Genomic DNA, 144,179 nt, shown 5'->3' with positions numbered 1-144,179 from the left:
GTTTCTGTTTATTTACCAGTCCACGGTTAATTTACACCATTTACAGACTAATGTGATATTGCATAAATGCTTCTAATGGACATTTATCAATTGACCCCTGCATCATATGACCTTTAAGTCTCAGAAATACAGAGATGTAGTCTGGCATATGAGAATATTTTAAACAAAAATAAGACCTTCTATTTCAGACTAGACTGCGGCTAGTATGTACTTAAACAAAATGTACTATTGTAATAATAAAGTATTTAAAATCTTGAAATATAGAAACTATTAACCTTTCTATATCAGGGTGAACACGCCCTACCAGTGGTGTAGCATAAGAGGTTACAATTTTATCCACCTAAGTACAAACAATTCCCCAAAACCCTCTGAATACCCTTAATTACTGAAACCTCATGGAGGTGGTCTATGATAACTGTGGCAAGGTGAGACACGCAGCTCAACAACACAGTCCCGGAAAGTCAAAGTCAAAGTAACAGTCCATGCAAACATGTGATGCCGTCCCTTTAGGATTTGAATGTAATTGTAAACTGACACGACAGAGCAGGCAGGTCTTAGGGGCACTGTGCACACTACGACATCGCAAGCCGGTGCTTGCGATGCCGAGCGCGATAGTCCCACCCCCGTCGCAGCTGCGATATCTTGTGATAGCTGGCGTAGCGAACATTCACACGAACTCACCTGCCCTGCGACGTCGCTCTGGCCGGCGAACCGCCTCCTTATTAAGGGGGCGGGTCGTGCGGCGTCATAGCGACATCACATGACAGGCGGCCAATCGCAGCGGAGGGCCGGAGATGAGCAGGATGTAAACATCCCGCCCACCTCCGTCCTTCCGCATAGCTGACGTGAGCCGCAGGATGCAGGTAGGAGATGTTCCTCGCTCCTGCGGCTTCACACACAGTGATGTGTGCTGCCGCAGGAACGAGGAACAACATCGTAACTTCAGTCATTTCCAAATTATGGAAATGACAGATGCTACACTGATGATACGATTCCGACAATTTTGCGCTCGTTAGTTGTATCAAAAAGGCTTTACACACTACAATATCGCCTGCGACACCGGATGTGCGTCACTTTCAATTTGACCCCACCGACATCGCACCTGCGATGTCGTAGTGTGCAAAGTGCCCCTTACTGTTTGTGCATATAGTAGATCCAACCAAGAGTAAAGGTAGATGTTTTGGTACCAAAACAAAATGAATAGTGTGCATGCAGTCCTGGGACCAGCTTACCGTACCCGGGTACTATGCTGTCCAGCTGTCATAACCACTTGGAGACTTGTAAATCCTGTCACGATAAACCATTACAGCCAGCAACTGCAAGATGTTGAATCTCTAGCACAGGATTCTGCTTTGAACGCATCATGGTCATTGTCGCTACTGTCAAACACAAATCTCCCAACAATGGAGATCGAGATTAGACATGTCGCTACTACACATCCAGTAACTTATATACCAGGATGGGTACATATTTACCAGGATAGGAGTCTTGTATACCAAGATGAAGGACATGTATACCAGGCTGGGGACATATATATCAGAATGGGGACAAATATACCAGGATTGGGGACATATTTACCAGGATGTGGACATATTCACCAGGACGTGGACAAGGATGAAGGACATTACTACAGGATGGGGAACATTACTACACAATGAAAGGGTAGGTGGGGACAACTCATATGTCTTTATAGAATTTAGACTACAATAGTGGCCCATACATCCGACAAACATGAGGGCAGCCCAGGCCTAAACTTTGGACCCGGGGCCATTGAACTCTAGTTATACCACTACGTTCAGGGCTAATAATGGGGAGTTAATACTAACAAAAGACAGAAGTTAAATACTTAGAAAAAAAAATGATAACTACATCAATAACAAAAGGAAAAAAAAGATGGTTTTGACCCCATTAAAGATTATAAGAGGATAATTATAGAGGACAAAGCAAAGGCTGAGATATTAAACAGACACTTTTCATGTGTGTTCACCAAGGAACTGACTGTTACAAGGATCATTCAAGAAGGGAAACACCAAAGTCCCTCCTGATATAACTAATTTAACACAAAAAGAAGTACTCCTGCGCCTGAGTAAATTAATCATTTATTAATCCCCAGGGCCGATAGCATTAATCCTCAGATATTGAGGGAATTGAGCTCAGTAATTGACAGACAACTGTATATTATCTTTTTAGACTCTCTTGTAAAAGGGTGGGGACTTTAGGATTGGAAAATGGATGATGTGGTACTGATATAAGAAACGTAAGTGGGTGGATCCAGGTAACTACTGTCCTGTACTGTACTCTACTGTAAGTCTGACATCAGTGGTGTGCAAGGCTTTTGAGGTCATTTTAAAAGATGACATGCAACAATGTATTAGAGAGAATAATATAATAACTGATAACCAGCATGGATTCATGAAAGATAAGTTGTGTCTATCCAACATGTCGAGTTTCTATAAGGAGATAAGTGCAAAACCTGGATATTGGTAATGCAGCTGATGTGATTTATCTGGACTTTGCAAAGGCATTTGATACTGTACCACATAATAGCCTTATACTAAAGCTCCAGAAACAAGGACTAGGGGAAACTATATGCAACTGGGTAAGGAATTGGCTAAAAGATAGGAAACAAAGAGTAGTCATAAATGGTACATTCTTGAAATGGGCTATAGTCAGCAGTGGGGTGCCGCAGGGATCTGTGCTAGGACCAATTCTTTTTAATGTCTTTATTAATGACCTTGTGGATGGGATTGAGAGTAAAGTGTCAGTCTTTGCTGATGACACCAAACTATGTAGGATATTAAAAACTGACCTGGATAGTACAATATTACAAAACGATCTGGCTAAGATGTTGGAACGGACAGATACTTGGCAAATGAGATTTAATGTTGACAAATGTAAAGTAATGCACCTAGGACGGAGTAATCCTATAGCTGCATATACATTAAATGGAGGTAAACTCGGGACCACAGAACAGGAGAAGGACTTGGGTATTCTCATTACAAATAAGCTGAGCAGCAGCTCTCAATGTCAAGCAGCAGCTGCAAAAGCAAACAAGATTCTAGGGTGTATAAAAAGAGAGATTAGATCCCGTGATCCCAACGTATTGTTACCCCTCTATAAATCACTTGTAAGGCCACATCTGGAATATGGGATCCAGTTTCGGGCTCCACATTCTAAAAAGGACATTCAGAAGTTAGAGTCAGTTCTAAGGCAGGAAACTAGATTATTACAAGGAATGGAGGCCGCCCGTATGATGATGAGAGGTTGGAAAAGTTGGATTTGTTTAGATTAGAAAAAAGACGTCTCAGAGGAGATCTCATTTATATGTATAAATACATGTGTGGTCAATATAAAGGACTGGCACATGACTTTTTCCTGCCAAAGACAGTACTAAGGACCAGGGGGCACTCACTGCGAGTGGAAGAAAAGCGATTCCGGCAGCTAAATAGGAAAGGGTTCTTTACAGTTAGAGCAGTCACACTGTGGAATGCCGACCACAAGAGGTAGTAATGGCAGATACTAGAACAGCTTTTATATCAGGGCTGGATGATTTCCTCAGTACACAAAACATTGTTGGTTATAAAAGATTTAGTGACAAAATGTATAATTAGTGGAGGAAGGTTGATCTAGATGGACCTAGGGCTTTCCTTAACCTATGTAACTGTGTATATTCTTGTCTAGACTGTACCACAATTCCCAAGAATGGCATTGCACTGCTCAGTGATAGAAACAAAAACAAAGGATACAGTGGCCAAAAAGGATGTCACAGGTACATTTAAATTTTATCTTATTACGTGATGACTATATGCATATATACAATACCTAGAATTGTGCCAAAAATTGAAATATGATAACAAATCTCATCAAATTACAGATTATACAAAAGTTAAAAATATTTAGAACCCTCAACAAACCAAGACGACGCAGGTTACTCATATTTAAATCCAGTTTCATGATTTAATTGAATGCTCCGTCCCCTAGAAAGACTTTTTAGTCCAGGACTTTAGTCACATAACATCCAGTGACATCTTTCATTTTTTCTATTAAATGTGTTCAAAACTTTCTTACCGGATTGTTCAAACACTGTCATTGCTTGCGGTGCATAGTCATAGTCTGACGTGTACACATTAGAAACAATCTGGGCATGTCATGTAAGCCTGTTTTATGGAGTGGAAATTTTGAAGACATTGAGATAAAATCTGTGAAAACATAAAACGAAATGTACGTCCTTTTGCTTTTCCGAAAAACTGACACTCAGAATCTTAGCTGAATAGATGATACCGTAGAATCATGATAATGTTAGAACAATGTTGGAATGGTAAAATACACATAACCTACCGAAATAAAAAGAATAAAAAATAACAATAATATAATATTTATTCAGTTATATAGCGCTGTTAATTCCACAGCACTTTACATACAATGGTAACACTGTCCCCATTGGGGCTCACAATCTAGAGTCCCTATCTGTATGTTTTTGGAGTGTGGGAGGAAACCAGAGAACTCAGAGGAAACCCACGTAAACACAAGTAGAACATAGAAATTCCTTGCAGATGGTGTCCTTAGTGGGATTTGAACCCAGGACCCCAGCGCTGCAAGACTGCAGTGCTAACCACTGAGCCACCATACAGTGTTAACCACTAAGCCACCATACAGTACTAATCACTGAGCCACCATACAGTGCTAACCATTGAGCCACCGTACAGTGCTAACAACTGAGCAATCATACAGTGCTAACTACTGAGCTACCATACAGTGCTAACCACTGAGCCACCATACAGTACTAATCACTGAGCCACCATACAGTGCTAACCAATGAGCCACCATGCAGTGCTGACAACTGAGCCACCATACAGTGATAACCACTGAGCCACCATACAGTGCTAACCACTGAGCCACCTTACAGTGCTAACCACTGAGCCACCTCACAGTGCTAACTACTGAGCCACCATGCAGTACTAACCACTGAGCCACCATACAGTGCTAACCACTGAGCTACCATACAGTGCTAACCACTGAGCCACCATACAGTAGTAATCACTGAGCCACCATACAGTACTAATCACTGAACGGCCATACAGTGCTAACCACTGAGCCACCATACAGTACTAATCACTGAGCCACCATACAGTGCTAACCACTGAGCCACCATACAGTACTAATCACTGAGCCACCATACAGTGCTAACCACTGAGCCACTGTGCAGTGCTAACCACTGAGCCACCACACAGTGCTAACCACTGAGCCACCATACAGTACTAATCACTGAGCCACCATACAGTGCTAACCATTGAGCCACCATACAGTACTAATCACTGAGCCGCCATACAGTACTAATCACTGAGCCACCATACAGTGCTAACCACTGAGCCACCATACAGTACTAATCACTGAGCCACCATACAGTGCTAACCATTGAGCCACCGTACAGTGCTAACCACTGAGCCACCATACAGTGCTAACCACTCAGCCACCATACAGTACTAATCACTGGGCCACCATACAGTGCTAACCAATGAGCCACCATGCAGTGCTGACAACTGAGCCACCATACAGTGCTAACCACTGAGCCATCATACAGTGCTAACCACTGAGCCACCGTACAGTGCTAACCACTGAGCCACCACTCAGTGCTAACCACTGAGCCACCATACAGTACTAATCACTGAGCCACTATACAGTGCTAACCATTGAGCCACCATACAGTACTAATCACTGAGCCGCCATACAGTACTAATCACTGAGCCACCATACAGTGCTAACCACTGAGCCACCATACAGTACTAATCACTGAGCCACCATACAGTGCTAACCATTGAGCCACCGTACAGTGCTAACCACTGAGCCACCATACAGTGCTAACCATTGAGCCACCATACAGTGCTAATCACTGAGCCGCCATACAGTACTAATCACTGAGCCACCATACAGTACTAATCACTGAGCCACCATACAGTACTAACCACTGAGCCACCATACAGTACTAATCACTGAGCCACCATACAGTGCTAACCATTGAGCCACCATACAGTGCTAACCATTGAGCCACCATACAGTGCTAACCATTGAGCCACCATACAGTGCTAACCATTGAGCCACCATACAGTGCTAACCATTGAGCCACCATACAGTACTAATCACTGAGCCACCATACAGTGCTAACCATTGAGCCACCATACAGTGCTAACCATTGAGCCACCATACAGTGCTAACCATTGAGCCACCATACAGTGCTAACCATTGAGCCACCATACAGTGCTAACCATTGAGCCACCATACAGTACTAATCACTGAGCCACCATACAGTGCTAACCATTGAGCCACCATACAGTGCTAACCATTGAGCCACCATACAGTGCTAACCATTGAGCCACCATACAGTGCTAATCACTGAGCCACCATACAGTACTAATCACTGAGCCACCATACAGTGCTAACCATTGAGCCACCATACAGTGCTAACCATTGAGCCACCATACAGTGCTAACCATTGAGCCACCATACAGTGCTAACCATTGAGCCACCATACAGTGCTAACCATTGAGCCACCATACAGTGCTAACCATTGAGCCACCATACAGTACTAATCACTGAGCCACCATACAGTGCTAACCATTGAGCCACCATACAGTACTAATCACTGAGCCACCATACAGTACTAATCACTGAGCCACCATACAGTGCTAACCATTGAGCCACCATACAGTGCTAACCATTGAGCCACCATACAGTGCTAACCATTGAGCCACCATACAGTGCTAACCATTGAGCCACCATACAGTGCTAACCATTGAGCCACCATACAGTACTAATCACTGAGCCACCATACAGTGCTAACCATTGAGCCACCATACAGTGCTAACCATTGAGCCACCATACAGTACTAACCACTGAGCCACCATACAGTGCTAACCATTGAGCCACCATACAGTACTAATCACTGAGCCACCATACAGTGCTAACCATTGAGCCACCATACAGTACTAATCACTGAGCCACCATACAGTGCTAACCATTGAGCCACCATACAGTGCTAACCATTGAGCCACCGTGCCGCCCAAATGAATTACATTTAATCTGTTATTAAAAAAAAAATTCAGTTCATACACAATAACTCTGATTTTAGCTCCTGTTAGGCTAAACTAGTGATGAGAGGGCCTGATGATACCCATGGAGGTACAATAAAGAAAACAATTAGGAAATGTTGCTTTACTGTAAATAAAAGGGTAATGTTTTGTCAGCTTTTAAAGGGAACCTGTCAGGTGCAATATGGACCCAGACCCACGAGCAGTTCTGGGTGTATATTGCTAATCCCTGCCTAACCATCCCTGTATACACTCGCATAGATAAAGAGATCTTTAGAAAAAGTATTTCTAAAGATCCCATATGATATGCAAATGAGGCCAGCGACGAGTCACAAGGGCGTTAGTTCCCTTGGCTAGTAGGCCTCCTTAGCATGTAAGCATGCCTCTGTGGACGTGCTAACATGCTAACGAATGCACAGAGACATGGTCACTCTCACCTCTATGCTGCCATCGCCTCTGACGCTGAATTTTGTCTCAGTCCGCATGATCTCTGGACATCCGGTCACACGTATTGCACCAGTTTGAAGCTGGGACGAGTACACCTGGCTTCATAGTGCGCATGACCGGAACTCTGTCCGGGGACTTCTGATCATGCACTGAGCCGAAATCCAGCGTCGGGCGAAGGGGCAGCAGAGAGGTGAGAGTGACCATGCCTCTGATGCTGCACATTCATTAGCATGTTAGTACGCCCACAGGGCATATTTCTGTCCTAGGTATACCAATGCCTCAACCCTGTGCCAGTCATTGCAATGGTTGCCCATCTGCTGTAGAGTACAATAAACACTTATTACTCCTATACCGCCCACCTCACCTCTATCTACTATCCTACTGGTCCTCTCTGTCCTGATCATGGCTTAAGACTAACATCCTTTAAAATTTGAACTTCCTAATCTATCTACAAAACTTCTCTCATGCTGTGCCAGGTCTCTAGAAAAAACTACCCTACACAATCCGGTTAATTGCCAGTGGTCACAATTTAACCTGTTAGGCCACTCTAAAGAAATGTGTTCTATCACTTCATCTCACTAACGTTTCCTCAAAACCTGTCCTCTTCTATCATCTGTTCCTTCACCCTCCATGCATTCAGTAACAATTTGTATCTGTACATAGAATCATAGAATGATAGAATGTCAGCCTTGGAAGGGACCTACAGTGTCGCTGTGTCCAGCCCCCGGCTCAATGCAGGATTCACTGAACCATCTCAGGCAGACGTCTGTCCAGACTTGGGGTCAAGACTTCCATTGAAGGAGAACTCACCACCTCTCGTGGCCGCCTGTTCCACTCGTTAATCACCCTCCCTGTCAAAACGTTTTTTCTAATATCTAATCTGTATCTTCTTCTTTTCAGTCTCTTTCCGTTGCTTCTCGTGTTTCCATGTGCAAATGAGAATAAGGATGATCCCTCTACGCTGACATCCCTTCAGATATTTGAAGACAGCTATTAAGTCTCCTCTTAGCGTTCTTTTTTGCTTTTTTTTTGTTTAACATTCAAAGATCCTTTAACCATTATTCGTCGTTAAATATGGTGCCTAGAACTGCACACAGTATTCCAGATGAGGTCTGACCAAAGAGGAGTAGAGGGGATATTGCCATCATGTGACAAGCCTACAACATACAATAACCCTCAGTCCAGTAGACCACTGCACAACCAGCTCTGTCCTCACCTATTGTATTCTCACCCATTCCCTATAGACTGTGAGCCCTCGCGGGCAGGGTCCTCTATCCTCCTGTAGACTGTGGGCCCTCGCGGGCAGGGTCCTCTCTCCTCTTATACCAGTCTGTTTCATACTGTTAATGATTGTTGTACGTATACCCTCTTTCACTTGTAAAGCACCATGGAATAAATGGCGCTATAATAATAATAAATAATAATAATGTGATCTGAACTCTATGCTTCTCTTAGTTCATGCCAGAACTCTGTTTGCCATATTTGCTGCTGCATCATGCTGTTGACTCATGTGCAGTCTGTGATCTATTAGTATATCAAATTCCTTTTCACGTGCTGTTGCTTAGTTATATTCCTCACATTTTGTAGATCTTAATTTTGTTTTTCTTTCCAAGCTGTAGAATTTTGCATTTCTCAATGTTAAATACCATTCTATTAGCCACAGACCATTGTTCCAGATTACCTACAGTAGATCCTTCTGGGGTATGAACTATTTGAACTTAAAAAAAGGTTGCTCGTACAGATGAAGTGGAGCCACATCTCGTGTTTCCCTTAGGTGGACTAGCACAAACCCAGAATGCAGTTGCTTTATAATGAATGTAAGTTATCTCAAGAATTATCTTAAGAATATGTTAAATGCTCTAGATTCCTCTGGCTGATTTAAGGTGTTATTGATTTCAGCAGAGACAAAATTAATGTTAATTTTTACTCTCACTTTCTTCAATAATTTCCTTAACACTCTCTTCTGAGACATACAGTATTCTGTTATGATTATAGCTGGGAGGGGAATATAATGAAGGCAATCTGGGCTACTGCCCCATTTAATAACATTGTACGAGTGCAATAGCACTTGTCCTATTTATATGGTGAGGTCAATGAGCCCTATTACAGAGATTCAATTGATAGAGGGAGAGAGAAAAAGGACAGGTGTCAGCAGCAGTGCTAGGCTCAGTGTGATTAATTAATAATATGGTTTGGTTTAGATGGCATCTATCCTTCTACAATTGCGTTACAATGACACCATTTTTTTCTTCATTCTTAATGCACTAGAATGCGGCAGCAAGACAGCAGAATAGTTTAAAAAAATGCATGTTCAATACTTTTTTCACCCACTTTAGTTTATCAGAAAACTTTGCTTTTTTTCTCCTCCTGGACTGATCTTTAATTCTCAATTTATGGGTACAATCTGTTCTCAGCAAAGACAGGTTTTTACATTACTGAGATAGGAGATGACGGTTGCTGCTCAAAAAGTTCTATGGAGGTGGAGCCAGAGGCAGACGCAGACATTCTACTGGACGTTCTTCTGAAACCACATTTAGGCTATGTGCCCACGCTGCGGAAAATGCGCGGATTTTGCCGCGGATTTCTTGTGGAAAAGCCGAGGATTTTCCAGAAATCTGCAGCACAGCTACTCCCCAGCCATTTCTATGACATTTGGGAAATGCTGTGCCCACGCTGCGGATTTTTCCGCAGCGGAAATCATGCGGATTTTCGTGCGGAAAAATCTGCAGCATGTCAATTATTGTTGCGGATTTTCGTGCAGATTTTGCCTATTCAATTGAATTAAAAAAAAAAAATCGCAAAATCTGCGTCAAATCCGCGTCAAATCCGCACCTATGAAAAGGTGCGGATTCCGGGGGAACGCTGCGGATTTTGATGCAGAAAAATCCGCAGATACAGAGTCCCGTGGGCACATAGCCTTACAGTTTTCCAGAGAACTTAATGAGCACCAACTGTAACCTTCAACTGTATCTATGTAATGCTAGTCCCTTATTACAGGTAGTACAAATGGAAGAATAGTCAGGAAAGATCTGGTAACTGGAGGACACATATGGATACAGGGAGTACACAGAGGCGTAGTCAGGTCATGATCCGAGGGTCAGAATTCCAGGAAGGCAGGTAAAGAATTCAGGGAGTAAACAGAGATATGGTCAGGTAACGGACGAAGGTCTAAAGGCATGAGGTTACAACAGCAACAGGGCAGAAAGAAGTCAAACAAAAGTCCGGGGTCAAGAAAAAGAGATCAGAACACATGCAGAAACACAGGCCAACAGCACAACTACAGAACCAGAATATACGACTGGCAAGGTTCTGTGACAGCATGCTCAGTAAAGAAGTCGAGCAATTACCAAGAAGATGAAACACCTGAACAATCAGCACCTCCCAGAACCAGCATGGAAGCCTGCGCTGTCAATCAACCTTCCAGCTCAGTAGTCCAGGAAAACACAACAGAGCCTCTCCTAATTGCAAGATGCTCTGTACAGAGGAATGAAGACAATCTCAGTAATGGGAAAATCTGCATTCATTGAACACATAGTTTGAGGAGGCAAAAGAAGCAGATAAATAATAATAATGATAATAATAATAATAATAATAATCTTGATTTCTATAGCGCCAACATATTCTGCAGCGCTTTACAATTCAGTGGTTCATATGCAAACAGACATAAGTATCAGTTAAAGAAAATACAATTTTTATATCAAAAATAATGACAACCCTGCTCATAAGAGCTTAAAATCTACAATGAGGTGGGGTGGGGGTGACAAAGTACAGGTGCTTATTTACAATGATGGTCCAGTCACCTCGAAGAAATGGGGGTAGATAATGTCTGCATGAGCCAGTCACCAGCCAATCTTTGAAGATGGAAGAAAAGGGTTCATCTGCACTATACATTATTGATATTGTTCCTGAAGAAGGAGTTATATAGCTCCGAAACGTGTAGAACAATAAAATCATATGTTTTAATGCCCATCCATCATCAGTGATCTTCCTCTGGCAGCGCGGATTAACCCTTTTCTTCCATCTCCTTCAATGCTATTCTTCTGCGTTCTGCGGCAGCCATCTTTATCAGGTGGTTATAGTGGTTGTATCTATAACACAACCACACCAGGATATTGTACCTATTTAAATTCTTTCTAGTACCACCAGATAAGACACCATTTGCGACCCCTCTTTCCTTGTCATTTCAATTTTTACTATGTACCAGCCAACCTTTGTGATACTTTTGGGTGCGATGGAATGTGACAGAGAATTATGTTCTGAGAACTAGTGGAGGGGACATATATGAATTGACTTTGATTAGGGAAGGAGATAGGCCGCCCTAAAAAGATGTGTTTTTAGGGAGTGTCTAAAGCTATGTAAGTTGAGATTTGTCCTAGTTTCTTGGGGTAGAGCATTCCAGAGTAGTGCAGCTCGGGAGAAGTCTTGGAGCCGGGAGCGGGAGGTTTGCATTAAGGGCGCTTTACATGCAGCGACATCGCTAGAAAAGGCACCTGCTCCCGTCGTTTGTGTGTCACGGGCAAATTGCTGCCCGTGGCAAGCAATATCGATAGGAAGTGTCACACATGCTTACCTTCTTAGCGACGTTGCTGTGGGCGGCGAACAATCTCTTTTTTAAGGGGGAGGTACGTGCGCCATCACAGCGACGTCATACAGCGGCCCGCCAATAGAAGCGGAGGGGCGGAGCCCAGCCGCATGAACAACACGCCCACCTCGTTGCCGGCAGGACGCAGGTACGTTGTTGTTCGTCATTCCTGCGGTGTCACACGTAGTGATGTGTGCTGCCTCAGGAAAAACAAACAACCTGCGTCCAGCATCAGCAACGATATTTGGAAATGAACGACGTGTCAACGATTAGGTGAGTATTTTGGATCGTTAGCGGTCGCTCGTAGGTGTCACACGCAACGACGTCGCTAACGAGGCCGGATGTGCGTGACCCCAACGATATCTCCTTAGCGATGTCGTTGCGTGTGAAGCGGCCTTTTGTGTGGATGTTAGTTGAAAGTCATTTGCGGAGTGTAATTTCTCTGATAAGGTATATTACAAAATCTTTTATTTTCACATACACTGTGTTCCAAATTATTATGCAAAAAATATTTTTTTATATTTTCCAAAATTAACCTTATGAATTGCAGCCATTGTTATTTTCCAGGCATCTACTATTCGAGTATAATTGAAATGTTTTTGATCAAACTGCCTATGAAAACAGTATATTTTTAAAAATAATAAACATTCAAAATGCACTCAAAATGCATGTTCCAAATTATTATGCACAGCAGAGTTTTCAACCTTTTTATTTTTATTTTGAAAAACAAAATGGTCAATTGTGAAATTCTAAGCATTATCAGCTTATTACAAAATGAAATCAAACAGTTTTCAAGTCAAAACTTAATTCTAGGTGATGTTACATTTGCACATAGGACCCCTTGTTTGAAAGAAGCTTCTGAACTCTCTCGTCCATTGAATTTGTCAGTTTTTGGATGGTTTGTGCTTCAATTGTTTTGCATGTGGACAGAATACCCTCCCAGAGTTGTTGCTTAGATGTGAACTGCCTCCCACCATCATAGACACTCCTTTTGATGATGCTCCAGAGGTTCTCAATGGGGTTGAGGTCAGGGAAAATGGTGGCCACACCATAAGTTTGTCCTCTTTTATGCCCATAGCAGCCAGAGATGCAGATATGTTATTTGCAGCATGAGACGGTGCATTATCATGCATGAAAATGATCTTGCTGCGGAATGCACCGTTCTTCCTCCTGAACCATGGCAGGAATTGCTGTTTTAGAAACTCCACATAGATTATGGAGTTCATCTTTACCCCTTCAGGGATCCTAAAGGGGCCGGAAATCTCTCTCCCCATGATTCCAGCCCACCTCCTCCTCGTTGGCGCCTTAGCCGTGTTTTCATGGGGTGTCCATCAACCAGCCATCCTCCACTCCATCCATCTGGACGATCGAGCGTTGCACGGCACTCATCGGTGAACAAAACAGTTTGGAAGTCAGTCTTCATGTATCGTTTGGCCCACTGGAGCCGTTTCTGCTTGTGTGCAGTGGATAGAGGTGGTGGACAGGATGGCTTACGCACAGCTGCAAACCTCTGAAGGACCCTGCATCTTGTTGTTAGGGGGACGTTGGAGGCACCAGCAGCTTCAAAAACCTGTCTGCTGCTATGACAAGGCATTTTAGCAGCTGCTCTTTTAACCTGACGCAATTGCCTGTTGGAAAGAGTCCTAAATTTCTCCTTATGAGCACGCACACGCGTGTGCTGGGAATCAGCTACATACTTTTTGATTGTGCGATGATCACGATGAAGTGTCTTGGCAGTGTTGATTGTAGTCATGCTTTGACCTAAAAACTCCACAATTTGTTGCTTCTCAGCAGCCGACACATCCTTTTTCTTTCCCATTTTGGCAAAAAATGTAGGCTGCTTAATAATGTGGAACAGCCTTCTTAAGTAGTCTTGCCTTTATTTGGACTCACCTAACGCCAAACTGATGTGCACAGGTATCTGCAATTGCTTTCAGAGGTCACTATCAATGAGTTTAAATGACAAACAAAAAATGTCTAACCTTATCACTCCTAAACTCTTTTTGCATAATAATTCGTAACACAGTGTATACAATTGATTTTGAAATAAAAATTAAAACAATGGTTATTGTGATACATCACTTAACAATATCGGTTACCTTTGCTCAAAAGTATTTTCTTTCTGTAAAAAAAAATATAAATTTGCTCAGTCTGCACTTTTATAAAAAAAAAAAAACAGTACAGAGCAGAGCAGGAAATACTGTAGGGCATGATACTTAAGACGCATATTTTTCATTAAGGCATTTAAGATATTTATATCTGGAATTTCCAAGAAAACATTGGTTACAGAATGTTATGTACAAAGCTAAAGGTTACAAATGAGGAGAGGTTTGTGTTTTCTATGAGATACCCATGTGTTACTTTCCTTATCAGTCTGTCTGAAGATAGAACAAACAATTCTAGATTTAATGACATATAATCACTTCTACAGCTGTCACAATAAACTAAATCAGAATACACATTTGTACAAATGGATAGGCAAGGGCTTCCCTAAAGGCCCAGTCACACACAACGACTTACCAGCGATCCCTACAACGATACGACCTGATAACGATCGCTGGTAAGTCGCTGGTAAGTCGCTGGGAGGTCACTGGTGAGATGTCACACAGTCAGACCTTACCAACGACTCAGTAACGATCAGCGACCTGTATAACTATCTCGGCGGGCATTGGGACCGTGTTAGGAGGTTGTTTGTAGGCGTCAAACACAGCGATGCGTCCTGCCCAGCAGGACATCGCCTTTGAAGAAAATGGGCCGGACCATTCATCATTATTGATGCACCCAAGATGCATCTTGAGTGCATCTTGGGTGCATCAAAGATGCACCAAAAATGTACAAAAGCACACCACGGCAAATACGCAATACGTTTTTGACGCGTTTTTACCGCGTTTTGCCCATTGTGTTTTTTAAGACAAATCTATTGACTGGAAGGCTCAAAAATGCGATAAAAATGCACAAAAAATGGACATGCTGCATTTAGAAAAACGCAGCCAAGATGCAGCCAACAAAAGATGCCCAGTGTGGACAGCAAAAAATTGAAATCTCATAGACTTTGCTGGGAGAAGGAAATGCATGCATTCTGGTGCATCTTTGTGACCTCAAAAGCGCACCATAGATGCAGCAAAAGATGCACAAAAGATAACACATGTGAACATAGCCTTAAGGCCACTTTAAACGCAACGACATCGCTAACGAGATGTCGTTGGGGTCACGGAATTCGTGACGCCCATCCGGCCTTGTTAGCGACGTCGTTGCGTGTGAAACACAGGAACGACCATTAGCGATCAAAAATACTCACCAAATCGTTGATCGTTGACAAGTCGTTCTAATCTCAAATATCATTGCTGCTTTTGGACGCAGGTTGTTCATCGTTCCTGCGGCAGCTCACATCGCTATGTGTGACACCGCAGGAACGAGGAACAACCTCGTACCTGCGGCCGACGGAAATGAGGAAGGAAGGAGGTGGGTGGGATGTTACGCCCACTCATCTCCGCCCCTTCTCTTCTATTGGGCGGTCGCTTACTGACACCGCTGTGACGCCGCATGAACCTCCCCCTTGGAAAGGAGGCGGTTCGCCGGCCACAGCGACGTCGCTAGGAAGGTAAGTCCGTGTGACGGGTGTTAGCGATGTTGTGTGCCACGGGCAGCAATTTGCCCGTGACGCAAAACCGACGGGGGCGGGTGCTTTCACCAGCGACATTGCTAGCGATGACGCTGTGTGCAAAGTGGCCTTTAGGATGGTTCATGCTCCATTTACTGCTAGAGATGAGTGCATCAGGCAAAACTCGAATTCTCCTGTTCATGCAAATGTCACATTTCTTCTTATGCGCAGGGGTTCATAACAATATTTGGTCAAAGTGTAACATTGTCATACTGAACCAATCTGAAGAGCCACAAAAAATATTTAGAATCTAAGAAGGATTTTGAGAGTTTCTGCTAAAAAAAAAAAAAAAATTAATATGACACAACCAAACTTAGGCCCGTTTCACACGTCAGTGAAAAACACAGACGTTCTTCACTGACGTGTAAAACACGGACATGTCCCTCCGTCTTCCGTGATTCACGGCACACATGGGTTGTCTATGTGCAATCCGGGCTCCGTTCTCCGTGGTCCGTGATTGCACATAGAGATAAACTCACCTGTGCCTGCTCTCCTTGGTGCTGAAAGCTCTCGCGGTGCAGCTTGCGGCCGGCGCTGACCCTCACTGCAGCTGCTTCCGGGTCGTCTGTGTCGTGCATTCATGAATATGCACGACAACAATGAGCCGGCTCAGAAGCAGCAGGCTGCACAGAGCGTCACTGAAGCTGGGTGAGTATACATTTTTATTTTTTAAGCACGTATTTTTCTGGCACGTGTTTCACGGATCACACACGGATCACACCCCTGCGTGGTCCGTGGGACATCAGTGATGCCAGAAAAAAACGGACATGTCTCTGTGCGGCAATCAAGGACACGCGTGTACGCTGCACGGAGACACGGTCAGTGAAAAATCACTGATGTGTGCGCAGACCCATTGATTATAATGGGTCTGCATATGTTCGTGATTCTGGTTCGTAGAAAAAAAAAGCACAAACGTACCAGAATCACTGACAGACGTGTGAAACAGGCCTTAAACTGAGCTTTTGGAGAAGAAACTCAATTAAATCCTTCTTGTAATCTCCAAAAATAAATTTTGGTACATGATCAGAACCACTGTCAGTACATGAAGGCATCACCAAGCTTAGTATAGTGATCGACTGCAGTTTCAGCTCAGCCCCATAATGCAATTGTAAGATGCAAACCTGCAACTCCCAGTATGTCCCTAATGGTTAGGAGATGCTGGGAGTTGTTGTCAACAGTCACTATCAGACTGTGGACATTACAGAAATCACAGTACTGATGAGATCCAAGAGGGATCACAATTAATCATTTAGATCCAGGCAGGGGTGTAATGATTGTGGTCGCAGAGCTCTACGACCCCAGGACATGCTTAGCTGGATGTGCATCCGAGGGCGCACACCCAACTGCAATACATTGCAGCTCAGAAACCTGTTGGGTCCCTGCGCTGCAATACAAGCTGCCAGCCAGCAGAATTTATTTAACGTATTTATTATTTATTTATCTTTATTATTGATATCAAGGTGTATTTCATAGGAATTTCTCTGCATTCCTGCACTTTATATTTATTGATTATCTGATTATTTTTTGATCACTACCATTGAATATTATGTATTGATCCATTGTGCCTGGACAGTGTTATATTTAATGAATATTTAATTGTTACATATAGGTGAAAACTCTAATATTATATATCACATGTGGTCCTTCTTTGTGGAATTGTAATCTTGGATAATTTTATACTATTTAATTCTGGATATAGTGGCTTCTTATTTATGACACAATTTAGATATAAACATATTATTGTAGAGAGATGATATACATATGGGTGTCGATATATTATATTATAATATATATAATATATCGACACCCATATGTATATCATCTCTCTACATATATATATATATATATATATATATTAATATGTTCAATAATTGTATTCAATTTATTATATTACCATATATTTGCACTTTATATTTAATCTGTATTTATTATCATCTGTCCTATCTGTATTGCCCCAGTATTATAATTCTCTATATATACCACTTGATTAATACATATCCATCCATATATATTTTTTATAAGCATTAAATAATAATATTTGTATATATCACACACCGCCCCCATTTTTTCCACATGTTTATGTGATTTCACTCCATACCCTGGTTTTAATAATTTTAATTAATTCAATAAAGAATTTTCTATATTTGACCTTTTGTCGGTTTTTCTTTGTGAATATCTTGAGCAGTTGATGTCGGCAGTACCGTGACTAGGGGTGTATAGCAGTGACATCATATGCAATGTCGAGCAGTCCGATATCAGCTGCCAGTCCCTGCGCTCTGACTACAGAGGACACCACACAACATGGAGGTGAAGGAAGGTGAGTGGATTTCTTTTTATTATGCATTAGAGAAAGAATGGGAACTATATATACCAGGATGGGGTCAGGATGGGGACCATATACACACGTTGTAAAAATTCTTGGTACCCCTCGTTTAATGAAAGAAAAACCCACAATGGTCACAGAAATAACTTGACTCTGACAAAAGTAATAATACATTAAAAATCTATCAAAATGAAGAAATGAAAGTCAGACATTGCTGCTTTTTTGCTTCCACTGAATTTCTTTTTAAAAATAAAACTCATGAAGCAGGCCTGGACAGAAATAATGGTACCCCTGAAAATAATGTGACAAAAGGGACAGGTTAAATAAAGGTGTCCACTAATTAGCAATACAGGAGTATATAATCTTATAATCAGTCAGTGGGCCTGTGTATAGGGCTACAGATACTCACTGTGCTGTTTGGTGACATGGTGTGTACCATACTCAACATGGACCAGAGGAAGCAAAGGAAAGAGTTGTCTCAGGAGATTAGAAAGAAAATTATAGACAAGCATGTTAAAGGTAAAGGTTATAAGGCCATCTCCAAGCAACTGGATGTTCCTGTGACTACAGTGGCAGATATTATTCAGATATTTAAGATCCATGTGACTGTAGCCAACCTCCCTGGACATGGCCACAGGAGAAAAATTGATGACAAAACTAAGAGACAGATAATACGAATGGTAACAACAGACACCAGAAAAACTTCTAAATAGATTAAAGGTGAACTTCAAACTCAAGAAACATCAGTGTCATCGCACCATCCATCGTTGTTTGAGCCAAAGTGGACTTCATGGGAGATGACCAAGGAGGACACCATTGTTGAAAAAAAAAATCATAAAAAAAACAGACTGGAATTTGCCAAACCACATGTTGACAAGCCACAAAGCTTCTTGGACAATGTCTATGGACAGATGAAACAAAAACTAAACTTTTTGGCAAGGCACATCAGCTTTATGTTCACACATGGAAAAAATGAAGCATATCAAGAAAAGAACACTGTCCCTACTGTTGAATATGGAAGAGGCGCTGTTATGTTCTGGGGCTTCTTTGCTGCATCTGGTAAAGGGTGTCTTAAATGTGTGCAGGGTACAATGAACTTTCAAGACTATCAAGGGATTCTAGAGAGAAATGTGCTGCCCAGTGTCAGAAAGCTTGGTCTCAGTCGCAGATCATGGGTTTTGCAACACGATAATGATCCAAAACACATCATCTGATCATTTAAGTCCAGTGGAGAAAAGCCGGCTTTTTACCGCCCAGCCGGTTTAAATGATCAGATGATGCAGTCAACTGACAGCATCAGCTGATTACCGGTTGGTCCTGGAGCCGATTGGACGTGTCCCGGGAGTCTGCAGAGAGGTGAGTATAGTTTTTTTGTCTACTGATGCATCAGCTGATTGTGTAAACGGCTTTTAAACAATCAGCTGATGTGTCATCTGATTCAGGTCCTTGAACCTGACACATCATCTGATCGGTTTACCTTCCTTCCGGCAAACCGATCAGATGATATTGGATCTGAATTGGACATCACGGGACATTCGACTAAGGACTACAGCAGAGGAGGGGGGTTCTTTAGTTCAATAAAGATGGAGTCACTAATTGTGTTGTGTTATATTTCTAATAAAAATATTTTTCTCTGTGTTGCTTTTTTTATCTTTACTAGAAATTCATGGTGGCCATATCTAATATTGGCGTGACACCATGAATTTCGGGCTTAGGGCCAGCTGATAATACATAGCTGGCCCTAACCCCATTATTACCCAGCGAGTCACCCAGCACCAGGGCCATTGGAAGAGTTGGATACAGCGCCAGAAGATGGCACTTCTATGAACGCGCAATTTACTGGGGCAGCTGCAGACTGCATTTCACAGTGTGGGGGGGGAAGAAATCTTTGGCAACCCTGTACCATGGATTCCAGTCCCCAGCTGCCTAGTTGTACCTGGCTGGACACAAAAACTGGGCGAAGCCCACGTCGTTTTTTTTTATTTTGAAATTCATGAAATAATTTAAAAAAAGGGCTTCCCTATATTTTTGGTTCCCAGCTGGGTAAAAAAATGGAGGAAGAACGCTTCTGCTCCCCGTGCTGTCTAATCACTCAATGAGTGAGCAGAGACTGCGAGTTGATAAGCAGTGACTGCACCACTGCCAGCGTTGCCATAGTAACCTAACAAGCGGGTTACTATAGCACCAGTGATCTCTGAATAGCGGCGCCAGTAAACAGGGAGTTAACTACTGCAGCTCCTGTAGTTAGGTTACTATGGCAACGGTGACAGCAGTAACGTCACCTAGTACCTACACTACCTAAGAAACAGTAAATCTGTCCCTAACTCAGCAGCACCTCTCCCTATACTAGCTGACTGTGGATCAGAGTGACAAGCACAGAGCCGTCAGGTCTTATTTAGACCTGATGACGCTGTGCGGCCATCCAATCACTGTAGTGCCACAACTAGCATGGCTGTGGCATTACAGTGTGTGGCAGCCAATCCCTGCATGTGGGCTGACTCTGTAAATAGCTCCAACATGCAGGGAGGGGGAGCTGAGCATGTGCCCATGCATTTCACCGGTACTTGGTGCTCGCTGAGTATCCCAAGTACTGAGATGCTCGGGCGAGCACCTAGTACCGGCGAGCATGCTCGCCCATCACTAGTCATCATCAATGTCTGAATCGTAGGGGTGTGACAACCGGCACCCTCGCCAATCAACTGTTTTTGGTGTTGGTGGTGCCCAGAACAGCACAGTTACAGTACAGACCAAAAGTTTAGACACACCTTCTCATTCATAGAGTTTTCTTTATTTTCATGACTCTGAAAATTGTAGATTCACATTGAAGGCATCAAAACTATGAATTAACACATGTGCAATGACATACTTAACAAAAAAGTGTGAAACAACTGAAAATATATGTCTTATATTCTAAGTTCTTCAAAGTAGCCACCTTTTGCTTTGATTACTGCTCTGCACACTCTTGGCATCCTCTTGATTAGCTTCAAGAGATAGTCACCGGAAATGGTTTTCACTTCACAGGTGTGCCCTGTCAGGTTTAATAAGTGGGATTTCTTGCCTTATAAATGGGGTTGGGACCATCAGTTGTGTTGTGCAGAAGTTTGGTGGATACACAGCTGATAGTACTACTGAATAGGCTGTTAGAATTTGTATTATGGCAAGAAAAAAACAGCTAAGTAAAGAAAAACGAGTGGCCATCATTACTTTAAGAAATGAAGGTCAGTCAGTCCGAAAAATTGGGAAAACTTTGAAAGTGTCCCCAAGTGCAGTGGCAAAAACCATCAAATGCTACAAAGAAACTGGCTCACATGAGGACCGCCCCAGGAAAGGAAGACCAAGAGTCACCTCTGCTGCGGAGGATACGTTTATCCGAGTCACCAGTCTCAGAAATCGCAGGTTAACTGCAGCTCAGATTAGAGACCAGGTCAATGCCACACAGAGTTCTAGCAGCATACACATCTCTAGAACAACTGTTAAAAGGAGACTTTGTGCAGCAGGCCTTCATGGTAAAATAGCTGCTAGGAAACCACTGCTAAGGACAGGCAACAAGCAGAAGAGACTTGTTTGGCCTAAAGAACATAAGGAATGGACATTAGACTAGTGGAAATCTGTGCTTTGGTCTGATGAGTCCATATTTGAGATCTTTGGATCCAAACACCGTGTCTTTGTGCGACGCAGAAAAGGGGAACGGATGGACTCTACATGCCTGATTCCCACCGTGAAGCATGGAGGAGGAGGTGTGATTGTGTGGGGGTGCTTTGCTGGTGACTCTTTTGGGGATTTATTCAAAATTGAAGGCATACTGAACCAGCATGGCTACCACAGCATCGTGCAGCGGCATGCTATTCCATCCGATTTGCGTTTAGTTGGACCATCATTTATTTTTCAACAGGACAATGACCCTAAACACACCTCCAGGCTGTGTAAGGGCTATTTGACTAAGAAGGAGAGTGATGGGGTGCTACGCCAGATGATCTGGCCTCCACAGTCACCAGACCTGAACCCAATCGAGATGGTTTGGGCTGAGCTGGACTGCAGAGTGAAGGCAAAAAGGCCAAAAAGTGCTAAGCATCTCTGGGAACTCCTTCAAGACTGTTGGAAAACCATTTCCGGTGGCTACCTCTTGAAGCTCATCAAGAGAATGCCAAGAGTGTGCAAAGCAGTAATCAAAGTAAAAGGTGGCTACTGTGAAGAACCTAGAATATAAGACATATTTTCAGTTGTTTCACACTTTTTTGTTAAGTATTTCATTCCACATGTGTTAATTCATAGTTTTGACGCCTTCAATGTGAATCTACAATTTTCAGAGTCATGAAAATAAAGAAAACTCTTTGAATGGGAAGGTGTGTCCAAACGTTTGGTCTGTACTGTGTGTCTACTCTATTGTGGCTGCAGCAGTTACTGCACATCTGCCCCCTATTGACTTGAATAGAGAGCAGATGTGCAGTATCCGGTGTGCTGTGCTGTGTAGCTCCATAACTGAGCAGTTCCAGCTGCCAACGACACCGAGAAAAGCTGATCAGCAGAGGTGCCGGGTGCCATGTCTCCACCAATCAGACATAAAAAAAATTACAAGAAATGTGCCAAAAATATAGAATGAATTGATGTTGTATAGCCAGTGGGGACAGCTTTGCATACCTCATGAGAAAGTCTAGAAGCAGGAAAATCTTGAACCTTGGTTTAGGCACACATTATATTACAGATTAAATTGCAGCATGATACTGTCCATTATGTACAGATGCAAATGAAAGATGATAATGGAAAAGGATTAGATATGTAGCCAAGTCTCTCCTTTATGATGGTGATCACAACATTTTTCTAGTCAAAAACCAAAGATGTAACTTCAAAATATTGTAAATTTGATCTATGGAAACCATGTAAGGACGTGAGTTACTCATACAATTGAAATACACAATGAGACTTGTGTGACTGCCATCTAGTGACTAGAGACAAAAAAGATAGGAACTGAAAAACAACTTAGGAACTAAACAGGTGGTTGGCTGGTTACAAGGCAGGAAGAAAAAAAAAATTACACAGGGCATAAAGCCTGCTTTACACGCTGCAATGTATCTTACAATGTGTTGGTGGGGTCACGTCGTAAGTGACGCACATCCGGCATCGTAAGTTACATTGCAGGGTGTGACAGGTACGTACGATTGCGATTGAACGGTAAAACGTTCATCGCATACACATCCTACCTTTCTCTAGAATTGCACGTCAGATTGTTCATCATACCCGGGGTAGCACACATTGCAGTGTGTGACACCCCGGGAACGATGAACAGATCTTAACTATGTCCTGCGGCTCGCGGCCCACAATGCGGAAGGAATGAGGTGGGCGGGATGTTTACGTCCCGCTCAGTTCCGCCCCTCTGCTTCTATTGGCCGGCTGCCGCGTGACGTCGATGTGACGCCGGACGTCCCTCCCACTCCAGGAAGTGGACGTTCGCCCCCCACATCGAGGTCGTATGGAAGGTAAGTACGTGTGATGGGGGTTACTCGTATGTGCGGCACGTTCACAAATTGAACATGCCACACATACGATGGGGGCGTTGCAAATCGCATACGATATCGTAGGCGAAGTTGCAACGTGTAAAGCAGGCTTCAGATCTGCTGTGACACAGATAGAAAATATAAAAGCTCTAGGGCCCCACCAAGACTTCTGTCATCCCTTAGACTTGTATCTAGTCGCATGTGCAGTGTCATCTGAACTGGCTTACAGCCGAATTGTAGAAGGGCGTGACTAGAGACAGATAAAGTAACTATCGTGGATAGTAACTATCGTGGATATTGGACTTGTACAAGGGTGAATATCACTAAGGTACGCTGAAGGCCAGGAGGCTTAAATAAAGGGGCAGATTATTGCTCAGGAGAGCTTAAAGCTAAGAAGCCTAATTAAAGGAATGAACATTGACCAGGTTAGCTGAAGGACAGGAGGCCTAGCTAAGGCGCCACTCACATCAAGGGTATTTTGCCGGAAAGTCAGATCCGACACAAATGCGTTTCAGTTCCATTCATTTACAAAGGAATCGTGGCAACATGCAGTCACATGCGGTTCCATAGGAAATGAATGGAGCTGAAACACATTTGTGCCGGATATGGCTTTTCGAGAAAATACCGCTATGTGAGCGCGGCCTAACCGTATGGAAATTCCCAATCACAGCCGGCACAGATACTTTATCAATGGTAAAGAAGGGACCTGAACTGTGCTCTAGGAATCAGATGCAACCAGAACAAGTCATCGGCGTAAGGTGCTGCTAGCCGCCTACAGTGCAAGACTTGCCTAGTGGGAGTATAGAACTGACTCCTCTAAGGTGCTGAATAAAGGGCCTTATCGAAACGGCATGGACTTTGATGGACAACGAATCAGTGTCTCCTTCCTAAATATTGTCTTGATATGTTTTATTGCTGGAGTTTGTAATTTAAATTGTGTTCTTGAATACATGAATGTAACGGTTATTTGTGTTAGGGAAAGTTATGGAATTTTTAGTTGAAAAGTAGCCTATCATTATCGTACTTTTAAGTGCGGTAACATTGGGTTTATTATTTTATATGACAGTGGCTAGGGCCTTTTCGATAGAATTAGGGACAGGTCAGAACTATTAGGCTGGGGCCGCACGAGCAATTGGCATCTGGTGTGAGTGCAACGGATGCAAAAACTAGCTCCTGCTGTGCTGCCAGCGTGAGCCAAGTGCCATGCTACTGTGATCCGATTCTGCAATCAGATCACAGCTGCGGAGAAGAGGGCGGTCACTGTGGAGGAGAGGGAGGGACTAATTTCCCCATCTCCTCCATTATCAGCTGAAGTGTATATCGCAGTGCACTCTGGTGTCATCCGAGTGCAGTGCGATGTTTCACTCGCACCTATAGACTTGTATGGGTGCGAGTGAATACGGATTGAATTCCACCCACAGCATTTATCATCTGATTAGGGCTGAGAGAATAATCGCAGATGGGAACGACCCCATAGAGAATATAGGTTCAAGTGGAATGCGATTTTTTTTATCGCATTCCACTCGGCCTGTTTTACTCACCATGTGTCCTAGCCCTTAAAGTTAACAACAGATTCAAGTATTGTGTAGCAATTTTTTGTCTGTGACTTGTGATTTGTCATTTACTAGATAATTTATTGTGACTACTTGAAATGTATATAGTTAATAAATAACAACCTTGTTTTACATTCATCACTGAGTCTGCATTTTCTGTGGACCCTGCATTCTCGCAGGGGTTATAGCCACACATCTCAACTGGACATAACAGATCTGCGGCCAATATCTTAAAGTCAGATACTACCGGACACCTGTCAAAGTCTAGTGGAGCCCAAACCTCGATGGATCGGTGCTGCTTTGGTGGAACAATGGACCTTCACAAGAATATGCAGGTGAATTTAATTTCTGATTGACCGGTGTCTGTTTTTCTAGCTATCGTTTTTTTATTCTGTCTGTTCTAATAACGAATGTATAAGCATTTTTATATTCCACCGGGCAGCCATATTAAGTTCAGTTACAGTACATTGGATGCCTCTTTTGAATTAGTTTCTCCAATCTTACTTTAAAATATTAGTCATTTCTATTGCCCTACTGTTCTCAACATAATAGGTCTATCTCCGCAGGGGGCGACATTGAGCAGATGAAAGAGCTCCAGTTAGGGTTAAAGGGAATCTGTTACCAGGTTTCTGCAGCCCCATCTGAGAGCAGTATAATGTAGGGGTAATACCAGTGTACATGCCGAAGGGCTGACCTGACATTGCAATAGATCACTATAATAATCTTGCTACTATGTTCATGTATCGACTAGAGTTCGGGTGATGTAGTCATGCACTGACAGAGGTTTTGGTGATGTAGTCCTGAACTGAAGGCGGTCCTGGTTTTATATTCATGAACTGACAGTGGTTCTGGTGAAATATTAATGAACTGATGGTGGGTTTGGAAATATATTAATGAACTTATTGTGATTGTGGTGATGTATTGATGTACTGACAGTGGTTCTGGTGATGTATTCATATACTGATGGTGGTTCTTGTTATGAATTGATGTACTGATGGTGATTCTTTTGATGTATTCATAAGCTGATTGTGGTTCTAGTGATGTATTGATGTACAGACAGTGGATTTGGGTATGTATTCATGTACTGATAACGGTTTTGTTGATGTAGTTGTGTAATGGCGGTGATTCTGGTGATGTATTACTGTAGGTGTTGAAATCTTCAATTTAATTTATTCAACTTTATACTTGAACATTGTAGTGTCGATGTGCTGGACTGAAAATACAGCCATCTGAATTGGACCATATTTGTCAGCCAAACAAGTGTTAGACTAATGGCCCCATATACACTGTGTGCACAATTATTAGGCAAATGAGTATTTTTATCACATGATATTTTTTATACATGTTCTCCTACTCCAAGCTGTATAGGCTTGAGAGACAACTACCAATTAAGTAAATCAGGTGCTGTGCATCTCTGTAATGAGGAGGGGTGTGGTGTAATGACATCAACACCCTATTTAAGGTGTGCTTAATTATTAGGCAACTTCCTTTCCTTTGGCAAAATGGGTCAGAAGAGAGATTTGACGGGCTCTGAAAAGTCCAAAATTGTGAGATGTCTTGCAGAGGGATGCAGCAGTCTTGAAATTGCCAAACTTTTGATCACTGAACAATCAAGCGTTTCATGGCAAATAGCCAACAGGGTTGCAAGAAGCGTGTTGGGTAAAAAAGGCGCAAAATAACTGCCCATGAATTGAGGAAAATCAAGCGTGAAGCTGCCAAGATGCAATTTGCCACCAGTTTGGCCATATTTCAGAGCTGCAACGTTACTGGAATATCAAAAAGCACAAGGTGTGCCATACTCAGTGACATGGCCAAGGTAAGGAAAGCTGAAAAATAGCCACCTTTGAACAAGAAACATAAGATAAAACGTCAAGACTGGGCCAAGAAATATCTTAAGACTGATTTTTCAAATGTGTTATGGACTGATGAAAAGAGAGTGACTCTTGATGGGCCAAATGGATGGGCCAGAGGCTGGATCAGTAAAGGGCAGAGAGCTCCACTCCGACTCAGACGCCAGCAAGGTGGAGGTGGGGTATTGGTATGGGCTGGTATCATCAAAGATGAACTTGTGGGACCTTTTCGGGTTGAGGATGGACTGAAGCTCAACTCCCAGACCTACTGCCAGTTTCTGGAAGACAACTTCTTCAGGCAGTGGTACAGGATGAAGTCGGTATCGTTCAAGAAAAACATGATTTTCATGCAGGACAATGTTCCATCACATGCATCCAACTACTCCACAGCGTGGCTGGCCAGTAAAGGTCGAAAAGATGAAAAAATAATGACATGGCCCCCCTGGTCACCTGATCTGAACCCCATAGAGAACCTGTGGTCCCTAATAAAAATCTACAGCGAGGGAAAACAGTCCACCTCTCGGCACAGTGTCTGGAGGCTGTGGTGGCTGCTGCACGCAATTTTGTTCGTAAACAGATCAAGCAATGACAGAATCTATGGATGGTAGGCTGTTGAATGTCATCATAAAGAAAGGTGGCTATATTGGTCACTAATTTCTTTGGGTTTTGTTTTTGCATGTCAGAAATGTTTATTTCTAAATTTTGTGCAGTTATATTGGTTTACCTGGTGAAAATAAACAAGTGAGATGGGAATATATTTGCTTTTTATTACAGTAAGTTGCCTAATAATTCTGCACAGTAATAGTTACCTGCACAAACAGATATCCTCCTAAGATAGCCAAATCTAAAAAAAAAACCCACTCCAACTTCCAAAAATATTCAGCTTTGATATTTATGAGTCTTTTGGGTTGATTGAGAACATAGTTGTTGATCAATAATGAAGAAAATCCTCTAAAATACAACTTGCCTAAAAAATCTGCACACAGTGTACTATAGGCAGCTGTATGATCATTCAGGCAGCAGCTATCACACCAGACTCACCCATTTTCAGCAAAAATACATACCGCTACACTTTAGAATGCTAACAATGAATAAGGGAACTCTGGTATTGCATTACTGTTTCAGGTGGGTTTTGGAGCAGATCCTACTGAAAAAGATGTCAACTGCACATACTCTAAGGTGGGCTTTACACGTTGCGACATCGCTTCTGAAATATTGTCGGGGTCACGTCGTTAGTGACGCACATCCGGCGCCGGTAGCGACATCGCAACGTGTAAATCCTAGGTGCGACGATAAACGATCACAAAAGCGTCAAAAATCAGGGATCTGTGTAGCGTTGTTCATTTTCATAATGTCGGGTCGACCGCAGGTACGATGTTGTTTGTCGTTCCTGCAGCTCCACACATCGCTGTGTGTAAACCCGCAGGAGCGACAAACATCTCCTTACCTGCGTCCCAACGGCAATGCGGAAGGGAGAAGGTGGGCGGGATGTTATGTCCCGCTCATCTCCGCCCCTCCGCTTCTATTGGCCGACCGATTAGTGACGTTGCTGTGACGCCGAACGCACCTTCCCCTTGAAGGAGGGATAGTTCAGCAGTCACAGAGACTTCACCGAGCAGGTATGTGTGTGCTACGCTGCCGTAGCGATAATGTTCACTACGGCAGCAATCACCACATTTAGCATGTGCGACGGGGGCAGGTGCTATCGCGCTGGACATCGCTAGAAATTGCTAGCAATGTCGCAACGTGTAAAGCCCGCCTTAAGGCTGTTTTACACCAGAAGATCTATCGTGTGATAGATCGTCGGGGTCAAGATTTTTGTGACGCACATCCAGCATCGCTTGCGATGCCCGCCTGTGTGACACCTCCTAGCGATGCAGTATTGCTCACAAATCGTGAGTTGTGTACTGCTCGCTAGGTTTCATAATATCGTTTAATTTAATTGGTCATGGTTCCCGAGGTAGCACACGCCACTCCGTGTGACACCCCGGGAACGATGAACATCGCTTACCTGCGACCTGCGGCTCTCGCCGGCTATGTGGAAGGAAGGAGGTGGGTGGGATGTTTACATCCCGCTCATCTCCGCCCCTCCGCTTCTATTGACCGGCGGCCGTGGGACGTTGCTGTGACGCCGAACGTCCCTCCCACTCCAGGAAGTGGACGTTCGCCGCCCACAGCGAGGTCGGACGGGAGGTAAGTACGTGTGATGGGGGGTAACCGACTTTGTGCGCCACGGGCAGCGATTTGCCCGTGACGCAAAAAGGACGGAGGCGGGTATGATCGATTGTGAAATTGTAACAATCGGTCGTACCGTATAAAGCAGCCATTAGTCTCATTTACCGGTAGGGGGTTTGACAACTTAAAGGGCCTAGGACAACACAAGCAGCAAATACGGCCCTGTATACTCCACGACATTCAAAGAACATCTTGCTTGGTTGGGAGAGGTGTTGGAATGGGAAAATGTAAGAATACTTACAGAATCAAGTGTTAGGACATTCATAAGACAACTGGGTACAACTCCAGCTAACAGACCCAAAGTTATCAAAACTATGGAGGAGGGTGACCCTGGGTCAGAATACTAGATGTGAAGAATGAGCTACCTATTGGTGCTTTACTGATACTTGAACAATATAAATGCCTTTGTAAGAAGAGTGATCTATTATACAGGTGGTTAAAGTTATCAAAGGAATTTGGGACCATGTGGCAAGCAGTGATTTTGAAAGGGATGACATTCAGTGTGGCGAAGGAAACCCATGAGAGAAGTTCTTATATTGAAAAGCAGATGACCATCTAATGGTTACATTGGCTCATGTATTGGCCAGAGTTACGTTGAGTGGTGGAAGAAATTTGTCGAAAGTGTCGTCAGTGTGAGTTGACCCAGCTCCTTGAGTAAAGAGCACCCACACTGGTGTTAAAGACTTCTGAGACTTTGTAAGTTTTAATGGTGGACTATATCATGATCAACCCATCCAACAATAGTTGAGTACTGCCTAGTGTTGACGGATCATTTCATGAAGTTTGAAGTCATAACCCTTAACAGGGGTCAAACGGTCGGGTCTAAAGATGTCTGCCGTGACTTCACCTGGATATAAGGATGCCCAAAAATAATTCACTGTGATCAAGATTTTTTTTTTCAATGGAGAAGCATGAAAGAACCGAACCGACTGTACAACATTGAGAACTCCAGAATAACGCTCTATCACCCACAGGAAAATGGGACCTCTGAAAATTTCAACAGAACGTTTCTACTGATGTTGAAGACTTTGGAAGATGACCAGAAGATGAAATGGCCTGAATCTGTACCAGAACTGGTGTGGGTGTGTAATAACTGGGTTCATGTCACAACAGTTTACACAACCTACACATTGCAGTTTGGCCATAATGGCTGTAAAATTACTGAGCTAGAACTCACTTCAGAGGAAAACTGTACAAGGATAAATACTTGTACTTGGATGCAGGAACACCAACATGCTGAGGTATCTGGTTGGGCAGAGATTCCAGAAGGCGAGACCCTGAATTGAGTCCAGAGAAGAAGGCCTACTACAACTGGGGGATCAAGTGTTGGTCTGAAAGAAGTGCCTTAGGGACAAATTGGGCTAGAAGTGGGGGATTGTTCCCCATCGGGTGACAAAGACAAGGCACCACAAAAACCTTCATAATAGGAGAAAAAAGGAGATCAGGCCACAATGTACATGTAAAAAATATTAGTTTTATTAGATAAAAACCGCATAGGTCAATAAGTACAAAAATCACACGTAATGGGAACAAGTCAAGCAAAAAAATGTGGGAATGTAGGGAAGATGGAGAAAAAGTGTGGGCAAAGTAATGCCACACAACCTGCCCAAGTACAACACAATTGAATGTATATGAGGCCGTCACATTACAATGTTATGCGGCTAGGTGCCCCCGTGACAAGGTGACAGCCCCACGGAGAGAAGACATACATGCACCAACGTATTATATATCAATATCAAGTTTGAAGGCAAGTGTCAAAAATATCCCCTCTCCATGAAGGTACACCATGGCAAGGATAGCACCACGCCACTTGACCACCAAGGCTGGGATCACAGGAGAAAACCGTGTCTCAACATAAGTATGTACGATAGGTAAATCCCAGCATGGGTGGCCCAGCGTGCAGAAAGGCAGGGCAAGTAGACGATACCTGTGTGGTGTAGCAGGGCAGGTTGTAGAGGCAGGAAGCCTCCTTGACAGCTGTTTCGCCTATGGCTTTATCAAAAGTCCTTTTGATAAAGCCATAGGCGAAACAGCTGTCAAGGAGGCTTCCTGCCTTTACAACCTGCCCTGCTACACCACACAGGTATCGTCTACTTGCCCTGCCTTTCTGCACGCTGGGCCACCCATGCTGGGATTTACCTATCGTACATACTTATGTTGAGACACGGTTTTCTCCTGTGATCCCAGCCTTGGTGGTCAAGTGGCGTGGTGCTATCCTTGCCATGGTGTACCTTCATGGAGAGGGGATATTTTTGACACTTGCCTTCAAACTTGATATTGATATATAATACGTTGGTGCATGTATGTCTTCTCTCCGTGGGGCTGTCACCTTGTCACGGGGGCACCTAGCCGCATAACATTGTAATGTGACGGCCTCATATACATTCAATTGTGTTGTACTTGGGCAGGTTGTGTGGCATTACTTTGCCCACACTTTTTCTCCATCTTCCCTACATTCCCACATTTTTTTGCTTGACTTGTTCCCATTACGTGTGATTTTTGTACTTATTGACCTATGCGGTTTTTATCTAATAAAACTAATATTTTTTACATGTACATTGTGGCCTGATCTCCTTTTTTCTCCTATTATGCATGTTCTCTGGAGTAGGTTCTTACCCTAGGGGGTCCCTATTAGTGGCCTCCCCGGTGTTTATAAGTATTATGGCGAAATTGTCATACCACAAAAACCTTGTATATGAGGTTCAACCTGAGGGAGGAGGTAAGGCATCAGGAAGGGTGCCATGCTACAACATGCTCTGTCCCTGTGTGTCTGGGTGGGTGACCAAATCCCCAAGAGAACAGAAGAACGCTGCACCAACAATGCTTGCAGGTGATAAATAGGAGAGGTGGATAGTAACTACTGTGCAAGGGAAGTAACACAAACACCGCAAACCAGCTCAGAGAATAGATCAGAGGTTGAGCCCACAGCGAGAGTATCAGAAGACACTGGATGCTGTATCGTCCCCATTGTTGCATATATGGGGGATGTGTTGTCTGTGCCCGCTGCTCAAAGAGCATGATGGTGACTTGTGGCCCCGTGTCATCAGCTGAATGATGTCCTCCAGCTCCGCCTCTCTCCAGCATATCATCTCGTCTGCACACGGGTGATCAGGGCAGCAAGCTGCTACTTCTACTACATCCAATACCAAACTGGCATCAGCCCATGATGTGACACTATCTTCTGGCGGTCGTGCCCCGCCCTCCGCCCTCACTGCTCGAGTAACCAAATACAGACTGCTGTACGCAGATGGTGGGTGGAGAAAGCAGTGAATATTCATGAAGTTTAATAATCGGGCCTTGAAGAGAGTCTGACTGCAATGTTTTCCTTGGTCAACCACTGCCATGCCAATACTTGACATGTCTATGATGGGGCCAGGATTGGATGGTTTCGGCAAACCAAACAGTTACTGGCCAAAAACGAACATCGCCAACTTTTGACATAAGTGTTCGGAAACCTGAGGCCCAGCCAAACGCACCAGGGCTCATACCGAATTTGAAATTGGCGAACTTTTTCCGAACAAGTTCACTCATCTCTACTTAGAAACCAAAAGATGACTTATTGTATGGGAGGAAAGACGCGTTATTTGATGAGTTTTTTCAAAATCTGCACCAAATATTGCAGGATCTCCGAAAGCCAGCAAAGTCTATGATAATTCTGAAGTGCTGTGCCAACGCTGCGTTGTTTGATGTTTATTAAAAAGAGAGGATTCATAAAAAGGATGGAGCCTACAGTCCTGCTCGACATTAATGGCACCCATGTACTTAAGGTACATAAATTAATTAAGTGAAACCACTTTTTTTGTATCGAGCGCTCGTGCTAAATACAAAAGAGCAAATGATAAACAACAATTTTAAACAAAATAAAATGGGAGGAAAAAGTTGAGAAACTTAAAGCTGCTGTAATGCAATTGACACCTTAACATTAGATTAGTATGGAAACAGATTTTGACTCACCTCTAGTAAATTGTCGCGGGCGGAGGAGGGGACGCGGCGCTCTCCCACTGCTCGGGTCCGGCCGCTGCTACTGCGGCTGCTGCTGCTCGGTGGTGGCTCGAGCGGTGGGCCGGATCCCGGGGACTCGAGCGGCGTTCCTCGCACGTGAGTGAAAAGGGGAGTTTGATTGTGGGGATTAGATTTTGTCCGTGACGCCACCCACGGTTGTGGTGAGATTGGTGACACCACCGCTGCTCTGGACGGGGATCCCGGGAGCGATGACAGGGAGCAGCTTGGATGTTAGTCCTCCCCTCCGTGGGTAGGGGGATTGGTTGTCCCGGGGCCCGGTGAGGGAGTAGGGATGGATGGCAGGCGGGTTACGGGGCCTGGCCAGGTGCAGGGTCACGGGGGAAGCGCTGTGCCGCACGGCACGGTGGTACTCACTCAGCCAATGATGTACACAGAGTCTCCGGTAAAACAAATGGCTGGATGGACGGGTCCCACAGACGGCCGCGGTGTTTCTCTTCCCGGCAGGTTGATGGTGACTGCCTTTCCCTGCACCTGTGTAGTGTGTATGGTTCCAATGGGTTCCCACCGGTAACCCGCTCCCCAGCTTGGATGGGTGCTGAAGGAGCCCCTTTTGCCCGCAGGCTCTGGCCCTGGGAACTTTAGCCTTGGCGGTGACTGTGTTTCCCTCTCAGTTGGACTGTTGCCTTCTGTCGGGACTTGGCTGCTGGGAAACCCAGGAGGTTCCCTTCGCTAACGGATTTGACAAATTCACGGCGACTCCTAGCCTTGTCGGGGTCCGTAAGCCCCTGCCGGATGGCGCTGGCTTCTCTTTACGTACTGGTCCAGTACCGCCGGGCCACCGCCTGTCCACGGTCCTTACGGCTAGCTCCAATAGGCCACTCCTGCAGACGGTCACCACCGTCTGCCAACCTTGATGTTCCGTCCGGGCCACACACCCGGACCAACTTCAGGCCTCTCAACTGCTACTTCCCTCCTTCCACTTTCACTTCCAAACTCTATCTGCCTGCTTTTCCCGCCTCCAGGACTGTGAACTCCTCGATGGGCGGGACCAACCGCCTGGTCCACCCCCTGGTGTGGACATCAGCCCCTGGAGGAAGGCAACAAGGGTTTTTGTCTGACTTTGGTGTGCCTGACCGGGAGTGTGGGGTGTGTTGGTGTAGTGCTTGTGATGTCCTGGCTTGCCCAGGGCGCCACAAAATCACAAATGAGAATCACCAGTGATAAATGTCGATGCCCATGTGTCGTGAATTAGAAAATTAATGATGACTTCAGAATTTAAAAAAGCCACATGGTCGGCCCTGTTCCTTTATCACAATGGTGAAGACTAAGGTGCTGTCTGAGGACATCAGAACTGCTATTATTAGCAAACACAAGACATCTAAAGGGTATAAGGCCATCTCCAAAGACCTTGGTATGCCAGCTTCAACAGTGTGCAATGCTATTAAGAAGTCTGCCAAGCTTGGAACCGTCAAGAATCTCCCTGGATGTGGGGTAATAAGGAAAATTGACAATAGATGTCTTCAAAGGTTGGTGCGAATGGTGTAAAAAACACCACGTCAAACATCCAAAGACCTGTAGGCCAACCTGGAACAGTCTGGGGTCATGGTTTCAACAACTACTAGACACTGTACACTAAACCAAGCAGAGCTTTATGGGCAAAGGCCAAGGAAGAATCCATTGCTGAAGGAAAGAAATAAAAAGGAACTTTGCCAAAGAGTACCTTGACAATCCACAATCCTTTTAGGAAAATGTCCTGTGGACAAATGAAACAAAAGTAGACCTTTTTGGCAATGCAAAGCAACAGTTTGCTTACAGACGGCGTACTGAAGCTTATAAGGAAAAGAACACCTTACCAATAGTTAAGCATGGTGGAGGATCCATAATGCTGTGGGGTTGTTTTGCTGCACCTAATACTGAAAGACTTGCCTGTATCACAGGAATCATGAAATCAGAGAATTATCAAGAGATCTTAGAGCGAAATGTACTACCCAGTATAATAAAACTTGGTTTGAGTCGAAGAACATGGGTCGTCCAGCAAGACAATGACCCAAAGCACACATCCAAAAGTATGCAGGAATGGTTGAAAAAGAAAAAACTGTTTTAAAATGGCCAGCAATGAATCCTGACCTCAATCCCATTGAAAATCTTTGGGGTGAGCTGAAATATGCCATTGGGAAAAAGAACCCTGCAAACATTTAAGAGCTTGAAGAAACTGCAAAGGAAGAGTTGGATGCTTATAGATGGCTACAAAAAAGACTGAAGGCCATCACCAATGCCAAAGGGGGTGCAAGCAAGTATTAATTAGGGGGGCAACCAAGTATTAATTAGGGGGGTATTTATTGCTGCAAAGGCTGTTTATTTGGTTTCTTCTTTGAAATTGCCACATGTAAGTTGACAAACAGTGTTTCATTGTTGGATTACTTTGGACCACTAATTACAAAGTCCTGAGGGTATAACTTTGGTACATTTATTTCTGAAGATATAGTACAGTCTATGGAAAAACTTAAGGGGTGCCAATAATGGGGAGTAGCACTGTATGTGACTGCTGTGATAATGGTGAATAGTAACATAAATGAAATTAATGCGTAGAAAAGGGGACGTGGATGTGATCCATGCATTATGTGCAACACACTGCAAATCATTCCGGCGAGGGCATCACCGCTGTGTTACATGTCCACAGGAGACCTCAGGGAGAAAAGCAGTCAGCGCGTATTATCCAGGGTTAATGAAGTGGAACGCCATGAAACAATTCAGTGTTCCAGAGTAATCCTAGATATTAGGTCTCGTGTGGACATATATCACATATAAGGGTGCTTTACACGCTGCGACATCGCTAACGATATATCGTCAGGGTCATGGTGTTTGTGACGCACATCCGGCGTCGTTAGCGACATTGCAGCGTGTGACAGCTAGGAGCGACGATCAACGATCCCAAAAACGTCAAAACTCGTTGATTGTTGACACGTCGCTCCTTTTCATAATATCGTTGGTGGTGCATGCCGCAGGTTGTTCCTAGTTTCTGCGGCATCACACATCACTACACAACGACGAACATCTCCTTACCTGCGTCCACCGGCAATGAGGAAGGAAGGAGGTGGGCGGCATGTTCCGGCCGCTCATCTCCGCCCCTCCTCTGATATTGGGTGGACGCTTAGTGACGCCGCTGTGACGCCGAACGCACCTTCTCCTTGAAGGAGGGATTGTTCAGCGTTCACAGCGACGTCGCTGACAAGGTATGTGCGTGTGACGCTGCCGTAGTGATATTGTTCACTACGGCAGCGATCACCAAATGTCGCACGAACGACGGGGGCGGGTGCTATCGCTCACAACATCGCTAGCAATTGCTAGCGATGTCGCAGCGTGTAAAGCGGCCTATAGGTTCTCCGACATATCACATTTGTTACAAGCCGGAGATGGGTTCAATTCCCACACATATTTTGACGAAGTTCACAATTTTATTTATATTATTTATTTTGCCCATCATGTATGATAACTTTATTTGGCTTATGTTATGCTATGTCTACATACCATATGTTTTTTGTTATTTGCTTATATAGACATTTATCCTATTAATGTCGTTTGTTCCATCCAATGGCCATTAATCCACTCACCTTTTTTCTTGGTGCTTAAATACTCCCTTCTTCCCTGGACTGGTGGTGGTAATGTTATTCAGTTTATTCAAGCACTGGTTACAAGCAGGTGGCTTGTACTCCTCTGTGGTATCGTCGCTGCTGCTTTGCTGAACACTTACCTGAGTAATTTATGGATAAGTAGTTCATGCTTTTTCCCTCATGTGTCCTCCTTAAGGCTATGTGCCCACAGGGACAGTGTCCTGCGGTTATATCCGCAAGACATTCCGCAGGTGCTCCCAGAAACTTGCAGCAAAGCTTCTGTCTGTTTCCATGCTGCGGATGTATTTCAGAATGTCCTGCGGATATGGTGCGGGCATTCTGCATTGAGGATACAGTACCATGGCATCGGCACTGCATCCTCAATGCAGAACAAGTGCTGCAGTGATTGGGGCGTTCATATTACTTACCTCCATCATGCAGCACCTCGCTTTCCGGCAGCTGGGTCACTCTGTCAGCGTCTGGTGCACTGTGCTGGAGAAGGTGGGCGGGCCTGCACTAGATCCGGCTGTCACATGACCGGAGCTCATGCAGGCCCCGCCCACTTCTTCGTTCCTGTACCTGGATCGACCGCGCTCCTGTGCACCGGACGGAGAAAGTGACATCGTTGTCTTCTATCAAGGCAGGTAAGTATATGGGACCCTGCGGAGAAGTCCGCAGGAATAATTCCCATGCTGCTGATTTTTCCGCAGGGAAATCCGCATTATTTCAACTGCGGAAAAGACGCAGTGTGGGCACAGCAGTTCCCAAATGCCATAGAAATGGCTGGGGAGTAGCTGTGCTGCAGATTTTTGAAAAATCCACAGAATTTCCGCGAAAAAACTGTGGCAAATTCCGCGCATTTTCCGCAGCGTGGGCACATAGCCTTAGCGTTTAGTGGGGTTGACGAAGAGTTCATCCCACTTATTTCCTATTTATGGCCCAGCACTAGAGATTCCTAGGGTCAGGTATCCGGCTCAGCGCATAGGTGTGGAACCTATATAGGGTGGTGAGGGACCCCAAACACCAGCAGTAGGTTTGGTCAGGAGTCACCACCTCCTCCTACTCTAGATGCAGGGGTTCCTGTCCCTTTCACCGCTTGCTTGGTACTTCTCCTAAGGCCTCTTTCACACGTCAGTATTGTGCGTCAGTGTTTGGATGCCAAAACTAGGAGTGGAACTTAGAGAGAAGACCTATAATTGAAAAACTGACACATGTTCTGTGTTTTGGAGACTCTCCTGGTTTTGGCATCCAAATACTGATGCAAAATACTGACGTGAGAAAGAGGCCTTACCTAGTGTGACAGGTAGCACCATGTTTATTATTTTAGAAGGCGGAGGGCAGGGACATAGGTACAGAGCTTGGGGTAGACGATAACCAGGACCTCAAAAAGTCTGTTATAACCACTTACCAATAACTTTCTGATTTTTTGCTTTTACAACTTTACTTACTGAATTGTACATAGTTAATAAACAACCACCGGCTTTACCGTACCACCGAGTCTGCATTTTCGATGCTGCTGCATTCTCGCACCCGTTTAACATGACATGCAGAATTAATTACAGGATTTGGAGCAATCTGTTTTGCTTTTCTTTTGCATGTGTGGATTCAGATCTCCATCATGTATCCATGATTACGAGGCCCCGTATCACTGGAATGAGAAAAATGTTAATGATCACAGGAGAGATGCTGGTTTCTTTCGCAAAATAGGATCCACCTTGCCGGCAGTAATGTCACTCGCACCCCTTATACGACCCCAAGAATAAGCGTCACTTTAATATGAGGCCTCCGGTGAGAGTGGACTGATATTCTATGATTTTTAGGGGGGGGGGGGGGAAGAGATGCCACATTCCTCACAGTGTGACAGATCCGGGGGCACAACATTGCATTGTTGGAGATTTGGTGAGAAAAGCCTGCCATGTGATCCGGCTCCACCGAACATCATGTAACAGGAGCAGCTAAACTTGGCAGCAACGAGAAATTCTCCATCGCTTCACAAAGTGTAAAACAATCGTACAAAGAACTGGCTGTAAGGGAAGAAAGTGACTATTGCCAATGAAGAGCGGTCATTCCCTGCCATCTGCTGCCGAGGACCAAGGACCATATCACAATCTCTGCTCGGAAAGTCGGAGAAAGTTACTGTAAGTTTTTGTCACTCTTCATGTATTTATCACTGCAGATGGTAAAGTCATCGATACCTAATCAATAATCAATAACTGGTAATGAGGACGCATTGTAAAATTACAGCTGGTGGGACTACTAACACCAGCCGGCATTGCCATTTTGGTCAGTAGAATTGGGTAAAGCTATATTTTGTTTATTATTCAATCAAAAAATGTAACTGCCAAGACTTAAATATATTATAGGTAGACTGTTCTGATAAAATAAAGGTACTCGGAGCACAAACTGGACTATTTATATGTTAAGTATCTCAATTTTATAACTCTACAGTAAAGCAGGTTAGACTTCAGATATTCACTGTTTGCATATATCTTGGTGCACCCAGTGTTTGCATGTAATGCAGTCAGTGTAGCTTGCACCTGTTCACATTTCTCGCATTCTGCTTGCTGGTGTTGATTGGATATATGGGTTTTTTGTAGCATAATTTGTCTGTTGGTTAAGATCAAGTTGTCTTTAGTTACGAGTAACATGCTCGGGTGCTTGGTACTCATAATTAGTGATGAGTGGCCACTACCATGCTCAGGTGCTCGGTACTCATAATTAGTGATGAGCGGGTGTCGCGGGCGGGGAGGACGCCGCCGCTGCTGCGTGCTGGCTAACGCTTGGGTCCGGCGCTGCTGCGGCTGCTGCTGCTCGGTGGCTCGAGCAGTGGGCCGGATCCGGGGACTCAAACAGCGCTCCTCGCCCGTGAGTGAAAAGGGTGATTGGTTTGGGGGATTTAGTCCGTGACGCCACCCACGGGTCATTGTGAAGATGGGCACCACCGCTGCTGGTGACGGGGATCCCGGGAGCGATGGTAGGGAGCTGCTGGGATGTTGTTTTCCCCCTCCGTGGGTAGGGGTCGGTGGTCCCGGGGCCCGGTGATGTGACGGGGAGGCAGGGTTGGTGAGGTGCAGGGTTGCAGGGACAGCGCGGCGCGGTGCCGGACGGCACGGGTGTACTCACTCAGTAATAGATGCACAAAGTCCTCGGTAAACCAAACGGCTGAATGGACTGGTCCCGCAGCCGGCTGCAGTGTCTCTCCCCGGACAGGTGATGGCGGCTGTCTTTCCCTGCACCTTGATGTACTTGGTTGACTACTATGGATCCCCAACGGTAGTCCGCTCTCCGGTGTATTGATGCCGGAGGAGCCCGTTTGCCCGCAAGCGCTGGCCCTTGGGTCTCTAGCCTTAGGCGGTAGCTGTATACCCTCACGGTGTGGGCGGTTGCCTTCTGTCGGGTCTTTGGCTGTTAGGAAACCCCTGGGGTTCTGGTCACATTTGGATTTGACTATTGTGGGCGACTCCAAGCCTGGTCGGGGTCCGATGGCCCTGCCTGTGTGTGCTGGCTTCACTTCGCTCCCTGGTCGGTACCGGCGGGGCAACGCCCGACCCCGGTTTTACGGTTCTGCGTTGCTTCACCACTCCTGCAGACGGCCACCACCGTCTGCCAACCTTGCTGTCAGTGCCTGGGCCACAACCCAGACACTCAAGTGTTTACTCCTCTCACAAGGAAACTAGAGTATGATCTCCAGCACTTCAAAGAAGGTTAAAAATATTTATTGAGGTTCTATTAAAAAAGATCCATCGATCATGAAAACAGTGAGGGGGGACACATTAAGAGAAATCCAACATGTTTCAGCTAGTAGAGCCTTATTCAAGGATGGCAATCCTTGAATAAGGCTCTACTAGCTGAAACATGTTGGATTTCTCTTAATGTGTCCCCCCTCACTGTTTTCATGATCGATGGATCTTTTTTAATAGAACCTCAATAAATATTTTTAACCTTCTTTGAAGTGCTGGAGATCATACTCTAGTTTCCTTGTCTGTGTTCTGCCTGAGGCCAGGGCAGCTCCGTGCACCAACACCGATCCTGACCTGGACTTTAGGAAGGGTGAGCTGAACTACTTTTTCTATTTTCTGTCATTTTACTCCTCTCACCTCCACCTCCTGGACTAAACTCCTGAACTGTTCTGACACTTTTCCCGCCTCCAGGCCTGTGAACTCCTCGGTGGGTGGGGCCAATCGCTTGGCTCCGCCCCACCTGGTGTGGACATCAGAACCTGGAGGGTGGCAACAAGGGTTTTGTGTTTGGCTGGTATTACTGTCTAGTGGAGGTGGGGGTGTGTGAGTGTTATCTGTGATGACCTGGCTAGTCCAGGGCGCCACACGGGCACTACTATGCTCAGGTGCTCAGTACTCGTAACTAGTGATGAGCGAGCACTACCATGCTCAGGTGCTCGATACTCGTAACTAGTGATGAAAGGGCACTACCATGCTCAGGTGCTCGGTACTCGTAACTAGTGATGAGCAGGCACTACCATGCTCAGGTGCTCTGTACTCGTAACTAGTGATGAGCGGGCACTACCATGCTCAGGTGCTCGGTACTCGTAACTAGTGATGAGAGGGCACTACCATGCCCGGGTGCTTGGTACTCGTAACTAGTGATGAGCGGGCACTACCATGCTTGGGTGCTTGGTACTCATAACTAATGATGAGCAAGCACTTCCATGCTCGGGTGCTCGGTACTCGTAACTAGTGATAAGCGGGCACTACCATGCCCAGGTGCTCTGTACTGGTAACTAATGATGAGCGACTCAGGTGGTCAGTACTCGTAACTAGTGAAGAGCGAGCACTACCATGCTTGGGTGCTTAGTACTCGTAATTAGTGATGATAGTAACTAGTGATGAGCAACTCGGGTGCTCGGTACTTGTAACTAGTGATGAGCGGGCACTACCATGCTCGGGTGCTTGGTACTGGTAACTAGTGATGAGTGACTTGGGTGCTCGGTACTCGTAACTAGTGATGAGCGGGCACAACCATGCTCAGGTGCTCGGTACTCGTAACTAGTGATGAGCGGGCACTACCATGCTCAGGTGCTCAGTACTCGTAACTAGTGATGAGCGAGCACTACCATGCTCAGGTGTTCAGTACTCGTAACTAGTGATGAGCGGGCACTACCATGCTCGGGTGCTTGGTACTGGTAGCTAGTGATGAGCGACTTGGGTGTTCAGTACTCGTAACTAGTGATGAGCGGGCACTACCATGCTCGGGTGCTTGGTACTGGTAGCTAGTGATGAGCGACTTGGGTGCTCGGTACTCGTAACTAGTGATGAACGGGCACTACCATGCTCAGGTGTTCAGTACTCGTAACTAGTGATGAGCGGACACAACCATGCTCGGGTGCTTGGAACTCGTAACTAGTGATGAGCGGGCACTACCATGCTCGGGTGCTTGGTACTGGTAGCTAGTGATGAGCGACTTGGGTGCTCGGTACTCGTAACTAGTGATCAACGGGCACTACCATGCTCAGGTGCTTGGTACTGGTAACTAGTGATGAGCGACTCAGGTGCTCGGTACTCGTAACTAGTGATGAGCGGGTACTACCATGCTCGGGTGCTCGGTACCCATAACTAGTGATGATCGGGCGCTACGATGCTCGGGTACTCGGTACTCATAACTAATGATGAGTGAGCACTACCATGCTCGGGTGCTCGGTACTTGTAACTAGTAATGAGCGAGCACTACCATGCTCGGTTCTCATAACTAGTGATGAATGTGCACTACCATGCTCCGGTGCTTGGTACTCGTAACTAGTGATGAACGAACACTATCATGCTCTGGTGCTCAATACTGGTAACGTAACTAGTGATGAGCGTGTGTGGTGGAGGGCATGGGGCAGGCAGTGATTGTAGTCGTGAGTGCAGGGGAAACAAGAGGTCCCAGCACAGCCGGTCATTAATCCCTTACCTCCCCGTCGCCGCAACACACACAGGACGAGTCCGTAACAGTCTCAGGGAACACCACATTCACTTTTCTTCAGAAAATAAAGTCCAGACTCAGTCACCTTTCTTAAGCAGGCCAACTTTTATTTTCTGGTATCTTCTCTAACACCACATCCATCCCATGGGTGTTCCATTCACTCTTCCATACTTTACATAATTTAACATCAGTCCGTATCACTGGCACCTGGGTACCCTTTGTCACTTCCAGGCCTCTCTTTCCTGACTACACTTCATACAAGTACCAGGGGGGGACACCACTGAACAGACAATCCCAACTGTGCCCAGCCCATCCAGACATACCCTTCTGCCTGAGGGCGCACTGATCTTTCCATGTGTGTGGAATTCGCTGAAGTTCAGCCAGTGGATACCGACGCCAGACCCCCGACCGTCCGACAATACCTCTCTCCTTGGTGGACGCGGTTTGCCAATCTAGACCGGATTCCGCGTGTCACGGCCGCAGGGGTGACCCATAGGGCCAAAATCTCCTAATTGGGGGTTCTCACTGCTCCATCTTCCTGGGACTCTCCTCCTGTCTCTCCCATCAACTCTCCCTTATATAGTCTCTGTTCTACTCCTCCTTCTGCCTACCCAAGTGCCAGGACATATGCACTGCAACACTGCCACCTGGTGGCAAACTACACACAGCATATACTGTTATAGACAGACCATTAGTGTGCCGGGTACAGATGCAGGGGTGGGCCTAACGCTTAACCCCCCTACATTTCACCCTTCCTTATGCTAGGCCATCTCAGCCGATTACACACAGGGGCCGGCACACTTACAATTTACTAGCAGATACCCCACTTTCCAATACTGCTCCAGGGGTCCAGGTCACCACCTCCACTGCTGTAAAGCCTATCACTGAAATACATAGTTAGATTCAAATACATCTCCCCGATATATATATATATACACAGTAGTATACACCAGTCCACGGACATTTCAACACCGTAACGTATTTTAATAAATAACATGGCAACACGAAAAAGAACAATGAGCCTGAAGGACCACAAGTTCCTTCCCGGCGTATATCCCCTCCAAAACTGCAGCAAAAATCGCCACAAATAAACCAAAACCGAGATTGTACAGTATGTTTAACAGTTCACAGGGAACAAGTCTTACTCCCCAGGCACCATCTTCATATGTTGATGAACTTTATAATCGGCCACTCACTGTCCCTCTTGGCAGCCTTCCCCTTCCTTTAAGGTGCCAACCTCCCAGGGTGCAGCAACCGGACTAACTCCGTATAAAGAAATGGCACAAAAAGCAAACGTGCCCATTAACACAACACCTCTGCAGTTTAGTCCTGGCTTGCCAGGGTTACCGTCACCGCCGCATTATCACCTTGGGATATCCCCAACACAACCGACGCCGTTGATTCTTCACGTACGCCCATCCGACCATTGGTGGGCAAACCGGATACCGAGTCTCTGCTTGGGGTCCGAGACCACTGCCTGGGGGTCTCTGCTACCGCATCAGGGACCGGGGGCAGTTCCTCCTCCACCACACGTGCGGCCACAGCATAGAATCCCCGGGGTCCTTTCTCCTTGATGAATATCACCCGGGAACCCAGTCGTACAGGAGGACAGTCATACAGTGACCCCGCATTGAGGTAGATCCAGTCGGAAGTATTATCCTCTCTCAGGAAGGTGTACCCCCAGTTGCAGTTCATATAAACCATGCGACCGGAGGAAAATGGGCCACCAACCCGCCGCCCATGGGCTGGGCCAACTGATCTCGTATTTTTCTCTTCTTGGCCCTTTTCTTGTTGATTACCCAGTATTTCCACTCCTGGTCCATGTTCTTCAATTCCTGCTCCTTGCGAGCCTTCTGCTCTGCCTACTTCTGTTGAGCCTGGGCCTGCACTACAATCTCTTGGGCCTGGGTGACCTTCTCCAAGGCTGCCACAGTTCCGTTCGCAGCTGTTCTGCCTCCACCTCCTCTTCCATGTGTGGCGCCCTGGCCTAGCCAGGTCGTCACAGATAACATACAAACACCCCCACCCCCATTAGACAGGGACACCAGCCAAACAAAAATCCTTGTTGCCTCTCTCCAGTGTCTGATGTCCACACCAGGTGGGGCGGAGCCAAGCGGTTGGCCCTACCCACCGAGGAGTTCACAGGCCTGGAGGCGGGAAAAGTGACAGAAGAGTGTAGCAGTTTGAAGTGAGAGGAGCAAGCACTTGGGTGTCTGGGTTTGTGGCCCAGGCACTGACAGCAAGGTTGGCAGACGGTGGTGGCCGTCTGCAGGAGTGGTCGAGCAACGTGGAACCGTAGGACCGGGGTCTGGCGACGGCCCGCCGGTACCGACCGGGGAGCGAAGTGAAGCCAGCACACACAGGAAGTGCCATCGGACCCCGACCAGGCTTGGAGCCGCCGACAATAGTCAGATCCGAATGTGACTGGAACCCCAGGGGTTTCACAACAGCAAAAGTCCCGATTGAAGGCAACAGCCCACACCGTGAGGGTATACAGCTACCGCCTAAGGCTAGAGACCCAAGGGCCAGTGCCTGCGGGCAAACAGGTTCCTCCGGTACCCATACACCGGGGAGCGGATTACCGTTGGGAATCCATAGTAGTCAGAAGGAGAACATCAAGGTGTAGGGAAAGACAGCCACCATCACCTGTCCGGGGAGAAACACTGTAGCCGGCTGCGGGACCCGTCCATCCAGCCGTTTGGTTTACCGAGGACTTTGTACCTTTCTTGCTGAGTGAGTACACCCGTGCCAACCGGCACCGCGCCGCGCTGTCCCTGCAACCCTACACCTCGCCAACCCTGCCTCCCTGTCACAACATCACCGGGCCCCGGGACCACCGACCCCTACCCACGGAGGGGGAAAACAACATCCCAGCTGCTCCTTACCATCGCTCCCGGGATCCCCGTCATCAGCAGTGGTGGTGCCCATCTTCACCCCGACCCGTGGGTGGCGTCACGGACTAAATCCCCCAAACCAACCACCCCTTTCACTCACGGGTGAGGAGCGCCGCTCGAGTCCCCGAATCCGGCCCACCGCTCGAGCCACCGAGCAGCAGCGACGGCGTCCTCTCCGCCCGCGACACATGGTCCACAGCTTCTCCTCTCGCCGATGACATGGCGGGGCCAGAGAGGCTGTCAGCTTCACAGTGACCGAGGGAGGGGTGCAATTTCCACTTACCTCTTCCCGATCGTCAACAGCCTGTAAGCCTTTGAGTGTTCTTGTTGCAGCTGTCTTCCTCGCCGCCTCCCAGGCGCTCCAACTGGGGCTCCAGTGGTGGAACGATATCCACCGGGCTTCCCGGTCGCTTACCGGGACAGGTCGTCATCCTTCACAGCCGTCCATTTCTCTTCCTAGTCTTTCTTCTTTGTCACACCTTTTGTTTTTCTCTGGTCTTCTGGTCTGGGGTACACTAAGGGATTTTGCTGCACCTGGCCACTCCTCCTCTTGGATCGGCATGACTCAAGTACCTGAGTATAATGGAAGCCAATGGAGGTCTTGAGCATTTTTCTGGAAGATTTTCTGGAAATGCAGAAGTCCCCTATTGACTTCCATTATGCCATGTGCCCATCCAAGCACCAATTGCTTGTTACGAGTACTGAGCACCCGAGCATGATAGTGCCCGCTCATCACTAGTTATGAGTACTGAGCACCCAAGCATGATAGTGCCCGCTTATCACTAGTTATGAGTACTGAGCACCTGAGCATGGTACTGCCCGCTCATCACTAGTTACGAGTACCGAGCACCCAAGCATGGTAGTGTCCGCTCATCACTAGTTATGAGTACTGAGCACCCGAGCATGATAGTGCCCGCTTATCACTAGTTATGAGTACTGAGCACCTGAGCATGGTACTGCCCGCTCATCACTAGTTACGAGTACCGAGAACCCAAGCATGGTAGTGCTCACTCATCACTAGTTATGAGTATCGAGAACCCAAGCATGGTAGTGTCCGCTCATCACTAGTTACGAGTACCGATCATCCGAGCATGGTAGTGCCCGCTCATCACTAGTTACGAGTACCGAGCATCCAAGCTTGGTAGTGCCCGCTCATCACTAGTTACGAGTACCGAGCACCCAAGCATGGTAGTGCCCACTCATCACTAGTTATAGTACCGAGCACCCGACCATGGTAGTGCCCGATCATCACCAGTAATGTTCTATATTGTATCAGGACTTGAGGGGCCGCCTTCATGGAGATTTACAAGTTATATAAAGTACTATGATATTGTTCTTTATAGTACTATTATATACCTGTACAGTATGTATTATTGTGCTATGCTGCCTTCAGTGTAGTTTCTCTGCTGCTCAGGTGGAGGCTCCTGCTTTGCCTGAGTACAGGACATTCTGACTCTCACATCCGTCTATTTCACATGAAAGACTCAGTTATTACATTTTTATTAGGAGTTTTTGGCACGAGTCCTGCCCCTGTTTGGAGGTAGGAGCTTCTGACATCTTCACCACCAGACCCCAGTAATGGGCGGGACACTGAGCTCCAATGCTCTGATATAAAGTCCCCAGGGACTGTAGGACATACTCAGAACTCATGAGAGGTCCTGAGGTCCCAGAGAAGCCATCGCACCAGGTAAGGACTGCACCATTGTGAGATGACTGGAATTAGTAGTCATATATTTGTAGTTTCATTCATTTGTAATTTCATTGGATTGGTTGGTATTGATGCCTTTACCATTATAAAGTGCAGTTTTTGGGGGGGCTTTTACCTCCAATTTCTGTGCACCCACAATTCTCAGCACTGGACGCTGTAATCACAATCAGGCAGGGGTCTTCACTTACAGAAAATGCATCACAATATACTACATATATGTATATATATATATATATATATATATATATATACATATATATATATATATTTTTTATATATATATATATATATATATATATATATACAGTAGATATAATGAGCACCAACATATTTTTACGATATTGAAGTTTATGTAATTAGATCCGTTTTTTATGTTCAGCGCATGACGAGAAAGGGAGAGGTGTTCAAAATGGAAAAGAAGAGGATGCAAGCGTAACCCATACTTTCCATTTCTGTAAAATATCCATCAAAAGGATCAGTTAACCAATGGAAATTTTGGCGTAAAATTTATAGATACACCAGCTCAGCAGGACAAAAATCACACAATAGATACACCAGCTCAGCAGGGCGGAATCACACTAAAGATACACCAGCTCAGCAGGACAAAAATCACACGATAGATACACCAGCTCAGCAGGACAAAAAAACAGACATGATAGGTACACCAGCTCACCAGGGTGAAAATCAGACATGATAGATACACCAGCTCAGCAGGGGGCAATCAGACATGATAGATACACCAACTCACCAGGGTAAAAATCAGACATCATTGATACAAATCAGACATCATAGATACACCAGCTCAGCAGGGGGCAATCACACATGACAGGTACACCAGTTCAGCAGGAAAAAAATAAGAAATGATAGATACACCAGCTCACCAAGGTAAAAATCAGACATGATAGATACACCAGCTCACCAGAGTAACAATCAGACATGATAGATACACCAGCTCACCAGGGTAAAAATCAGACATCATAGATACAAATCAGACATCATAGATACACCAGCTCAGCAGGATAAAAATCAGACATGATGAGTACACCAGCTCAGCAGGGAGCAATCACACATGAAAGGTACACCAGCTCAGTAGGGTAAAAAAAAAAAAAAAAAATCACACACATTAGGCACACCAAATCAGCAGGGAGGGATCACATAATAGAAACACTAGTTCAGCATGATGGACTCAAATGTATCCATCATTTGTGATGTTTATCCTGCTGAGCTAGTGTATCATGTGTATTTTTGTCTTGCTGAGCTGCTGTACCTATCATGTGTGTTTTTTGTCCTGCTGAGCTAGTGTATCTATCATGTGATTTTGTCCTGCTGAGCTAGTGTATCTATCGTGTGATTTTGTCCTGCTGAGCTGGTGTATCTATCATGTGATTTTGTCCTGCTGAGCTAGTGTATCTATCATGTGATTTTGTCCTGCTGAGCTAGTGTATCTATCATGTGATTTTGTCCTGCTGAGCTGGTGTATCTATCATGTGATTTTGTCCTGCTGAGCTAGTGTATCTATCATGTGATTTTGTCCTGCTGAGCTAGTGTATCTGTGTCGCCCTGGGCAAGCCAGGGGACACAGATAACAGCACCACTACACCCCACACTCCAGGTAGGCACACCTGCTAACCAGAAACCCTTGTTGCCTCCCTCCAGGAGTCTGTGATGCACACCAGGGGGTGGGCCAGGCGGTTGGCTCCGCCCACCAAGGAGCTCACAACTCTGGAGGCAGGAAGTTACCAGGCAGTCCAGTCAGGGACATGAAGGAGTGAACAGCAGATTAGCCCAGGCAGGGCTTGAGTAAAGAAGCAGATAGCCCCGGGCAGGGGAAGAGTGCAGTCTAGCTGAGGGCTAGAGTAAACAACAAGAAGTGAAAGTGAAGGAAAGGAAAGTGGAAAAGGAGGAAAGCAAGAAGTGGAGAGAGCGCAAAGAGTGCGCAGAGCCTGAGAGCCCAGCTTTGTGTAGGGCTAGAACAGCAAGGTCAGCGACGGCGGTGACTGTCCGGAGTGGGACAGTTCGGAAGTTCCTGGAAGGACCCCGTTGGCTGTGTGCCCGGTGGTCTGGAGCAGTGTTCCGAAGGACAGTCAGCACCAGGGCAGGGGCCTCTCGGACCCCGGCAAGGCTAGGAGTCGCCCAATTTGCCGAATCCGTCAGTGAAGGGGACGCAGATCCCCCAGCAACAAAGTCCCGATTGACGGCAACAGCCCGACCATTACCGGGGAGACACCGCCACCGCCAAGGCACCAGTTTCCCCAGGGCCAGCGCCTGCGGGCAAAGTGTAGAGCTCCTCCGGCCCAGATTGCAGCCGGGGAGCGGGTAACCGGAGGGAATCCACCGCTACCATCAGTCAAACAGGTGCAAGGAAGAGAGACGTCACCGTCACCTACCGGGAGTGCAGGTGCAACCGTCTGTGGGACCGTCCTACCAGCCGTTGGTTTACCGTACAAACTGTGTCCGTGTCTCAGGCTGAGTGAGTACCACAGTGCCGCAAGGCACAGCGCTGCCCCCGCGTCCCTGCGCCCTCCAGGCCCTACACTTCACATCTCTTCACCGGGCCCCGGGATCACCAACCCCTACCCACGGAGGGGCAACACAACACCTGGCTGCTCCAATCACCATCCCCGGGACCCCCACACTGAGCAGCGGTGGTCCCATCACCACAACCGTGGGTGGCGTCACGAACTATAATCCCAACAAACACCCCCTTTCACTCACGGGCGAGGAGTGTCGCTCGAGACACCCCGGGATCCGGCCCGCAGCTCGAGCCACCAGGAGCAACAGCCGGACCCGAGCAGAAGGGGTGAGCGCGGTGTGCCGACACCCTCCTCCCCGCCCGCGACATATCTATCATGTGATTTTGTCCTGCTGAGCTGGTGTATCTATCATGTGATTTTGTCCTGCTGAGCTAGTGTATCTATCATGTGATTTTGTCCTGCTGAGCTGGTGTATCTATCATGTGCGAGTCTTTCCTGATGATAAATGATTATACTATAGAGTCCTGCACTATAGTCATGTTCTAGTGATGCTGGAGATAGTCTTTATGTGCACTCGCTCAGCAGAACAGTACAGCAATGATATAAGCTGGACTAGTTAAGCAGAGTCGAACCTTCATTTAGAGAAGAACGTGTGAAAAATAAGCTGATTTTTTTTTTCTCATGGGGGGTCGGACTGAGGAATAAATTGTGCATCTGCAGGGCTCCGTGTGCTGTCCGCGCGCTGTCCTATCAAATATCGGATGGCACATGTCTGGATTAGATGCTTGCCTACATGAGCCCTTTCACTGGGGTCACATGACAGTATACAAAAATCACCGGGGCCTGAAGTGACTCGTTACCATGTAGCGGTGCTGCTCCTGGGGACTGCGGTAGCGAGGCCCGTTTCCGTGACCCTGGCGGTGTCGTTTAGTAAATAAGAAAGGGATGATGACAGTTTATTCGTGACATCGCTTGTGGTATGCGGCAAGTTAGGTGCCACCGCTGCGGGATGGGGACCTCTGAGGCAGATGGTGACGCAGCTGGGCAGGCAGAGCTGGGCCCCAGTGCGGATGGGGTGGGTAGTAGTCTATGATGGCGGGAGCTGCTGGACGGGAGGCACAGGCGAATAACAGATTTATTTATAAAAACTCAAGGTTTTTATTCACTGTAGCAGGTTCCAAGGTAAAACGACATGCCAGTGACCACCTTTGGAATGCTGGGGTTTTACTGTGATGGGCTCCAGTCGATCCTGGTTAGTTCGGAGGTCGAGTCCGGTGCACCTTTCTTAATTGTACCTTCCCTGGTTGTCTTACTGCGCTTGCTTCACCCTCCTGCCTTGCGCCCTCGCTCACTGAACCCTGGGCCAATGCCCATGGACCCTGTTGGATGGCGTGAAGCTCTATCCCTTGGTCATTTAAGGTCACCTTCCAGTGAATTCATGTGAGGATGTGGCTTCGGTGCTTGCAGTCACTTCAGCCGCCGGTTTTACTAGTGGAGTACATAGGTTCTTCTCCTCTAGCCTAGGGACCAGTCCCCGCATTGTGGCCAAGTCCTTCCACCTGTAGATTATATGTGTGGATGTGGCTTCGGTACTTGCAGTCACCTTAGCCGCCAGTTTTACTAGTGGAGTACGTAGGTTCTTCTTCTCTAGCCTAGGGACCAGTCCCCGAGTTGCGGCCAAGTCCTTCCACCTGTAGATTATATGTGTAAGTAAGCCACAGGAGGTGATGACACTCCCGTGGTCTCTAGGACCCCTTCTGTCTGTGCTCGGGCCGAGCGGTACCAGCTCCAGGCCACGGGTCTTCGCTCCTCCACTGCTCCTCTCCTTTCCTTCTCTCTCCACACTCCACTACTGCCTGAATGTTCCCACTCTAAAGACTCCACCCCCCGGCCTGGCTTTGGGTATAATCACGCCCTCACCATGTCTGATGAAGTGTTGCTGAGTGAGAGTGTTGTGTTTTCTGTGAACCGGTGGTGATCTCTTCCATACCCAGGATGGAATACCACACCTCTGGATGAGGTGTAGTACCTCTGTAGCGACTGAAGCCTCATGGGCGCCACACACACATCCGTGTGTCCGGTAAGTGTGATGTCCATTTTCACACGTACCGGAGACACAGGCACATGTAGACCCATTAAAATCAATGGGTCAGCACAAATATTTGTGTTTTGACATAGACCGTGTGTCTGTGTGGAGGACACACGTATTTTTGTGCTCCACACGGCGACATGTCCATTTTCTGAAGGCAGCACGGGTGTCACACGGACTGCACACTGATGTAATCCATGTGACATCAGTGTGACATATACTAGAGATAACACAGGTGACATAAAAATAAAGAATGTTTATACTTACCTGTCTCCAGCGCTGTTGTCTCCCTCTGCTGTTGCTTCAGGGCCCGCTCATTAAGCTAATGAATATTCACTGCCCTCACCATAGACCCAGAAGTAGCAGCAGGTAACTATACCAGCTCATGCTGTCCATTTGCTATTCGGATGTCACACGTATAGCACGCGTAACACGGACACACGCATACATACACACCAACACCACAAAATGTTAATATTTTGCACAGACTTGTGAAGGAGGCCTTATTGAATAATATTGGTCCAAGTGCAGACCGCTTTTTTCATTTATAACACACAAACAGGAAATATGGTAAGGCCACGTGCACATGGTATTTGGTGAGTTTTTTACCTCAGTATCTGTAAGTCTACGTGCACATGGTAAGGATTTGGTGAGTTTTTTACCTCAGTATCTGTAACTCTGCGTACAAATGGTGAGTATTTGATGAGTTGTTTACCTTAGTATTTGTAGCCAAAACCAGGAGTGAAACAATCAGAGGAAAAATATAATAGAAACACGGGCACCACTTTTGCATTTATCACTCACTCCTGGTTTTGACTTCCAAATACTGAGGTAAAAAGCTGTCCAAACACTCCCCGTGTGCAGTGACATGAGGGGGAGGAGAGGATCCTGTACTGGTCACTTCTCTTCTCTATACTTCTGCTGCACAGAGTTTGCTTTTGAATTGTCCTGAGCTTTTCTCCACTTCTGCCAGTCTTTCCTGGACTGGCTAGCATCTGTAGAATGACTTTACTCAGGATACACTCTCTACGCTTTCTGAGCACTAATCCTTTTCAGAGAGACAAACAGACACCCCTTTCTTTTTGCAGAGGAAAATACACACTCACTGCTTCCCCTGGGTCACTGCTGGATATTTCCTGCCTCCTCCTGAAGTCTTAACTTCCTAGTGGCTGGATGATTTTAGATCATCTGTGCAGTACCTACAGTATTTGTCTCAATATGTCACACTGATGTCACACAGATCACATCAGTATGAGTTCCATGTGACACCCGGGCTGCCAGCAGAAAATGGACATGTCACTGTGTGGCACACATAGACACACGATCCATGTCAAAACATGGACATGTGCGCACACCCATTCATTTTAATGGCTCTACATGTGTTTGTGTCTCAGGTACATGTGAAAGTGGACGTTACACATACCGGAGACACGGATGTGTGAAGGTGACCCTAACCCTGCAGCGAAGCCCAGGATCTTTAGTAATAGTATTCCCTTAAATAATAAAATCTTTTAATTTTCACCGCTCTGAGTTAACCCCTTTGCATTGAGCTGCCGTAGAGTTTTTTTGTTTATTTTTTACCTTTGCTGTCTGCCCTGTCCAGGATTCTCATTCACTTTTCTGGCATCAGTAAACCCTTCAGGTTTTGGGACTAATCTGCTCTGAAAATAATGCATCAAAAATGCAAAAAAAAAACCCAACCCCTTACACATATTCTGTTCCTTGCCGGGTAACCTGTGGCTTCTAATGTCCACTCCGTCCATAAAGATTACTCCAGTCTCCTTGTTTTTCACCTTTTCTCTCCCAGGGTGAAATATTTCACTGATTTACTATGAAATAAACATAGTTTTTATTTCCGTATTTTAAAGAAAATTAGTATAAAAAAACAATGCCAGAATAACTATTTTCTATGCACAAGCCTTGCAAATAAAACAAAAAAAACCAAAACAAAAAAAAAACAGGAAAAAAAACAATAAAAAATTCATGAAAGCTGAAAAAAAAATCAATTGAATAAACATCAACCGGACAGAAGATAGGGCGCTGTGCATGGACAATGCCTAGAGGACAAAAATACCTTGTCCTAGCCTCGGCTCAAATACATCAACCCAGCAGCACTTCTCCTTGGAAACTATTTGGAAGTCTTGGCAGGCGTGCGTCTGGCATCCTTCCCACAGTCTTACAATGAAGGTATTGGCAGGTATACAAGCTTCTGGCATCGGCTGTATTTATAGATTTGTGAGTGTGATATGGCTTTTATGTAGTACACATGGAAGCGGCTTGTAGCAGTATTGAGATATCCCCTGGGCTCACTATAGGGGGTACAGTTGAATTTGGGGTCCTGGTTCCCAAGGGGTTTAATTGCTTCTATGCCAGAATTGTGTATAGTAGTGAATAAAACCTGCACATGGGCCAGACAATCCACTGAAATATCTCTGAAGTGGTTATTGACATTTATGGTCCAGGCGTGGGCTTCATGAGCGGACCCCTCTGTACTGATGTCAATGAACCCTATGAGTAAGCATACAAAATATATCAATGCCAAAGTGTAGATCATAGCGTGTCTGTTCGACAACTGAGGAAAGGGGGCTTTACACGCAACGATATCGTTAGCGTGTGCACCCGCCCCCGTCGTTTGTGTGTCACAGGCAAATCGCTGCTCGTGGCGCACAATATCCCTAACACCCGTCACACGTACTTACCTTCTTAGCGACGTCGCTGTGGGTGGCAAACAACCTCTTCGTTAAGGGGGAGGTTTGTGCGCCATCACAGCGACGTCACACAGCAGCCGACCAATAGAAGCGGAGGGGCAGAGAACAGCCGCATTAACGACACGCCCACCTTGTTGCCGGAGGACGCAGGTACGCTGTTGTTCGTCGTTCCCGGGGTGTCACACGTAGCGCTGTGTGCTGCCTCAGAAACGACGAACAACTTGCGTTCACAAAGACCAACGAGATTTTGAAAATGAACGACGTGTCAACGATCAACGTTAAGGTGAGTATTTTTGATCGTTTACACTCGCTCGGAGCTGTTACACGCAACAACGTCGATAACGATGCCGGATGTGCATCACGAATTCCGTGACCCCCGACAACATATCGTTAGATATGTCGTTGCGTGTAACGGGGCCTTTAGCGTACTCAATATATCAATGCCTAGGTCTAGCTCATAGCAAGTCTAGTCAATATATATGAGAGCTGGCTCCCCACAGTTATGCAGTGGAGAGCCAGCAGTCATATATATTGAAAGACACGCTATGATCTAGACCTAAGAAGAAAGACTGTGGAAAAACAAGCGCAAATAGGGTCTTACCCCAATATGTGTGGGGTAGGGAGGGGGGAGTCAATATACTCACCAATTGCAGTTGTGAGAGTCACAACTACTATAAACGCATGTAATGTCGATCCAAGGCTGCAGCCACCCAAACGGCAGATAACAGAAAGCGAAGGAGAAAGGTGTTCAAATGTCGCGCCAATAGATCACTTATGCAGATGTTCAGATCAATGTCACTTTATTGTCATACAGGTCGACGCGTTTCCGGAGCAGGCCAAGAGTGTGAGCCTAGGAGAACCTTAAACAGATCCCTGCGGTTAACGGGGTCCTAAGGGGGCAGATGCTCCGGAAACGCGTCGACCTGTATGACAATAAAGTGACATTGATCTGAACATCTGCATAAGTGATCTATTGGCGTGGCATTTGAACACCTTTCTCCTTCGCTTTCTGTTATGATCTAGACCTAGGCATTGATATATTGAGTAGGCTTATTCAATTGTTGTGAGGACTGTCACAAGGTGCGCTAGACAATACTAGTCTGCAGTAAATGAAGAGGTAGTCAGACAGGCCGAGATCATAAACCAGGAGGAAACGAGAGTACATGGGGGGCAGACAGAGACCAGGTTGAGATACAAGCCGAAGGTCAGGGTCCCCGGAGAGTACATACAAGATACAGGGAGCAGGCGACAACGCGCTCAGGAGAAAGTCCAAGGTCAGAAGCCAGGAATTCACAACAGAAACAGGGGAGGACAAGCATAAATGGGTAAACAGCAGTCGAGAGACCAAAATCTGAACACTGAGCACAACGGAAGCCAACCGCACAACTGTAAACAGGAAGTGCAACTGGCAGCGTCCTGAGCCACCATTTTCCCTAAAGAAGCAGAGCAATAACCGGGAACTAGAGCTCCTCCCAGGACAGCATGAAACCCAGTGCTGTGAAACAACCAGCAGAGGATTCTATCTGCAAAACACTCTGCACTATAGGAAACATATACCGCCTCTGCAGGAGAGCATAGCAGAACAGTACAGAATGTTCTGCACAACGGAATCATGACAATTGTCTTTTCAATATACAAACATTAAAAGACCACTTCCAAATTTTCAGTTTTTCTGATTTTTCTCTTTATATTTTTGAGTACAATGTAAATTGTTTTTTTATTCTATAAACTACCGACAATGTCTCTGAATTTCCAAGCAATAAATTTTGTATTTATTTTCTGAAAATGAGAAATGGTCAAATGAAAAAAACAGCGCACAGTGCTTTCAGACCTCAAATAACACAAAGAAAACAAGTGCATAATCGTTTAGAAACAACAATACAATAATGTTTTATCTCAGGAAGAGATCAGAAATCAATATTTTGTGGAATAACCATGATTTTTAATCCCAGCTTTCATGCGTCTTGGCTGCTTTCCACCAGTCTTTGACACTGCTTTTGGGTGACCTTATGCCACTCCTGGTGCAAAAATGTAAGCAGTTCTTCTTTGTTTGATAACTTGTGACTATTCATCTTCCTCTTGATGACATTCCAGAGGTTTTCAATGGGGTTCAGGTCAGGAGATTGGGCTGGCCATGACAGGGTTTTGATGTGGTGGTCCTTCATCCACTCATTGATTGACCTAGCTGTGTGGCATAGTACATTGTCCTGCAGGAAAAACTAGTCCTCAGAGTTGGGGAACATTGCCTGAGCAGAAGGAAGCAACTGTTCTTCCAGGATAACCTTGTATTATTTTAGTGGTTAAAAAAGCAATAGTTTGCAAAAAAAAAAAAAAATGATGTGTGTTTGCGTCGCCATTTTCCAAGACCTGTAAAGTTTTCATTTTTCCGTTATGAGTACCGAGCACCCGAGCATGGTAGTGCTCACTCATCACTAGTTACGAGAGCCGAACACCAAAGCATGGTAGTGCTCGCTCATCACTAGTTATGAGTACTGAGCACCCAAGCATGGTAGTGCCCGCTCATCACTAGTTACGAGTACTGAGCACCCGAGCATGGTAGCGCTCACTCATCACTAGTTACAAGTATCGAGCACCCGAGCATGGTAGTGCCCGCTCATCACTAGTTACAAGTATCGAGCACCTGAGCATGGTAGCACTCACTCATCACTAGTTACAAGTATCGAGCACCCGAGCATGGTAGTGCCCGCTCATCACTAGTTACAAGTCTCGAGCACCCGAGCATGGTTGTGCTCACTCATCACTAGTTACGAGTACCGAGCACCTGAGCATGGTAGTGCCCGCTCATCACAAGTTATGAGAACCGAACACCAAAGCATGGTAGTGCTCAATCATCACTAGTTATGAGTACTGAGCACCTGAGCATGGTAGTGCCCACTCATCAGTAGACCCAACAAAATTGGGAAAACAAAAAATGACACCCCCCCCTCCGCCCACCCACCTCACCTGCTCCTTCATAGCAGTGCAAAAGCTGTTCGTTGCTGGTACGTGAGCACTGGAGCAGATCAGTGCTGAGAGCGGAGACCTGGATGTGACAGAATGTGATTATTACATAAGAATTACATGAGTTCCTTGGCCGCACGACAGAGGATTTCCTCACTATTGAGACAATATCGTTCAGTCTTCAGCTCATTACTCTGCGGTACACACACTTTTGCCCATGTGCCACACAGAACATTGTGCATCCTTCTTAATATAAAGAGATTTAGAAAACCAGACACCACTCACTCGTCAAAATGTGACCAAACACTAAGTGCAAGCTATTACAGGCAGACGGAGAGTACAGGAGACAAGGGAAAAAACATCAGATGGAAAAGAAATGGTTAAACCAGTCACTTACCAATAACACTCTGCACTGAACGGGCTTATTATTTAGGCACTGGCTTTGTACTCCACTTTACCAATTTGAATTATAAAAAATCCCAATAATGACCTCTAGATGGCGACATAGGGTATTGCCAATAAAATACTGACAAGATGTTAATAAATAATAATAATAATAATAATAATAATAATATCCACTTATACGCTGCCTGACTACTTTATTGTCCACCAAGGGGGAAGATTGTCCCTAAACTGAAGCGTCTACATCATGAGTCTATTATTAAAATTGCTGCCCCCTGGTGGAGCTTTCAATATGACACTGATACAAGTAGATAAAACACCTTTATTTGTTAATATTGCATCTTAAAGTGGATCTGTCACCTGATTTAACAACATAAACTGCAAGAAAAGAGTAAGTAGCTATCTTAGATTTGATGAGGCTGATGTACTTACTATGAAAATCTGTCAGAATGGCTGTATAACCTTGATAATACAATGATCATTTTATGAGTGCAGGTAAAGACTAAAGCGGGCTTTAGGGTATGTGCGCACGTTGCTTTTTACCTGCTTTTTACCTGCTTTTTTGCTGCTTTTTCTTCTGCGCTGTTTAATGCCAAAATGGATGTGTTCTTCTATTCAAGCAAAGTCTATGGGAATTTGGGTTTCTTGTTCACACTATGTTGTTCAAAATGCTGCCTTTTTGTGGCAGAACTTTGGTCAAAAACTCAGCTTTGCAGTGCAAAACCCAAATGGCAAAAACAATTGACATGTTGCTTCTTTGAAAAGCTGAGTTTTTGACCAAAGTTCTGCCTCAAAAAGGCAGCATTTTGAACAACATAGTGTGAACAAGAAACCCAAATTCCCATAGACTTTGCTTGAATAGAAGAACACATCCATTATGGCATTAAACAGCGCAGAAGAAAAAGCAGCAAAAAAGCAGGTAAAAAGCAGGTAAAAAGCAACGTGCGCACATACCCTTACACGCTACAGCGATCTCGTTGGGGTCACGGATTTTGTGACGCACATCCGGCCGCTGTAGCGATGTCGTAGCGTGTGACTCCTAGGAGCAATTTTGGATCATTGCAAAAATGTCCAAAATCGCTCCTCGTTGACATGGGGGTCCGCTGCCAGTTATCGCTGCTGTCGCAGGGGCGAAGTTGTTCCTCGTTACTGCGGCAGTGCACATCGCTACATGTGACGCCGCAGGAGCGAGGAACGTCTCCTTACCTGCCTCCGGCCACAATGCGGAAGGAAGGAGGTGGGCGGGATGTTACGTCCCGCTCATCTCCGCCCCTCCGCTTTCATTGGGCGGCCGCTTAGTGACGTCGCTGTGACGCTGAATGGACTGCCCCCTTAGAAAGGAGGCGGTAGGCCGGTCACAGCGACGTCGCTATGCAGGTAAGTATGTGTGACGGGGGTGCCAGATTTTGTGCGCGACGGGCAGCGATATGCCCATTTCGCACAAACGATGGGGGTGGGTCGCATGCTAGCGATATCGGGCCGGTTATCGCAGCATGTAAAGCCCCCCTTAGAGAGATCTCATAGATCAAGCACATTCAGTCTTCACCCAGCCAGCCTTACTGACAGCTGCAGCTTATACTAAACAGTGTGAGATCTCACCAGCAGGAGGAGGGACACTGAGGAAAAATCAGGCCAGAAGAGAAGAGATTGAGGTGTAGGGCTCTTTTCCACTTGCGATTTTCATCTGCAGGTGCGATCCAATAAAACATCGAATCGCACTCGCACCAGTGTTAATCAATTAGGCAGCGTCCTCTTTCCTTTAATTTTTCATCACGACTCATGCTCTCAGTGCAATCGCAGCATGCTGGGTTTGGCAGCGAGTCTCGGCTCACGCACCCCCATACAAGCCTATGGGAGCGTGTGAAACATCGCACTGCACTCGCATCGGAAGCGGTATGCAAGTGGAAAAGAGCCCAAACTTTCATAAAGGATTATCTGGATTCTCCGATTTCCTTACACACTCAATGGGGATAGTGATTATGATGTTTGTTAAAGGGCATGTATCACTAGGTTTTGCTACCTCATCTGAGAGCAGCATAATGTAGGAAAAGAGATCCTGATTCCAATGATGTATCACTTAGATTACAGGCTGCAGCAGCAGTGACACAATCAGAGATTTTAGACATAGAATGTAGTAGAGCTCAGAAAGCTAACCACTCCCAAAGAGACCCTGATTCTAATGATGTATCACTTAGATTACTTGCTGTAATAGTGACACATTCAGAGATTTTAGACATAGAATGTAGTAGAGCTCAGAAAGCTAACCACTCCCACATTACAGCTTTCTGTGTACAATGTCTACTGACAGTCAACTGCTCTTCAGAGGAGGGGGTGTGGTTGGACTAGGAGCCAAAAGACACCTAGCACTGCAATGATAATCTCCTGCTGATTAAACAGTTATTGTTTTGAAACCACATCACCCAGCCTAATAAGTGACACGTCACTGAAATCAGTATATCATCCCCTACATTAGACTTCAATCAGATTTTCTTTAGAATTTGATAGTTTCTATATAAGTGCCTTCAACAAATAAATAAAGGCAACCATTCTGATATACAGTTTTATACTAAGGACTAATGACATCTAATAGATTTTTTTAATAGATGCAATTTGTTTTCTCTCTATATTGTCTGACAGTGAACTGCTCTTCAGAGGAGGGGATGTGGTTGGACTAGGAGCCACGAGACACCTAGCCCTGCAGTGATAATCACCTGCTGATTAAACAGTTATTGTTTTGAAACCACATCACCCAGCCTAATAAGTGACACATCACTGAACTCAGTATCTCATCCCCCTACATTAGACTTCTTTCAGATTTTCTTTAGAATATGATGGTTCCATTTAAGTGCCTTCAATAAATAAAGACAACCATTCTGATATAGAGTTTTATACTAAGGACTAATGACATCTAATAGATTTTTTTAATACATGCAGTTTGTTTTCTCTCTACATTGTCTACTGACAGTGAACTGCTTTTCAGAGTAGGGGGTATGGTTGGACTAGGAGCCACGAGACACCTAGCCCTGCAGTGATAATCTCCTGCTAATTAAACAATTATTGTTTTGAAACCACATCACCCAGCCTAATAAGTGACACATCACTGAACTCAGTATCTCATCCCCCTACATTATACTTCCATCAGATTTTCTTTAGTATATGATGGTTCCATATAAGTGACTTCAACAAATAAATAAAGACGACCATTCTGACACAGAGTTTAATACTAAGAACTGCTGACATCTAATGGATTTATTAATACATGCAGTTTGTATTGTTAAAGGGAGTGTTCAATGAAGGTAAGTTATCACTTATCCATAGGATAGGTGATAATTAAAGATTAGTGGCGGTCAGGCAGTTTTTTGGTGTGTTTTTCTGCCAGAAGGTGCAGATTTTATGCAGATAGCCTAAGTATTTGGTGCAGAAACTATGTGTCCACGGTAGAATGTACCTGCGGATTTTTCTGCATGAAAATCCGCGACTTTCGCGGCAAATCCGCACCTTATTTTTGCCGCGGATTTACCGCGGATTACCGCGAATTTGCCGCGGATTTTGATGCGGATTTTTTTTTTCCCCCATTCTATACCCAAAATCCGCATCAAAATCCGCAAGAATAATTGACATGCTGCAGATTTTTCCGGATCAAAATCCGCGGCAAATCCGCCGCGGAAAAATCCGCAGCATGGACACAGCATTTCCAAAATGCCATTGAAATGGCTTGGAAGTGCTGCTGCTGCAGATTTTCGGAAAATCCGCGGTAAATCCGCGGCAAATCCGCGGCAAAATCCGCAGCGTGGGCACATAGCCATAGCGTGCACACATAGCACAAATCTATTGACAGATACACTGTAAAGAAGGTTCGCCAATTCCCCTGACATTTGTGGCTTAGCAAACACTCGTAGTTCCCATGAAATCAATAGTTCTGAAGCATCTTTTTTTACAGCCCGGTAACGTGTTCCTCATTTGTCATTCCTCTTTTAAACCTTTTATAAGGTGACACCTGGAATGTGCGATTCCCCTTGTTAATGTGGTGTGTCCCTGCACAGCCTGACATTGCCAGAATGTGTACATGTCGCGCCTCACTGACAAGAACTATACCCAATTCATTTAATCACTTCCAGGAGGAATAACAAAGGAAGAACACAATGCGGAACCTTGTAAAGTAACTACGAGGGGCTGCTGAAAAGTCTTTGGCTTTACCCAGAAAGAAACGAGATATGATGGAACTTTACATTTATTCCACATACTCTCCACTGATGTCACTTCTTATATCAGTTTTCCAAGTTCTGTAGCAAAAAGAAGGATTTCGGTTGTGCCTCAAACCAGGCATCAGTAGCAGCCATGGCATTAGAAATAAAAATTGTAAAATTTGGTACCCTTGAGGTGTTTCTTCAGGTTTCGAAGCAGATGATAGCCGAAGGGAGCTAGATCTGGTGAATAAGGTGGGTGGTCCACCAGCTTGAAGCCCAGCTCTGCCGTGGTCGCTTGTGCAGTCTGAGCGGAGGCGTTGTCTTGCAGGAACAAGATTCCTTTGGACAGCTTCCCGCTCCTTTTGGCCTTCAGAGCTGCCTTCAATTGGTCCAAACGTTCAGTGTAATACCTTGCATTGATGGTGGAACCCTTTTGAAGGTAGTGTACTAGCAGCACACCCTCTTTATTATTATTATTGTTCCTGTATATTTTGAGGCAAATCTGTATAAAATTCCACGTAAAAAAAAATCAGTGTGAACTAAGACTTATTCTTTTGTGCTGAGAACACGGGTTTAATTCTGATATTGCAATAAAATACAAAAAAAACTGCATCTCCAAATAGGACATAGCAAGTTGGAAAAGGTGCCAGCTACTATAACTACCCAAAATACAAACAAACGACTACAGCAGCACATTGAATATATATGCAAATGCAGAATATATGAATTTTAAACTGTATTAATGCAATATGGAATATACTTAGAAAATTGAAGATATTTGGCCCATAAATTGGCCAATTCATATGAGCCCATCCACCACGACAAGGTGATCTTTATATCATGGCACACTAATTAAATTCATGCCTCTCTTGAACTAAAAGTCTGCAATATATGGGCATGTAGGATCTGGCATTAATTAAAATCAACCTTAGGCTGATGAGATGAGAGACTATTTAGAATAGGAGGATGTCTACACCTCCAATATATACTGCAAAAATAAAAAATAAAAAACGGCAAATTTCCAAATAGAATGTAGCAAGTATCAACAGGTGCCAGCTGCTATAAGTGCATAAAAACACAAAGAAATGAATACAGCAGCACTCTGTAAGCTCTAAGATATATGTAAACATAGAATATATGACATTTAAACTGCATTAATGCTATATAGAAATTTGAAGGTACTTAGAGCATAAATTGACCAATTCATATGAGCCCATCAACTGCAGCAAGGTGACCTTTATTTGATGGGACCCTAACCTAATTTCATGCCTCTCCTGGACTAAAGTCTACAAATTTATGGGCAGGTAGGATTTGGCATAAGTTAAAAACACCCTGGGGCTGATCGGAGAAGATAACAGTCAGAATAGGAGGATGTCTACAGAAACACAACAAATGACTGCCTGTATAGCACACAATCTGGCGGTAATGGGACGCCAGTCCAATATCAAGGGATCACTTGATTCCACATACCATACAAAAAAGCAGATCACAGCGTCCTCTTGAGTGAAAATTCTTTCCTTTTTAATCCATCATAGTGCACAAAAATATGCAACGTTTCGGCACAGAATGTCTTGACAAAAACATTCTGTGTGGAAACGTTGCATATTTTTGTGCACTATGATGGATTAAAAAGGAAAGAATCTTCACTCAAGAGGACGCTGTGATCTGCTTTTTTGTATGGTAGGAGGATGTCTACATCTCCAACGTATACTGAAAAAATAAAAAAAGGCAACACTCCAAATAGAACGTAGCAAGTGTGAACAGGTGCCAGCTGCTGAAACTACACGAAAAACACAAAAGAATACATCAGCACTCTGTAAGCGCTAAGATATATGCAAACATAGAATATATGAATATAAACTGCATTAATGTTATATGGAATATACTTACAAAAATGAAGGTACTTAGAGCATAAATTGGCCAATTTTTGTGAGCCCATCAACCACGACAAGGTGATCTTTATTTGATGGGAACCTAACCTAATTTCATGCCACTCCTGGACTAAAGTCTACAAATATATGGGCAGGTAAAATCTGGAACTAATTGAAGTCACCCTTGGGCTATTGAGAGGAGAGAATAGTTAGAATAGAAGGCTGTCTATACCTCCAATATACAATGCAAAAGCAAAAAAAAAAACTGCATCTCAAAATATGACATCGTAAGTGTGAACAGGTGCCAGCTGCTATAACTACATGAAAAACACAAATGAATACAGCAGCAATTTGTAAGCGCTAAGATATATGCTAACATAGAATATATGAAATATTAACTGCATTAATGTTATATGGAATATACTTAGAAAAATGAAGTTACTGTACTAATAAAGGCCATTTTATGTGAGCCCATCAACCACGACAAGGTGATCTTTAGAATAGAAGGCTGCCTATACCTCCAATATAAACTGCAAAAGCAAAAAAAACCCTGCATCTCCAAATAGAACATCGTAAGTGTGATCAGGTACCAGCGGTTGTAACTACACGCAAATTCTGATATTGCAAGAATGATGGTAATAGAGATGTCCCCGTGGTCCCTATACTCACAATAAAAGCTACAAATTTCATAGTCTCTTCTTGGCGCCTTGTGAAACCTAGTTTAGATAGTAATGAAAATATATGGCAGTTTTTGCTTCTATAAGTTATAGTGTTTCACCTTTATAACATATATACAAACGGCTTTATAGTGTATACACTGGACGCTGTGAGTTTGAGCCGGATTTTGTAGGACCGGAGCTGTTCCTATATAGCCAGGGTCATCCAATTTCATTGTGCTAAAGTTTATCGATCATCTTGGGTTGGATCGCCTGTTTTATATAAATAATGATAAATTACTGTATTGATAAATGTCTACAAATTTTCTGATTTATTTTGTGATCTAATTCCCTCACAATTAAAATACTATCATGCTGTTAGCGAAGGAGAATACTCTGGACAATGCTCTGTGAGGGTGTTTAGCTCACAGAGCATTGATCAGACTGTATGCAACTTTAGGAGTACTATCTGGGTCTATAATTACTGCCTATGATTGGAAACAATATATGGAGATAAGGTATGCACACCAGTGACTATGGAAGGGGAATATATGAAAAGCAGAAACTGTTGTGTGAATACTGACATGAAAAACACAATAGCTATATGTCAGAATGAAAATGTGAAAAATGGAATCTGCATTACTGCCATGAATATATGAATCAAGAGAAATTTAGCTACTGAATTGATCAATGCAATAGAGCCCCAACACTACGCCAAAGTATTTCTCTACGTTGGGGTCCCTAGCTTGTGTGTGTCCTCTCATGCAGTTAAAAAACTTACCGTGTATGGGAAGCTGAGACCCAGGGTATTTATGTGTATAATGTGGACTGGCAATAGGTGTGGTTGGGGAGGGTTCACAAACGAAAGACTACAAATCAATCAAGAAATAACGTCTGGAACACAATGCAACAGAGCCCCAACACTACTAAGTATTTCTCTACGTTGGGGTCCCTAGCTATTGCCAGTCCATATCATACGCATAAATAGCCTGGGTCTCAGCTTCCCATACACGGTAAGTGTTTTAACTGCATGAGAGGACACACACAAGCTAGGGACCCCAACGTAGAGAAATACTTTGGCGTAGTGTTGGGGCTCTATTGCATTGATCAATTCAGTAGCTAAATTTCTCTTGATTCATATGTTCATGGCAGTAATGCAGGTTCCATTTTTCACATTTCATTCTTGCATATAGCTATTGAATTTTTCATGTCAGTATTCACACAGCAGTTTCTGCTATTTCATGTATTCCCCTTACATAGTCACTGGTGTTGCATACCTTATCTCCCCATAGTGATGTTTTTTTAGGTTTTTGCACCCAGTTCAGACTCAGAATGGTGTTCCAGACGTTATTTCTCGATTGATATGATTGGAAACAAGCGTGTTCTCATTCACGGAGATCTTGAAAATAGTGAAGCATTGAAGCATAATGACACTAAAACATCATTTTGCATTTTTTTCTCAAGTCATATTTTGAAGACTTAGCACCAAAATTCATCAAAATTACACACAAAGTTTGATAAATTTTTGCACAATTTTAAAAATGCTTTCCCGTATTTTTGCCTTTATTGAGTAAAATGTCTCTCAATCTTTTTTATAAGGTCTAAAATGTGCATGTTACTCTCTAAGGTACTGGAAAAATAGTTGACTGCAGGATGATTAATTTTGTTGTTTTTTTTTATAAACAAAAAAGTGATATTTCTATATACAAATATCTCAATTTTTATTAAAATTAAATTCAAAACTTTTTTACATTGGCCACAAGGGGCCACATGTTGGACTCTCATTTCCAGTGTATATATATATATATATATATATCTTGCCAGTATATAAATACTGTAATGGGGTTACTCACACAGCTGCTTCTCAAAATAGCACACAGGAACGCCCTTATTACAATTGTGGCACTACAAGTACCAGAGCAGACATCCAGTGTTTCACCACTTCAATGATACATACCCATCACTGAAGTCACTTAGTTCAATGAGGTCACCTGATGTTAGGTAACATGCGATCACAGGTAGAGGACCGTGGAAACCTCCAGCTGTGATCGCAAATAAACTGAGTGATATCACTGTTGATCATTCTCTGCCTGAAGCTCACAGTGGGCAGCCATATTCTATGCTCGCACACTTTCACTTCAGATGTAGCAAAGCTGGAATTGTTGTGGGACCTCGTGTGGATTACGTCAGACCTGGGTGTTCTGGAGGGTAATAAAGGGAAAGAGGGTGTTTTTTGTGTTTTATTTCAAATAAAGGATTTTTTCGGTGTTTGTGGTTATTTCTTTTCACTTACAATTAGTAATAGGGGGTTTCATAGATGACACCCACTACTAATCTAGGGCTTAGTGGCAGCTGTGAGCTGTCATTAACCCGTTTCTACCCCAATTGCCACCACACCAGGGCAATCGGGAAGAGCCGGGTACAGTTCTGGGATTGATGCATCTAATGGATGTGACAACCCTGGGCAGCTGCAGAATGCTATTTTTAGGCTGGGGGGCAATAACCATGCGCCTCCCTAGCCTGAGAATACCAGCTGTCGGCTTTATCATGGCTGCGTATCAAAATTGGGGGAGACCACACAAAGTTTTTTTAAAATAGTTTATTTAAATAATTTAAAAAAAACACATGCGGTTCCTCTTATTTTGATACACAGTCAAGATAAGGGCACGAATGGGGGCTGCAGCCCGTAGCTGTGGGCTTTATCATGGCTGGGTATCACAATATGGGGGACCCTACACAATTTTTTTTAATTATTTATTTTTATGGTCAGATAACATCTCTGATTGAAATCAGTCAGACACCTTGTCACACTGGGTAAGGGAACTGTCTGACTGCAACCAATCTGAGACACAGCTACTGCTAGTGGGTTGGGGAAGCAGTGCATACGCATGAAGATAATGAGTTACCCGGAAGCAGTGTACACCGCGTGGAGTCCGGTAAGTATGAAGCGCTTGCTTTATTCTTATTTTCTTTGATTTTTTTTTTTTTATTACCCAGAACTTAAACCTACTCAGATCAATGATCACTCAGACTGCAGAAATAACACTGGAAGTCAATAGGAGAATAGCTATAGGCATATTAACAATGAAGTCACTGGACAATGTCCTCAAATCGAATAACATTTCACTGGTGACGAAGACTCGACTCGTACATAGTCTGGTCTTTTCTTTAGTCACATATGAGTGTGAAACCTGCACGATAATGAAACAAGACAGAAAAAAATCTAAATCTTTGATATGCGGTGCTGGAGGATATTATCAATACCATGGATTGCAAGAAGAACAAGCAAATCAATTTTGGAACAAATCAAGCCAGACATGTCACTCAAAGCAAGGGTCACCAAGCGTCCACTTTGGACATATCATACAAAGAGTGCAATCACTGAAGAAGGACATCATGGTTGGAAAAATAGATGGAATAAGGCAAAAAGGAAGACCAGCAACCTGATGGCTTGATACAATCAAGATAACAGTGGAGAAGACCCTAGTGGATCTATCTAGGCTGCACAAGATCGACCTTCCTTCAGAGTCTACATCCATCAAGTCGCCATGGGTTGAGATCCAGCTGAAGGCCGTAAAAAAAAAAAATCCATTCTTACATTTAGGTCTCATTCAGATGTCACTTTTTTTCACATATGAGAAAAGTGGACTGAGTTTTTCAGTTAGGGGCACTTTGCACACTACGACATCGCAAGCCGATGCTGCGATGCCGAGCGCGATAGTCCCCGCCCCGTCGCAGCTGCGATACCATGGTGATAGCTGGCGTAGCGAACATTATCGCTACACCAGCTTCACATGCACTCACCTGCCCTGCGACGTCGCTCTGGCCGGCGACCCACCTCCTTCCTGAGGGGGCGGGTCGTGCGACGTCACACGGCAGGTGGCCAATAGAAGAGGAGGAGCGGAGATGAGCGGGACGTAAACATCCCGCCCACCTCCTTCCTTCCGCATAGCTGGCGTGAGCCGCAGGACACAGGTAGGAGATGTTCCTCGCTCCTTCGGCTTCACACACAGGGATGTGTGATGCCGCTGGAACGAGGAACAACATCGTAACATCGGTCATTTCCAAATTATGGAAATGACCGACGCTACACCGATGATACGATTACGACGAGTTTGCGCTCATTAATTGTATCAAAAAGGCTTTACACACTACGATATCGCCTGCGACACCGGATGTGCGTCACTTTCAATTTGACCCCACCGACATCGCACCTGCGATATCGTAGTGTGCAAAGTGCCCCTTAGAGTTTCATGCCAATGTAATTAAGGTTTGGACCAAGTGACATTAGTTTTTCTCATACATGAAAAAAAAATCTCAATTCTTTTCCTATGTAGCATTCTGTTAAAATAGGACCACACTCAGATGGCATTAGATTTTTTTCATGGATCCATGGGCACGCTTTTGATGTGACCGACCTGTCTCTGGGATTTTTCGCGGACCACTCTGTTTGGGAAAATCAAGGACATGTAAAGGACCTTATTCACAGTTCACATCTGCGTGGCACATCCTAACAGTGTCCGTCTATTGTTCGGACAGTCATAGAGTTTCACACACATCAGTTTTAAAAAATGTGTCCACGTCTCTAGTCCATGAGCCTCAGAACATATTCTATTCTCATCCGGTTTATGAATTAGGCTCAACCATTAAAGTTTATGTGGATCTTTGGGACTCGGATGAAACTAAGAAGACTTTGTACTTCAGTTTTCCATTCAAGTTTCATCATTTTTTAATTGATTTATTGCTAAGAGCCAATGGATAAAAAATTCAGACAGTATCTGCTTTAGTGAAAAATAAACAGATAAGAAAATAACTGATGCAATTAGGATGACACCTGAGAAAAATTTCGTCTGTGTCTCTTGATATTTCATGGTTCATATATGGGCCGCAATGCCCGGACTGAGCGTGTGCTTGGACCCAAACTTACAGTCTCATATCTGTTTATGAGTAGAGATGAGCGAACCCGAGGTTCGGTGTTCGTATCAAACACAGAGTTTGGGTTAGGATTTCGGGTGCTTTACATATGCTACGCACTCGCATGAGTGTCACTGTGCTTGGGTACGCTCGGTGCTTGGACCAGTGCGAGCCGCTTCCAGTGTTTAGATGGCTCTTACTGGTGGTATCAACAGTGTTATCAGATGTAGTGTGTAAAAAAAAAAATTGGAAAAAACCCACCCCAGAAGTGATCTGTTTATGGCTGGCTGCATGTGGGCAAAGACCTTAACTGCCCAATTAGGGACTTCCAATGGGGTTCAGGTCAAATCAGGGTCCAAAACCAAACTTTAATCAATGTCCAGATGAACCCGCTGGACTTCTACAGGTCTGCTCATCTCTATTTATGAGACTATAAGTTCGGGTCTGTCTGGCTATTGTGGCCCAAATACAAACCATGAAATACGCCTGTCTAAACCCGGCCTCATAGTGACTTCTATGTTTGAGCTTTATTCATTAATTATTTCATCTGCATATTGAAGTATTGCAGTATAAAGCACACGTAAATAATCAATCACAGGTTTAAGTCCCTTAGGGGCTGCCAAAAACATAAGTGAAAAAAATAATTAAATATGTTTAAAAATATGAAAAATAAAACAATTTAAAGTTTATATTGTTCAGTTTTTTTCACAATCTAAAACTAAAAAGTATAAAAAAAAAATAAAGTTTAGCATTGAGTCTTGACTAGTCTCTCTCTCCCTCTCGTCCCGGATTCCGCTCCCCATTGACATATATGGGGCCGGATTCCGGATCCGGATCGGACAACCCGCTGGTGATCCACCGGACCCGGATTATTCACAGTCCACTCAACTCTAGTCTTGACATATCCAATCCATAAAACTAAAAAATGAATTAACCCACCTGTTAAAAACGAGAGTTAACGTTTTTGAGGCACATCCTTCCCCCTCCCAAAAAACAAAAATGGAATAAGAAATGATAAAAGGTTATGAATCACAAAATAGTATCAATAAATACAACTGCTCACCGTCCAACTCCTTCATCAGAAAAATAAAAAATTACCGGTCTCATAAAATGGGGATGCTAACCAAATATTATAATTTTTTTTAGTTCTGAGTTTGTTAAACCACTAAAATAAAAATAAAAACTACACATAATTATGACATAAATTTATCACCACAATCATAATTGCCCGGAGAGTGTTGTTGGCCAAGAATTTTTACTATACAAATAAAAGGTGGAATTCCTTTGTTTTTTAACCTCTCTGCACTTGAATTTTACATTATATGATAAAAATGAATGATGTACTGTAATTCAAAACTGTCCCACAAATTATTTTTTTTAATTTTTATTTATTTATTGATTTTTTTTTAAAAAAACATTCGGCTAAGTTAAAAAAAAAGTTAAAGTTCTTGGAAGAAATGTAAATGTAAAATAAAAGTGAGTAAATAATTTATTATCTATTTTTTTGTGTGTTTTTAGAGAGTGTTAGACTTTGTAGCACGTCTTTATCTTTTTTGACCACAGCAGCATAACCACGCAGCCGGCAAGAAACAGATAAGATGCTCTGCCCTAACTCTGCAGAATTGGGTCCGTAATGACAGCACTAAACAGAAATTAAGCTGATGTCTTCCCATTATTCCTCGCAGAGCTCCCCCATCACATTACACCATAATAGCATTGTCCATATGGGGTATACATTACTATACATTTCCAAGGTGACAGACATGGCAGCTGCTCTATTTCGGTGACTGCAAGGGTCACTCATGTGACTACGTATGAGGATGAGGGTGATATCTTTTGGAGTCTTTTCCGCCTACTTTACAAAGCTGATGATGATATTGCTTATTTGCAATGTTATTGGATCAGCTCCATCCGGTCTGTATCCTGAGCACAGAAGACTATAGCACCAGATAGTGCCAGATCCTAACTCTAGTGCTCCCTCCTTGGCCTTCATCATCTGCACCTTCAAGGATCTTCTCATACGCAGGGCGCAGTAAGTGAATGGTGGTCTTAGGACTATGTGGAATTAACAGCGCATGTTTGAGGGCACATGTTGTGGGGGTGTGGACTTTTTTTAGCAAATGTTTTTTTCCCTGCCCTATTTTTAAGAGTGTAGTGTGAACGTTTCAACAGTATTAGAAAATGGGCATTGGTCATTACTAGAGATGAGCGGACCCGTGGAAGTTCGGTTTGGTTTGGCGTGTTCAACCGGACTTTAGATAAAGTTCGGTTTGGGACCCGGACTTGACCTGAACCCCAATGGAAGTCAGTAATTGGGCAGTTCAGGTCTCCACCCACATGGAGCCAGCCATAAGCACTTCCAGGGATGGGTGGCCAAGGTTTTTCATTTTTTTTTTCAGTGCACACTACATCTGATCACGCTGTTGTTACCCCCAGTGCGAGCCGTTCACACACTGCAAGCGGCTCGCACTGGGCCGAGCACCGAGCGTACCCGAGCACAGTGATGGTCACGCAAGTGGTGTTCATACATAAAGCATCAGAACTCTGAATCCAAACTCGTTTTTTTTCTTATTAACTCATTGTTTGGTATGAACACCGAACAACAAAAACAGCTGATCTTCTGTTGTCGGGTGTCTCACCCCCAATGATCAGACATTGATGAACTATCCTAAGAATAGGTTATCAATGTTAAAGTCCCAGCCAATCCCTTTAATACTGAACTGCCAAATTAATTACAGTTGATTTCTGGTGACTAAGTAAAAGAGCATTGGACCGATTGTTGGTTTAAGCATAAGATATGTAGACCAGGGGTAGCTGCTTATGCCCTCTCCCTATGCAATCATTTTTGAGTGAAAATGTCACGCTAGGTACGGGGGAGAAGAGATGGGAAACTCTGTGTCTGGGGAAGGGGGAGATGGTGACCTCTGACCAAATCTACCGCTGGCCCCTGTGGTCCGTCACCACCCTAGACAGGTTACATACCTATGCGTTGAGCTGAAGACTTGATCTTAGGATGACCCTAAAGTTGGGCCCTAGAAAGGGAACAGGTGAGATGAGCTCTTCATCAACCCCACTAAATACTAAAGAAGACACAGGGAGCACACATATGAAGAAAGCGCATGAACAACTTATCTCCAGATGCCCTAGGACGATGTTCAGCAAAGTGCAGCAATGATCGTACAGATGAGTGCAAGCCACCTGCTTGCATCCAGAAGTTCTGACGGATCTGATTATCACCAGCACAAGTTCACAGAAAATGAGAGTATTTAAACCCAAGGGGAAATACAGATGATTAGCAGCTTATGGGAAGAGGAGGCCCCTGTGTCCTAGAGGGAAAGAAATGAAAACCCAGCTGAGGAGAAAGCTAGTACACGGAATACTAACAGCAGGAGTAATAGAAAGTCAGGGAGCATTTTGAGCAGCCAAACGCTGTGACCTTCTATTGTCAGACACCACAGGACTGCACCTGTGACACACCCGTGACACAAAGCTGCGGCATTCTACTGTCCGCATAATGACCATAACATCCATGGCAATTTACATAGGTCCCATAATAAAAAATCAAATGACTGAGTGACCATCATTCAGCGTGGCTCCACCTGTCTCTACCTCTGGTATGCTACGTGAATGTGTCTTATTTTCAGCCAGCTTATTCCATTGTTAGGATACAATACAAAATCACCGTGATACCTGAGATTCGGAAATCTGGGTGCGTTCAGCTCGATATGGAAACTTTCAAAATATTTAATGCCGTGCAAAAGGGCAAAGCTGGTGTAAAAACCATACAGTGTAAACAGTTGGAAACAAAGGTAAAGAAACATTGAAATATCATCTGTTCCTTGTGGCGCATTACAGACTTCACCGTTTGGTGACTCCACATTGTCTGCGTGTATACTGAAGAAAAAGACCCAAATCAATCAAGAATGATTAACTTGAATCTCTCCTTAAATTAAAGGAGCCATGTGCAGCTTATCCATCTTTTTGGATCTAGAGTAGTTCCAAGTGACGAGTCACCAAACTTATCCCACTTTTTTGGTATGTCTTAAGCCCGCTACACACGCTTCAATATATCTCACAATCCGTCGTTGGGGTCAAGTTGTAAGTGACGCACATCCGGCATCGTTTGTGAGGTATCTGCGTGTGACAGCTACATGCGATCAGGATTGAACGCAAAACCGTTGATCGCAAACACATCGTATCATTCTCTAGAATTGAGCGTTTTGTTGCACGAACCTAGTCAATTGTAACGTGTGACATCCCTCATACGATTTTGTTGTCTGATGCTATGTGCGCAGGTGTGCGCTCTGCACCGCAGCTTCAAAAAGGTCTGCTTCAGAGCGCAGCTGAAAAGCTGCGTTCTGAAGAGCCTCACAATGTCTGTCATGCACTAATCTCTGTCAGTCGGTCACTATCTCTGTCCCTCACTCTCAGTCCATGTCAGTCTATCCCCCTCTCTCATATACTCACCGATCCCCGATCCCTGGCGCTGCACGGCATTCACACTGCTCCTGCGGCTTTTACTGTTTTGAAAAAGCCGGCCGCCCATTAAACAATTTCGTATTCCCTGCTTTCCCCGCCCACCAGCGCCTATGATTGGTTACAGTGAGACACGCCCCCACTCTGAGTGACAGGTGTCACACTGCACCCAATCACAGCAGCCGGTGGGCGTGTCTATACTGTGTAGTGAAATAAATAATTAAATAATTAAAAAAAACGGCGTGCGGTTCCCCCCATTTTTAAAACCAGCCAGATAAAGCCATACGGCTGAAGGCTGGTATTCTCAGGATGGGGAGCTCCACGTTATGGGGAGCCCCCCACCCTAACAATATCAGCCAACAGCCGCCCAGAATTGCCGCATACATAATATGCGACAGTTCTGGGACTGTACCCGGCTCTTCCCGATTTACCCTGGTGCGTTGGCAAATCGGGGTAATAAGGAGTTATTGGCAGCCCATAGCTGCCAATAAGTCCTAGATTAATCATGTCAGGCGTCTATGAGACACCCTCCATGATTAATCTGTAAGTTACAGTAAATAAACACACACCCGAAAAAATCCTTTATTAGAAATAAAAAACACACACATATACCCTGGTTCACCACTTTAATCTGCCCCAAAAAGCCCTCCTTGTCCGGCGTAATCCAGGATGATCCAGCGTCGCTTCCACCGCAGCTGCATGGAGGTGACCAGAGCTGCAGCAGACACAGCCGCTCCGGTCACCTCCATGCAGCAAATGAAGACAGCCGTGCGATCAGCTGCTGTCACTGAGGTTACCCGCGGCCACCGGTGGATGCAGCGGTGGCCGCGGGTAACCTCAGTGACAGCAGCTGATCGCGCGGCTGTGTTCATTTGCTGCATGGAGGTGACCGGAGCGGCTGTGTCTGCTGCAGCTCCGGTCACCTCCATGCAGCTGCGGTGGAAGCGACGCTGGATCATCCTGGATTACGCCGGACAAGGAGGGCTTTTTGGGGCAGATTAAAGTGGTGAACCAGGGTATATGTGTGTGTTTTTATTTCTAATAAAGGATTTTTTCTGGTGTGTGTGTTTATTTACTGTAACTTACAGATTAATCATGGAGGGTGTCTCATAGACGCCTGACATGATTAATCTAGGACTTATTGGCAGCTATGGGCTGCCAATAACTCCTTATTACCCCGATTTGCCAACGCACCAGGGTAAATCGGGAAGAGCCGGGTACAGTCCCAGAACTGTCGCATATTATGTATGCGGCAATTCTGGGCGGCTGTTGGCTGATATTGTTAGGGTGGGGGGCTCCCCATAACGTGGAGCTCCCCATCCTGAGAATACCAGCCTTCAGCCGTATGGCTTTATCTGGCTGGTTTTAAAAATGGGGGGAACCGCACGCCGTTTTTTTTAATTATTTAATTATTTATTTCACTACACAGTATAGACACGCCCACCGGCTGCTGTGATTGGGTGCAGTGTGACACCTGTCACTCAGAGTGGGGGCGTGTCTCACTGTAACCAATCATAGGCGCTGGTGGGCGGGGAAAGCAGGGAATACGAAATTGTTTAATGGGCGGCCGGCTTTTTCAAAACAGTAAAAGCCGCCGGAGCAGTGAGAATGCCGTGCAGCGCCGGGGATCGGGGATTGGTGAGTATATGAGAGAGGGCTGCTAACTTCAGTTACTCAGGAGATTAGCGGTCACCGGTGAGTCTTCACTGGTGACCGCTAATCAGGGCGCGACACAGACAGAGCCGCAGCATGACAATGAAGTCGGGTGAAGTTCACCCGAGTTCATTCTGATCGTGCGGCTCTGTCTGTGTCTGCTGTCATCGGCCATTCAGCTCTGCTACATGGCTGTCTGTGTCTGCTGTTAGCGGCCATGTAGCAGAGCTGAATGGCAGATGACATAGTAAAAACGCATCCCACATTACACACGCTTGGCAAGTCAATAAATAAAAAAAAAAAAAAGGTGCTCAATGCATACGTCACAGAACACATGATCTAAAGGATCGCACACAAAATTGACCAATTTAACATAGACTACTAACGCTCGTGTGACAGCAAATGAACGACCAACGTGAAATCTCATAGATCCCGTATGCAACCTGGGCGTGTCACATCGCAAATGCGATTGTACAACTAATTGCAACGTGTAAAGTGGGCTTTAGTGACTAGTGTTGAGCGGACCCGGATCTGAAAAATCCGGATGCGCACGGTTCGAGGTTCCGATCAGAGTCCGACCAGTAGATGCACGATCCGGATCTGTTTTTTTTTTTTTTCTCTCTCTCTCTCTTTCTCCCCATTCATTTACATAGCCGCGGATTCCGGATCGGATCCAGACTTCGGAGGCAACCCGATCTGGATCCGTCGGACCCGGATTATAGCCGAACCGCTCAACTCTATTAGTGACCAAAGTTTAGGTTGTCTAGTCCTTAACTTATCAATTGTAAAGACATATAAAATGTGTCAAAGGCTGGGATGCTTTTGGTACCCCTCCCCATGCACTTTCTCATTTTGGAAAAGTGGCCATAGTTTCCATTTTCTTTGCTCTGTAAAGTCCTTTTAATATGAGTACATATATAAACTAGGTCATCCAGAAGAATTATACCAATGACCTTCCTCAATAAAATGTATATTATTATTATTTATTATTATAGCGCCATTTATTCCATGGCGCTTTACAAGTGAAAGAGGGTATACGTACAACAATCATTAACAGTACAAAACAGACTGGTATAGGAGGAGAGAGGACCCTGCCCGCGAGGGCTCACAGTCTACAGGGAATGGGTGATGGTACAATAGGTGAGGACAGAGCTGGTTGCGCAGTGGTGTACTGGACTGAGGGTTATTGTAGGTTGTAGGCTTGTTGGAAGAGGTGGGTCTTGAGGTTCCTCTTGAAGCTTTCCACGGTAGGGGAGAGTCGGATATGCTGAGGTAGAGCGTTCCAGAGTATGGGGGAGGCACGGGAGAAATCTTGTACGCGATTGTGGGAAGAGGAGATAAGAGAGGAGTAGAGAAGGAGATCTTGTGAAGATCTGAGGTTGCGTGCAGGTAGGTACCGGGAGACTAGGTCACAGATGTAAGGATATGCCACATTTGCTGGAAAACCCCTTTAATGTTGGTCTTGCTACTAATTTGAAGGATGAGTATCATAAGCTACTAGTCGAGTGGGTCCACTGCTGATGCCTGTCATATGGGAATCAATTAATTTCTATAAATGCCTTGTTATACCTTATGTCACATGAAGGGGTGGTGTAGCAAAGTAGGCACCAACATTACTGCTCCTCAGCCTTGAAGATCTGATGGAGGGAGATCTCAAATCCTTCAATTTATATTATTTTTCTTTTTAGTGAACTCTTAAAATTTAATATGGGTTTGGTAAAAATGGGCAACCCCTTTAAAGAACCATTTGACATTTTTGAACGTTACCTTTGCTAAAATGATTACTTATCTAGGTCTTTCCTGTAACTTAATAGGAATGCGGTATAACAAGGTCCTCTACTCAAGATTCACACAAAGACATTTTACAGACTCTTCTTCACTATACATTTATGGATTTAAAGCACCAATTCTTTATCTGTCATGTTGACCAATGACAATAGAAATATGTTCCTATGTCCATGTTTTAAGAAGAAGAAGCTGGTCTTGTAGCCATAAATGATTTTATGTAAAACCAATATAACTTCAACTGAGGAGGTAACTCCATTCATTGTGGCAACATCTCCTTCCTCACTTCGTGACAATCTGGTCCTAACTTGCAATACCAAACCTATAAAGAGTATCTGCATAGTGGAACATATTGTGATAGGTCATTGAGATCCCAAGTGGAAGCCTATAACCAAGAAGACCCCACCAGTCTTCACAGAGCATTCTACCAAATTTCAGTGGGCTACACCCTGAATTTTTTTGTATCCCCTAGTTTATCTGATGGGGTTTTCATTGCTGTTAATCATATCAATAACATAGGTCTAGGGGTTTTAGAGATTCAAACATGTCAACTCAACAGGTTTTACATGAAGTCACCCTGTTTCAGGATCCTCACCCAGTCTCCATGTAAGATGTAGGTATAGCCATAGAAGTGTCTGCAGGCACGTAGGGAATAGAGATGAGCAGACCTGAGGTTCAATGTTCGGAGTTTGGTTCTTTGGAAGTTGGTCTCTAATCCTTAAGTTCGTGTTCGAAGTTCGAGTGAGTCATGAGTGCAAACCACTCAAGTGAGCAGCTCTGTGCTTGAGTATGAGTGATGACCAGCTCTGTGCGAGCCGCATGCAGTATTTGAATGGCTCACATTTGGGGTAAAATCAGCGTGATCATATGTAGTGTGCACACAAGGAAAAAAAAAATGTTGAAAAGCTCCACCCACCCTCCGCCAGAAGTGGTTTGCTTATGGCTGGCAACATGTACGTGGAGCCATGAAATGCCCAATTACTGATTTCAATTAAGGATCAAGTCAAGGTAAAAAAACTAACTTTTTTTGTAAGGTTCGAATGCGCCAAAGATTCGCTCATCTGTAGTAGGGAAGTTGGTAAGTTACAACTCCAAATTTACCTTTTTTGAGCTCCTTGATTTAATAATTCATCACAGTCAGGGTATGTGTAGGGACTGGACTCATGAACTTGGCTCACTCCATACCGGGCAGGTGAAGGCTGAGATATACAACCAGAATCTGCCCTTAAAAGTAGTCACCAGAGTTAAACTCTAATCACTGCTCCTAACCGTTAAGATGCTGCTATCAATTGCTGACAGCAGCATTTAAAGGGTTTATTTACCAAAGCATGTAGGCACCCATTAATACCAGCAAGGAGAGATGTCGAAAAAGGTGAAGAATTAGAACGTAATGAATATATATGATTGGCAAAGGAAAACCAAGCAGATTCCTTCTCAGTGCAGGTTAGAAAATTAAAGTTGCTATCAAATTGGTTGGTCTGGGCAAAGTTGCCATCTGATTGGTTGGCCTTGGTTGGCCTGGGCAACTGCTCCAGTATTTATTTGGACTAGTTTTTTTTAAATGTGCAAGACCCAATATGTTACCTAAGATTCCTATTTTGCAAATTAGTGTATGTTCAATATGTTCAACAAGGAGGGGTTTTTTTGGATGTGATCAAAACAGAAAAGTCCTTCCACCTTTAGAGTTTGTGCACACAACATCTTTATCAAGCGGATTCATCAAAATCAAAAATTCAGAATTGGCGATTTTCACTCAATGCTTTGTTCCCACAAAAATGCCACAAAAGCAATCCAAACTCGTAAGACTTCCAAGTACCCCAAAAATTGATCCAATCAAAACATCAGCTCATCCGGTAAAAATAACAAGTCGTGATTAAGGTCTGTCAACAGAAATATAATAAAGTTATAGGTCTCAGAAAATGGAGACAGAAACCAATTTGTCTTGTTAGAAATTTTGTATTTTTTTCATCATCAGTTATATTAATGATATGTTACCAGGTCATTTTTATTACACAATTAATGTTGTAAAAATGAAAAGAAAAGTCAATATTGTTTTTTTGTCAAAGAAAAATATAACTTGTCTTTCAAAATGAACAAGACCTCATACGTCTAATAGTTATGGTGAAAACTAAGCAACATTGGCACAACCAATGTGTATTTGGTTTTTTATTATTATTACTATTATTATTATTATTTATTATTATAGCGCCATCAATTCCATGGCACTTTACATGTGAAAGGGGTATACATAATAGGGACAAGTACAATAATCATAAACAATACAAGGCACAGACTGGTACAGGAGAATAGAGGACCCTGCCCGCGAGGGCTCACAGTCTACAAGGGATAGGTGAGGATACAGTAGGTGAGGGTAGAGCTGGTTGTGCGCCGCTATATCAGACTAAGGGTTACGGCCGGTTGTAGGCTTGTCGGAAGAGGTGGGTCTTCAGGTTCTTTTTGAAGCTTGTCAAGGTAAGCGAGAGTCTGATGTGTTGTGGCAGAGCATTCTATAGTATGGGGGAGCCACGGAAGAAATATTGGATGTGATGGTGGGAAGAGGAGATGAGAGGGGAGTAGAGAAGGAGATCTTGTGAGGATCGAAGGTTACGTGCAGGTAAGTACCGGGAGACTAGGTCACAGATGTAAGGAGGAGACAGGTTGTGGATGGCTTTGTATGTCATGGTTAGGGTTTAGAACTGGAGTCTTTGGGCAATGGGAAGCCAGTGAAGGGATTGGCAGAGAGGAGAGGTCGGGGAGTTGCGGGGGGACAGGTGGATTAGCCAGGTAGCATAGTTTAGGATAGATTGGAGGGGTGAGAGACTGTTAGAAAGGAGGCCACAGAGCAGGAGGTTGCAATAATCCATTAATAATAATAATAATAATAATAATTCTTTTTAGCATAGAACTCCAGTATAACCTATGCAATTTGCTTAAAGGGGTTGTCCACTAGTCGGACAATTCCTTCTCAATATCTATATTCCCCTATATAAAATAAAATCAGCCTGTACTCAACTCCGGTGCTGAGTTAACATTGATGGAATGGGAGTGAGAGCAGCAGCAGTTATTATTTCTTCCTGATCTCAGAGTTAGAAACGGCCACTGATTGACTGCAGTACGCTCATGGCATAATAATGTCTCGCGAGCCCTCAGAAACTCAGCTCCAACATTGCTGAATCGGTGCCAACACCGGGGTGAGTACAGGCTGCTTTCATTTTACATGGAGGAATATTTTTCGCCGGTTTGGTGGTTCCGGCGCACGCCAGTACACTGTATACAGTACAATGGCAGGGCGACAAGTTCTGGTCACATGCTGTCATGTGACCGGAGCATGTGACCTGGAAGTTGCCGCACTGCCATTGTACTGTATCACACTGTACTGGAGTGCGCCGGAACCACCAAACCGGCGAAAATGCCGGATGTGTGAAACTAGCCTTTGAAGGAGCTGTCTGAGAAGAGGACACCCTTTTTAATTTAGCTTGTTCCATCTACAATTTTAAAGATATTAAACTTCTGTTCCTGACAACAACCGAATAAATAAAAATTGATATATAGATCACTCTGAAACCCGGAGTTTCCAAAAATGTTATAATGTTCATTATCTTCTTTTTTTAGCATTATATAATAGTACAAACAATGGATAGTCATATCCCTATAAACAAGGCAGAAATAGAGGAGAAGGAGAGTCCGGATCGTTGTGCCCAAGGGCTTGGAATATTTTGCACTGGTCTTCATTACATCTCAGGAGAAATGAAGGAATATGGAGACTGGTTGAAAGGTGAGAGTCATTTATGATATTCTATATGCTGCTTATAGACTGCTCCAAAAATTACGAGAACACAAAAATCCCATTTTGGATCTTAATGAATATTCAGGTTGAAAAAATACTGATGTAATTTATTGAGAATAAAATGATATATGATGTATCAACGGCCAATAGAAACCAAAATCATCAATCGATTTTAGTGCTGGATTCCAAATCACCCAGAAAATTAAAGTAACCATTTTTAAATCATAAATTAATCCAATTTGCATTAATTTCATTGCCGTAACTCGTAATGTAACTTATTAGTGTCTGTGGCCCCATGTGACTGCATGCCGTCTCGTCAAGGTCCAAGCAAGCTCCTGATTACACAGTGGGTGACGTATTGAGGAATTTCATCCCAGACCTGGATCAAGACATTAGACACCTCCTGGGCAATCAGTTGTGCCACTTGATGGCATAGAATTAACTCATACCGAGGTTCTCAACTGGATTCAGGGCTAGGAAATGTGAGGGCAGTCAATGACATCACCATCTTAGTCATTCAGGCACTACCTATATACTTTGACCAAATGAGGTTGGGCATTGCCCTGTACCAGGAAAAATCCACTTCACCATTGTAAGGTCAGACATATGCCATGAGGATGTCATCCAAGCATGGAAAAACAGTCAGGGTACTGTTGGCCATCACGTGGAGGTACGAACCACCAAACATGTGCCTTCCCAGACCATCAATGAGCCATTGCCAAACCGGTGGTATTGGAAGATGCTACAAACAGAATGATGTCTCCAGACTAATGCCCTCAAGCAGGAGCAGACACAGACAGATGAGAGCCCCCATGCACAAACAATTTATGGGCCCTTTTCAGTCCAATAGCTCATAATGCACAATTCCACCTGCTTTAGAGACAGAAGTGGGCCTCCTAAACTTTGAGCCTCTCTATAGCTACACAGGTTGCACCAACAGCATGTCAACTCTTAGCTCAAGGTGAAGCTGCTTTCTTCTGCGAAAAGAACTCGGCGCCAATAGTGGACCTGCAAATTCTACAGCTGTCAATCTAGAGCACAGCTCCCATGAAAGGACAATGGACCTTATGCCATCATCATGCCATCTAATTCAGACAGGATATGAGAACTTTGTAAACTCTTCGCTTTTCGTCTCTCATACTAAGCAATCTGATCCATTCTTGACTAAAATTACTTTTGGAGGACTGTCGATTACTCCATGCCAGAATTGTGGGGGCATAAATGTCAGTACGGCTATGTTCACAAGTGTTGTGACTTCCACATATATCGGAGGACACAAAGCTGTATTAGATTTGTCATACCCGTGGACTTAAGGGGGCTTTACACACAACGACATCGCTAACGAGATGTCGTTGGGGGTCATGGAATTCGTGACGCACATCCGGCGCGTGAAACGTACGAACGACCGCTAACGATCAAAAATACTCTCCTAATCGTTGATTGTTGACACATCATTCTAATCCCAAATATCGTCGCTGTTGCAGGACGCAGGTTGTTCGTCGTTTCTGAGGCAGCACACATCACTATGTGTGACACCCCAGGAATGACGAACAACACCGTACCTGCGTCCTCCGGCAACGAGGTGGGCGTCACTTTCTTTCGGCTGCTCTCCGCCCCTCCGCTTCTATTGGACGGCTGCTGTGAGACGTCGGTGTGACGCCGCACGAACCGCCCCCTTAGAAAGGAAGCGGTTCGCCGGCCACAGCGACGTCGCTAGGAAGGTAAGTACGTGTGACAGGGCCTAGCGATGTTCTGCGCCACGGGCAGCGATTTGCCTCTGACGCACAACAGATGGGGGCGGGTGCTTTCACCAGCGACAGCGCTAACGATGTTGCTGCGTGTAAAGCAGCCTTTACTAAATATTGAGGTCCACTCCAGGTTCCACTGTTGTTTCTGTCATTGTACTATTTTGCAAATCAGAACCGCCCAACCTGCTAATGGCGGCTCCAGACAAAAGCCTCTGATAGCAGTGTACATGGAGCCATAAAACATTGTGGAATGTCTAAAAAAAGAGGCAAGAATCCAGCACTAAAGTACCTGCCCATATTTTATAAATCCATAGCAAATTTACAGCAAAATTCCCTTGTGAATTTGCAATAGAACTTACCGCAGACTGCATTCATCTGGATGAAACTGGGTCAAATCTGAGAAATGTCTTTATAGATTGCGATGTAAACTCTGCACACAACGTTTCTAAGGAAAAGTAAATGTTATTTAGCTCAAAAGTGTACAATGTGCAATACACAACATCCAATAGCAAATACTATAAAATGAATCAATCCATTCCAGATAAACCCATCCCATTCCAGTTCGTCGACTGGGTTTTACGTGGCACGTCGCAAGTGATGTTTGTCAGTAATCCTATTAGTGGTCTCCTCATCATTGCTGGACTTTTCCTTCAAAACCCCTGGTGGGCGATTGCCGGATGCCTGGGGACCATAGTGTCAACGATCACAGCACTGATTCTCAGCCAAGACAGGTATGTAGAAAATGCTACACAGCCATGTAACGAGGCTGTCTGATTACAGTATTTATATTGTGTACAAGGCGCCAGACTTATCATAAATATATTGTAAGGAATGGTAGTTATAGTCTTCATACATAGGAGCAGTATTATAACAGTTATATTCTTATTATAGGGGCAGTATTATTGTGGTTATATTCTTGTACAAAAGAGGCAGTATTATAGTAGTTATATTCTTGTATATAAGGGCAGTATTATAGTAGTTATATTCTTGTACATAGGGGCAGTATTATAGCAGTTATATTCTTGTATATACGGGCAGTATTATAGTAGTTATATTCTTGTACATAGGGGGCAGTATTATAGTAGTTATATTCTTGTACATAGGGGGCAGTATTATAGTAGTTATATTCTTGTACCTAGGGGGCAGTATTATAGTAGTTATATTCTTGTACATAGGGGCAGTATTATAGTAGTTATATTCTTGCACATAGGGGCAGTATTATAGCAGTTATATTCTTGTATATACGGGCAGTATTATAGTAGTTATATTCTTGTACATAGGGGGCAGTATTATAGTAGTTATATTCTTGTACATGGGAGCAGTATTATAGTAGTTATATTCTTGTACATAGGGGCAGTATTATAGTAGTTATATTCTTGTACATAGGGGCAGTATTATAGTAGTTATATTCTTGTATATAGGGGCAGTATTATAGTAGTTATATTCTTGTACATAGGGGCAGTATTATAGTAGTTATATTCTTGTACATAGGGGGCAGTATTATAGTAGTTATATTCTTGTACATGGGAGCAGTATTATAGTAGTTATATTCTTGTACATAGGAAGCAGTATTATAGTAGTTATATCCATGTACATAGGGACAGTGTTATAGTAGTTTACATTCTTGTACATAGGGGCAGTATTATAGTAGTTACATTCTTGTACATAGGGGCAGTATTATAGTAGTTATATTCTTGTACATAGGGGCAGTATTATAGTATTTTCTTGTACATAGGGGACAGTATTATAGTAGTTATATTCTTGTACATGGGAGCAGTATTATAGTAGTTATATTCTTGTACATAGGGACAGTATTATAGTAGTTATATTCTTGTACATAGGGGCAGTATTATAGTAGTTATATTCTTGTACATAGGGGCAGTATTATAGTAGTTATATTCTTGTACATAGGGGCAGTATTATAGTAGTTATATTCTTGTACATAGGGGCAGTATTATAGCAGTTATATTCTTGTATATAAGGGCAGTATTATAGTAGTTATATTCTTGTACATAGGGGCAGTATTATAGTAGTTATATTCTTGTACATAGGGGCAGTATTATAGTAGTTATATTCTTGTACATAGGTGGCAGTATTATAGTAGTTATATTCTTGTACATAGGGGCAGTATTATAGTAGTTATATTCTTGTACATAGGGGCAGTATTATAGTAGTTATATTCTTATACATGGGGCAGTATTATAGTAGTTATAGTCTTGTACATGGGGCAGTATTATAGTAGTTATATTCTTGTACATAGGGGCAGTATTATAGCAGTTATATTCTTGTATATAAGGGCAGTATTATAGTAGTTATATTTTTGCACACAGGAGGTGATTATTATTATTATTTATTTATAGAGCACCATTAATTCCATGGTGCTGTACATGAGAAGGGGTTACATACAGAATACATATACAAGTTTCAATAGACAGACTAGTACAGAGGGAAGACGGCCCTGCCCTTGCGGGCTTACATTCTATAGGATTTTGGGGAGGAGACAGTAGGTGGGGTGTAGGTTGGGCGGCAGCTCCACACGGTGGTGGGGCAGTGGGATCATCGAAGGTTATAGGCATTTCTGAACAGGTGAGTTTTCAGGTTCCGTTTGAAGTTTGCAAAGTATAGTAGATAGTCTGACGTGTTGAGGCAGCGAGTTCCAGGAGACTGGGGATGATGGGTGATATTGTAGTATAGTTATCCTACTGACTAGTATTGTTGTAGTTATATTATTGTTCATGTGTTATGCTTGAGCCTAATGTGATGAGGAATCTTACATTTAGAATATATTGTAAATCGTGTGTGACATATTGGGGCCTGATACATACTTTTCATACAACAGATCTGCGATTGCTGCGGGGCTACACGGGTATAACGGGATCTTGGTTGGCTTATTGATGGCTGTGTTTTCAGACCAAGAAAATTACTATTGGTGGCTTCTTATTCCCGTGACTGTCATGTCGATGACTTGGTAAGTCCTTAATTCTTTTTATATTTGGACAGTGTCACAAACCACCGGGGGGGTCACTCAGAAATCCCCCGCGCTGGCTACCAGTACGTCACAATCGGGGGGTAACAAGTGGGGGTCACCCCTACTTTATACCTCCCGACCGACAGACAGAGCACGTGACGCGCTCTCTAGCGCCCCTCTTATAGTCAGGCCAATTATGGAATTGTCCGACAATAAGCAAGGAGGCCGCTATACTACTTATGCCGATTATTGAAGGGTCCCCGGTGAGAGTAGGGTATATATTCCCCCGACCTCCGCGGGCGGAATATATAATATCTTCCCGAATCTCACTGGCCTCCCCACAATAATCCTTGGCACAACTCGCTGCCACCAACCGCTTCACGGTAACTATTAGCCGAACACACAGACGTGGGATTCAAGATCGAGATAACAGAACAGCCCAGGATTAATTATATAATTTAATCGCCTAAAGCACACTAGAAACTACAATATATACAATAGGGAATCTACAGAATATACAGTTATGTCAGAGTACAGTTACAGATAAAGCATGGTTTACAAACAGGCATACACAGTTCAATCAGTTACCTTGTGCGTCTGGCCACAGGGGGGCGCTGTAGACCAGGTTTCCAGGAACTCTCTCACAGGTCTTTCCCAACCAGGCCCCCGAGCAGAAGAACGCTGGAAAATGGCCGAAGTAGGGTTATCAACCTGGGCAGATCCAGGTCCCCTCCTACCTTAGTGACCTCACAGGGAAGCACTGCCACTCCCCCTGCATGGATCAGAATTATCCAGCAAAGGGGATTTTGGCTATAACTTTGCCTGGGAGCGTCGTAGGCGGACGCCAATGCTCTCATTGTGACAGTTATGAATTTAGCTACAGAACGAGGGGACTCATGACCTGTCTGCCAGTTCCCCATTGGCTGATATCACGCCTGGGGCATTTCCCAATGTCCTGCTCCCATAAAAAGGGTGTGCCGGCATCGTCCACATGCGGAGACACCATTTTTATGGTTGCCATATTTATCGGAAATATGGCTTGCGAGATATGAACCATTTTTTACTGGAGTCGTTCTGTCTGGCTATTTCCATAGCCTTGCTAACTAGCTAGCAGCCCCCACTACAGGGTGACGGCAGGGAGTCATCCTGTGTCCATTGTCCTCAAGCCACCTAATTTCCATATCACAGGACATGGCCATGGATTTGTTGCTAAACCAGTTGTGTGAAGGGAAGGGGGGGGGGTGACACCAGGAGAGGGCTTCCTGACATGACTTGAATGTCATGATTTATCGTCATATCTCCGGATTTACCTCACACCTCCCCCCTTTTGAGGGCGCTAGGGGGCAGCACACTCCGGTGTTCCCCCGTGCGCCCGTCCGCGACCTCTCCTTGTCGGGACAGCCCGTCTGCGTTACCGTGGTCACGGCCCCTTTTGTGGCGAATGGTGAAGTTGTATTGCTGGAGCGCAAGGCTCCATAGCAACAGTCGCCCATTCGTCCCAGAGACGGTGTGCAACCAGCTGAGGGGATTGTGGTCCGTCTCCACGATGAAGTGGCGCCCGTATAGATAGGGTTGCAGACGCTGCAGGGCCCACACTATGGCCAGGCACTCCTTCTCCATCGTGGAATAGGCAACTTCCCTTGGTAACAGCTTCCTGCTCAGGTACAAGACTGGGTGCTCTTGGCTCGCAGAGTCCACCTGGCTGAGCACCGCACCGAGGACGAAGTCACTGGCGTCGGTCTGTACTACAAACGGCCGCGTGAAGTCGGCTGCCTGTAGCACGGGCGGGCTGGACAGGGCGTCCTTTAGGGCCCGGAAGGCTGTCTCGCAGTCCATTGTCCAATCGACTGCAGAGGGCAGCTTCTTCTTGGTGAGGTCCGTCAAGGGCTTTGCCAGGCTACTATAGCATGGAACAAACCTCCTATAGTACCCAGCGGTCCCCAAGAAGGACATCACCTGCTTCTTGGTCCTGGGGGTGGGCCAGGATGCGATGGCTTCCACTTTCTCAGGCTCGGGCTTCAGTGTTCTCCCACCTACCCGGTGACCGAGGTACTGGACCTCGCTCATGGCCAGCTGACACTTTCCCGGCTTGATGGTCAAACCTGCCCGGTGGATCCGCCTGAGCACCTGTGCTAGATGCTCTAGGTGGTCCTCCCAGGTGGGACTGAAGACGGCAATGTCATCCAGGTACGCGGCCGCGTACCCTTCAAGTCCCTTGAGCAGGGTGTTGACCATCCGCTGGAAAGTGGCAGGGGCATTCCTCATCCCGAATGGCATCACCGTGGACTCGTACAGTCCAAATGGGGTAATAAAGGCAGAGCGTTCCCTGGCCTTGCGAGTCAGGGGGATCTGCCAATATCCCCGGCTCAGATCCATGATGGTCAGGTACTGAGCCCCGGCCAACTGATCGAGCAGGTCATCGATGCGTGGCATTGGGTACGCATCGGCGACCGTGACAGCATTGAGCCCCCTGTAGTCCACGCAGAACCGAGTGGTTCGGTCCTTCTTAGGGACGAGGACTACAGGCGAGGCCCAAGCGCTGTTGGATGCCTGGATCACCCCCAGCTTCAGCATCTCGTCAATCTCCTGGCGCATGTGTTGCTGCACCTCCAGGGAGACCCGATATGCTGAACGCCGGATCGGGGGATGATCCCCAGTGTCCACGTGATGGACAGCCAAGTCAGTCCTTCCGGGCTGGTTGGTAAACAACCCCCGGAAGGGGAGGAGGGTGGCCCACAGCTGGGACCGTTGGTCCTCCAAGAGCTGGTGGCCAACCTCCACATCCTCAATGGATCCGCCTGCCCTAACCTGGGCTAGCATATCCAAGAGGGTTTCCGCTTCTCCCTCCTCGGGCAGGTTGCACACGGGGAGCGCACATGCCTCCCGCTCATGATGTGCCTTCATCATGTTCACATGGAAGGGCTTCCGCCTTCCACGGGCAGGGTCCAGGGTGACCAGGTACGTCACAGGGTTGAGCTGCTGGTACACGAGGTATGGGCCCTCCCAGGCTGCCTGAAGCTTGTCCTGTGGTACGGGGACCAGTACCCACACCTCTTGACCCACTTGGTAGGTCCTCTCACAAGCGTTCTGGTCGTACCAATGCTTCTGATCGGCCTGGGCTTGAGCCATATTGTCGTGTACCCGTTGCGTCAAGGCCTGCATTTTGTCCCGGAAGCGCATGACATACTCGATAACCGACACTCCAGGGGTGGCCAAATCCCCTTCCCAAGCCTCTTTCACCAGAGCCAGGGGGCCCCGCACACGTCGCCCGTACAGGAGCTCAAACGGTGAGAATCCTGTTGAGGCCTGTGGAACCTCCCGGTAAGCAAATAACAGGTGTGGGAGATACCGCTCCCAGTCACGCCCGTGGGAGTCGACCAACATCTTAAGCATCTGCTTTAAGGTGCCATTGAACCGCTCGCACAGGCCATTAGTCTGTGGATGGTACGGGCTGGCCACCAGATGTCGCACCTGGACTTGCTTACAGAGGGCCTCCATCAGCTGGGACATGAATTGGGTCCCCCGGTCAGTGAGCATTTCCTGGGGAAAACCCACTCGGGAGAAAATCTCCAGCAATGCGGTGGCCACCTTGTCAGCCCGAATGGACGACAAGGCCACTGCTTCTGGGTACCGGGTGGCATAGTCCACTACCGTCAGTATGAAGCGTTTCCCGGAGCTGCTGGGGATGGCCAGCGGGCCGACCAGATCCACAGCCACCCTCCTGAAAGGCTCATCGATGATTGGCAGAGATACCAGTGGGGCTTTGGGGCGTGGCCCCGCCTTCCCCACTCTCTGACAGGTTTCACACGAACGGCAGTAGGCAGCCACATCGGCCCCCATTTTTGGCCAGTAGAAATGCTGGTTTAACCTGGCCTTGGTCTTAGCGATCCCTAGGTGTCCGGCCATCGGAATCTCATGTGCGATCCGCAACAACTCCGTCCGGAACGGATAGGGTACCACCAACTGTCGGTCCCTGGGCCACGTCTCCGGTGAACCCTGCTGGACCGTGGCCCGGTACAGCCGTCCTTGGTCCCAGACCACTCGCTCCGGGTCCGAGTCCGAGGGAGGCTGTGCCGCCTGCTCCTTTAGAGCTTTCAGGCTGTCGTCAGCTTCTAACGCTGCCTGAAACTCCTGACTAGATGTGGCCAGAATCGACGAGACTGTCACATCTTCAGTCAGTACCCCGGGACCTGTGTCCTGGCCTCCACCTGACTCGGCTGCCACTTGGTCAGAAGGGGAAGAGCTATCGGACCTCCGGGAGGCCCCTTGGCTTCCAGCACTCCCACTGCGGGTGACAGCGGCCACAGCCGCTGCGACCGTGGGTCGTGCCTGCTCCTCCTCCGTTCCTGACCAAGTCGCCGGTTCAGGCAGACCTACCTGGCTTCCTGACACCCCGGTTGTGGGGGAACCATGCACCGAGATCTTACCTGGGAGCACTTCCGCTCCTGGACTGGCCCCAATCTCACCTGCCTGTTCCCCTCCTGCAGCAACAGAACCCCGCTGTGAAATCTCTGGGGACCCCACATTTGCTGTGGTAGCCCCCACCCCACACACTGGTCCTCCCCCTGCAGCACCCTGCTCTCTGCTTATCCCTGCAGAGGGCAGCAGATCCCAGCTCACAGGCTGGTTACTTGTAGAGGCATTGTCACACCTTTCTCTGACCCCCTCCCCTGTCACAGCGGCAGCTGTGTGTGTGTCTATGGTGTCTGTGCAAGCAGAAATATCAGAGTTCACTCCCTCCTCCCTTACATCATTCATAGATAACACATTAACATTGTTAGGAGTCATGTCAGTACGGGCTGACGGTTCAGCCCTTGGTTGGGGCCCAAACTGGGAGGTTATCTGCCCCAAATCTGTCCCAAGTAGCACGTTTGCAGGGATCCGATCAGTTACCCCCACCTCCCTCACCCCTCGCCCTGCGCCCCAGTCCACATAAATGTCAGCAACAGGCAGCGCCGGGTCAATGCCTCCAATCCCGGAGACAGCGAGGGTTTTTCCAGGGATCAAGTCTTGGGGGGACACCATCTCAGGCCGCACCAGAGTCACCTCCGAGGCGCTGTCTCGCAGTCCTATGGTCACAGACCGGCCGACGGTGACAGGTTGGAAGCTGTCCAGGGACCTACCACCACCCCCACCCACACAATACACCTTGGGCGGCCCTTGGGACGGGGACGGAGCCGGGGCCTTGGGACGCTGAGGGCACATGGCCTTGAAGTGTCCAGGTAGGTTGCACTGGTGGCACCGTCTTGGCTCTGCCACGGGCCTGGAGAGGGGAGTTGAGGGGGACACCCCCTGCAGTCTAGGGGCAGGTGGGGCAGTCGCAGAATTCATCTTACCCCCTCTCCAGGTGCTGCTGGTGGCCGCTCTCCTGGCCTCAGGGGCCCGGTTGTTGGTGTAGTCATCGGCAAGGGCAGCTGTAGCCGTGGACCCCTTTGGCTTCTGGTCTCGGATGAACTGGCGGAGATCCTCAGGGCAGTTCCACAAGAGTTGCTCCGTGATGAACAAGTCCAGGATCTCCGGTCCGGTGGAAAGCTGCAGGCCTTGGGTCCAGTGGTCGGCAGCTCGGGCAAGTGCCCGCCGGTGGTCAGCCCAGGAGTCCTTTGGTCCCTTCTGTAGGCTCCGGAACTTCTTGCGGTAGGACTCCGGAGTGAGGTTGTACTGTTGGATCAGGGCCCGCTTGATGGTGTCGTAGCCCTGATCTGCCTCAGCAGGCAAGTCCCCAAGGATATCCAGGGCCTTACCCCTTAAACGGGGGGTCAGGTATTTGGCCCACTGGTCCTTGTTCAGATGGTGCTGCAAGCAAGTCCGTTCAAAAGCAGTCAAGAAAGAGTCCAAGTCTCCATCCTTCTCCAGCACTGGGAAGTCCTCAACACGGACCTTTGGAAGTTTGGTGTCTTGAAGGTCACGTGCGGCTGATGAGGGCCGGAGCTGAGCTAGCTGCAGCTGGTAGTCACGCTCTGCCTGGCGCTCTTCACGCGCTGCCTGCCGCTCCGCAGCCTCAGCCTCACGCGCTGCTTGCCGCTCTGCCTGCCGCTCCGCAGCCTCAGCCTCACACGCTGCCCTGCGCTCTGCCAGGAGTGCCTGGTAGCCCTCCCGGTCTCCAGCCTGGAGTAGGGCCATAGCCATTTGAAGAAGGCTATCCGAGCCTCCCAGGCTCGGTGGAATGGCACGTGGTGATCTGCGGCCCGCTGCGGAGCCTGGTGCTTCACTGTCCATTGCAGAGCGGAGGGCTGGCATCTGGCTCGTTGAGGAACCTTGGGCGGGCTCCTCCTCATCTTGTCCAGCAGTGCAAGGTTGTGCGATGTCCTCTGCAGAGCTGTTCTCTGGCGTCGGGCTCCTGGAGGACTCGTGGACAACCTCCTCGTCGTCTCTGGCCTGAGCATCGGCCATTCCTTTGGCTTTGCTCCTGGTGCTCTCAGCCATTCTTGCAGACTTTTGGTCACTGACACAGAACTGACACCTGATGCCTCCACACACCTTACAGTATCTGCACTCTGACACTCTAGTGTTGAGCTAGTCTGAAGACCCCAGCAGCCACAGCTGCTGCAGGCAGTCTTTAGTGTCTGGGAGTATGGGTCTCACACTCACACACACTATTATCTCGATCCCACCGCTATGCCACCAATATGTCACAAACCACCGGGGGGGTCACTCAGAAATCCCCCGCGCTGGCTACCAGTACGTCACAATCGGGGGGTAACAAGTGGGGGTCACCCCTACTTTATACCTCCCGACCGACAGACAGAGCACGTGACGCGCTCTCTAGCGCCCCTCTTATAGTCAGGCCAATTATGGAATTGTCCGACAATAAGCAAGGAGGCCGCTATACTACTTATGCCGATTATTGAAGGGTCCCCGGTGAGAGTAGGGTATATATTCCCCCGACCTCCGCGGGCGGAATATATAATATCTTCCCGAATCTCACTGGCCTCCCCACAATAATCCTTGGCACAACTCGCTGCCACCAACCGCTTCACGGTAACTATTAGCCGAACACACAGACGTGGGATTCAAGATCGAGATAACAGAACAGCCCAGGATTAATTATATAATTTAATCGCCTAAAGCACACTAGAAACTACAATATATACAATAGGGAATCTACAGAATATACAGTTATGTCAGAGTACAGTTACAGATAAAGCATGGTTTACAAACAGGCATACACAGTTCAATCAGTTACCTTGTGCGTCTGGCCACAGGGGGGCGCTGTAGACCAGGTTTCCAGGAACTCTCTCACAGGTCTTTCCCAACCAGGCCCCCGAGCAGAAGAACGCTGGAAAATGGCCGAAGTAGGGTTATCAACCTGGGCAGATCCAGGTCCCCTCCTACCTTAGTGACCTCACAGGGAAGCACTGCCACTCCCCCTGCATGGATCAGAATTATCCAGCAAAGGGGATTTTGGCTATAACTTTGCCTGGGAGCGTCGTAGGCGGACGCCAATGCTCTCATTGTGACAGTTATGAATTTAGCTACAGAACGAGGGGACTCATGACCTGTCTGCCAGTTCCCCATTGGCTGATATCACGCCTGGGGCATTTCCCAATGTCCTGCTCCCATAAAAAGGGTGTGCCGGCATCGTCCACATGCGGAGACACCATTTTTATGGTTGCCATATTTATCGGAAATATGGCTTGCGAGATATGAACCATTTTTTACTGGAGTCGTTCTGTCTGGCTATTTCCATAGCCTTGCTAACTAGCTAGCAGCCCCCACTACAGGGTGACGGCAGGGAGTCATCCTGTGTCCATTGTCCTCAAGCCACCTAATTTCCATATCACAGGACATGGCCATGGATTTGTTGCTAAACCAGTTGTGTGAAGGGAAGGGGGGGGGGGTGACACCAGGAGAGGGCTTCCTGACATGACTTGAATGTCATGATTTATCGTCATATCTCCGGATTTACCTCACAGACAGTTATTGACATTGATACCAAAAGCCAAATATCAATTTAATTGTCCTTGTAATTTTTCACCACTAGAATACCGTTTACCGTTTCACATTTAGATGATCTTTGGCCTTTTTTATATCTTTTTTTTTTTTTTCTTTTAAATGTTTTTATTAATTTAACACAAAGTAATATGAATATAACCAGACATGTTATGAAAATATACATTGCTGATTTTAGTAAACAACAGACACGTCAATATTCTAGGTTATAGAATGTTACTTTTAAATTTAACCACTACATACTAAACTACTACAACAATAAAATACATTAACTTTTAATCTGTCTTCCTTACTCATTGGAGTGGAAATCACCAAATTACAACATATCGATCAATCATAACCACAAGGATATTTTAGAAACGTAAATTATTAAATATATAAATGGGAGAGGGGAAAAAAACAAACAAAAAAAACCACAGGTTTAAATAGAGTTACTTATCATTAGGTTATTCCATCTTTCCCAAATTTTTTGGTATTTTGGGTATCGATTATTAAAAGTGGCGAAACTTCTCTCCTAATTATTATGAAGCGTTATCGTTTCTTTCATTTCTGTAATAGATGGTATATCTGTCTTTTTCCATTTAGCCGCTATATGAATTTGACAATTAAAAAAATGTGAATAACTAGGTATTTGTCTTTGGTAATGCTATCTAAATCTAATGAAAGAAGAGCCATTTGAGGTGTAATAGTGATACTATTTCCAAGAATTTGGTTTATTTAAAGGTTAACCTCCCTCCAAAGACCTCTCAATTTGGGACAAGACCAAAATATGTGAAGAATATCTCCCTTTAAATTACATCCTCTCCAGCATAAATGGGAATTATTACTTGAAAAGAGCGAGAGCTTATGAGGAGTAAAGTACCACCTAGAAAGCAATTTATAATAAGCTTCATGAAGTGTTAAACATATATTAGAGGAGTATGTATCTCCAATACATCTATTCCACTTTTCCAAGGAAAAGGTGTTTTTTAACTCTTTTTCCCATTTTAGCATAAATGGCCTTTTTTCAAAGAGAATGTCTTTGTTGCATATTTCATATATACATCTAGTTTGCCAAATAATATTATTATTGGCATTACAGATAAGATTACAGGATTGTTCATTATATCTTTTTTTTCAGCCCAGTCTTGTCCAGCGCTTTGGGATCTATATTCAGCAAATGGGACCTGCCGGTCTTCACTCTGCCCTTCAACATTGCAGTATGTCTGCACATAGCAGCCACCGGGCACTACAATGTATTCTTCCCTACCGCCGATATCCAACCAATAGATGCCGTTCCAAACATCACCTGGACTGATGTCCAAATACCCTCGGTAAGAATGTGGTTAAGATGATGGAAAATGTGAAAGTGTGAGGTTAGACATGTGAATTTTTTGGGGGCTACTAAAAATTTTCATGTACACTCAAAAATTAGAATTGCCATGATAACATTTTGTCACGCTAGGTACTGGGAAGTACCAAGTGAGCGGTGAAAGGTAAGGGAAGGGGACCCCCTGTGTCTAGGGAAGGGGGAGATGGTGACCCCTGACAAAACCTATAGCTGGTCCCTGGGGTCCCTCACCACCAGACATAGGATCCGCACCTATGTGCCGAGCCGAATACCTGACCTGTTGGGAATGGATGGAATGAGCTCTTCATCAACCCCATTAAACACTACGAGAAGACACAAGGAGGACACATAGGGGATAAAGCAAGAACTACTTATCCACAGATGACAGAGGTAGGAGTTCATCAATGCTTCAGCAACAATACTACAGAGGAGTACAAGCCACCTGCTTGCAACCAGAGTTAGATTAAACTGAATAATATCACCAGCACCAGTTCAGAGAAGAAGGGAGTATTTAAGCATCAAGAGAATACTGATGATCAGCAGCTGGGTGGAAGGCGAGCTCCTGCTGGGTCCAAAAGGGGGAGAGCTAAAAATCCAGCAAGAACACCACCTATTACAATGAATTCTGACAGCAGCAACAATAAAAAGTCAGGGAGCATTTTGCGCAGCCAAACGCTGTGACTTTCTATTGCCAGAAACCACATGACTGTCTGTCACCCGTGACACACCTGTGACACATTTATGATGGTCCAGACGATGACATGGCTGGGACCAAGTGTATCATTATGGCCTAGGAAATATGTGGTTGAAGCATAAATTTAATGTAGGGCTACTTCGAAAGTCCTGCAGTCCAGGGTGAAGTTAAACCCCATTTTAATATTTGTTAAGCACCATATGGTCACTGTGTACAACGTTTAATTTTCCCCAAATTTCCCAAAAATGATTTGATCAATTGTCTTTTATCTAAATATCCCTACTTAAAGCATGTGTCTTGGAAATCGGTTTGGAATTTTCCCCTAATATGGGGCACTTAGATTGGTACTTACTAATGATGAGCGGCGGACTCGCAGATATCCGGGATCGGTGAGTCTAACCAGATTTAAAAGAAAAAACAGTTCCGACCTGGAATTGATCCCGGATATCTGTCCAGATGAGGGTCCCCATATAGGTCTACAGGGACCAAAATCTGGCGCTTAAAAATCGTGGTAGAAGGGATAATGGGATTGCAGCAAGCGCGTTATACTTATCAGTCTCCGGCACAGCTGTAACTGCTTCCAAGCCGCTTATTCTACTTCTGGGGCCGCTCATTATTGCTCATCCACATTCACTGCTTCCATTGCCCACTAGTAGTTATGGTGTCTGTGATTAATTGTAGTCAGACGTGCCCCAGCCTATGTGACTGTAACCAATGCCAAACTCTGTCTGCGGGGTCCTATTGTGGGGTAAAACTAAATACATTTTGTTTAAAAATGGCATAGGGTCCCCCATATTATGATACCCAGCATAGACAAAGCAGACGACTACAGGCTGCATCCCCCAGTAGTGTGCTTATCTTGGCTTTCCATCAGAAGAGGGACAGCGTGCGGCTTTTAAAAAAATTTATTTAAATAATTAAAAAACCTGGCGTGCGGTCCCCCCCACCACCAGCAATTTTGATACCCAGCCATGTTAAAGCTGACAGCTGGGGGCTGGTATTATCAAGCTGGGGAGACCTATGCTTATTGGGGCCCCCTCAGCCTAAAAATAACAGCCCACAGCTGCCCAGGATTGTCGCAACCATTAAATGTGACAATCCCGGAACTTTACCTAGCTCATCTCGATTTCCCTGGTTCGGTGGCAGTCAGGGTAATAAGGGGCTAATAACAGCTCACAGCTGCCACTAAGCCCTAGATTACCAATGGGGAGGGTCTATGAGACCGCTATTACTAATCTGTAAGTGAAAAGACATAAACACAAACCGCAAAAAAATCCTTTATTTGAAATAAAATACAAAAAAACCCCACCCTCTTTCATCCCTTTATTAACCACCCAAAACACCAAGTCCAACGTAATCCACACAAAGTCCCACGATGATTCCAGTTCTGCTACATCTGAAGTGACAGCGTGCGGCCATAGAACATAGCCACCCACTGTGAGCTTTAGGCATAGACTGAGCCACACAATGAGCGGTGACCTTGGTCAGGTTATTTGTGTCACTGCTGTAGGTTCCCACAGTCCTCCACCTGTGATCGCAGGTACCCCTTGCAGGGCACCAATAGGGTATTATGTCCCCATACATACCCCCACAAACAACTTGATACCCCAATAGTAGATTCCCCTAGAATACTCCCACAAACACAACAGAGAGATGCCAAAGTGCTCTCAAACCAATATATTGTTCCCATGTTCCCCAAAACAGTATGATTGTTCTATAGTACCCCCATACAGTAAGATTTCAAAACAATTCACCTACACACAGTATGATATCCTCACAACAAAGTATGATAGTATGATGCCTCCAAAGTAACCCCTCCTCCACAGTTCTCCCAAACAGATTATGAGTCACCATTGACCACAGCACAGTATGGTGTACCCACACAATGTGATACCTTTTTAGTATGATGCTTTCACTGTCCCACACACAAAATGATATCGCCACAGTGACTACCATAGTGAGTTGCCTTCAAAGCCTCACACAATATAAAACCCCTATAGCCCACACACAGTACAATGGCTCCCAAACATTCCTACACAGTATGATGGACCCCAAAGATCTGTGGTGCCCTGGACTAGCCAGGTCGTCACAGGTAACACTCACACACCCCCACCCCCACTAGACAGTACCATTAGCCAAACATAAAATCCTTGTTGCCTCCCTCCAGGGTCTGATGTCCACACCAGGTGGGGCGGAGCCAAGCGGTTGGCCCCACCCACCGAGGAGTTCACAGGCCTGGAGGCGGGAAAAGTGACAGATCGAGTTTGGCGTTTGAAGTGAGAGAATTAAGCACTTAGGTGTCTGGGTTTGTGGCCCAGGCACTAACAACAAGGTTGGCAGATGGTGGTGGCCGTCTGCAGGAGTGGTGAAGCAACGCGGAACCGTAGGACCGGGGTCGGGCGTTGGCCCGCCGGTACCGACCGGGGAGCGAAGTGAAGCCAGCAAACATAGGCAGGGCCATCGGAGCCGCCGACAATAGTCAAATTCGAGTGTGACCGGAACCCCAGGGGTTTCCTAAAAGCCAAAGACCCGATAGAAGGCAACCGCCCACACCATGAGGGTATACAGCTACCGCCTAAGGCTAGAGACCCAAGGGCCAGCGCCTGCGGGCAAACGGGCTCCTCCGGCATCCATACACCGGGGAGCGGACTACCGTTGGGAATCCACCGTAGTCAAACAACTACACAAAGGTGCAGGGAAAGACAGCCGCCATCACCTGTCCGGGGAGAGACACGGCAGCCGGCTGCGGGACCCGTCCATCCAGCCGTTTGGTTTACCGAGGACTTTGTGCATCTCTTACTGAGTGAGTACACCCATGCCATCCGGCAACCCTGCACCTCACCAACCCTGCCTCCCCGTCACACCACCGGACCCCGGGACCACCGACCCCTACCCACGGAGGGGGAAAACAACATCCCAGCTGCTCCCTGCCATCGCTCCCGGGATCCTCGTCACCAGCAGCGGTGGTGCCTACCTTCAACACAACCCGTGGGTGGCGTCACGGACTAAATCCCCCAAACCAACCACCCCTTTCACTCACGGGCGAGGAGCGCCGCTCGAGTCCCCGGATCCGGCCCACCGCTCAAGCCACCGAGCAGCCGCAGCAGCGCCGGACCCGAGCGTTAGCAAGCGCAGTGGCGGTGTCCTCCCCGCCCGCGACAACTCCCTACATAGTATGATAGCTCCAACAGATCCGTACATGGTATGATGACACCACAGCCTTCTACATAGTATGATGATCCCCAAAGATCCCTAAAACGTATGATAGTCCCTATAAACCCCTACATAGTATGATAACCCTCATAGCCTTCTACACAGTATGATAGCCCCCAAAGATCCCTACATAGTATGTTAGCACCCATAGACCCCTACATAACTATAATGACTCCCACAGCCTCCTACACAGTATGATGGCCCCCAAAGATCCCTACATAGACGGAAAGCCCCACAGACCCCTTACACAGTATAATGACCCCCACAGCCTCCTACACAGTATGATGACCCCCAAAGATCCCTACATAGTATGATAGTCTCTATAGACCCTACACGGTATGGTGACCCCCAAAGCCTAATACACAGTATGATGGTCCCACACAGACCCCTACACAGTATGATGACCCCCACAGACTTCTACAAGTACAGACTTAAAAAAATCAAGACGTACATAGGCATTAATACCCGGCTCACCCGATTTTCTGCACATGAGGAAGAGCTAATTGTATTATCGCCAGGCACAAGACAGTGAGGAAGAGGGGCACATGGCTGAGCTCCTTAGATCAGCTATTTATCTAAATGTCTTTTTTTTAATACAAAATAGGATCAAAGACAAGGAGGAGACAAAGGAAGGAATTACTGGGTTAATTTTTTTTGTGCATTTTCAGTGTTTAACGTTCCTTGAAATGAGTTGTACTGCATCTTGGATCCAGATGCAATATACCCAGCCTATCAGTGAAGGCAGAAATTATTTAATACTAATCTATTCAGAATTCTAGATTTCTGATTATTTTGATATTAATTAGTTAATTATCTAAAATTATAGTTCTCCCCGTCATTGACTTTCCAGCAGTGTGTACGGGCGCATAGAGAATTCCCAGATCTGTACATTCCACATAGAAATATCACTCTCCATGTAACGATGTGATGGTTTTATCACTTGGCCTTCATTTATTTGTCTTAAAGTAAAGCAATTATTTGATATGGTTTGTGGCCGACTTTATTAGGCTGAAAACTCATAAAAAGTGTGAAGGCAGATTTGTTTTTTACACGGCACAGTCACTCCCCAGCTGTGAACATAAGCAGTAAAATATATGTGTGTTTGAGATGTGTCTTTACTGACCGGCCGCGCCGAGCTCTAAAGAGGAACTCGTAAAACCTTACAAGCTACAGTATATTGCAAAAGTGAGTACACCCCATCACATTTTTGTAAATATTTTATTACGTCCTTTCATGGGACAACACTGAAGATGTGACCCTGTGATACAATATACAGTGTCAGTGTGCAGCTTGTATAACAGGGTAAATTTGGTATCCTCTAAATAACTCAATACACAGCCATTAATATGTAAACCACTGGGGAAAAAAGTGAGTAGACCCCTAAATGAAAGTGGACAAATTGTGCCCAAATAGCCATTTTCCCTGCCCGGTATCATGGAACTCATTAGTTTTACAAGGTCTCAGGTGTGAATGGGGAGCAGAGGTGTTACATTCGGTGTTACATTCGGTGTTACATTTGGTGTTATCTCTCACACTCTCTCATACTGGTCACTGGAAGGTCAGCATGGCTCCTCATGGAAAAGAATGCTCTGAGGGGCTGAAAAAAAGAATTGTTTGCTCTACATAAAGATCATCGAGGCTATAAGAAGATTGCCACCATACTGACACTGAGCTTCACAGTGGCCAAGACCATACAGCGGTATAACCAGACAGGATCCACTCAGAACAGGCCTCACCATGGTCGATCAAAGAAGTTAAGTGCATGTGCTCAGTGTCATATCCATCTTTTCAAAATAGACGTATGAGAGCTGCCAGCATTGCTGCAGCGGTTATAGGGGTAGGAGGTCCGCCTGTCAGTGCTCAGACCATACGCCACACACTGAATCACATTGGTCTGCAGGGCTCTAATCCCAGAAAAAATCCTCTTCTAAAGATGATGCACAAGCAAGCCCACAAACAGCTCGCTGAAGACTAGGATTCCTGGAATCATTTTCTGTTGTTTAATGAGACCAAGATAAACGTATTTATTTCAAATGGTATTAAATGTGTGTGGTGGCAACCAGGTGTGGAGGACAAAGACAAGTGTGTCCTGCCTACAGTCAAGCATGGTGGTAGAGTATCATGGTTTGGGGCTGAATGAGTGCTGCTGGCTATGGGGAGCTACAGTTCATTCAGGGAACTATGAATGTTAGCATGTACTATGACATACTGAAGCAGAGCATGATCCGCTCCCTTCAGAAACTGGGCCACAGAGCAGTATTCTAACATGATAACGACCCCAAACACACCTCCAAAATGATCATTGCCTTGCTAGAGAAACTGAGGGTAAAGGGTACTGAACTGGCCAAGCATATCTCCAGACCTAAACCCTATTGAGCATCTGTGGAGCCTCCTCAAACAGAAGGTGGAGGAGTGCAAGGTCTCTAAGATCCAATAGCTCTGTGATGTCGGAGCTGGTGACTCCAGTGGCTCCTGTGAAGCTTTAGTGAACTCCATACCCAAGAGAGTTAAGGACGTGCTTGAATTAATGGTGGCCACACGAAATATTCATAGTTTGGGCACAATTTGGCCATTTTCACTTAGGGGTGTACTCACTTTTGCTTCCAGTGATTTAGACATTAATGGCTGAGTGTTGGGTTATTTTAAAGGGCACACCAAATTTACACTGTTATACAAGCTGCACACTGACACTGTACAATGTGTCAAGGTGTCAGATCTTCAGTGTTGTCCCATGAAAAGGTTATAATACAATATTTACAAAAATGTGAGGGGTGTACTCACTTTTGGGGTATAATATAAATATATATTGCTTTTACATCTTGATGGCACTACACTATCACATTGTAGATCATATTATGTATGGATTACAATATATTTATACAATTTTTCAAAATGGATTATATTTATCAAGATGAAATCAATTCATTAAACCCTCTCTTGACCCTGGAGTCTTCTTTTTCAGTCCACTGCATTATAAAAGCTCATTTATTACGTTTTTCCTCCCTAAAAACCCTCTGCTCTGCCTCCAAAAAGTCTTAATTTACCATATAATATAAGTCCTCCGAATCTGCCAGTTTCATGGAAGGTTCCGATTGTACTTCTCAACAGATGACGTTGAGAAGTGGTGGAGGGGAAGTATTGGGCATCTGCACCTTACACCCCCTCATCCACTTTTTCTAAGGGAAGATAAGAGGCCATCTCCAATGTCTGGCCACACAACATTCATTCCCAATTATCGGCTTGTCTAAATTAGTTGCAGATCACCTATCAATCCAACAAAATGCTTGCTCATTGGCTATAATTATTTTTAAGCCTGCTTAAAAATCCTCGATCTTGGCAACACATCGTCCTGGTTAAACAAGAAATGTTGTGATGACTGTCACAAGGTGAAACTAGACACGCTTGTATGCAGTAAATGGAGAGGTAGTCAGACAGGCCGAGATCATAAACCAGGAGGACACGATAGTACATGGGGGGCAGACAGAGACGAGGTCAAAATAAAAGCCGAAGGTCAGGGTTCCAGGAGCGTACGTACAAGATACAGGGAGCAGGCGGGGATGTGGTCAGGAGGAAGTCCAACGTCAGAAGCCGGGAAGTCACAACAGAAACGGGAGGACAGGCAGAGATGGGTAAACAGCAGTTAGGAGTCAAGAGACCAAGATCTGAAAACTGAGCACCACGGGAGTCAACAGCACAACTGTAAACAGGAAGTGCGACTGGCGGTGTCCTGAGCCAACACGCTCCCTAAAGAAGCAGAGCAATCACCGGGAACGAGAAGTATCTACAAGAGGCACCTCCTAGGACAGTGTGAAACCCAGTGCTGTGAAACAACCAGCAGAGCATTCATCCCGCAAAACGCTCTGCACCACAAGCAAATATATATCGGCTCTGCAGGAGAGCATAGCAGAACAATACAGAATGTGTGCACATAGGAATCATGACACATGTGTTGCTGATGATATCCGATGTGTACAGAGTGATTGAATTAACGAAGTATGGTCACCCTGTCCAAACAAGCTATTAACCCCTTAACGACCGCGGGCCGTAAAATTACGTCCTAAATGACATAATCTTACTGCCCGCGGTCCTCCGGCGGCAGCATGCCGCGATCGGCACACATCTCAGCTGATTTTCACAGCTGAGATGTGTGCCTGCTAGGCACGAGCAGAATCGTTATCTGCTCGTGCCGATTAACCCCTTATATGGCGCTGTCAATACATGACAGCGCCATTATAAGCGCGATTGCGGTAAGCATTTACTTACCGCCCGAAACCGGAAGTCACGTGACGCGATCACGTGACTCCCGATAGTTGTCATGGTAGCACAGGGTCATGTGATGACTCCTGTACTACACATGACTTGGTTTCACTTTCGCTGTGCCCGGGGCACAGCAAAAGAGAAAGACAGCGTATCTGCTGTTTACAGCCTTCCAGCTGTGATCAGCAGATACTGCAGAGCGATCGGAATGCTGATCGCAATAGCCCCCTAGGGGGACTAGTAAAATAAAAAAAAAAGTTAAAAAATAAGTTTTAAAAAATTTAAAAAAAACAAAAAAACCTAAAAGTTCAAATCACCCCCCATTCGCCCCATTGAAAATTAAAGGGTTAAAAAAATAAAAAATATACACACATTTGGTATCGCCGCGTTCAGAAACGCCCGATCTATCAAAATATAAAATCAATTAATCTGATCAGTAAACGGCGTAGCGGCAAAAAAATTCCAAACGCCAAAACGACGTTTTTTTGTCGCCACAACTTTTGCGCAAAATGCAATAAGAGGCGATCAAAACGTAGCATCTGCGCAAAAATGGTACCGTTAAAAACGTCAGCTCGAGACGCAAAAAATAAGCCGTCATTGAGCCTAAGATCCCGAAAAATGAGAACGCTACGGGTCACGGAATATGGCGTAAAACGTGCGCCACTTTTTTCGGACAAACTTCCGATTTTTTTTTAACCCCTTATATAAAAGTAAACCTATACATGTTTGGTGTCTACGAACTCGCACTGACCTGAGGCATCACACCCACACATCAGTTTTACCATATAGTGAACACAGTGAATAAAATATCTCAAAAACCATAGTGCTATCGCACTTTTTTTGCAATTTTTCAGCATTTGGAATTTTTTTGCCATTTTCTAGTACACAATATGGTAAAACTGATGGTTTCATTTAAAAGTACAGCTCGTTCCGCAAAAAATGAGCCCTCACATGACCATATTGACTGAAAAATAAAAAAGTTACGTCTCTCAGAAAAAGAATGGCGAAAAAAAAAAACGGAAAGCGAAAAATCGGCCGGTCGTGAAGGGGTTAAATGACGGCCACTCAGCTTACATATACCCGTTCGGCGGTCATTTAATGACCATGATTGGCCAGTGTAAATAAACCCCAAATCTCCTCAAACCCCAAATCTTCCCTCCTCATAGTGCAATGAAACCAAGGGGAATCGGGAGGAACAGCTTGACCAACATGACCACTTGACCAACAGCTTTGACCAAAATCTATTGACCACTTTCAAACATGCTGCCCTTTAAGACATTTTTGATTTCCCGTCTTAGTACTGTGAGTTCCTGTGGGTGTAAGTACCATGAACATAACTAAGAAATTCTTTAGTGGACACAATTTAATTATATCTGTCTCATGTATGCTCCTCTATCTGCAGAATGGAGATCTTGGGTTTTATAACTCTAAGTTAGAAATCAATTAAAGAGCTTTGATATGCCTGGCAATGAGAGGACAACAATCATGTCCAGAAGAATGCAAATCCCGTAACAAATGTCATCTGTATAGGCAGGAGCCAGTCAGAGGGGAGCTCCAATTTTCTAATCTACTGTCATGGCTGTCTCTTTGCATTTGAGACTTGTGACAGATTCATGGCTAGAAAGTTATTGCTATGATCATTTCTGTATTTAAATATAATTTCATTTCCTTTTGGATGGAGAGGGTTAATGTCAGTATTCCTTGCCAGCAAGCATTCTCATTACCACCCCAGGTGTTTCAGTTTTAGACCACTCCGAGTCCCTATATATACCCTCTGCAACCAGCAGAGGGTACTGGTTATTCACTCTCATTTGGATTTTTGGCCTGGAGTTGGAAGGAGCTGTTGAATCCCTCTCTACAAGTTACTGTGTAGGCTGCAGTCTTGATGCTGACGGCAGCAGTATGTTGGTGTGTTTTCCCCTATCCATCTTTAATTCCCTTGTGTTGTTTTAGCACAGTTCTGGGACTAGTGATCCTTACCTGTCTACTCATTAGCGAGACTATTCTAGGCTCACTCAGGGATTCAAGTTCCTGCTCGGCAAAAGATGAAGAACCTGTATAGGGACTTGCTAGGAGTGCAGGGTTCGGTGGCAGGGAGGTGAAGGAGGTGGCCATCTTCCCTCTCACTAGTATCAGGACCCACCATTGTTATAGTATCCCTGGTGTACCTCTTGTGTAGTGTTATGTGTTGCATCATGCGCCATATTTCCCTTTCAATACCACATTTGGAATAAATTTTAAAAACATCAGTGTAATACTGAATGCATTTTCCAGATGCATTTCCTCTGTGTAAAATTTTCTACCTAAAAGAAGTATTGTATGCACCAAACCCTTAATGTTGGATTTTATGGGTTTAGGCTACAACCCAACATAAGAATCATGATGTAATTAATTAGTGATCAGGTATATGAATTATCGCTATGGTCAGATGTTTATTCCTATGTAATATAATTTCCTGTTTGTCTTGTAGCTATTGAAAGCCATCCCAGTTGGTGTCGGCCAGGTATATGGATGTGATAATGCTTGGACCGGAGGGATCTTCCTGGTGGCCCTGTTTGTATCCTCCCCAATCATCTGCATGCACGCAGCAATTGGATCAGCTTTGGGCATGATAGCAGGTAAATATGTAACTCGGTGGTTTGCCATTCATTGAGAAGAAGTTAACTCAATGTGGAGCGTACGTTTTGTATCTTTGTGGCATTTGATACATTGGAGACATAGACACCACAGCCACATAGTCTGTGGAAGGGTGGCTACCCAGATTAGTCCCATCCAAACCATGGGCACCACAAAGTTAAAAAATGTGGGTTTATTCATGTTTCTTTCCTACAAGGGATATCACTGGAACCTTTCTGTCCCATATAGAAGGGTATGGTGGCAGCAACCAGCACCAAAACATGAACCACAGTTTGATTACCTATCACTATTCCTCTAAATCCATATGTCTTCATTCATGAGAGATCATTGTTATAACTTTTACATGACTTCTTGGATCTATCAAGGCAATTTCTTCTTCTTTTTCAGGGTTGAGTCTGGCAACTCCTTTCGAAAAGATCTACTTTGGACTTTGGGGCTATAACTCGGTTTTGGCTTGCATTGCAGTGGGTGGAATGTTTTACGCTCTCACCTGGCAAACTCACTTGCTCGCTATAGCATGTGGTATGTACTTACTTTAGATTATATTTTCATAAAGGTTTAATACCAATATCAGCAATGTAAAAAGTTGTACCAGTGACAAGGGAAGCTTTCCTCTATTTTGGCTAAGAGACAGGGATCAGCCAAGTCACCCTCTATCAGGGAAATAAATAATAGAATTCCTTTTGAATTCACTAGGTCTTAAGGGCACTTTACACGCTGCGATATCGGTACCGAAATCGCTAGCGAGCGTACCCGCCCCTGTCGGTTGTGCGACACGGACAAATCGCTGCCCATGGCGCACAACATCGCTAACACCCGTCACACGGACTTACCTTCCCTGCGACGTCGCTCTGGCCGTCAATCAGCCTCCTTTCTTATGGGGCAGTTCGTGTGGCGTCACAGAGACGTCACACGGCAGCCGTCCAATGGCAGAGGAGGGGCGGAGATAAGCGGCCGGAACATCCCACCCACCTCCTTCCTTCCTCATTGCCGGTGGAGGCAGGTAAGGAGATGTTCGTCGCTCCTGCGGTGTCACACACAGAGATGTGTGCTGCCGCAGGAATGACGAACCACATCGTACCTGCAGCAGCAACGATATTAAGGAAATGAACGATGTGTCAACGAGCAATGATTTTTCACGTTTTTGCGCTCGTTGATCGTCGCTCATTGGTGTCACACGCTGCGATCTCGCTAATGGCGCCGGATTTGCATCACTAACGACGTGACCCCGACGATATATCGTTAGTGATGTTGCAGCGTGTAAAGCATCCTTTAGGTATATGGCTGCACCAAACCTATTATAGGGGAGCATATCAAAATACTAGAAAACTGTCATGGCATGGATTAGGGGAGAGTTCAGGCGTGAGCCAAAAACACACAACAGGAGTTGCACCACGACCAACAAGGAGTACACCGAGGACACTTTAACAGTGGTGAGCCCTACTGAGAGGAAAGATGGACACCTCCCCCACTTGCCTGCCGCTGTACCCTACACTCCTAGCCAGTCACTATACAGGTTCCTCACCTGTCGCTGAGCAGGAACCTGAAGCCCTGAAAAGTCCCTACAATAGACCCTCGCTAGAGAGTGGGTAGGTAAGAATCACTAGTCCCACTGCTGCACTGAAACAACACATCAAGGAAGGAAGACAGACAGGGGGAAAATACTACAACAGACTGCTGCAGTCAGACCCAAGACTGCAGCCATCACAGCAACTTCAATAAAGGGTTTTCAGCAGCTCCTTACACCTCCTTGCTCAGCATCTAAATGGCCAAGAGAATAACCGGCACCTTCTGCAGGTAGCAGAGGGAGTTTATAGTGACTGGGAGTGGTGGTAAACCTGAGCTGGTAATGAGACTAGTTATGGCAAGGAATACTGATATTAACCCTACAACTGCCAAAGGAAAGGAAAACACATTCAATATTGAGAGTCAAGAATGGAAATGACTTTCAAGTTCTGAATCTGTCACTAGTCTCATAATGCAGTGAGACAGGCGTGATAGGAACATGGAGAAATGTTGTAAAAAGTAGACAGAGTGCACTCTATTGATAGGGCTGACTAGAAAAAAATTGTGGATGCCATAAAGAGATGAATACAGAAGTGCAGCTCAACAAATGATTCACAACTAATATGTCACCTATGTATTTTGGCAATCTTCAGGGGTGCGGCTGAAGCTCTGTTCATTCGTGACAAACCAATACTTTGAGTTTGTGCAACATGTGGTTTCTTATCCTAAAGATGCTAAGACCATTGCTTAATATCTTTAAGTTTAGTGGTATCTAAACATGAACTAATGGATAATAATATCAATGGGGCTCAGAGTGGGTTCTCTGCAAATTAATTAAGGAACTAGTAGTAACCTAGCTGACCTCGAGTAACAAAGGAGTTACCACCAAGGAGTAAGGGGTGCATCTAAAAACAAACTTATTATTTCTTGACAACGATCTGAATAGTTCCGGAGTATAATACAGGACGTAACTCAGGATCAGCTTAAAAAAATATACAATCATGGCCAAAAGTGTTGGCACTCTTGAAATTGTTCCAGAAAATTAAGTATTTCTCCCAGACAATTATTGCAATTACACGTTTTGTTATGCACATGTTTATTACCTTTGTGTGTACTGGAATAACACAAAAAAAAGGCAAATTGATCAAAATTTCACACAAAACTCCAAAAATGGGCTGGACAAAATTGTTGGTGCCCTCAACTTAATATTTGGTTGCACACCCTTTACCCTTTGGACTAAATAGCCGCAATCAGTCGCTTCCTGTAACCGTCCACAAGTTTCTTACTCCTCTCACTTGGAATCTTGGACTCTTCTTTACAAACTGCTCCAGGTCGCTCATATTTGAAGGCGTCTTCTCTTCTCCCAACAGCAATTTTAAGATCTCTCCACAGGTGTCAATGGGATTTAGATTCAAACTCATTGCTTTCTTCGGAACTCTTCAGTGCTTTGTTTCCAACCATTTCAAGGGCCTCTTTGTAGTATGTTTGGGGTCATTGTCCTACTAGAAGGCCCAAGACCTAGGACGCAAATCCAGGTTTCTGATACTGGGCACTATATTGTGTCCCAAAATCTTTTGGTAATCTTCAGATTTCATGATGTCTTTCACATAGTCAAGTCACCAGTGCCAGAGACAGCAAAACACTCCCAAAAATCTTTGAACCTCAACCATATGTGACTATAGATAGTGTTCTTTTCTGTGTAGGCCTCATTCCATTTTTGGTAAACAGTAGAATGATGTGATTTACCAAAAAGCTCTATCTTGGTCTCATCTGTCCACAAGACGTTTTCACAGTAGCATTTTGGTTACTCATGTACATTTTGGCAAACTGCAGTCTAGCTTTTTAATGTTTCTGTGTCCACAGTAGGGTCCTCCTGGGTCAAAGCAAGAAGGCCTGCGGAGACACCATCACATGTTTCTCAACGCTGGCAGGTTACTAGCCAGGTCTTTCACCAGGAAGGAACAACCACGGGAAGGGCAGTCTCCAGTCAAGGAGACCACCTATGCCAAACATGGTATCCATCCACAGACAGCCGTTTCGGGGTATTTGCCCCTCATCAGTGTGGAGTAGGAATCTGGCTAGTGGGAGCATTGCCTAGTAAAAGACTATGTGAGCAAGGATGGTTGACCTTAGGGAGATCAAGATCCACCACTGCGGAGACACCATCACGTGTTTCTCAACGCAGTGATTCTAGAGCAATGCCCCCTGGGAAATATTCAAAGCAAGAATATGCTCCATCTGTGGATGGATACCATGTTTGGCATAGGTGGTCTCCTTGACTGGAGACTGCCCTTCCCGTGGTTGTTCCTTCCCGGTGAAAGACCTGGCTAGTAACCTGCCAGCGTTGAGAAACATGTGATGGTGTCTCCGCAGGCCTTCTTGCTTTGAATATTTCCCAGGGGGCATTGCTCTAGAATCACTGCGTTGAGAAACACGTGATGGTGTCTCCGCAGTGGTGGATGTTGATCTCCCTAAGGTCAACCATCCTTGCTCACATAGTCTTTTACTAGGCAATGCTCCCACTAGCCAGATTCCTACTCCACACTGATGAGGGGCAAATACCCCGAAACGGCTGTCTGTGGATGGATACCATGTTTGGCATAGGTGGTCTCCTTGACTGGAGACTGCCCTTCCCGTGGTTGTTCCTTCCCGGTGAAAGACCTGGCTAGTAACTAGAGATGAGCGAACCGGTCCCGGTTCGGCTCGAGGCGGTTCGCCGAACGGGGGGTCTGGCTCGAGTTCGGCTCGTCGAACGTTCGACGAACCGAACTCGAGCCCATAGGAAACAATGGCAGGCAATCACAAACACAGTAAAACACCTAGAAAACACCCTGAAAGGTGTCCAAAAGGTGACAAACAACTCACAACATAACACAAACACATGGGAAAGTGACAAGGACATATACTCATGTGAAAACAAAACAGCTGGACAAGGAAAAAGAGGGAGACACACAGATATATGAGTATATGCAAAGAAACATCGATTCCATTATTGTGCAACTTGAGCCCTGCTCATTTTAGGCTTCCAATCTGGATAAATTGCCTGAGCTCGCCACGTACGCCTTGAGGATCTTGTCGTGTCCTGCAGCCAGCGTTCTCTCGGAACCTGTCTTCAGTGCTGCTGGGGGTCTGCTGGCAGATAAGCACACGTGTCTGTCCACTGACAATGTGGACCTGGCTCTCAGAGGACTTTTCTTCCCCTGGGTCAGCCAGGGGAGGCGAAAGGCACGCGTATTTTTGAGAGTGCTTCATGCAAAGCATCTTTTTCTTTGTCAAAAGGGGGGCTCAACCGATGCCAGTCAAGTGGGGTGTGTGTGGCCCAGTTAGTGGCAACGAGGGAGACTGTGGTTGGAGTCCCCTCGCTGTGTCTCTAAAAGAACCAAGATGAACAAGTCATGGCTCTCAGAGGACTTTTCTTCCCCTGGGTCAGCCAGGGGACGGGAAAGGCACGCGTATTTTTGAGAGTGCTTCATGCAAAGCATCTTTTTCTTTTTCAAAAGGGGGCTCAACCGATGCCAGTCAAGTGGGGTGTGTGTGGCCCAGTTAGTGGCAACGAGGGAGACTGTGGTTGGAGTCCCCTCGCTGTGTCTCTAAAAGAACCAAGATGAACAAGTCATGGCTCTCAGAGGACTTTTCTTCCCCTGGGTCAGCCAGGGGACGGGAAAGGCACGCGTATTTTTGAGAGTGCTTCATGCAAAGCATCTTTTTCTTTGTCAAAAGGGGGGGTCAACCGATGCCAGTCAAGTGGGGTGTGTGTGGCCCAGTTAGTGGCAACGAGGGAGACTGTGGTTGGAGTCCCCTCGCTGTGTCTCTAAAAGAACCAAGATGAACAAGTCATGGCTCTCAGAGGACTTTTCTTCCCCTGGGTCAGCCAGGGGACGGGAAAGGCACGCGTATTTTTGAGAGTGCTTCATGCAAAGCATCTTTTTCTTTGTCAAAAGGGGGGGTCAACCGATGCCAGTCAAGTGGGGTGTGTGTGGCCCAGTTAGTGGCAACGAGGGAGACTGTGGTTGGAGTCCCCTCGCTGTGTCTCTAAAAGAACCAAGATGAACAAGTCATGGCTCTCAGAGGACTTTTCTTCCCCTGGGTCAGCCAGGGGACGGGAAAGGCACGCGTATTTTTGAGAGTGCTTCATGCAAAGCATCTTTTTCTTTTTCAAAAGGGGGCTCAACCGATGCCAGTCAAGTGGGGTGTGTGTGGCCCAGTTAGTGGCAACGAGGGAGACTGTGGTTGGAGTCCCCTCGCTGTGTCTCTAAAAGAACCAAGATGAACAAGTCATGGCTCTCAGAGGACTTTTCTTCCCCTGGGTCAGCCAGGGGACGGGAAAGGCACGCGTATTTTTGAGAGTGCTTCATGAAAAGCATCTTTTTCTTTGTCAAAAGGGGGGGTCAACCGATGCCAGTCAAGTGGGGTGTGTGTGGCCCAGTTAGTGGCAACGAGGGAGACTGTGGTTGGAGTCCCCTCGCTGTGTCTCTAAAAGAACCAAGATGAACAAGTCATGGCTCTCAGAGGACTTTTCTTCCCCTGGGTCAGCCAGGGGACGGGAAAGGCACGCGTATTTTTGAGAGTGCTTCATGCAAAGCATCTTTTTCTTTGTCAAAAGGGGGGCTCAACCGATGCCAGTCAAGTGGGGTGTGTGTGGCCCAGTTAGTGGCAACGAGGGAGACTGTGGTTGGAGTCCCCTCGCTGTGTCTCTAAAAGAACCAAGATGAACAAGTCATGGCTCTCAGAGGACTTTTCTTCCCCTGGGTCAGCCAGGGGACGGGAAAGGCACGCGTATTTTTGAGAGTGCTTCATGCAAAGCATCTTTTTCTTTTTCAAAAGGGGGCTCAACCGATGCCAGTCAAGTGGGGTGTGTGTGGCCCAGTTAGTGGCAACGAGGGAGACTGTGGTTGGAGTCCCCTCGCTGTGTCTCTAAAAGAACCAAGATGAACAAGTCATGGCTCTCAGAGGACTTTTCTTCCCCTGGGTCAGCCAGGGGACGGGAAAGGCACGCGTATTTTTGAGAGTGCTTCATGCAAAGCATCTTTTTCTTTGTCAAAAGGGGGGGTCAACCGATGCCAGTCAAGTGGGGTGTGTGTGGCCCAGTTAGTGGCAACGAGGGAGACTGTGGTTGGAGTCCCCTCGCTGTGTCTCTAAAAGAACCAAGATGAACAAGTCATGGCTCTCAGAGGACTTTTCTTCCCCTGGGTCAGCCAGGGGACGGGAAAGGCACGCGTATTTTTGAGAGTGCTTCATGAAAAGCATCTTTTTCTTTGTCAAAAGGGGGGGTCAACCGATGCCAGTCAAGTGGGGTGTGTGTGGCCCAGTTAGTGGCAACGAGGGAGACTGTGGTTGGAGTCCCCTCGCTGTGTCTCTAAAAGAACCAAGATGAACAAGTCATGGCTCTCAGAGGACTTTTCTTCCCCTGGGTCAGCCAGGGGACGGGAAAGGCACGCGTATTTTTGAGAGTGCTTCATGCAAAGCATCTTTTTCTTTGTCAAAAGGGGGGCTCAACCGATGCCAGTCAAGTGGGGTGTGTGTGGCCCAGTTAGTGGCAACGAGGGAGACTGTGGTTGGAGTCCCCTCGCTGTGTCTCTAAAAGAACCAAGATGAACAAGTCATGGCTCTCAGAGGACTTTTCTTCCCCTGGGTCAGCCAGGGGACGGGAAAGGCACGCGTATTTTTGAGAGTGCTTCATGCAAAGCATCTTTTTCTTTTTCAAAAGGGGGCTCAACCGATGCCAGTCAAGTGGGGTGTGTGTGGCCCAGTTAGTGGCAACGAGGGAGACTGTGGTTGGAGTCCCCTCGCTGTGTCTCTAAAAGAACCAAGATGAACAAGTCATGGCTCTCAGAGGACTTTTCTTCCCCTGGGTCAGCCAGGGGACGGGAAAGGCACGCGTATTTTTGAGAGTGCTTCATGCAAAGCATCTTTTTCTTTGTCAAAAGGGGGGGTCAACCGATGCCAGTCAAGTGGGGTGTGTGTGGCCCAGTTAGTGGCAACGAGGGAGACTGTGGTTGGAGTCCCCTCGCTGTGTCTCTAAAAGAACCAAGATGAACAAGTCATGGCTCTCAGAGGACTTTTCTTCCCCTGGGTCAGCCAGGGGACGGGAAAGGCACGCGTATTTTTGAGAGTGCTTCATGAAAAGCATCTTTTTCTTTGTCAAAAGGGGGGGTCAACCGATGCCAGTCAAGTGGGGTGTGTGTGGCCCAGTTAGTGGCAACGAGGGAGACTGTGGTTGGAGTCCCCTCGCTGTGTCTCTAAAAGAACCAAGATGAACAAGTCATGGCTCTCAGAGGACTTTTCTTCCCCTGGGTCAGCCAGGGGACGGGAAAGGCACGCGTATTTTTGAGAGTGCTTCATGCAAAGCATCTTTTTCTTTTTCAAAAGGGGGCTCAACCGATGCCAGTCAAGTGGGGTGTGTGTGGCCCAGTTAGTGGCAACGAGGGAGACTGTGGTTGGAGTCCCCTCGCTGTGTCTCTAAAAGAACCAAGATGAACAAGTCATGGCTCTCAGAGGACTTTTCTTCCCCTGGGTCAGCCAGGGGACGGGAAAGGCACGCGTATTTTTGAGAGTGCTTCATGCAAAGCATCTTTTTCTTTTTCAAAAGGGGGCTCAACCGATGCCAGTCAAGTGGGGTGTGTGTGGCCCAGTTAGTGGCAACGAGGGAGACTGTGGTTGGAGTCCCCTCGCTGTGTTTTACATGCTTTTAGAAGGGCATGAAATGGCTTGGAGGTTGACTTTCATCATATGCAAACTGTTGGCTACCAAAATGCTGCCTTTCCAACAACTGTGGTTATAGGCAATGAGGAACATACTGATGAAGATGAGACGCAGATACCCGATTGGGATGACAACTTAAATATTCGGTCAGGGCAAGAAGAAACTCGGTCTGAGGGGTAGGGGAGTGCAAACACAACAATTGATGATTAAGTTCTAGATCACACCTACTGTCAACCCACAGTCAGACACTCGAGGAGGTCAACAGAGGCGGTGGAGGAGGATGCAACCGACGTCGAAGTAACCTGGCGCCTTCCTGGACACAGTCGGAGCACTGGTAGCACGTCTACAACTGCATCCTCAGCCACCACTCTGCCTCTGAGCATTATTCGGGGTGGATCAACAGGTCGCATGGCCTCTAAGCCTTGCCTAGCCAGGTCCTTTTTTGACATAGAAAAAGATCGCCCAAATTATGTGATCTGTAAAATTTGTCATGGTTCTCTTAGTAGAGGTCAAAACCTCAGCAGTTTGACAACTTCTTCCATGAATCGTCACATGAATAAATATCATATGGCCCGATGGGAAGCTCACCGTGCTGCAATGCGGCCTAGCGGAGCGAACCATCCACCGCCTGCCCCTTCCAGTGCATCCGCGCGCTCGTCATCTTCTAGGACTGTGGGGACAGCTGTCACACCTGTTTTTCCACCCACAACTTCCACCACTGTAACCGCAACAGGCAGTTTGCTTGGTAGGTCGTCAGTTGGTTTGGAAGGGGAAACAAGTGAGTGTGTACAGCTCTCTCAGACATCGATAGCACCAACTTTGGATGAAGGCAACATCATGTCTCCGCCTGCACTTTCCTCACAAAGCTGCATTTTTCCAGGGACACCCGACTCAACACCGTCTACACACAGCAGCCAGATCTCTGTCCCTCAGATGTGGTCAAATAAAAGGCCACTTCCTGCGACCCATGACAAAGCGAAGAGGTTGACTCTATCCCTCTGTAAGCTGTTGACTACAGAAATGCTGCCTTTCCGCCTAGTGGACACACAGGATTTTAGAGACCTTATGTCTGTCGCTGTGCCCCAGTACCAGATGCCTAGTCGCCACTACTTCTCTAAGAAAGGTGTGCCCGCGCTACACCAGCATGTCGCACACAACATCACCGCTTCCTTGAGAAACTCTGTGTGTGAACGGGTGCATTTCACCACCGATACTTGGACCAGTAAGCATGGACAGGGACGTTACATGTCGCTGACTGGCCACTGGGTAACTATGGTGATAGATGGTGAAGGGTCTGCTGCACAAGTCTTGCCGTCCCCACGACTTGTGTGTCAATCCTCTGTCTGTCCAAGTTCCGCCACTGCTTCTGCATCCTCCACCTCATCTGGGTCCTCCACCTCCGCCCCAAGCCTGCCTGGTCAGGCCACCAGCGTTCTCACTGCGCAGAAGGAATCACGCACCCCTCATTACTATGCTGGTAGCAGAGCGCAACGGCATCAGGCGGTCTTTAGCTTGACATGTCTTTGAAATAGGAGTCACACAGCGACTGAGTTGTGGGCAGCTCTGGAGACTGATTTTGATAAATGGTTGTCTCCACTCAACCTGCAGCCTGGTAAGGCCGTGTGCGACAATGCTGCAAACCTGGGTGCGGCCCTTCGCCTGGGCAAGGTGACACACGTGCCTTGTATGGCTCACGTGTTTAACCTTGTTGTCCAGCAATTTTTAACACACTATCCCGGCCTAGATGGCCTTCTGACCAGGGCACGGAAACTGTCTGCAGTGCTCACTTCCGCCGTTCAACCGCCGCACCTGAGCGACTTGCATCGCTCCAGAAGTCTTTCGGCCTGCCGGTTCATCGCCTGAAATGCGATGTGGCGACACGCTGGAATTCAACTCTCCACATGTTACAGCGACTGTGGCAGCACCGGCGAGCCCTGGTGCAATACGTCATGATGTATAGCCTGGGCCAACGAGATGCAGAAGTGGGGCAGATCACCCTGATGGAGTGATCTCAGATCAAGGACCTATGCACCCTTCTGCACAGTTTCGACATGGCGACGAATATGTTTAGCGCTGACAATGCCATTATCAGCATGACGATTACAGTCATTTACATGCTGGAGCACACGCTAAACACTATTCGTAGTCAGGGGGTGGGACAACAGGAAGGGGAGGAACTACAGGAGGATTCATATGCGCAAGACACAACAACATCACCAAGGTCCAGACGTTCATCATCACCAACGCGGCAGGCATGGGACCATGGGGGACAGGGATCAACAAGGGCGCATGGTAGCAGGTGAGATGTTGAGGAAGGTGCAGGAGGACATGAAGATATGGAGGACGAACTGTCCATGGACATGGAAGACTCAGCAGATGAGGGGGACCTTGGTCAAATTTCAGTTGAAAGAGGTTGGGGGGAGATGACAGAGGAAGAAAGAACGGTTAGCACCTCTATGCCACAAACACAGCGTGGACTTGGTGCGCATGGCTGCGCAAGACACATGAGTGCCTTCTTGTTGCACTACCTCCAACATGACCCTCGTATTGTCAAAATTAGAAGTGATGATGACTACTGGCTTGCCACACTATTAGATCCCCGGGACAAGTCCAAATTTTGTGACATAATTCCACCCATAGAAAGGGACGCACGTATGCAGGAGTATCAGCAGAAGCTGTTACTCGATCTTAGCTCGGCTTTTCCACCAAACAACCGTGCAGGTGAAGGGAGTGATTCTCCCAGTTGTAACTTGACAAACATGGGACGGCCTCGTCATCTTCAACAGTCTACCCGTACCAGTAGGACCGTATCTGGTGCTGGTAACAGCAATTTTATGGAATCTTTTCATAATTTTTTTAGACCCTCCTTTGCAAGGCCACCAGAGACAACAAGTCTGACACATAGTCAACGGATGGAGAGGATGATACAGGAGTATCTCCAAATGAACATCGATGCAATGACTTTGCAAATGGAGCCTTGCTCCTTTTGTGCTTCAAATCTAGAAAAATGTCAAGAGCTCTCCAGTTACGCCTCGAAGATTTTGTCGTGTCCAGCTGCCAGCGTTGTCTCTGAACGTGTCTTCAGTGCTGCTGGGTGTGTGCTGACAGATAAGCGCACGCGTCTGTCCAGTGACAATGTGGACAGACTGACGTTCATCAAAATGAACAAGTCATGGATCCAGAAGGAATTTACTACCCCTGTGTCATCCTGGGGAGAGTAAATGCTTGTGGATTTGGAATGTGCTTGATGCAAATCAAAACATCCTGTTTGCAACTAGGGCACAAGTGCTGCCACTGATAAGGTGTCTGTGTGGGGCCCAATTTTTGGAAAAAAAGGGAGACTCCGCTTGGAGTAACCCTTGCTTGCTGTGTTTTTTAAAAATGATACAAGATGAACAGATCTGAAGGCAAGATGAAGCCAACATCATGTCTCCGCCTGCACTTTTCTCACAAACCTGCATTTTTCCAGGGACACCCTACTCAACACCGTCTACAGACAGCAGCCAGATCTCTGTCCCTCAGATGTGGTCAAATAAAAGGCCACTTACTGCGACCCATGACAAAGCTAAGTGGTTGACTCTATCCCTCTGTAAGCTGTTGGCTACCGAAATGCTGCCTTTACGCGTAGTGGACACACAGGATTTTACAGACCTTATGTCTGTCGCTGTGCCCCAGTACCAGATGCCCAATCACCACTGCTTCTCCAAGAAAAGCATGCCCGCGCTACACCGGCATGTCGCACACAACATCACCACTTCCTTGAGAAAATCTGTGTGCGACAGGGTGCATTTCAACACAGATACTTGGACCAGTAAGCATAGACAGGGTCATTACATGTCACTGACTGGGCACTGGCAAACTATGGTGAGAGATGGAGAAGGGTCTGCTGTACAAGTCTTGCCGTCCCCACGAGTTGTTTCAATCCTTGTTCTGTATGTAGAAGTTAATACACTGCTTCTGCCTCTTCAACCTCGTGTGGGTCCTCTACCTTTGCGCAAACCCTGTGTGGTCAGGCCACCCTTCCTTGCAACTGCGCACAAGGACTACCACACACCTCCTTACTATGCTGGCAGCAGAGCTCAATGCCATCAGGCGGTCAAAGTTTTACTTTGAAATGTATGGGAAATGTGAGTCACACCGCTATTACAGAGAATAGTAGTCAGGCAGGGTCAAAACATTAATTGAGGAACAGGAACAGAATGGGACGGCCAGGACTTAATCAGAAAACAAGCAGAGGTGAAATGCGTATCGGCCAACAAGGTACATAAACAGCAAGCAGGAAAAGTAGTCAGGTAACAAGCACACAAAATCATAAAACTGAACTGGGGGTAAAATTAACCAGAGGTTCATAGCTATGTCTGGCAGTGGTCTGCAGACAGGATGGGCATAAAAAAGGGTGTGGTGTCTTCCCATTGGTTGTAGCTGAATGATGGTATTTCATCTGTGAGATACCCACCAGCTACATTCAGCCAGAGATTCTGCATCTGTCAAGGTAATGCAGCCCAGTGGGTGAGCATAACCTGCGTCCACCTGCGCCGCTGGCATCGACTACTCTCCCATCATCAGCACTATTCATGAAAGGAACACGTTGTCACCTGGCGACCGGAGTACAAATTGACGGAGCGGACTCCGTTGGTGACTTAACAGCCGTGTGCGGCAATGATGCAAACCTGGCTGCGGGCCATCCTCAGGGCAATGTGACACACGTGCCTTTTATGGCTCACGTGTTGATCCGAATTCTCCAGCAATTTTTAAAACACCATCACGGCCTACATGGCCTTGTGCAGCGGGCACGCTCGCTATGTGCTCACTTCCATCGTGCGCACACAGCAGCTCAACAACTTTCATCACTCCGGAAGTCTTAGGGTCTGGCAGTTAAACGCCGGAAATGCGATGTTCCGACACGCAGGAATTGGAATCTGCACATGTTGCAGCGTGTGTGGCAGCACCGCAGAGCCCTGCTGAAATACGGTAAGACATATAGCCTGGGATAAGTTGATCCAGAGGTGGTGCAGATCACGCTGCTGGAGTGGTGTCAGATCAAGGACCTATGCACCCTGCTACACAGTTTTGAAATGTCGACGAAGATGTTTAGCACTGGCAACGTCATTCTCAGCGTGACAATTCTGGTCATCTACATGATGGAGCACACTGTAATTATTATTCGGAGTCAGGTGTTGGGACAAGAGGAAGGGGAGGAAGTACAGGAGGAGTCATATGCGGAAGGGATAACAAGATCTACGAGGTCCAGATGGTCAGCGGCACCTATGCGGCAGTCATGGTGAGGGAGAGGGATTAACAAGGGCGCATAGTATCAGCAAAAAGTGTTGATGAAAGTGCAGGAGCCCATGAAGAAATGGAGGACGAACTGGCGATGGGCATGGAAGACTCAGCAGATGAGTGAGAGCTTGCTCACATTTCGGTTGTGCGAGGTTGTGGGTAGAGGGCAGAGGAAGGATGCACGATTCTCACCTCTCTGCCACCAACACACCAAGGACTTGGTCCTCCTGGATGCACAAGACACATGAGCGCCTTCTTGCTGCACTACCTACATGACCCTCGGATTGTATGAATTTGAAGTAATCCTGAATACTGGGTTGCCACACTGTTAGATCCCCGGTACAAGACAAAATTTGGCGAACTAATTCCTGCCATAGAAATAGACGCACGTATACAGGAGTATCTGCAGAATGTGGTACGCAATCTTAGATCTACTTTTCCACTAAACACCAGTGCTGCACAGAGTGAATCTCAACACTTTGTCATGGATAGGAGGAAATGGTCTTTTACTTGTCCACATCGGAGGGACCGAGGGATGGCTGCTGTGCTGAGATGGCGTTGAGTACGGTGTCCCTGCACAGTTGCACTTTTGGTCATATCCCAAAATGAGTTGAAAAAGGACAGATGCTGTTGGAAAGGGGAACAGGTGTGTTGGAAAGGGGAAAAAAATTTTGGTCCGTGGATTTGGTGGTTAAGCAACTGTAACATTTGCTGAAGAAACAACATCTGTTACAGTGGGACTGGCAGATTTGGATAAAGTGGTATATAATCTGTGACCGCTATATAACAAAAATTAATAAGAAAAGAAAGAGAAAGGTATATATCACCTTCAGCAGTCAGTGTCCACCGTGCTCCCAGTTGGAAAAGGAGAGGTTGGCAACTTGAAGGTTTGGTGGAGGATACAGAGCTGTGTGGCTATGAAACTAATAGTAGCCTGAACCGAGTTAGACGCCATTCGGATCTGGAGACTGTGAGCCCTGTTAGCGTCACAGGGTCCACATGCCCACCCAGCCCAGGAACTCCCTGTTAACAACACAGGGGCCATTGAGTACGCTGACCGTGTGCGTAGGGGCCACACCTGTGGACAGCAGGCGCATCAGCAGCAGCAGGCCTGTTAATGCCACTGGGCTGCACAAGCAGGACTGTTAGGACAGGAGCTGGTCTTAACCGTTCTGCGTTACCAAATGTGGTGGTGGCCTGCATCCACCACCCTATCCCTGCCTACCTCTGGCCTAAAGCCGCAATGGGTTCAACACATGGAGGTGTGCTCTTTCGGAGCATAATAGAAGACTGCGCACCTCCTTGTTGGCTCCAGCCCCTTTTATAACCTGGGTCCGCCCCAAACCAGGGTGAACCACAATGCACCTCCTGGAGACAAAAGCAGAGTGACACGTCATGAGTGGCATAACTAGCGTCCTATTTGGAAACGCAACTTCAATGATGACCTCATGGCTGCCATGACCCAAACACCTCACCAGTCATCGTCTGACCATCAATAATGCGGTGACAAGTCATAGGTGTGGGCCTCTGCAAGCCATTTGGGAGGACACCTGATGCCCTGTGGTCTATATGGGACCCCCACATCAGGGCCAGGGCCAAAGAGTTCATTACCGGACCTAGTCTCTGATGCAGGAAGTGCCTGAGCATGCTCAGTAGCATGAAATACAGTCTCTGAAAAAAGACTATCAGCTTTAGCATGGTGTCTAGGCACAAAACAGGACTTAGACCCGGCACAGAATGCAAGCACCTGTGCAAAGAGGCTTTTCACACTTAGTGTGGGAGCATGCGCTGTATCCCGAAATGAAGACTTAGCGTCAGGAATGGCACAGTCAGGCTGAGCATACTCACTAGGCGAAACACTGTAATTATGCTGCAGCTGGGGTACATCGGCACACGCATGCGCACTAGCTGCCTCTCCACACTTAGACGTGGAGGGGAAATTTGTCTTGGAGATGCTGTCTATGAACAGAAGGAAAAGCTAAAGGAAGCCTGACTTTCTATCCCTCCGAATTATGAAATGCAGCAATGAATTCCATGAGTTTGCTATAACATTAGCGTAGCTAAATGTGCATGAGGGTGTGATGTAGAGGTGCTAGAAATAGCTTGTCACCAGTGGGGCACTAATGGAATACAACAGCCAGTTCTATGATGCCACAAAATGGCAGTATTTTGTGCTATCATTATAGCTTATTAAAAACAGAGCACGAGGTTGTCATGCAGAGGTGCTGCACATAGATTTGCAGTAGTGTGAATAGACAAAAGTACAATAGCCACGTTTAGGATACAACTAGGTACAGTGAGTGTTTGCTAGTATAATGGCTGAGTTTAAAAAAGTTTGAGTGTGCAATGCAGGCAGACGTGCTGCAAATAACGTTCCAATACTGTGAATAGACAAAAGTACAATAGCCACGTTTAGGATACAACTAGGTACACTGAGTGTTTGCTACTATAAATGGCTGAGTTTAAAAAAGTTTGAGTGTGCAATGCAGGCAGACGTGCTGCAAATAACGTTCCAATACTGTGAATTGACAAAAGTACAATAGCCACGTTTAGGATACAACTAGGTACAGTGAGTGTTTGCTAGTATAATGGCTGAGTTTAAAAAAGTTTGAGTGTGCAATGCAGGCAGACGTGCTGCAAATAACGTTCCAATACTGTGAATTGACAAAAGTACAATAGCCACGTTTAGGATACAACTAGGTACAGTGAGTGTTTGCTAGTATAATGGCTGAGTTTAAAAAAGTTTGAGTGTGCAATGCAGGCAGACGTGCTGCAAATAACGTTCCAATACTGTGAATTGACAAAAGTACAATAGCCACGTTTAGGATACAACTAGGTACAGTGAGTGTTTGCTAGTATAATGGCTGAGTTTAAAAAAGTTTGAGTGTGCAATGCAGGCAGACGTGCTGCAAATAACGTTCCAATACTGTGAATTGACAAAAGTACAATAGCCACGTTTAGGATACAACTAGGTACAGTGAGTGTTTGCTAGTATAATGGCTGAGTTTAAAAAAGTTTGAGTGTGCAATGCAGGCAGACGTGCTGCAAATAACGTTCCAATACTGTGAATTGACAAAAGTACAATAGCCACGTTTAGGATACAACTAGGTACAGTGAGTGTTTGCTAGTATAATGGCTTAGTTAAAATGAGTTTGAGTGTGCAATGCAGGCAGACGCGCTATGCAAATGTCTTTGCACTAGTGGGACTATAGCAAAGTCCAATAGCCACGTATAGGATGCCACTAGGTACACTGAGTGTTTGCTAGTATAATGGCTTGGTTTTAATGAGTTGGAGTGTGCAATGCAGGCAGACGCGCTCTGCAAATGTCTTTGCACTAGTGGGACTATAGCAAAGTCCAATAGCCACGTATAGGATGCCACTAGGTACACTGAGTGTTTGCTAGTATAATGGCTTGGTTAGAATGAGTTGTAGTGTGCAATGCAGGCAGATGTGCTCTGCTAATGTCTTTGCACTAGTGGGACTATAGCAAAGTCCAATAGCCACGTATAGGATGCCACTAGGTACACTGAGTGTTTGCTAGTATAATGGCTTAGTTAAAATGAGTTTGAGTGTGCAATGCAGGCAGACGCGCTATGCAAATGTCTTTGCACTAGTGGGACTATAGCAAAGTCCAATAGCCACGTATAGGATGCCACTAGGTACACTGAGTGTTTGCTAGTATAATGGCTTGGTTAGAATGAGTTGTAGTGTGCAATGCAGGCAGATGTGCTCTGCTAATGTCTTTGCACTAGTGGGACTATAGCAAAGTCCAATAGCCACGTATAGGATGCCACTAGGTACACTGAGTGTTTGCTAGTATAATGGCTTAGTTAAAATGAGTTTGAGTGTGCAATGCCGGCAGACGCGCTATGCAAATGTCTTTGCACTAGTGGGACTATAGCAAAGTCCAATAGCCACGTATAGGATGCCACTAGGTACACTGAGTGTTTGCTAGTATAATGGCTTGGTTTTAATGAGTTGGAGTGTGCAATGCAGGCAGACGCGCTCTGCAAATGTCTTTGCACTAGTGGGACTATAGCAAAGTCCAATAGCCACGTATAGGATGCCACTAGGTACACTGAGTGTTTGCTAGTATAATGGCTTGGTTAGAATGAGTTGTAGTGTGCAATGCAGGCAGACGCGCTCTGCAAATGTCTTTGCACTAGTGGGACTATAGCAAAGTCCAATAGCCACGTATAGGATGCCACTAGGTACACTGAGTGTTTGCTAGTATAATGGCTTGGTTAGAATGAGTTGTAGTGTGCAATGCAGGCAGACGCGCTCTGCAAATGTCTTTGCACTAGTGGGACTATAGCAAAGTCCAATAGCCACGTATAGGATGCCACTAGGTACACTGAGTGTTTGCTAGTATAATGGCTTAGTTATCAGTTGGAGTGTGCAGAGGACAAGAGGGTACAGTGGTAGGATTGTGGTGCTCTGGGTAGAGGAATGGAAGCCTGCCTTTCTATTCCCTCCTAATGGTGAAATGCAGGTAGGAAATCCCTGACCTGGGCTACACAGACGCTGTTGCTGTTTGCAGGACCTGTCACCTATGGCTCTCTGACCCTGCCGGTTGGAGCCCTTAAAAGGACTGCTATAAAGTGCTCTCCCTAAGCTGTCTAACGCTGTGTATGCAGCGCATACAGCTGTATCGGCTATAGGACTCAGGAAGACGGAGCTGCGACAGTGATGTCTGACACCAAAGACGCAGAAGGCAGATAATGGCGTCCGTGAAGAAAATGTCCGGTTTTATAATGCAGGGACATGTGACATGCAGATCCTATCACACATGCCGTTGCTTCTCTGGCTCAAAGTCCACTTAGCTGTGTGTGTGTCTGGGATTGGCTGACATGCTGGCCCGCCCCACAAGACGCGCGCGCTTAGGGAAGGAAGACAAGAAAAAAAAAAAAAAAAAATGGCGATCGCCATTATAGAAACAGCAGTGATCTGAAGGCGCTGTTCACGCACACTATACACTGAAATGTGATAATAGTTTGATTCACAGAGTGACTTACACTATTACAGCAGAAACCAAGCTATGATTTAGCTGTTTTTTGGCTGCTAGAACCGTTCTCGAACGTTTCTAGAACTACCGAGCTTTTGCAAAAAGCTCGAGTTCTAGTTCGATCTAGAACATGCCCCAAAATCACTCGAGCCGCGAACTGGAGAACCACGAACCACGAACCGCGCTCAACTCTACTAGTAACCTGCCAGCGTTGAGAAACATGTGATGGTGTCTCCGCAGGCCTTCTTGCTTTGAATATTTCCCAGGGGGCATTGCTCTAGAATCACTGCGTTGAGAAACACGTGATGGTGTCTCCGCAGTGGTGGATGTTGATCTCCCTAAGGTCAACCATCCTTGCTCACAGGGTCCTCCTGGGTCTTCTGCCACGTCATTTCATTTCACTTAAATGTAGTCGTATAGTTTGTGCTGACACAAATGCCTCTGAGCCTGCAGGACTTGAATCTCTTTGGAACTTGATTGGGATGGCTTATCCACCATCCGGAATATTCCTGTGTTACAACCTTTCATCAATTTTTCTCTGCTGTCCATGTCCAGGGAGATTAGCTATAGCGCCATGGGTTGTAAACGTCTTAATTATGTTACGCAATGTAAATAAAGTAACATCAAGATCTCTAGAGATAGAATTGTAAACTTAAGACTGTTGATATTTTTCAACAATTTGGGTTCTCAAGCCGTCAAACAGTTATTTTCTCCTCTATTCTCCATGCCTAGTGTGACTCACACAGGAATCCAATGCAAACATTGAGTCAACTTCCCCCTTTTTTTATCTAGTTTTAGGTGTGATTTTCATATTGCCCACACCAATTACTTGCCACAGAGGAGTTTGAATGAGCATTACATGCTTGAAACAAAGTTGTTTACCCACAATTTTGGAAAGGTGCTAACAATTTTGTCTGGCCCTTTTTTGAGTTTTGTGTGAAAATATGTACAATTTTCCTTTTTTTCATTTTGTTTTTTTTGTGCTGTTCCAATGCACACAAATAAAGTGTATAACAAAACATGTATAATTGCAACAATGTTCTGGGAAGGTGTTGTTCTTAAGTGGATGAACCCTAAATAAATGAATATACTCAATATACTTAATATTCAGCATTTATTTTACTTATTTAATTTTTTTGCTTCCTCCCCAGCTCTCTTTTGTGCGTACTTAGGAGCTGCACTGAGCAATATGATGTCTGTGGTAAGTGTCTTGATAGAAATGTACAAATACCTGTACCTATGTACAGTATCCAAATATCTGCTACTTGCCTCATGGCATAGTGGGAAAGACAACATTTGCCACAACCATGCACATAATGCAATATGCTAATGACTCTCGGATCAGGCTTTGCTGCGAGTGTCAGCCGAGTGTCATGAACCTGTAATCCCATCATGTGACCGGATCACAGATGTTTAGGAGAGGGTAAGAGTGATCTCCTCCATTGTCAGCCTGTGCGTATATCGCACTGCACTTGGATGTCATTCAAGTGAAGTGCGATGTTTCACTCGCACCCATAGAAGAAAAGGCAATGGTGCGCACAACTCGCACCCATAGACTTGTATGGGTGCGAGTGAGTCGAGACTCACAGATAGGCTAGACTCACACTGGCCCAAGTGCATCACAAGAAATTCTGGCATCGCACTTAGCACCATTTAACATAATGCGGCAGCTCAGATCTGCAATTTTTTCCTCGGCCCTAATCAGGCTGATGAAAAAAATCTCAGCATACTGCGATTGTCTGCAAGTAACTTATCACTCCCACCCATACAAGTCTATGGGTAGAGAAAAACACTGGACTGCACTCAGATGTTATCCAAGTGCAGTGCGATATTTGTAGAGGCTGACAATGGAGGAGATGTAGAGATCACTGTTTCCCTCTCTTCTGCAGCTGTGATGTGATCTTAGAATCGGATCACAGTCGTATGATATTCAGCTCACGATCGTATCCAAGGGTCATTAGCATATCGCATCCGAGGCTCTCACATGCCATATACTATGTGACTCCAGCCATAATGGTAGCATTCTGCGATTGTTTTCCTCTATCCGATTAGGGCAGAGGAAAAACTCGCAGATCTGAGCTGCCTCATTACATTAGGCCGAGAGCAATGTGAGATTTCCTCACATTGCACTTGTGCAGGTTATACGACGTGTGACGCTGGCCTAATTGATCTGATTTTCTCAGATAAGGAAAAAAACAAGTCGTCAACACCTAAGGTCCGTTTCAGATGTCAGTGATTCTGGTACGTTTGTGCTTTTTTTGTACGTACCAGAATCACTGACATACGCAGACCCATTATAATCAATGGGTCTGCGCACACATCAGTGATTTTTCACTGACCGTGTCTCCGTGCGTCGTACACGCGTGTCTGTGATTGCCGCACGGAGACATGACCATTTATTTTCTGGCATCACTGATGTTCCACGGAGCACACTATGGTGTGATCCGTGAAACACGTACCAGAAAAACATGTGCATATAAAATAAAAATCATTTTATACTCACCTTCTCCAGTGATGCTCTGTGCAGCCTCCGCTGTCTGCTGCTTCTGAGCCGGCTCATTACTGTTGTGCATATTCATGAATGCACGACACAGCCGACCCGGAAGCAGCTGCTGCGGGGGTCAGCGCCGGCCGGATGCTGCACCGCGGGATCGTTCAGCACCAAGGAGAACGGGAGCGGGCACAGGTGAGTTGATCTCTATGTGCAATCACGGACCACGGAGAATGGAGCCTGGATTGCACATAGACAACCCACGTGTGCCTTGAATCACGGAACACGGAGGGACATGTGCGTGTTTTACACATCAGTGAAGAACATCTGTGTTTTTCACTGACGTGTGAAACGGGCCTTACATTGATCCTTTGAGTCAACAACCCAAACCTTTTGATCATAGTTCTTCTGTCATATGTCAAGTTTTATTTTTTTTTTTTTACATTTTGTAAAAATCCTTGATTATTTAGTACAAAGAAATTTAACTCCTCCAAGCTTTTTCTTAAATAATTTCTCAAATTTAGAAAAAACAAAACAACAAACATATTTTTACAATTTCCCCTCATGCGCAATAGTTTACTTAAAAGGTAACTAACCTTTTATATATTATATATTCTACACCAGAGTCTTGATAAATTTAGGGATTTTCAGGCCCAGAAATCTCAACCCTCCTCAGCAGAAGGATATATTGACTTGTAGAGTCAATTGAGCTTATATTTCATCCATTGGTTTAAGCGATTCTTGGGGGTCTGAAGACCATGCCAAATCAAATGAGCTTAACCGGGGCTTCAAAATATCAAACATATTTTCATTTTCAATGGCTGGCTCAGGATAGTTAGCTAATTCCAATTGTATATTACTCTTTTATCATCCTATGATCTTCGTTTTATAGGTTGCCCTGCCATGTTGTACTTGGCCATTCTGCCTATCGGCGCTCACCTTCCTCTTGATAACTACAAACAATCCAGGTATCTATAAACTGCCCTTATCGAAGGTCACCTACCCAGAGGCCAACAGAATCTATTTTCTCAACCTGAAGAAGGACAGAAAGGAGAAATGCAACATCTGAATACTCCAAAGAAGGGACTGTTGGACATTTCTACCAATTGATTTTTCCTCTGTCACAAATTCTTTCCTACTCTAGGAAAATCCACTCAAATACTTAATGTACAAGATCGTCCACCCATGTTGGCGCAGCTTTTTTTATGTCACACTTGCCAAGACTCTAGGAAGGCCCGACGTGGGTGTAGAGAGTTGACCGGTGTAGAGTTTACAGAATCGACGCTTGTAGATTGGGAGCCGATCTACGAAGAGTATTTAATCATAAATGTATTTATTTTTATGTTTATATATTTTTATTAAGGGATTTCTACAATGAAGGGGGAAGGGAAGGTATGTTTTATTGCCAGACGAGAGGTATTTTTATATGACACCATTCACTTTAGTATACAATATGATGAAAAATAATTCAAAAGTCAAAGGGTAAAAAAGAAACAAGTGGGTTTTTTTGTGTTTTATTTTCATTTCCTAATAAGAATTAGGTGGTAAAAATGACTTGGCAACACGATTCTCCATGTCACAACGATTAGGCCCTGTGCCCACGCTGTTGATTTATTGCGGAATATGCAACAACAGTGTACAATGGTTAAAATCCGCACCAAATTCCGCACCAAATTCCGCACAAAAAACGGACACAAAAACGCACCAAAAACGAACCAAAGTTTTGGTGCAATTTTCTGGGAGATACTGCAGATTTTGCTGCAGAAAAATCCGCACCATCTTTTGTCCATGGGCACATAGACTTACTGTGATACCAAACACGTGTAGGTTTTTTTTATTATTATTATTTTACTTATTTACGTTCTAGTACGTAACTACGAGAGCATGGGAAGCGATATGCTAATAACCCTCTTCTGCATGTGTCAGCCAGGGATCATGTGACTGTGATGCAATCTTGCGATCGGATCACAGCTGCGGAGAAGAGGGAGGGATCACTTTCTCCCCATCTCCTCCGCTGCCTGTCCCTCCATAAATTGCACTGTGGTTGGATGACATGTGAGTGCTTTGCGATATTTCATACGATCCCATAGATTAGTATGGGGGGGGTGTGAGCCGAGACTCACTGCCAAACGCAGAAATCTGCAATTCATTCCACATGCCGGTATGGTATGAGAAATCAAATGGACACTGCCCCATAGTTTTGCACAAGAGTGAGAGCAATGCGATGTTTTCTCAGATTGCACTCGTCTGTGCAAAACGCAAGTGCAACCATCCCCTAAGGCCTGCGACACACATCCGTGCCGCCGGCACATGTTTGTCATTTTTTGCACGTACCGGCGGCACGGAGACACGTTAAGCAATGCTACCCTATTGTAGCAGGCACACACACGTACAACCACACGGAACATGTGTCCGTGTGCGTTTGTACGTGTGTGCGTTTTTCTAAACGCTGACATGTCAGTGTTTTCTCCGGCAGCACGGGTGTCACACGGCCCGCACCCCTACCACACAGGTGTAGTGTGGATGCGGTCCCGTGTGACACGCGCCGGAGAAAACACACATGTCAGTGAAAAAAAAAAAAAACATTTACTCACCTTTTCCAGCGCTGCTGTCTCTGCCGCTGCTGTTACTTGCTGCCGACCGCCGCTCATTATTCTCATTTAATATTCACTTCACTGCGGCCGGAAGCAGCAGCAGCGGGGAGTCGGGAGGGCTGGAGACCGAGGATCAGCACCACGGACAGCAGCAAGGACCACGTGAGTATGTAAATTACCGGTTCTACGTGTGCTATCGCGGATAGCACACGTAGAACACACATGGCCCGCACGTACCAGAGACACGTACTTACCTCCACGCAACACGCAGGGGAAATACGTGTCTCTCGGCACGTGCGTGATTTTCACGTGAGTGTGGCAGAGGCCTAACACAGCAATTACTGGTGATCAGAGCCATGCTGATCCTGAAGCATCACTCTAACCAGCAGAACCAGGCTTCAAATCCCCTCCTGGGACTAGTACAATCAATAAAAAGATAAAAAAAAGGTTTTAAAAGTATAAAAAAAAAACCCCTAAAAGTCCAAATAACCCCCATTTGGCCTGACTGAAAATAAAACAATAAAAAAAATACACATACACGTTCAGAAATCTATCAAAATACTATATAAATTCAATTAATTTGATCAGTGAGAAAAAAAATCAAAAAGACAAAATTACAGTTATTTAGTCGCCGGAACATTGCGTCAAAATGCAAGAACAGGCGATCAAAACATTGCATCTACCTAAAAATGTGATAATTAAAAACATCAACTCAAGACGCAAAAAATAAGCTATCACTGAGCCCCAGATCCCAAAAAATGAGAACACTACGGGTCTTGGAAAATGGCGACAAAAGCGCAATTGTTTTTTATTTTTTAACAAACTTATGAACTTTTTCACTACTTCGATAAACATAAAACAAAACACGTTTGGTGTTATCTAACTCGTACTGACCTCGGAATCCTAATGCCCGGTTAGTTTTACCATAAAGTGAACATGGTAAATAAAAAACTCATAATCAATTGCAATAGCACTTTTTTGAAATTTCACCGCACTTGGATTTTTTTTCCAGTTTTCCAGAACAATATGGGGGAGAATGAATGGTGTCATTCAAAAGTACAACTCATCCCGCAAATAAAACAGCCTTTATATTGCTATATGAACAGAAGTATAAAAAGTTATGGCTCTTGGAAGAAGGGGAGAAAAAAACAAAAGACGGTGAAGAGGATAAGTAGTGGAAAACAAAATAGAAAATTTAAAAAAAAAAGATTTTTGTCAACTTTTTTTGAAATTTTTTGTGTGTGGTAAAATAACATTTGTATTAATGCTTTTTTGGTAGATATGACATTTGTATCCCTTTTTTTAAAACATTTTTTAGGGGGGTGAGGCAATAATAAATCTGGGATTCTGGCACTCGATTTTTTTTTCTCTTTACAGCTAATACTGATTGGGTTAAGTAATTTTATATTTTTATAGATCGGACTTTTACGAACATGGCGATCCCAATTATGATTAATTATAAGAGATTTAAAAAAATAAAAAACATTTAAAACAATCTTAATTGTAGGGTGAAAAATTGGGGTGATATAAATTTTACCCTTTTCGTTATATATATATATTTTTTCATATATATATATATATATATATATATATATATATATATGTTGTATGTTTGTGTGTACATATATATATATATATATATATATATATATATATATATATATATAAAATATTTTTCTTTCTAGCTTTATCTCTTTATTTTTTAGTCCCGGCCTGGGACAACCTGTCATTAAATAATTGCTTCTTCATACATACTGAAATATTATTGTAATGGATATATGTGTTCAATATATATATATATATATATATATATATATATATATATATATATATATATATATATATAAATAAATATATATATATATATATATATATATATAGATAGATATATATATATATATATATATATATATATATACTGTATAGTATATGGACATAATGATTTTCTTTTATGTAGACCAACCACAGACTGAACTTCATAAGAGGACATATATGAGTGTGATATTTTCAGAATAAGCTTACCGTCCTCATCAAATCTGAGAAATCTAATAATGTAGGCAGTTTGTATTTTTAATCCTATCAGTTATTATTATTATTATTATTATTATTATATACTTGCGAAAAATACTTTTTTTTATTAAATGAACAGCCAAATTTAAAAGGCTCAAAGCACTTATGTAAATAGTGTGTGTGTGTGCGTGTGTGATAAAATAATTAAAATTATTTAAAAGAAAAAATAAATTAAAAACACTTGACCATTGAATACCGCTTACTGACTTTTTTCTATGTACACACTATGTTATGTTTGTATAATATATTAAAATGCTATTTACTATAAATGTAGACTGTAAATGAAAGTTTTTGCATTTTTACTAATTTACCTTTTAACAATAAGGATGTTTTTGTTGGTTTTTTTTTATCTCATATTAAAGGGGTTGCTCAAGATTGAAAAAACATGGCTGTTTTCTTCCATAAACAGCAACACCCACAGTGATCTGATCTGTAATACCATACACAAACTGTGGAAAGGTGTGGCGCTGTTTTTGAAGAAAAAAAAAAAAAAGAAAAGATTGATTGCTCTCATTTTTTAAACTGGCTAACCCGGTATCAAACTGTATTTTTTATTTATTTTTTTGCAAAAATTAACATTTTTCTAATCCTGGACAACCCTTTTAAGAAAAATCACATTTGATATTAGTTATTCAAGCCCCCATTATTACAGATTTCTAGTATGTATGGAAGGGTTCCTTTATTATTTTTTTCTCTTCCACACCCAAGCAATGACTGACAGCCGGCTCTGAGCTGAAGCTGTGCAGAAGCGGTTATCCATCAAAGTGTCGGGGTGTGCTTACAGCTACCACTCAATGGATTGAAGCTTCACCTCTATGACTGAAATCCAGAGGCTTCCAGAAGAAATGAAGCTCATTTCCTCCCAGTAACTGCACTCTTAAGGCCACTTTACATGCTGCGATCTCGCTAGCGAGATCGCTAGCGAGCATTCCCGCCCCCGTCGGTTGTGCCTCACGGGCAAATCACAGCCCGTGGCGCACAACATTGCTCGGACCCGTCACACTACTTACCTGCCCTGCGACGTCGCTGTAACCGGTGAACCGCCTCCTTTCTAAGGGGGCGGTTCGTTCGCTGTCGCAGCGACGTCACTAAGCGGCCGCCCAATAGAAGCGGAGGGGGCGGAGATTAGCGGGACGAACATCCCGCCCACTTCATTCCTTCCTCACTGCGGGCGGCCGCAGGTAAGGTGAGGTTCCTCGTTCCTGCGGTGTCACACAAAGCGATGTATGGTGCCGCAGGAACGACAAACAACCTGCGTCCTGCAACAGCAGCGATATTTGGGAAATGGACAGCGTGTCAACGATCAACGATAAGGTGAGTATTTTTGATCGTTAGCGGTCGCTCGTACGTGTGACACGCAACGACGTCGCTAACGAGAACAGATGTGCGTCATGAATTCCGTGACCCCAACGACATCTCTTTAGCAATGTCGTTGCGTGTAAAGCAGCCTTTAGTGCAGTGGCCAGGCTGCTTTAGAATAAAGGGAACCTGTCAGGTGTAATATGAACCCAGAACCACAAGCAGTTCTGGGTGCATAGTACTAATCCCTGCCTAACTGTCCCTGTATCTGGTAGCATAGATAAAGAGATCATTATAAAAAGTGTTTCAAAATATCTTTTATCATATGCTAATGAGGCCAGTGACTAGTCGTCAGGGTGTTACTTCCCCCGACTAGCCGCACTCTTATCATTTTAGTACGCATACAGGGGTGTACTAACATGCTATTCAATGCAGTGTCACCAGTGGTGATGAGCGTACCTGTGTCTGCGGTAAACGGTGAGCTGAATGTCCCGCACTTCTGGTCATGCGCACTAGACCTGTCTGAAGCTGGGACACATACACCCAGCTTCATACTACGCATGATCGGAAGTGCGGGGCGTTCGGCTCCCCGTTCACCGCACACACAGGTACACACATCACCGCTGGTGATGCTGCATTGAATAGCATGTTAGCACGCCCCTGTGGGTGTACTAACATGATAAGAGGGTGGCTAGTAGGGGGAAGTAACGCCCTTACGACTGCTCATGATTCTGGGTACATATTGGACCTGACAGGTTCCCTTTAACTCTATATCTGGAGGTTAATATAATTTGAGTCACATCTCAACTAGGACCTGATACTATGGCTCTGCTTCTGTCGTCAGTCACCGCCATATTCTTTCTGCAGTCACTACTGGTGATAGAAGAAACATTGGAACCAGAACCTGTGAACAGGGAAGGCTCTGACCAGTCACTTAGATTATGTAGCTGGGACCTGCAGTGTTATCCAGTCTGGCATTATGGAAGTATGTGCTGTCCAGCTGGAATTATCAGCTCCCGTCTCCAGCCAATTAGAGTGCCCCACACTCAACTTAACCTTCCACCTTAGTGCTGGAAGCTGAGGTAAATAAGTGCAACACAGGTGGGCATAAATGTAATTCGTAACAACACATTTGCCCAGCAGTATACATGGAAAATCTATTGGAGTTCGATACAACATATAAATACTACATCATATAAAAAATGATACATGAAACTCATAAAAATTAAGAACAATGAGAACAATGAAAAGTTTAAAAAAAGTAGGAACAGCCAGCAGGTGGCACCACAACTCATAGTAAAAAAAATAAAAAGAAGGAAATAGCAATAAATGTATATTATAGGGCCCCTTTACAGCAGTTCCTATATGTATATGTCACAGCTGGGGATAGAAGCTATACCGGCCGTATAAGTATAAGACAACACAAAGGGAAAGGAAAGGAATGCCCTATCGCTAGGGAAAGGGGGAAGTGGTGACCCCTGACAACAACCTGCAGCTCACCCTCACTGCCCTCACCGATACTACACAAGTTCCGAACCTGTCGCCGAGCAGAAATACCTCAACCCTACGCAAACCCTGATCTGCGCCCTAGGTAGAGATGGAGGGTATGAACTCGTCGTCAACACCACTATCACTAAAGGCTAAAGGAAGACACAAGGAAACAATACAGGGGAAACACAATAGCAGTCACCAGAGCCCTGGTAGATAGCAAAAGACAACACTTATCAGAGCTGCAGTAACCACAGAAATCTGGAGCAACAGAACACGACTTCTCCAGAGCTCAGCATGGATCAAACTATAAACTGCATCCAAATCCCCCCAGGGTGAGAGTTATAAAGGAAGTCATAGGCTGGCAACTGAGAAGAAAAACTGACAGTTCCCAGGGTCCCAGAGTCCTCTGCTGCAGAAATCGGGAACTGTCAGATAACAACACGTGCTGCCAGTCTCTGGGACTTTCTAAATGCGCTGCCACTGGATTATCAGCCAGCCGTGATACATCCATGACAGTACATTAATGGAGATCTACAAGCAATGAGTTTATAAATTTTCAACCTAAAAAATAGGGAATGAAAACAGAATAACATTATTTATATGCGAGGTAGAAAAATTTAATTCTTAGACATAAGTTTTTCTAAAGATATTTACATAAACCGGAAGCCACAGTTATATATGGCACTCCGTATTATGATAACCAATTGTTGCCAAAGGAAAAATATATATAATGCACAGAACGATTAAAATAGGGAAAGTATTAAGAAATACATCCAAAGGGCAATACTAGTATTAATTAATCAACTGTGTATACAGTTAAAGAGACAACAGATATCTACATAGTATGAGTGATAACTGTGCAAAATAGGTTGGTAGTTTGTATTAACCGGAAAAAGGTAAAGAGAAAGTAAATGTAAGGCTATTGCTGCCTCCTGCAGAGTGTGGTGCCAGGCCCTGACATATGTTTCAGCAAGACTGCCTTCTTCTGGGGGCTGGCATCACACCATCTACTTATATCCCCATGTGGCCAATCAGTATCCTCCATAGAAACATCATGCTGCTGATTGTAGAAGGTGAGTAAAGGGGACGGGAGGGACGCACAATCAAGATTATAACTTAGAGGTGGGTATACTTGCAATGTTATGAATGTGCATTTGACGTCTGTACTGATAGGCATATGATGCGATGACACTGAAAGGGGCATGCATATCCCAGAGGCGTGACATAGGTGGCAAATCAGGAATGTGATCCAGGTCATTGCCTATTGATGTGTCACACAATTGGAATTGCAGCCATAGAGATACAGTCAGCATTTGTGCCATATCTCTAATAGGACCTGCTCCTGCAACATCTGCTTCTGTCATCAGGAATTGCCAAATTCATTATGCAAGGAAGAAGGAGAAAGCTCTGTCCAGTCACTTAGATTGGGTAGCTGGGACCTGTAGTGCTATCTAGTTTGGCAGTATGGATGGGCGGGCTATCCAGCTGGAATTCTCAGCTCCCTGCTTCAGCCAATTGGAGAGTACCACACCCTATTTAAGCTTCCAGCTTAGTGCTGGAGAAGAAAGGAGCAGACGTGTTTGACTGGTGCTCCAGTAGGAAGGAGGAGAAGTTCACACGGTTGTCGTGGGGAGAGGGAATCTGCTCCCCTTGGATCCGGTGCCACACAGGGCGGCAGACCCTAGGGAAGATCATACTTCACGTTGGTTTTCCAGAATCTGCCTGGACGGGGAAAGTTTAAAGCTTCCGGGGCCTTGGATAACTTCAGCCCCCACAGCGGAACTGCGGCACCTGCATATAGGGACAAGAGTTCTACTCGTGAAACCCAGGGTCGCCTCGTAGCTTCAAGCCAGGGGATCCACAGCACAGGTGCTAAAAGGAGAGAACCCACCGAACACCACACCGGACTGATCTCTAAAATGATTCGGGTCGATGGAGCCCTTCACAGCAAGTGACCGGTATTACCCAGGTAAGCGGCACAGCACAAAAAGTGAGTAAACAACCTGGAACCACAGCCATAGACTCTGTCTCTTGGTTACCGACACTGCCGCTCGGTGCCGAGGCGCCCATCATTACTAGTCCCTCTCATCATCCTTCCCGGGGCCCGCTCCAACTGTAGGGAGCGATACCATCCATGGCTGCTACTACCATGTGCCCCAGAGGACAGCGACAGCAGCGGCAGCTATCTCTCTGGCCACATACCATAGGTGGCGTCACGACATTCATCCCACTACTACCCCCATCATCAATCCCCAGCCATCTTCTGTATGCCTCGGGGCAACGGAGCCGAACTAGGCTGCCCATGACAGCGACAGTCGACGGCCCGGCGACGAGTAGGTGAACCGCCTGCTAAGTGGGGTGCTACACTTTTTTCATGCATTTTTCCTTGCTTTTTTTTTGTTTTAACATAAGCAAGGATAACAACACGATTTAAATGCCCGCCACTGTAAATGTTCACTCACCTGTCTCCATCGGCGGTGCCGTGATGTGATCACTGTGAGCCGATGGTTGCTATGTTAGCACAAGGTTGTGTGGTGACTAGTGTAGCTCACATAACTCACTTTTTCAGCTGGCCGAGTGCGATCTGTTACAAGACATGAGCATTTCTGTTGATCTCAGCTGTGTAGCTGTGATCGACAGAAATAAATGAGCGATCAGACTGCTGATCCTTATAGTCCCCTAGGGAGACTAGTAAAATAAAAAAAAAGTATAAAGAAAAGTTTTAAAAATTTTTTAAAAAATTAAAAAAACTAAAAGTTCAAATCACCCCCCTTTTGTCCAATTGAAAATTAAAGGGTTAAAAAAAATGAAAATATACACATATTTGGTATTGCTGTGTTCAGAAATGCCCAATCAAAACATAAAATCATTTAATCTTGTTGGTAAACGACGTAGCAGCAAAAAAATGAAAACACCAAAATTACGTTTTTTGGTTGCAGCAAATTTTGGGCAAAATGCAATAACTGGCGATCAAAACGTAACATCTGAGCAAAAACGGTACCATTAAAAATGTCAGGTTGAGACGCAAAAAAATAGGCCATCACTGAGTCATAGATCCCAAAAAATGAGAATGTTACGGGCTGTGGAAAATGGCGCAAAAAGTGCACCACTTTTTTTGGACAAACAACTGGTTTTTTTAACCCCTTAGATAAAAGTAAATCTCTCCATATTTGGTGTCTACAAACTCAGACCAACCTGAGGCATCACAGCGACACATCAGTTTTACCATATAGTGAACAATCATGAAATTGCACTTTTTTTTGCAATGTTTCTACACTTTTTTTGCTGTTTTCCATTATACTATTTGGTAAAACTTATGGTTTCATTTAAAGGTACAACTGGTCCCGCAAAAAAAAACAAGCCCTCATATAGCAAGATTGATGGAAAAATAAAAAAGTTATGGCTCTTGAAAGAAGGGGAGAAAAAAACCCCGAAAAACTGAAAATCGGCCAGGGTTGAAGGGAGGCAGAGTCAAGTCCATGGAGTTCAACCCATAACCTAACATGATGCTGCACAGGAAGACAAAAACCCATGGGGCAAACAGTAGGCTCCACATTAGGGGAAAAATTTCTTCCTGACTCCTGACATTTTTGTCCGCTCTGTCCCACCGTAGTATTCTACTGCGCATGCGCTAACATGGCGCCGTCCAGCCACAGATACTGTGAGCTCCGGACCTCACAGGTTCGTGTACTTCTCTTAATGATTATGTATATTTAACATGCCGGTTTTTTGTATACTGCTGCACTTGCCCTGAGGAAGCCGCTCAGGCGGCGACACGCGTTGGCCTGCCTGCCCTGGGCATATCTCTGCTCCATTTTTTGTGCCTGACCTTCCACTGGTATTATTGGTCTTTCTGGTATCTCATCCTTATACCAGGTTCCTGTGCAGACTTTGCTCTAACAAACCCCTTGGCATTTTTTGTGGGTTACATACATTGTGTTATACCATACGGGTCAAGGAGTGTATTCAGGTTACTTATCATGGTTGCTCTGTCCTGGGATCTCCCATTCAGGTTCACCTTTTTGCGTACCTATGATTAATTTCCTGTATTATCATATTGTATTACTGTCGCTACTCGTGTACCTGTGACCCCCCCTTTGTTGCCACATTCACCATCCATCATCCTGAATACTCGCACACATCAGGCTGATTTTTGTTGTTCTGCTGCTTTTGGTTGTCCAGACCTAACACTATTGGTCATTCAGCATTATATATTGGCACTCTTCTCTACAGCATTTGATTAATCTGCTTATGTATGTAATTTTTACTGTTTATGTGATGCTGTTGTGATTTCTTGCCCAGGGCATATTGGCCCCACCTCTGGTTGCTTGTATGTTTTGCACCTTTTAAATGTTTTTAAGATTGGTATATAATAAAGGCATTTTTTATCTTTCATCTTTGGTGTGCATCTGATCCATGTGCGGTTGCTTCCCTTTCTTGTCGCGCTTGACTCCTGACATTTGGCAATCAGACTGGATCCCTGGATTAATGCCCAATTACAGAATCAAGTGCCCATAACGAGTAATTTTATATTTTTCAAGAAAGGCATCCAGGCCTTCCTTTAATAAAGCATTCGGACCAAATGAGTTAGCAACAGGAAGTGAGTGCTGTGGCTGCCGTTCACTTCCTGTTGTTTGGTCTGAAGGCGAGGAGACAGAAGACAGCGCTGATTGGACATGGGGCTTGAATGACGTCACTAAATCTAAGCCTTGGGAATGAAAACCATGGCACGGCTGGAACAGCGCCTGCATGGGAGGTGAGAATAGGCTTTTTATTTTAGTTGGTGGAAACATGTGCAATCAGAAGGGGTTATCCTACTAGTGGACATCCTCTTTAGGCCCTGTGCGCACGCTGCGGATTTACCGTGGATTTTGCCGCGGGTTTGCTGCAGAAAATGTGTCTAACATTGCTGTAGTCATTCCCCAGCAAATCTTATGGGTTTTAAAAAATGCTGTGCGCACACATTACGGCCTGGGTGGTCTCTCGGGAGGTGCTGCTCTATATCTCTTCGAGCAATGAACACCTCTTCGGAGAGATCCGCTTCAGATAGGAAACCCAACTCTTTGTTGGGATTGAACTGCCTGACAAGGCCCCTGCGCCATGGCCCCCTGATGCAGAAAGTGGCCTTTCTCAGGTGTTCCTTGTCCTTCTGTGCATGGGCAACTGTTTCCCGCTGCCTTTGATCTGGAGTTGTCATCATTGGTTTCAATCTTGGGTGTTGTCGTTCCCAGGAGGGGGCGTCGGCGTCCGGCCTCGGCTCCCTAGCTGGCTCTGGCTTCAAGTGCACTCTTGCGGCCCCAACAGCCGTTGGGATGCCGCGCGGTGGTGGAATTGGCAGCTCTCCAGGCTCCACTTCCGCATTGGGTAACAGAAGGACCGACTGCTCCGCAGCCGGGGTTGTAGGGTCCGGGTGCTCCGCCTCTGAGGAAAGGCCCAGTGATGCGGCCGGGTCTGGTCTGGCCGGTGTCGGGGTGACCACTGACTTGACCGGGTCGAGGGATAGAACCGGGGTTTCCGCAGCTGGGGCTTCACACAAAGGCACCGAAGGTTCCGCTGCCGGGGTAGAAGTGGGCAGCTCGGCGTCCGCCAAAGACGGGATTGGTGGCGGTGGTGTGCTCACCGGGAGCGTGGGTGGTCGGGATCCCACAGCCGCATTGGCCGGATTGGGGTAATCAATAGGAACTGGGTAACCGCTTACACTCTCTTCACGTGGGATCTCTATCTCACGGGCTCGCACCACCATCATCAGGCTCCTCATCTCTTCCCTCCAGTGATCCAAGATGAACAGGAACTGCGTCCGCATTCTACTGCACAACTGCTCTGTCTCCTGCTTGATCCAGGTCACGGTCCCGGGAACAGCATGATCCGGTGACCAGCTCCGCTATCTTGCCTCTGCGCTGTCCAGGAACTTTATAGCAGAGTCCTGGTGTCCCTGCTTCACTTCTGTTGTAGTTACATTCTGGCACGCCCCCTCGGTTTTACTCAGCATTCCTCTTGATGCTGTGGCCCTCTGGGAACTTCCGGTTCTGGCCTCACACGCAGGACAAAGGGCAGGGCTTCTGATTCGCGCGCTTTCGCGGGGAAGATGGCATTTTTGTCACGAAAAGATGGTGGAAGATGGCAGAATTGGCGGGAACGGAATCTTGACTCGCGGATTTCGGTCTTCAAGGCGCACGTCACCCAGGTAAGTGAGTCCTGCTCGTATACTGTTTGTGACGCCAAGGTTTTCGAGGTGTGCCGCCCCCGGGTCAGCAGCCGGGCTGTTCGGATACGGATCTGCGGTGGCTTGAGGGGAGTCCGGACCTGGGGGTCACGCGGCCACTCGAAAGAAGGAGGGTATTTACAGGGGATAGTGTATTGAGAGTTCGTGACGCCACTCATGGTGTGTGGTAAGGTGGAGTACCACCGCTGCAGTGGCGATGGAGTGGGCAGCCAGGTGTTTAATCCCTCCACGGGTAGGGGGGATGCCCCAGGACTCAGTGATGGTGACAGGGATGTGCCATTGGGAAGGTAAGGGTCACTCACTTACGTACTCACTCAGTCCAATAACGCTGACACCGACAACTGTAGTAAACCAAAGTTCTGGACACAGCTGCCGCTGAGGGGGAGCACGTTTGGGTCCCGTTTCTGCTGGTGTTGCCTGTTGAACTGTGACCTTTCCCTTTCACACCTGGTTCTCTTCTAGTTGGTCCCTGTAGCTTGAAACTAGTTGGGTCCCGCTCCCCAGTATGGCTAACTGAGGGAGCTTGCTCTCAGGGTTCACGCTTGGGATTTCCTGGACCGTATGTGTGGAAAGTCCTATCCCCTTCGTTGTGCTAGTACCCCGATTTTGGAGCTGGTGGAGAGCGAATCTTGAAGGCTCCGTTCTCATCGGCTGAATTGTCAGGTTGCCTGAGGCTAATCCCTGACCTAGGGTCCACATACCCCGTCATTCCCCGGTCCCAGCCCGGTGATGGTACAAGGCCACCGTCTGTCCTCCACGACAATGGCGTGCCCCTTGTCATGATCCCCTGCGACCGGGGGTCCAGCTCCTACCAGGCCCAGACCAACGTCTGCTACCTAGTACTTCCAAGGAGCCCAGCTCCTGACCTCCTCTCACTTTCACCTCCAACACTACACTCTCCCTTTCTCCAACTGACTCTATCCTGACATTCCTGACCTCCCCTTAACCAACCCCCCACGTGGGGGACCCTGTTCCACTGAGGCCGTCCACTGGTGTGTCTGGTGCGTGTGGTGCAGAGTGTTCCTAGGGTTTCGATTAGCTGGTTTTGGCAACACCATTGGTTAGGGACCCGTAACCAAAGAGGAGGTGGATATTGCACAGAAGGGCAGATTGCACAATACCTTGTGACGACCTGATAGGCCACGGCATCACAAGAGGGTCCGGTTTATTCTTAAGAAAAAGGCACTTTCTAGTGCGCACATAGCCTTAAACTTCAATTGCCATTCTCGGCCCGAGACTCCAGCTTACATGAATCCTCCTCTGTATTGATTACCTTGCAGATTAGTATCATCTGCAAACATTGACATTTTACTCTCTTTTGGATAGCAAGTTGTCTTTAGATTATAATATATAGTTATGGAGTCTACCAGCCTGAATAAGATGTCATGTGCGCATACACTTTATACTGTATACGTTTCCCTTTCCTAAATTGATTTCTGAAGAGGTTTTGAAGAGTTTTGGAAGTGTTTATTTTTCCTCAAGTGTTTTTGTTATCTCCTGTTTGTCTAGCTTGGAAAAGATTCCATCAGGATCCACTTAAAATAAGGCCTCTTTCACACGTCAGTGAAAAACACACACACGTTTTTCTCTGACGTGTTAAAAAATGCATATGTCCCTCCATGTGCCGTGATTTTGGCACACATGTGTTCACCGTGTGCTATCTGTGATAAATGATTGAATGTTCTCAGTGAGAGGAACAAAATTATAATCTTGTGATACCTTTTAATGGCTAACTAAAATAAAATAAAGTGATGTTACAAAGCAAGTTTTCGAGACATCTCCGGTCCCTTCATCAGGCATGGTATGACAAAATATCTGAAGAAGCACAAATATAAGCACAAACAGAGCAGAGGGATGGCTAATAAAAGACATTTAAATAAACAAACACTGAGCTTAGATAGGGAATCCTTAATTAGCTTTGAATAGTGGTGTGAGAGATTTATTGTCCCCATATCCATGTAGGATCAGATGTCTGGTGAGTCTCTGGAATAGACTATAGCGGGCTTTACACGCTACGATATCGTTAAAGAAATATCGTCGGGGTCACGTCGTTAGTGACGCACATCCGGCGTCATTAACGATATCGCAGCGTGTGACACTTATGAGCGACCTTAAATGATCGCAAAAGCGGTCAAAATCGTTTGCCACGGAGAGGTCATCCTGAAACAAAAAATTGTTTTCTGCTTATTAGCGATGTTGTTCGTCGTTCCTGCGGCACCATACATCTCTGTGTGTGACACTGCAGGAACGTCGAACATCTCCTTACCTGCCTCCACCGGCAATGCGGAAGGATGGAGGTGGGCGGGATGTTACGTCCCGCTCATCTCCGCCCCTCAGCTTCTATTGGACGGCTGCCGTGTGACGTCGCTGTGACGCCGCACAAACCGCCCGCTTAGAAAGGAGGGCAGGTATGTCTGTCTGACGGGGGTAAGAAAGGTTGTGTGGCACGGGCAGCGATTTGCCCGTGACACACAACTGGTGGGGCCAGGTACGCTCGCTAGCGAGATCGCAGCGTGTAAAGCCCGCTTATCTGTGATAACACACAGAGAACAGGAACTTTATACTCACCTGTTCCCGCCGCAGCTGTTCATGGTGCTGATGTCTCTCGCGCTGCTGTCTCCAGTCGCTGCTGTCTCCCTGCTGCTGTTACCTCCGGGTCATGATGCAGTGAACATTCATGAGCATAATTAGCCGGCCTGGAAGCAAGAGACAGCAGCGCCGAAGACTGCATCCCTGGAGAAAGGGGAATATAAAAGATAATTTTATTTCACAGACACGTGTTTTCTATAATCAATCAAAAAATCTCCACTCTAGAGCCAGCTTGTAATGCCCAAAAAAAGGGGATAGTGACGAAACAATTCTAATAGATAAAATACTGAATTTTATTGAAAAATATATTAAAAATACAGATTTCATCCTAAAAACAAATCCATGGTCAAATATTATTCCTGGACAGAAATATTCCCTTAGCAGCAGTGAAACAGTAAGATAAAGTGCATCGTGCAATGACCAATGGTTAAATGTAGTTTAATAATAAAATATGTTATATCAAGAGTAGATATTTTAATTCTATGTTATACAAAGCTGGATCAAATAAATATTATTTTTCAATGTGAGGGCAATCCCATTATATGTCCTGCACATGTAACAAGTTATAAAGACAAGATTAACTACCTTGATATATGGTCCTGTTCACAGCATACCCCGACGCGCGTTTCGTGCGTTATTCTTCCCCAGGGGCACCAGGTGTTTTCTATAGTACATGTCACATGTATCACACCACTGTGTAATCCGTGTCACATCAGTGGTGCTGGAGAAAAATGGACACAGTCCTTGGGAACAGACTGATGTGTGCACAGACCCATTAATTTCAATGTGTCTGCGTATATCTGTGTTCCCAGTACGTATAAAAACAGCGACAAACATACGGGAAT

General features: G+C 45.4%; 1 protein-coding gene across 3 annotated transcripts; it reads left to right on the top strand.

The window, feature by feature from the left end:
- The first annotated feature begins 38,741 nt into the window (after positions 1–38,741).
- SLC14A1 (solute carrier family 14 member 1 (Kidd blood group)) lies at positions 38,742–130,856 on the top strand. 3 transcript variants are annotated; one of them, XM_075327538.1, is made up of 9 exons: positions 38,742–38,940; positions 81,112–81,274; positions 83,576–83,765; positions 85,874–86,002; positions 95,073–95,265; positions 105,917–106,064; positions 106,471–106,605; positions 125,729–125,778; positions 127,961–130,856. In XM_075327538.1, the coding sequence occupies exons 2-9, from the start codon at positions 81,133–81,135 to the stop codon at positions 128,135–128,137; spliced, it is 1,164 nt and encodes a 387-aa protein (XP_075183653.1). In that variant the 5' UTR covers positions 38,742–38,940; positions 81,112–81,132; the 3' UTR covers positions 128,138–130,856. The 3 variants fall into 3 exon arrangements, with proteins under 3 accessions (XP_075183653.1, XP_075183638.1, XP_075183645.1); XM_075327523.1 differs by lacking the exon at positions 38,742–38,940 and adding an exon at positions 47,245–47,302; XM_075327530.1 differs by lacking the exon at positions 38,742–38,940 and adding an exon at positions 71,398–71,617.
- The last annotated feature ends 13,323 nt before the right edge of the window (positions 130,857–144,179 follow it).

This window comes from Anomaloglossus baeobatrachus, chromosome 1, assembly GCF_048569485.1.
Source record: "Anomaloglossus baeobatrachus isolate aAnoBae1 chromosome 1, aAnoBae1.hap1, whole genome shotgun sequence".
NCBI classification, from domain to species: domain Eukaryota; kingdom Metazoa; phylum Chordata; class Amphibia; order Anura; family Aromobatidae; genus Anomaloglossus; species Anomaloglossus baeobatrachus.
The sequence above is the reverse complement of the archived record's forward strand: the minus strand, read 5'-3'. Positions and strand labels throughout refer to the sequence as shown.

Bases quoted from the DNA above. Each gene is read 5' to 3' on its own strand.
- SLC14A1 (XM_075327523.1), top strand. From the start codon at position 47,264: ATGAGAGGTCCTGAGGTCCCAGAGAAGCCATCGCACCAG. The intron at 81,275-83,575 runs GTGAGAGTCATT...AATCCATTCCAG, and splicing joins ATATGGAGACTGGTTGAAAG to ATAAACCCATCCCATTCCAG. The intron at 95,266-105,916 runs GTAAGAATGTGG...TTTGTCTTGTAG, and splicing joins CTGATGTCCAAATACCCTCG to CTATTGAAAGCCATCCCAGT.